The 104,698-nt window shown below is 37.7% G+C and overlaps 16 protein-coding genes and 2 non-coding genes across 20 annotated transcripts; 10 read left to right on the forward strand and 8 right to left on the reverse strand.

Annotated features, from left to right (window-relative positions):
- Positions 1–1,591: 1,591 nt before the first annotated feature.
- On the forward strand, positions 1,592–7,202 carry LOC113751149 (putative methylesterase 11, chloroplastic). The gene is made up of 5 exons (XM_027295035.1): positions 1,592–2,223; positions 3,581–3,817; positions 4,260–4,403; positions 6,041–6,172; positions 6,566–7,202. Exons 1-5 carry the CDS (start codon positions 1,861–1,863, stop codon positions 6,836–6,838), a joined length of 1,149 nt encoding a protein of 382 aa, XP_027150836.1. The 5' UTR covers positions 1,592–1,860; the 3' UTR covers positions 6,839–7,202.
- Positions 7,203–10,285: 3,083 nt separating this feature from the next.
- Positions 10,286–12,627, forward strand: LOC113753025 (protein SPIRAL1-like 2). Its single transcript, XM_027297101.1, has 3 exons — positions 10,286–10,393; positions 11,053–11,319; positions 12,282–12,627. Exons 2-3 carry the CDS (start codon positions 11,071–11,073, stop codon positions 12,360–12,362), a joined length of 330 nt encoding a protein of 109 aa, XP_027152902.1. The 5' UTR covers positions 10,286–10,393; positions 11,053–11,070; the 3' UTR covers positions 12,363–12,627.
- A 1,175-nt stretch (positions 12,628–13,802) lies between these two features.
- On the reverse strand, positions 13,803–14,415 carry LOC113753158 (60S ribosomal protein L39-3). Its single transcript, XM_027297257.1, has 2 exons — positions 14,305–14,415; positions 13,803–14,196 (listed from the first exon to the last, which is right to left on the reverse strand). The coding sequence occupies exons 1-2, from the start codon at positions 14,305–14,307 to the stop codon at positions 14,044–14,046; spliced, it is 156 nt and encodes a 51-aa protein (XP_027153058.1). The 5' UTR covers positions 14,308–14,415; the 3' UTR covers positions 13,803–14,043.
- Positions 14,416–16,267: 1,852 nt separating this feature from the next.
- LOC113753198 (eukaryotic translation initiation factor 3 subunit M-like) lies at positions 16,268–20,334 on the forward strand. The gene is made up of 10 exons (XM_027297299.1): positions 16,268–16,525; positions 16,762–16,891; positions 17,452–17,590; positions 17,681–17,893; positions 18,011–18,149; positions 18,942–19,092; positions 19,194–19,303; positions 19,388–19,485; positions 19,586–19,655; positions 19,880–20,334. Exons 1-10 carry the CDS (start codon positions 16,433–16,435, stop codon positions 19,961–19,963), a joined length of 1,227 nt encoding a protein of 408 aa, XP_027153100.1. The 5' UTR covers positions 16,268–16,432; the 3' UTR covers positions 19,964–20,334.
- A 410-nt stretch (positions 20,335–20,744) lies between these two features.
- LOC113753392 (ABC transporter B family member 27-like) lies at positions 20,745–27,906 on the reverse strand. Its single transcript, XM_027297531.1, has 17 exons — positions 27,550–27,906; positions 26,516–26,587; positions 26,387–26,422; positions 26,227–26,301; positions 25,696–25,820; positions 25,115–25,214; positions 24,667–24,838; positions 24,463–24,581; positions 24,266–24,376; positions 23,988–24,132; positions 23,131–23,263; positions 22,679–22,754; positions 22,327–22,392; positions 22,112–22,219; positions 21,867–21,974; positions 21,565–21,762; positions 20,745–21,260 (listed from the first exon to the last, which is right to left on the reverse strand). Exons 1-17 carry the CDS (start codon positions 27,631–27,633, stop codon positions 21,039–21,041), a joined length of 1,950 nt encoding a protein of 649 aa, XP_027153332.1. The 5' UTR covers positions 27,634–27,906; the 3' UTR covers positions 20,745–21,038.
- Positions 27,907–31,305: 3,399 nt separating this feature from the next.
- LOC113754014 (receptor-like protein kinase FERONIA) lies at positions 31,306–35,198 on the forward strand. The gene has a single exon (XM_027298326.1). The coding sequence runs from the start codon at positions 31,475–31,477 to the stop codon at positions 35,051–35,053; it is 3,579 nt and encodes a 1,192-aa protein (XP_027154127.1). The 5' UTR covers positions 31,306–31,474; the 3' UTR covers positions 35,054–35,198.
- Positions 35,199–37,281: 2,083 nt separating this feature from the next.
- On the reverse strand, positions 37,282–38,988 carry LOC113753283 (uncharacterized protein C9orf85 homolog). Its single transcript, XM_027297397.1, has 7 exons — positions 38,840–38,988; positions 38,623–38,744; positions 38,434–38,486; positions 38,236–38,299; positions 38,073–38,115; positions 37,924–37,971; positions 37,282–37,746 (listed from the first exon to the last, which is right to left on the reverse strand). The coding sequence occupies exons 1-7, from the start codon at positions 38,918–38,920 to the stop codon at positions 37,582–37,584; spliced, it is 576 nt and encodes a 191-aa protein (XP_027153198.1). The 5' UTR covers positions 38,921–38,988; the 3' UTR covers positions 37,282–37,581.
- Positions 38,989–40,662: 1,674 nt separating this feature from the next.
- Positions 40,663–45,017, reverse strand: LOC113751118 (solute carrier family 25 member 44). Of its 2 annotated transcripts, XM_027294990.1 has the most exons (7): positions 44,902–45,017; positions 44,648–44,773; positions 43,678–44,059; positions 43,119–43,315; positions 42,180–42,324; positions 41,534–41,687; positions 40,663–40,997 (listed from the first exon to the last, which is right to left on the reverse strand). In XM_027294990.1, the coding sequence occupies exons 2-7, from the start codon at positions 44,704–44,706 to the stop codon at positions 40,972–40,974; spliced, it is 963 nt and encodes a 320-aa protein (XP_027150791.1). In that variant the 5' UTR covers positions 44,707–44,773; positions 44,902–45,017; the 3' UTR covers positions 40,663–40,971. The 2 variants fall into 2 exon arrangements, with proteins under 2 accessions (XP_027150791.1, XP_027150789.1); XM_027294988.1 differs by having other exon boundaries at positions 44,648–45,017.
- A 4,571-nt stretch (positions 45,018–49,588) lies between these two features.
- LOC113751658 (protein COBRA-like) lies at positions 49,589–53,351 on the forward strand. The gene is made up of 6 exons (XM_027295746.1): positions 49,589–49,992; positions 50,796–50,875; positions 51,133–51,589; positions 51,901–52,060; positions 52,161–52,441; positions 52,651–53,351. The coding sequence occupies exons 1-6, from the start codon at positions 49,899–49,901 to the stop codon at positions 52,941–52,943; spliced, it is 1,365 nt and encodes a 454-aa protein (XP_027151547.1). The 5' UTR covers positions 49,589–49,898; the 3' UTR covers positions 52,944–53,351.
- Positions 53,352–53,468: 117 nt separating this feature from the next.
- On the reverse strand, positions 53,469–55,694 carry LOC113751659 (COBRA-like protein 4). 2 transcript variants are annotated; one of them, XM_027295748.1, is made up of 6 exons: positions 55,467–55,694; positions 55,311–55,390; positions 54,718–55,174; positions 54,462–54,609; positions 54,082–54,359; positions 53,469–53,996 (listed from the first exon to the last, which is right to left on the reverse strand). In XM_027295748.1, the coding sequence occupies exons 1-6, from the start codon at positions 55,516–55,518 to the stop codon at positions 53,710–53,712; spliced, it is 1,302 nt and encodes a 433-aa protein (XP_027151549.1). In that variant the 5' UTR covers positions 55,519–55,694; the 3' UTR covers positions 53,469–53,709. The 2 variants fall into 2 exon arrangements, with proteins under 2 accessions (XP_027151549.1, XP_027151548.1); XM_027295747.1 differs by having other exon boundaries at positions 55,311–55,402.
- A 6,209-nt stretch (positions 55,695–61,903) lies between these two features.
- Positions 61,904–65,131, forward strand: LOC113751661 (protein COBRA-like). The gene is made up of 4 exons (XM_027295749.1): positions 61,904–62,350; positions 63,154–63,233; positions 63,476–63,932; positions 64,913–65,131. The coding sequence occupies exons 1-4, from the start codon at positions 62,257–62,259 to the stop codon at positions 64,975–64,977; spliced, it is 696 nt and encodes a 231-aa protein (XP_027151550.1). The 5' UTR covers positions 61,904–62,256; the 3' UTR covers positions 64,978–65,131.
- A 2,899-nt stretch (positions 65,132–68,030) lies between these two features.
- Positions 68,031–68,890, forward strand: LOC113754532. Its single transcript, XM_027298980.1, has 2 exons — positions 68,031–68,236; positions 68,534–68,890. The coding sequence occupies exons 1-2, from the start codon at positions 68,124–68,126 to the stop codon at positions 68,697–68,699; spliced, it is 279 nt and encodes a 92-aa protein (XP_027154781.1). The 5' UTR covers positions 68,031–68,123; the 3' UTR covers positions 68,700–68,890.
- A 2,848-nt stretch (positions 68,891–71,738) lies between these two features.
- Positions 71,739–74,589, forward strand: LOC113754076 (PI-PLC X domain-containing protein At5g67130). The gene is made up of 8 exons (XM_027298404.1): positions 71,739–71,921; positions 72,043–72,156; positions 72,878–73,015; positions 73,108–73,206; positions 73,347–73,650; positions 73,759–73,982; positions 74,073–74,159; positions 74,355–74,589. Exons 1-8 carry the CDS (start codon positions 71,829–71,831, stop codon positions 74,388–74,390), a joined length of 1,095 nt encoding a protein of 364 aa, XP_027154205.1. The 5' UTR covers positions 71,739–71,828; the 3' UTR covers positions 74,391–74,589.
- Positions 74,590–88,100: 13,511 nt separating this feature from the next.
- On the forward strand, positions 88,101–91,377 carry LOC113754367 (cytochrome P450 85A1-like). The gene is made up of 9 exons (XM_027298760.1): positions 88,101–88,450; positions 88,854–89,175; positions 89,268–89,417; positions 89,498–89,743; positions 89,847–89,933; positions 90,029–90,107; positions 90,652–90,758; positions 90,865–90,989; positions 91,079–91,377. The coding sequence occupies exons 1-9, from the start codon at positions 88,260–88,262 to the stop codon at positions 91,164–91,166; spliced, it is 1,395 nt and encodes a 464-aa protein (XP_027154561.1). The 5' UTR covers positions 88,101–88,259; the 3' UTR covers positions 91,167–91,377.
- Positions 91,378–94,483: 3,106 nt separating this feature from the next.
- LOC113754368 (probable UDP-arabinopyranose mutase 1) lies at positions 94,484–97,236 on the forward strand. The gene is made up of 4 exons (XM_027298761.1): positions 94,484–94,795; positions 96,229–96,479; positions 96,600–96,768; positions 96,898–97,236. The coding sequence occupies exons 1-4, from the start codon at positions 94,484–94,486 to the stop codon at positions 97,234–97,236; spliced, it is 1,071 nt and encodes a 356-aa protein (XP_027154562.1).
- A 736-nt stretch (positions 97,237–97,972) lies between these two features.
- Positions 97,973–98,044, reverse strand: TRNAD-GUC. The gene has a single exon. It is a non-coding gene; the product is annotated as a tRNA-Asp (tRNA).
- An 84-nt stretch (positions 98,045–98,128) lies between these two features.
- Positions 98,129–98,200, reverse strand: TRNAD-GUC. Its single transcript has one exon. It is a non-coding gene; the product is annotated as a tRNA-Asp (tRNA).
- Positions 98,201–98,937: 737 nt separating this feature from the next.
- Positions 98,938–104,291, reverse strand: LOC113754302 (probable tRNA (guanine(26)-N(2))-dimethyltransferase 2). The gene is made up of 12 exons (XM_027298682.1): positions 103,843–104,291; positions 103,120–103,413; positions 102,922–103,009; positions 102,731–102,852; positions 102,316–102,455; positions 102,125–102,197; positions 101,522–101,610; positions 101,275–101,380; positions 100,560–100,772; positions 100,047–100,241; positions 99,628–99,705; positions 98,938–99,442 (listed from the first exon to the last, which is right to left on the reverse strand). The coding sequence occupies exons 1-12, from the start codon at positions 104,203–104,205 to the stop codon at positions 99,206–99,208; spliced, it is 1,998 nt and encodes a 665-aa protein (XP_027154483.1). The 5' UTR covers positions 104,206–104,291; the 3' UTR covers positions 98,938–99,205.
- Positions 104,292–104,698: the final 407 nt, after the last annotated feature.

Raw genomic sequence — 104,698 nt, forward strand, 5'->3', positions numbered from 1 at the left:
AATTCTTTATCTCTATGCCGGTTGACCTGCAAGTCTCACACAAGTAATTCAAAAGAGAAATAATCTCCTTCCTCCCGCCAACCACAAACCACCAGAATTATGACATAAGTTTGTTTGGATTGAGGATTATTTACCAAAATTTATTTGCTTACATCATCATTACAATTTTCAACACACCTTTTTATATTCCCAATTACCTTTTTTTCTCACATACATCACATCATAAAAAGTGCTACAGTAAAAATATCTCAAATAATTTACAATCCAAACAGAGATTATTATCGGACTATCCTCCTGCTGGCTGCTACAACAAAAGTACATTAGAAAAGCGCACCAATTATGTTATCTTAACCAACAACAACATTCCATTGCATTTGCATTCAAGTTTCACCAACTTATTTTCAATTTTCCGAAGATCGTACGGAACAGGAATACCATATTGTTAATTCAATATATATATACATGTAAATATTATCTGCACTCTTATTATTTATTTTATCATATAATCTAATAAATAAAAATTATATCATTAAAATGATAATATGAGTGTGATTAACGAAAATGAGATTGCAAATAATATTTTTCAAAATATATAAATTAATTGTAAAAGTAAGTAAACTGAATTGATGGTGCAGTACTATTAACTATGGTTATACTTGTATCTAATGCCATTTTAGATATTGCCGAAAGTTTCCGTTACCAAACCAAATCACTCCACCCCCTCACTCCCAACTCTTCGGACGTGGTCAGTATCAGTTCCTTCTACTTCAACGTCAAATTATCCTTTTGACCAACTCCTCCCTCCCTAGTCCCTTTCTTTTCCAAAACTTTTTTATTCCAATGGTATGTTTGTAAGATGTAAAATATTTTATGTTGAAATTATTTTCTAGGAAAAGATTTGCATTTACATAATTTTCAGGTGTTTGGTTGCAATTTGAAGCTTTGCTTCTATCATTAAAATGTCAATGACCAATCGCTGCCACCACCGTTGTTCTCTGCCACCGTCGTTGGAGAAGGAAAAATCAAGTTGTTAAAAAGGAGAAAATTCCATTTACATCGAAAGTTTTTCGGTAATGGAAACATTGATGAGTTTGTCACGAGTGAAGATTCAGCAAATTATCTGACACGCTTTTGGGGTCTTTCTCATCCTTTGGATTGAATGTTCTTCTATCAACAAATGACAAGAGTTTCAACTTTTATCAACGGATGCGTTGTTTTGGAAAACAACTTCAAATCCTCATTTATTGATTCTGTTTTACATCGAAATGAGGAAAATAATTTCTCGCGTAAAATATTTTCACCAGTTCTAAGGCAACCAAACACCGGAAATTGTGAAAAAACATTTTCCGGAAAATATTTCCGGTCCAAACAAACACACCCTAAGCCTGGAATCTTTTCAAAGATAGAAAATTCTAAAGCCATTACAATTCAACATTCAACAACCACGGTGCATCAGGAGTATATTTATTGACCGGAATAGGAAAGAACTTATTTTTAGCAGATACAAAATGACCAACATCACGTCCCAATCCCAAATACTAATAGCTTTTACCCACGTCACACCCTTTTTTCATTTTTTTAATAGAAGTAATGTGAGAATTTCATAAACCCCCACTCGCCCCGCTCCTCCACTTTCCCTACTGCTACTACCTGGCGACTCCTTATCCCCCGCCCCCGCCACCGTCCAGCAGAATCACATTTATTCAGAACCTTCCCGATTAATGATACTTACTTATATCTATATCTATACCTGTATCATCTAAAGTGAACATTTCCCATCACAGTAGTACTACTATTATTCAAAAAAAGGGAAAAAAAAATTTATTTGCTGCATGTGATCAATTGCTGAAAGAGCTGCTAATGGGGTTGTGTTTTTCGCGGAGGGCGACGGTGAGGAAGAAGCAGTCGAGACGGCTGACTAACCAGTCGTCGTCATCGGCTGGAAATGGAGGAATTGGAGGGAGTAATAGGTGGTCCAGGATTCGGTCCACTAAGAAAGAGGAACCCATCATCCACGAGCGAGCTTTGGCTGCCGCGATCCTCTTGCAACAGGAGTTGCAGAACTCCGGCGCCGCCGCCGCCGTGCCTTTTGATCGGTCAACTTCTTTGAGGTATCCCAACGGAGGAAGCGCTAAAAGGAATCAGACCTTGCCTAGGAGTTCCAGCTCCAGAGCCCGCTCCCTTACTGATCCTTTACTGCACCCTCAACAGCTGCTCAATCAGGTACTCGTCATAATAAATCATCATACATGAAATCCTACCTCCCCCCCCCCCCCCGTTATTTTTTTCTTTCATAGTAATTTCTTCATCATGAACTTCCAATATTGTTTCTAACTTTCCCAATTGGAAGGTAACTGATTGAGGTGATCCTTAAATTAGTCGAGGACTCTGTTATTTTGGACGTTTCTTTTCATCACCTTTCATATTCTTCCTCTTCTTCTTTGCAAACAAATTACAGTCGCGATTCGAGATATGAAGCTCGTATGACTATTATATTCGTATTAATGTGCCATTTGCAATCGTGGAATAACACTTTAGGACCTGATTAAAATCAGTGATAAAATTCAGGCCAACGACTAAAGCTATGGTCTTATATTTGCATCAATGGAAAAAAAAAAGGTTTATGATCATACACATTCGAAAATTACACAGCGGCTGGTAGTGGTTGGTTGCCTGGAATATTTGACAATTGACATTCCTTTTTTTCTTCAATCACATACTTGTAGAATTTTGTTAGTATTTAAAAATTGTATATATTCGTTTCATGCTAAAATTTTTGGCATGTGGACAAAAATTTCTTTTTCATTGTCCTGTCTCCCCCAGGTACTTCTATATGTTGCTTCTTATGGGCTAATGTAAAAGACTAACAGTTTTGTAGTATATCCTTGCATTGTAAAGATGCCTGATTATGTTTCTAGAACTACAAGCATAGATGGGCACATAGAAGATATTCCTATTAACAAGCTGGAGTTATTTAGAGCACTTTTTTTTGTGCATATTTAAATACTAAGGTAAGACAATTGTTCCTGGAGTAAATACTCTGTTGAGGTACTTTTCATGGTAGCCAAAAGTGTATCCAGTGAAAGTATTTTATGGCCTGAAAAATTGAGAATAGTTTCAAAGTATAATTTTGCACCCTAACAAGCTTTCTCCTAAAGGTTTTCTATTTGTCGACTAGAATTTCCCTCAAAGGATGGTTTTATGGTGCTTTATCCTTGACTTCTTGCCAGTTACTCAAATTTGGCATCTATGGAATTGGAAAACAAATTTTTGGTATCCAAAACTACTGCCTATGCACGAGGATGTAAATTCAGGATTCAAGAATTTTTTTTTTTCATTTTTTAATTTTTTTTCTGGTCTCAGTTTGTAATCTATGTTGGGGTAATGTTGCACAGCATACTTCTTAACCCTTTTTTATTTCTTATTTTTTTTAAACTCATAAAAGCTAGATATGCTGATGGCTGGAAAAGATCCGCATCCATCCCCCCCCCCCCCGGGGGGCGGATTGTCTGTATGCATTATCGGTCAATGCTTATGTTTATTCTACTGCATCATTCTCAACTTGTTTTCCCTTTGCCAGGATGTAAAGCTTGAGGGTCTTGAGACAAACCATTTTGTCCTTGTTCATGGTGGTGGTTTTGGGGCATGGTGTTGGTACAAAAGCATAGCTCTTTTAGAAGAAGCTGGATTTAAAGTTACTGCAATAGATTTGACTGGTTCGGGAGTTCATTCATTTGACTCAAATAGTATCACAAGTCTTTCACAGTACGTGAAGCCACTATTTGACTTCCTTGAAAAGCTTGCAGATGGGGAGAAGGTCATTTTTCAGTTCCATCATTTGATCTTTCCTGTCAAGCTCAACTTTTATTTGGGTGTTTTTTGTAATTTTTTTTATATTAGAGCTACAATGATTCTTTAATAGAAAAGAAGAATGAATGCCTGAATCCCTGTCCAGTGCTCGCTAGCTATTGTGGGTTAGCTTGACACTTGAGCTTCAGCCCTAGTTTTGTGTTATACCTGCACAATTCATCTAGCTGCTTTCTTTTACCCAGAAAACACATAGGGGACTAAAACTGCTCTTGCATTTTTATCATGTTGTGGCACCTGAGAATACCATACTGACTACTAACTTCCTCTGCAGAATTGTTTGAACTTGAGTGAACTATATTCAAGTGCCATGCTAATGTTGTCTGATGCAACAAAGCATAATAACAAACTTGAAAAGTTAGTCTTTTTTACACATTTTACCCCACATGCAGGTAATTTTGGTAGCACATGATTTTGGCGGTGCGTGTTTATCATATTCTATGGAGCTCTACCCCTCTAAAATTTCAAAAGCTGTTTTTATAGCTGCAGCAATGTTGACTAGCGGCCAAAGTACCCTTGACATGTTCTCACAGAAGGTTTGTTCTTCCTCCCACCATACATGGATTCTATTTTTAATTTATTTTGAGGAACTCTTAGCTCAGTTAATTGTTGCAATGCTGTGGTTGTGGTTGTCATAGAACCCCCCCCCCCCCCCCCTTGGGGGCTCACACACAGACACTGACAGCACAATTTCTGAAGAATGATTTTCATTCTATCACCATCTAGTAGTCTTAATTGTGGATTTTATGCACTGTGTATCTTAGATATCTACTTGACATGCTGAATTTGCTCTTAATCTGCCCCCCCCACCCCCCTTATTTGGGGGGATATTCTCACAGGCAAACTACGGGGAAAAAGGGGACCATTGATATTTGTGAGGGAAAATGCAATACGATTTTCAACTATGTTGAATTTGGAAGAATTATTTAGTGTCGTGGTAATGCATTTATTTAGTGAAGCTGGTATTTCAGAGATGGGTTGTTGCTTTTAAACAAACAAATCCAAGTGGAAAGATGTATGGCACTTTCGAGAATTAGGCATTTCTAGAGCCATAGTGTGCTTGGGAGCTCACACACAGACACCAACAGCACAATTTCTGAAGAATGATTTTCATTCTATCACCATCTAGTAGTCTTAATTGTGGATTTTATGCACTGTGTATCTTAGATATCTACTTGACATGCTGAATTTGCTCTTAATCTGCCCCCCACCCCCCTTATTTGGGGGGATATTCTCACAGGCAAACTACGGGGAAAAAGGGGACCATTGATATTTGTGAGGGAAAATGCAATACGATTTTCAACTATGTTGAATTTGGAAGAATTATTTAGTGTCATGGTAATGCATTTATTTAGTGAAGCTGGTATTTCAGAGATGGGTTGTTGCTTTTAAACAAACAAATCCAAGTGGAAAGATGTATGGCACTTTCGAGAATTAGGCATTTCTAGAGCCATAGTGTGCTTGGGAGCTCACACACAGACACCAACAGCACAATTTCTGAAGAATGATTTTCATTCTATCACCATCTAGTAGTCTTAATTGTGGATTTTATGCACTGTGTATCTTAGATATCTACTTGACATGCTGAATTTGCTCTTAATCTGCCCCCCACCCCCCTTTTATTTTTTTTTTTTGGGGGGGGGGGGGGGGGTTGTGTGGTGGTGTGGGTGGGATATTCTCACAGGCAAACTATGGGAAAAAAGGGGACCATTGATATTTGTGAGGGAAAATGCAATACGTTTTTCAACTACAGAGAGGGGTTGTTGCTTTTAAATAAACAAATCCAAGTGGAAAGATGTATGGCACTTTCGAGAATTAGGCATTTCTAGAGCCATACTGTACTTATGCTTCTCAGTAGCAAGTTGCATTATCTATAAGCAGCTCTTGGATTCTGGAACAGACGTGCATTAGCAACTATCAATGTCCGCAGATATGAGTTTATGTAGCTGTCTAGGATGTAATCCTTATAATTAGCTTAAAAAACTCATGCTGTAGAGCTTAAAAAACTCATGCTGCAGAGGGTCTACTGGAAATAATGAACTCTTGAATTAAAAATAAGCTGTCGTTCTTAAAATTTCTCATATTATGTATTTCAGTGCTGGTGTTCACTCAACTGTGTGCTTACTGATTACAACGTTTCTGGGGTGTTACTGAATTTCTGTAACTTCTGCAGACAGATTCAAATGATCTAATGCGACAGGCACAAATATTTCTCTATGCCAATGGGAATAGTCACCCTCCAACCGCTATTGATCTGGATAAGTCTCTCTTAAGGGATTTATTGTTCAACCAGAGTCCATCTAAGGTAATGTGCTCTATACATGGTACAGATTTTCTTGTAATAGATGGTCCTGAAGGGGGATGAGTCCTGATATTCAGGAATGTTATTTACAATTTGCACAAAATTGAAATTTTTGAATGGGAATCCGTGGCATTTTGCTTCTAGTAGCTTTTGACGTAGTGGGTTAAATCATTGTCCAGCTTACCATGCCAATTGGATGGTTAGATCATGCTTAGGATGACGGATGCTCGAGTGTGCTTGCCTAGTTTAACTTTATGGCTGTACAGGGGATCGTCATGTTTCCAATTTGCTTGGTTACTCTTGCATGCCTCTTGCTTTATATCTTTGCTAAGATGGCCGTGTTTATGCATGTATGCTCTTGCTCATGCTCGTTCTGTGGTTCTGTTCATTTGCCAGGATGTTGCTTTAGCATCTGTCTCCATGAGGCCGATCCCCTTCTTGCCAGTTTTGGAGAAGCTGTGTCTTTCTGACGCCAAGTATGGTACTGTTAGGCGGTTTTACATTGAAACTCAAGATGACAATGCCATACCCATCTCTGTGCAGGAGAGTATGGTAAGCAAAAGTCCCCCAGAGAAGGTTTTTCGTCTAAAAGGTGCTGACCACTCACCTTTCTTTTCGAAGCCTCAAGCCCTACACAAGCTGTTGGTAGAGATTTCAAAGATCCCATGAGCATTTTTCTTTGCATTCCCTAGAGTCCAACTGACATGACCTGAGAATTGGCACACCTTATGAAATTTGCCTCCTGACTTACAGACAGACTACAAGCAGCACCAGACACTCTGTTCCGGAGTGAGATAGTAATAAAACGGTCAATTTATCTGTCTGTTTCTCTTAGCAAGTGTAAAGGCAATGAATAAATTATGAGATGAGTGGCATTTAAAATTTTGCTGTGTGGAATGGAATCACTGGATGTAGAGAGAGAGCGAGGGCTCTAGATTTTTATGGAGGTGAGTTGGGGAGCGGAGAAGAGGAGGCCACTACTTGTGGTTGAACATCTTGCAGCGGCCTCTCCCCTAAAATTCGTTGGGGACCATCTTCGCCTGCAATTGGGTTTCTATTTCTTCCCCCTGCAATGTTAATCCGCTGCGGGGTTTGGCGAGATTTTCGAGCCTCTCGCCCTGTCCTGCTTTTAAGTGCTGATCTGTTTCAAGAATCGAAAGGGAGTGAAACGAAAAAGGAGCATTTGCAATTTTTGGACGCAATCTGATTTGCCTTGGAACAAATTATTTCTGTGTCACTAAAACAAAATAACTTCTTCGATATGATTAGGATTTAGAATGCCTCAACTTCCAGTCTCTTAAGAGAGAGAGGAAAAAGGAGAGGGGCGTCCCTCATATCATATATTCACACACGAGTCATAAAATAAAAGTTTTCCAAAACCAATTTAAATATCTGAACTGGTTTAGCTTTCGGTGTGCTTTTTGCATGCCCATCCTTGGAGCCATTCCTAAACGCAAGTGACAAAATGATTCTTAAATTGGTCGCATATGCTGGCCATCCATAAATATATGAGGTCAGGTAGACCTGGTAAATTGGTAATTTACATGAGCTGTTAACTGGTAATTAAGGTTCAAGCCGTATTGTATTGAATATAAAGGGAAAAAAGAAAAGGAAAACAGAAAGTGAATTTCTTCTTATGCCGACAACAAATTACACAGGGTGATGGAAAATCAAAGCACCTGAATGTCAACCCATGCCTTTGCCAAAGTCTAACTTTAAATAGGAGAAATGAGATAGAAACTTGAAATTAAGTAAACAATACTTTAATAATATACTGACGTTTTTCCGACTGAGTTTTTTTTTTTAAAAAAAAAAAAATTGTTTTCCTGAAAACAACTCCAAAATCCAATCATTCAAACAAAGTCAAATAGATTACAAAACAGCTTTGAGGTATGTTATGAACAAAGTTTGGAAATGGCTTAATTTTACTTTACACCCTTCAAATATATTTGAATTCCCACTTCCGTCTCTCTTTAATTCCTAAAATTTAGTCTCAAAGCATGAAATTTGTCTTACTTTAACCTTTAACTGTAAAATTTGTCCCACGATTTTATTTAAGTGGGACAGAACTTAGATTTTACAGACTAAAATGTTTCATTTTAAAATTTAGAAATCGAAGTAAGAATCCAAATACAGTAGAAGGGTGCAAAGTGGAATTAACCCTTGGAAAATAGGCATGATTAATTCCCATCCACGGCCATCTTTGTTCCTACTTGTGTGCTTTAATAACTGTGAGCCAGAGGCCTTAGAAGTTAATGCTACTTTATTGAATCACAGAACATGGAATTGTGCGTTTTAACATTCCATGACACATTAAGCCATAGAATTTAGGGATAATTTCAGAAACCTCTCTTGAGGTTTCTAATCATTTCACATAGATACCCTCTAATATGAAAAATTATACTGCCCTCCCCTTGATTGACATAGTTGATAACAAATTAAGCCCATATGAGAAAAGGTAATCTTAAAAGTGATGAATCAATCTTGTCAAACAATTATATTTCAAGTTTGCCCTTATTGACCCTGCAAGAAAATGAGTTAAAATTTTGGGTAAGAAAAATGGCAATAAAAAAGAAAAATTGGCACCAAGTTGATCCCCTTGAGACATGAAAATAACATTTAAAATCAACATTCTGGATGGTAAAGTCTTACAAGAACCGTTAGAAGTGCAGCGGTACCCAAATATTGATAATGATCAACCTGCATTTACTAGCTATATTCATTTCATTCAGATTGTAAAATTCATTTGAAATATGAATATAATTATACAAATGTACCCCCCAAAGTTGAGACTTGGTAGTTATATAATGGTAGAACCACAAGGGCACGAAATGGTGGATTTAAATTCATCTACAATATTTAGTAGAAATTTATCTACCAAACTTCGAAATCAAAGATTCTAGATGTACAAAGCACTATAAACTAAAACAAGTCTTAAATATAATAAATAACAAGGTCATACACTTCAAGTTTATTGAATACCCACCAAAAGTTGTCATGTTGTTCGATTCAAGCATATTAGGAGGAATTACGTTCATATGGTCCACAAAACAAGTTGATTACCAGCCCATTTTCATGTAACTTAAACCTTTCCAATGACTATCTTATCAGTATTGGCATCCATAGTTGCAACACTCATTGGAATCATACATTTCATATGTAGCAAATAATTAAGATTTTTAGGTAATTCATGAAGTACTTTCTCACAAATATCATTCGATAGTTCTATATAAGAGTACTTATCAAGACCGACATTAAGAATCCTGATTCTCTTTCCATTGTAGTGAACTACAATGTCATATGCAACTATAGGTGACATCCTATCTTATACAATTAATCATTAGTATCATAATTGTTACTTACTAAAATCAAAACTTGAATAATAAACTGAAACCTTCTTTATCATATAGGAATAACATCTAAGAGCACTTTTCAGAATACACTGGATAGCACAAATATCTCAAATAATATTTCGCTTGCATCATAGACACATTTCCTAACCCACATTTTTATATTCTCAATTACCTTTTTATCTCACATACATCACATCATAAAAAGTGCTACAGTAATTATTCCAAATAATATTTCAAATAATACTCTATCCAAACAATTATAATTTTTTGTTCATTTACTCACATTAGATAGGTTTATTATCTCGAAACAATCTCAACTAATCTTTCATTCTTCCATTACCAGCATTTATTGCTCGACAAGTTTTACAAGTAGTACAACTAATAAATTGAATAGAAAAATATTATACTTGAATAGAAAAATATTATAATTTTCCCCATATTTCTAGGATTCTAGGGACTGATTTTGTAAGGGTATTTCGGTCGCTTTACTGTTGTTGAAGATGATATCTGGTCACTTCAAAATGAAATGGGAGGGCAGTGTAATTTTTGATATTAAAAGGTATTTATGTGTAATTATTAGAAACCTAATTATCCCAAGAATTTCTACTGCTAATTTTTTTTGCTTTGAATTTTAAGTACGTTACGTTCAGGCCTTTCAGTTTCAGCATAATAGTCCTTTGCCAACACCCCCACCCGCAACCCCAAAAAAAGTAATAAAAAAAACACACACACACACAAAATTATTATTGTCGCTTTGGGACTCCCTCAATTTAAACCTCACTTGCTCCTTACTTCTTCTCCCCCTCCCGACTTAAAACCAAACATCTCTCTCTCTTTCCTCTCTGCGTCTCGGCTAAGCAAATTCAAAAAGGTACGGACGAGTCATAAGAAAAATTCTAACCAATCGATCATATTAGTCATTTTATCCTAACCGTTCAGATTTGGTCTTCTTGTCTCAATCTTTAAGAGCTCTAGTAATTTCAACAAAATGTGAATTTTTATATGTTGTTAATTCCGACTAGTTTGAAGCTCATTTTTTTGGCTCTCGCTGATCCGTTTTTTTGCTTCTGTGTTTTCAATTTTTAGCATTTGTTAAATGATCTGTTTGTTCTGGTTTTAGATCGGTTAGTTTTTAGCACTAACGATGAAACAAGCGATTCAACTGTAGTTGATGCGTTTTTAGAAATTTTAGATTTTAGGTGACTCGCGGAATTTTCATGACCTGGTAATTGTCTTTTATCAGATCCTTTTGTTGGATAGATGGTTTAATTCGTTTAAATTGTGAATGATTTCTCAATGTGGATTTATGTTGAGTTACTTCAATCAGTTTCACTGCTACAGGTTTAGGAATTGGATCTCCTTCAACTTTTTTCGCGTAGATTTCTTTCTTGTAGTTCAGTATCAGTCCGTTGTTGTAAAAAGTTAATTTGATGAATGTTTGTGCCACTGATCTATAGGGACAACTCGATCTAGCATGTTTAGTTTTCTCGATGAAATCGTAAGAAATTTTTTGGCTTCTTGTTGATACAGTAAGATTACTGAAAGAGAATGGGTCGGGGAGTCAGTGCTGGGGGAGGTCAGAGTTCTTTGGGCTACCTCTTTGGAGGTGGAGAGGCCGCTAACACTCCTCCAGCTGCTAAGACTGAAGTTAAGGCTTCAAATGGTGAGTCTTCCACCAACCCTGCTGCTGTTTCACAGCCTGTGGATGCCATTAAGCAAGTTCCAGCCGGCATTCAAAGTAATAACGCCAACAACTATATGCGGGCAGATGGCCAAAACTGTGGAAATTTTCTGACGGTATGACTCTTTGCATTAGTTCTATGCTATTTTATTATGTATTGTCAAGTTCTTGTTGCTCTGGAATAAGTATTGCTTGCATGGACGACGTAAAGATGCATTACCTTACCTGGAAAGAGATCCACAATCTGACTCATCTATAGTTTGGGTTTAAGTCAGAATCAAATACAACATTTAGCCTGCAATACACAATGCATGTATCAGATAATCTTTCGCACACATTGCCTCATGGGTTAATAAGCTATGAACATATCTATGCATTTTGATTCATCGTTGAACTAATGAATTGGAGGAGTATTAGTATGATATGCAAGTTAAATTCCTTTTGGACAATTTAATGTGAAAGAGTCACTTCGCTACCCATTACTGTCATTCTATGATGCATAGCTGATGGGTTAGCTGACTGGTGATAAGGCTTTACTGCAATTTTTTTGGATGTGTCATGTTTATGAACCTGCTGGAATCGTCAATAGCATCTCTAGCACAAATCCACATGGCAGCTGTAGATGCTATCATGACTCCATTCTGTTAAAAGAAAGAATTATGGAGGTTTACCATATTTGTCATGTTAATCCTCCTAGAAGATTCTTACGTATTTTGCCAGGTTGCGGTCTTTATCATAGAACACTCTCTTCCTTGATAAGCAAACTGCAATTGATTTTGAGACACCAGTATTATCTGTTTACTATACTAGATCAGTTTCAGATGCAACTTAGCAACTGCAAATTAGCAGATGCAACCTGTGCTCTGCCTCCACCCCAATGGCGTACTGCCATCCCTTGAACTTGATAGCCAAATAGGTTTTCACTTTCTAGATGGTGCATAGTGTTAATAATCTTATCTTTTGAGAGCTTGATTTGATTGTTGATTTAGTTATAGTGGGTAGCCATGATGCTTTTGCTTGTCTTGACATTTCTGGAAGTTGCCAAGCATTTCTAAGAATCATAATCTTCTTACTGCAGGAAAGGCCGTCAACCAAGGTCCATGCTGCTCCTGGCGGTGGTTCTTCACTTGGTTACCTGTTTGGTGATGGCAAGAAATGATTTGTACCTGAGACCTGTGGCCTGTTGCTTGTGGAATTACTTTGAAAAACAAAAATTCCTTATTATTTGATGTTTGGATCGTGAAATTTATGTGGAACTGTCTTATTTTCAGTCACTTCCATGATTGAATTTGACAATGGGAGTTATAAAAGCAATGCTGGAAATGAAGGCATTTGCTGATAATCTCTCTTGTTTCTATTGGAACAGGCATGTTAATGGAAGTAATATGCTAGTGATACATGTTCTTTTTTTGAGTGATGTGTTACTGCTACGTGTTCATGAAGAGTAATCTGTTAGCAGTACATCAGCCATGTTCTGTGACTATGACGCTTTGTACATCAGCTGTGTTTTGTGACAATGACGCTGTGTATTGGGAGTGCAGGTCAGAATATAGAGCGATAGTTAGAACGAAGCGCTCTCCAAACAAAGGGTTGCTTTTACTTTTCGGGCTTCAGGCCTTCACAATCGGGAAAGGCTGTAAATTTACTGCTCTAGTTTTTGTTTTGTGCTCTCCGAAGGCTGCATGCAGAGCCTTCAAAAATCGTGTAGAAGGCTTTAAATTTGCAGCTTTCGATTTTGTTTTGTGCTTCTGTTTTAAACCTTTACGATCGACAAAGGATTGTATTTCTATTTCTTATTTTGCTTCACAACCGCCTATTAATTGCGTAAAGAGGGGAGTAAGCCATTCTTGTTTTTGTTTTTTATTTTATGCAGTCAAAATGCATGGCTCATTGGTTTGGATTGTCTAAGATGGTGCTAATTCCAACTTATCGAACGCTAAACCCTGAATCTGCATTGCACTTCTAGAATAGTAGATTTTGACGATTGTACATAGGCTCTTTAGCAAGAATTATTTGTCAATTGAAGAGGTCTCTTATCACTCAAATTTTTGCCCAAAAAATTTATACAATCCATTCCCTCTAAACTGAAGAAATGCAGAAATCCCAGTAACCAGCTTTGTTATCAATCGAGCTTCAAAAATTGATTGCCAAATTTGTATCAAATCGGCCCCAGATCAAAATCTACCGCTTAGCCTGAAGTAAAATAAACTAAATTTCGCCACTATGTAAGAGGAGATTTGAAAGCCGTTCCTCCTCCAACCAAAACAGGTTGTTAACCAGAATAATGTAGAACGGTTAAACCCCAATTTAATCCACAAACATGCATGAACACATCTAATCATTATCTTCTATCTATCAAAGTCCCACCCTGCTGAATGTTGAGCTTCAGAGATCTCAGAAAGAGCACAAACAAATGGCAATTGTAACTGAAAGTCATAAAACACCTTCAGCACATATTACACACCTAATCAACTTAAAAATAGGCCTAGCAGACCAGAAACAATAAAAAAGCCAAAGAAAGCTTAGGATATGCTTTAAACAAAGAATCTCAAAGCATTTGTAGAAACTATAAAACACAAATGAAGGAAACAACAGAACATCTACCAAAAAGGCTCTTCAATCAAATTAAAGTTTCAATTTTGTGACTTCAATGAAATTCGTTCGAGACCTACAACGAAACAGTCATAAGGATAATAACAATACCAAAATTGATTAAAACACCACCATCTTTAATTAAGCTACTAATTAAACCAAAAGTTCTTTTTTTTTTTTTGAGGGGGGAGGGTAAAAAGCTCGAGACAAATAAAGGTAACATGATGGTGACGGCGGACGCAGAAAATTTAGAAGCCGAGCTTGGTGCGGCGCCAGTGGCGGCGCTTGGCATTGTAGCGGATGGTGTTGTCAGTGCGCATGCGGATCCAATAAGGGATGGGCCTGTTCTGCCTCTGCTTCTTCGCCAGCTTCTTCTTTATCATGAAGGTCTTGTGGGACGGCTGATTGAACGTCCAAGAGAAACAAAACGCATTTCAGCAGTCACGATTCACGACTACGAAGGAATACGGGAAGCAATAGAAGAGAAAGATGAAGTCAGAGGAGCTTACCATCTTCGGTTGCTGGAAGTTGAAGGAGAGCACCGGCGGGAGGATGGGTTGGCTTCGGAATAGCTGCAGAGAGGCTGAAAGCGAGGCGGCCGAGAAACATAAACCCTAAATCAAATGAACATATATAGTGGGACTATATGTACTCTGGAGTTATGGGGCGGACTACTTACTACCTTTTTGAAGTCTTGACCGCCAGGCCCAGTTACCCAAACTCTTTCACATGAGCCCAAACAGGGTGTCTCCCACTAGTACTCGTAGAATTGAGTCAAAAAAGAAAAACAAATACTCATACAAAAGTAAACCTCAAGAAAGTAGAGACAGAAATTATTAGCAAATATGGGAGGAAAACTTTTGTAATGAACTAAAAAGAATTTACTACTATTTATCTATGCTAGATCTTTATTTTACCCAAGAAAAAAATTGCCCTTGTTTTTTCTTCACCATGGAAAGGCTATAATGCTAAACATAATATAAGAGCTTTCCAGACTATTTACCTAATTAAAAAAAAGCAAAAAAGAGAGTTTATGAAGCTAAAAATGAAAGGTGTAAATCATTACTTAATAAAAAATCCAAATAGAACATAACATTTAAAATCAATTAGTAACGTGAATAAATGTGTGTACCCGGAATATAAGCATATAAAGAACATGTTTCTTTGGACCTCTACCTTTGTGCGTGTGCGTGTTTTTTTTTTTCTCATTTGTTATTGAGTAAATCTTATATATATTAACGGTGTATACACTATCATGGTTAAATATATGACATATATACAAAATTTGAGTTTCAAATTTAAATTCGAATTATATGTCATGCATTTAATGGTGAAAGTGTATATATTGCCGTGTATATAAAATTAATCCTTTGTTTAATAGTAAACATTTGCCTTGTCATGTTAGCAATTGTTTTCTAGAGTGAAGGCATTTGAACTCTTGAGTAGGGATGGCGATAGAGGGTTGGGGCGGGGGACCTCTCTCCCGTCCCCTGTTCCTCTTCTCCGTGGGGTTAATAAAAATTTGTTATAGTTAAATTTTAGTAAATAATCAAATACTAAAATATCAACACATCACCAAATTATTATTCATTGTAATTTCACAATTGAAACTTATAAAAAAAATCAAACAAAAGTTATTTGAATACAATCTAACATGATGAAATAAATACAACTAAAGTAATCAAGTTTCACTTTTGGCACAAATACAATCACTAATTCATTATTGTGCTTGTACTTTTTTTTAAGAAAAAAATGTTATTGTATTAAGTGAAATTAGAGATTTAGTATAAATGTATTAGTAAATTTAGTATAACAATTAATAATTTGTATTAGTACACATATATAATTATTAGTATAATTAATAATCTCAATTATATTACATATACTAATATACATTATATATATAATTATATACATATATATTTTATATATTTATTTTTTTAAGCGGGTGACGGGATGGGGGATGAGACGGGAGTACACTCCCCCGTTCCCCGCTCCGTTTCTAAGCGGGGTTCCCCCTGCCCCCGCCCCATTAGTCCCCCGTGGGGCGGGTGCCCGTCCATTGCCATCCTTACTCTTGAGCGATCCGTTATTTTGAGTATTTACACGTAAGCACTGCATTCTTTGAAGGAATAATTATAGAAATCTTCCCTAAGATTCCTAGCAATTGCACTCGCCTTTTTTGAGATTTAAAGAATAGCACTAATCTGTCATGTTACAGGAGATCAGTGCTTTTTTTCAAACTTTAGACGAGGTGAATGCAATTATTAAAAACCTCAGGAGAGATTTATGCAATTGTCCCTTCTTTGAATACCAGCAACGGAGAGTATGGGAGATAAAATTTAGAAAAAAAAAACTTGAAAATCAGGAAAGGTTCAAAGAGGTTTCTAATTTAATATAACATGAACCTGAAAGGGGGAGAAAATAAAAAGATACTCTTTACTAATTTAAAAAAAGGAAGAAACGAATAAAAATTCCCTCGGGTACTTGAATTACCCGCAAATTAGGGTTTTATCTTTCTCTGGGTTTCCTCCCTTGCAGAGCCCTTCCCGGCCCTATCCCCCAGTGCTATTTGCTGCGGAAGCTGAGCAAGTTTTTCCCATCAAAAATTAAAAAAGGAAGTTAGATAAAAGGAAAATGACAACTGTGGTTCCTACTGCGGAGGAAGATCCTGCGCTCTCCGTCGTCCGATTCACCGCCGAGCTGTCCTGGGCTGATGCCGGTCCCGAGGTTTTCCCCTTCTTCACCACTTCTCTGTAACATCGTCTTATAGCTCTTGTCTGAGATTGCTCCTCAACAAACACACTCATATTATTGAGATTATTGATGCATATATGTACAACCAATAAAAAAAATATAGATATGTATGTTTTGTAATTTGTTAGACGTAGGAACGAGTAGAATTTGAATTTTGTACTTCTTTTTTAAAATTTTGTTCGTATTATGGATGCGTGTGCCAATATTAGGTATCGGAGGCACAGGTAAATAGCTTGTGCATGGAGGCGCAGGAGTGCATGATTGAAGGTAGATGGCTGGATTTGGCTTCTCTCATGCTTACGTCTGCTGATTTGATCTTTTCCAAAGCTTCCGAGAAAGGTAATTTCTCTTGAGAAATTAAATATCTAATTATAGCATGAATTTGCGAAACGTAAATCATCACATTGATTAGTATTCTCCTTTTTTCTTTCTTTTTTTTGGTGGGTGGAGGTTTCATTAGTAGTAAAATTGAATAGGGAACTAGGGAACTAGGGATTCAATATATAGATTTCTCAAAGGATTGCAACCTCCTGTTAGTTATCAAAATTTTCTCATTGCCGAGTATAGAACAGGAGGAACCAAATTGTTTTACTAGGTGAGATGACATTCCTGTAGGGCTTTTGACGCATTAAACGAAGACACCTTTGTCTCTTGGGGAATGGAATTAATGCTTTTCATAAACAATTTTTTCCTCCTCCATTTTCTCTCTGCAAATGTTCATATTGTTGTACATGGCATAAAATCTGCTATCCAGTGGCTACTTTTACCCCTTCTACTGTATTTAAGTCTTGCTTTGTTTTTTGGTTACATTTTCTTCTCGTGTGTTTTTCTTGGTGGTTCTTGTGCTTTCTATTTGTCAATTGTACGAGTGACCTAATACTTGTTGGTTTTTTCATCAGATCTTGAGTGTGTTTTCACTGTGATTTGCAACCTTGTTAAGAAGGCTGAAAATTTTGATCAAGTACACACGATGGCAGATATCATATCCTCAAAAGTCACCCAACAGCCCAATGTTAAACCTGCATTGCGAGTAAAAATGTAATACACACCATTGATGATTATTTATCAGCTTAGTAAGCCTGGATGCTTTCTTGCACTTAGTCTTTTCTCTTTGTTGAAACATAACAGTTTGTTCAACCTCTACAATCTGCTGGAGAACCCAGCTAGCTGCTTCTTTGTGTACATGAAAGCTCTTAGCGTGGCAGTCAGTGGAAAAGTCACTGAACATGTAATACCATCATTCAAGAATATAGATAGCTTCTTGAGGGAATGGAATCTTGGGGTGAAGGATCAGAGAGAGCTCTTCCTCACCATCTCTAATGCATTGAAAGAAAATAAGAGGTAGGAAATGTTTCAGGTTGTCAATTAATCTTTTGTACTCATTGTACTTGCTATGACGTCTCTTGCCCAATGTATGTTGTCTCATTTCATCTTATTTGTCTATTTGTGGGTTCGCAGCTCTGCAAAGGATTCTTTCAAGTTTCTCACTAGATATCTCGCAACCTTTTCTGATGAAGATGCATATGCTCTGAGTGAAGCAAAGGAAGAAGCAGTCCGTGCTATAGTTGATTTTGTGAAAGCACCTGACATGTTTCAGGTTTCACTTGTCTGTCTCTTTGCATTGCATATAAACTGGTTGTGAGGAGCTCCAAGGCTTGGTTGAATCTGACTTTATGGTGCATGATTATTCATCTCCAAATGTTACATTAAATTTTTTCTTTAATGTAATTTTGAGCTGCAGTGTTACATATATGCTTTTTTACTTAATTATCAATTTGGTACATCGGAACTTATTTGTGTGATGTGTCATAGCGTTATTGAGTCATTTGTATCTTGGAATGGGAAACCTACAACTCATCAATCAAGTTAGATTTTGTTCTTGTGGTCTTGGAGTACAGTAGTTGTATTTCTACTTCCATAGTTATGTGAATAGTTGATAAACTGGACGAACTTGGCAGATGGTATGTCTTCTTGGAATACAGCTATATGTCAGTCTTGTAGAAGGTGAAAAGCTGTATGCCTTTTACGAAACCAAGGACCTAATTTACTTTGTGCAACTTGTATGCCTTTTACTTTGTACAACTCATCAATCAAGTTAGATTTTGTTCTTGTGGTCTTGGAGTACAGTAGTTGTATTTCTACTTCCATAGTTATGTGAATAGTTGATAAACTGGACGAACTTGGCAGATGGTATGTCTTCTTGGAATACAGCTATATGTCAGTCTTGTAGAAGGTGAAAAGCTGTATGCCTTTTACGAAACCAAGGACCTAATTTACTTTGTGCAACTTGTACTGGTGCATCTGGAAGTTACTCTTGCTATTATGTTTTGGATAAGCTATTTCGTTCTTCCTGTTTGGATAATGATTCTTTTATGCTTTTTCTTGCTAGTGTGACTTGCTAGATATGCCTGCTGTGGCACAGTTGGAGAAGGATGCTAAACATGCATTGGTATATCAGCTTCTGAAGATCTTCTTGACTCAGAGGCTGGATGCTTACTTGGATTTTAGTACTGCAAATTCTACTTTGCTGAAAAGCTACGGTATTATCTTATACATGTGCAATTGTGGTCCATTTGATGTACCAGCGTTATTCTTTTTTTAGTTTAACTCTTGCCTATAATTGCTTGTTTGGATTATACAGGACTTGTTCATGAAGATTGTATAGCTAAAATGAGGTTGTTGTCATTGGTTGATCTTGCCTCCAATGAATCTGGCCAAGTTCCTTATTCTTTGATCAGGGACACACTGAAGGTGATTTTTCATTTTCCTTTTCTGAAGTCTAATGATTCTGCAACATTTTAATATTCATTGTGTTAGATGTTGACATTTTCGCAGATCGAAGTGGATGAGGTTGAATCATGGGTTGTTAAAGCAATCACAGCAAAGTTAATCGACTGTAAGATAGATCAAATGAATGAAATAGTAATTGTGAGGTACAGAATTTGCAGTTCTCTTTTCCTCTACTCAGATTAACCAGTGGTGAGATGTGATGTTGGCACTTACAGCAGTTACTTTGTGTTATTATGTGAGTAGACGTGGTACAGAGCGTGTTTTTGGGCCACACCAGTGGGAAATACTCAGAGCAAAGCTTGTGAATTGGAGGGTAAGTTCTCTAGCACTCTCAAAATCTGAAATTTATAACCACCAAAGTTGTTAATTTTGCCTTTAGCGGTGTCACCTTTTTTGTGTATGGTGGTATGCCTGTAATAACCTTCTCTTGATGTTAAAGCTGACGGTCATGTTTGTACTGCTTCACCACTGTTACTGGGTTTTCCTTAACTATAAAGTGCTTTTTGGGATCATTTATTTCTGCTGAATTTTTTGCAGACCAATATTGCAAACGTCATTACCTCCATTCAGGCTAACAAGATATCAGAAGACAGCACACAAGAAGGATTGATGATTCGCTGAAATTTGTTCGTTGATCAGCCATTGGTCCACGGAAATCGTTGGGTACCAGACAGAAATGGGCTTCCATGTGGAAAAATCGCTATCTCTGTGTTACTTTTGATGTCAGATAACATTTTGTATCTTTATAGCCTCGGTTTAGGTTAAATTTAAAGACAGCAAAAAGAAAGGTTGAAAATCTCTGTGTTGCATGTCACAAAATTTTGGAGTCGTTTGAGCTGTATGGAAACAATTTTGACTCGTGACCATGAGTTGCTTAGTTTGATTCAATCGACTTCTGCAGTGTATGTTATTTTGTAATTGGGGCCGTTGGAACTCTGCTAATCCTCCTAAATTTCAGCATATTGAGGGAGCTGCAAAAGCAATCTCATTCATTTGTTTTATTACCAATGTCTTTGCGTGTCACTTGCGTTGCTATTTAATTAAACAAGTGCAAGATGAAAGTTCTAAAAAGCTACAGAGGAAAAACTCTAGTTTTAACTGCAAGAGCAAAGTTCTAAAAGCTACGACAAAAGAGCACCTGTTCATTCTTATGAGGTATTTATGGCGGATTGTGTTATCTTTTGAGGAATTTCCAGAAGAGCTGTACCATGTTTTGAAACAGAGTTGATGCTGGGCGGTGGAAAACTGTAAGTACTGATAATTTATTTTTACAGAATCGAACACGTTGGCAGACATTCGCACCATTTTGCATCCAACTCTTGTTATTATGAAAGTCCTTGTGTTTTCTTTTGTAATTGGTAGATACGCATGGCCAGTTTTTCATACATCATTTCTTCATCGAAACTGGAAATTGGTTCGCTCACACCAACAAAATCTCATTTTGTTCCGAAAGGTTACACGGGGCAATCAGTGCAAGTAATTGTTTCTTTCATAATACACTAAATATGCAACCTTTACCTGGTTACAAACGGTAATATGAACTAGTTGCTGGGAACATAAGATATGCAACTTCTGTCCACTTTTGCTTCCAGAAGTTTGTTGTTGAAGGATCCTGCTATTGCACTGTCGGAAATTCCAAAGGAACCACAGATGATCTTAGCTCAGTTCACTTTTTGGTGAACTGCTCCAGTGCACTTCATTCCAAAGTTACAAGATCAGTGTCGCTTTTGGGTGCCTGTAATTGCCTCCTCACTAGTGCAGTGTAAATTCCATCCCTGTTCAGCAGCTCTTCATGGGTGCCACTTTCAGCTATCTGGCCATCAGATATGACTGCAACTGTGTCAGCGCTTTTGACAGTAGAAAGCCTGTGTGCTATGACGAGAACAGTCCTGCCTCTCATTAGAGAATCCATGGCATCCTGTACATAAATTACAAGTCAGCGGAATATGCTGGAACTGGTTTGGAGACATGAAAAAGATGCAAAATGATCCTCACAGTAACATTTACTTATGGTATGAGAAAAATAATGCAGAACTACTAGCCACTGAACACAAAACACTGATTATAAATGGAGAAGGTACTGAAAATTTTATTAAGACTTTAACATCAACTCACGATTGACAATAAAATAGCATTGCCCAATTTGGAACACAAATTTTAGGAGCATATTAATCATAGAGTTTTCATACAAAAAGGAATTACGACAGGATAATTAATCTCACCTGTACAAGGTACTCGCTCTCAGCATCTAGAGCACTTGTTGCTTCATCCAATAGCAAAACTCTTGGGTTCATCAAGAGAGCTCTTGCTATCGCAATTCTTTGCTTCTGGCCTCCTGATAACCTCAATCCACGTTCTCCAACAACAGTTTGATATTTATCAGGAAACGATGCAACAAAATCATGTGCATTAGCCATTTTCTGTAGAATTTAATCCCATTAGTATTAGTCAGTGAATCAAATGCCCAGGCAAAGAAATCACAACATAAAACAAAAGCATGAAATAGAAACACGGAGGTACTTACAGCAGCATTTTCTATGTCTGTGCTGCTTGCTTTGCCATCAAAACCATATGCAATGTTCTCTTCTATGGAACAATTAAAAAGAACAGGTTCCTGGCTCACTATACTGATCTTTAAGTAGACATGCAGACAAGAAGCACAAAACTTCAGTGTATTGGGAGACACAATGTTATTGTGTTGTAAATTGCTCAAAAAACAACCTTAAAGTGTTTCTGAATCTAACTTCAGGGATAGCAGGACTAGAATACCTTCCTGTGTAAATACTCGTGTGATATTTCAACCAAGGAAACCCCATTAAGCAAAATCTTTCCCTTTATTGGGTCATAAAATCTCTCAATCAAGTTAGCTATAGTTGTCTGCAATCAAAATATGGGCTTGCTTGATGAGATAATATATCAAAAAGCTCCTCCGATGCAGAAAAAGGTGCCTTCACAGCAAAAAGATAAAAGAACTAGGAAAATACCTTTCCTCCGCCACTTGGACCAACCAGGGCTACTTTTGAACCGGGTTTCAGTTTTAAGGTTATTCCCTGCATTTGTTACAGAACATGCTCAACTGTAATCCAGACATGAAAACATGAATGTTTCATCATCTCTCCAGGAAAAGTGTATATAAAATTTTTGTCATTTTGATCTTGATATATACTATCAATGAAAAGACTACTCAAAAAAAGCTTTCGATCTAATCTTCATGAAGAACTCAAACAAAGCATCATCTCAGGATGAATATAAAGTGTAAATATAAGAAACAGACATTCAATATCTCACTGCTTCATCTAAATGTGAGAAATTTTAGTTCATCAAGGAATGTCATACCTTGAGCACCATATGACTCGGACGAGAAGGGTAAGCAAACCAGACATCCTCCAATGCCACATCTCCATCTGGATTGCTGATCACAAGACCAAATATCAAATTAGCACCAAAGCCAGAGATCCTATGCAGCTACAACGGGATTCTTTCTTCTAGTTTAGGGTGGTTTCTGAAAGGGGAAAAGGGCATGTTTATGGGGAAAATTCAACAATCTTTACGAGGGAAACCCCTAGAAACACTTAAAATTACTTTTCCAACAAACAGGGAAAGGAAAGAATTGTAAAAGTTTGAAATGGGTCACGGTCCCCCACTGTGGTTCCTCATCTTCATGTTCCATTCATCAAAATACTGCTTTAGGGTCTTGATATGGAAAATCACATGTTAATGGAAACACTTTAAATCTAGATTGTTATTTAAGCAAGTTTTCATGTATGTCCAACAGACAAGAAGCTAACCCCATGGGACATTTATCTCCTGCTTTAGGCATGGTAGAGACACGATCTAAAATTTGAAAAACTCTCCTACTTGCACCTGCTGCTTTCATAGCTGTTGTATATAATCCTGATAATGATGATATTGAGGACCCAACTGCACAAGGAGTTTTCAGTCAATAAAGGCAATGATAATGTGAAAACTTGAAGCTTTACCATGCAACATTAACTGTTGAAACCATTTGAAAAATGCAATATTCTGCTGCAAGGCTATGGAGAACTTTTGGAGCAGGTTAGATCATTTAAGATAATAAATCATCCAACAAGGTGTCCTCCTTCCATAATAGCCTTTACTAAATTATCCATGCTTGGAGTTTTATCCAGCCTTTACTAGGATCATGTAGATATGAAATGGCATCAGCTCCAAGTACAACCTGCATAAATATTCCAGGTTTGGAGTTTTATAATTTTCACCTTTACTACCTTATCCAGTATCTTTCCCATTGACAATCTTTCCTAGTTAACCTTATCATTTGGATAGTGATATTTATTAAGGTGTAGATCTAGCTTGATCTTTGCCAAAAATAAATAAATAAATAAAGGAAACCTTTCAGTATGGAATTCTAGTTTGGTCCTCAATAGTTGAAACAAGATCTGATTGTTAAGGAGGGACTTTTTTTTTGGGTGCATTCATGAACTAATAGAAGTTATCATCCTCCAGTTGCCAGATGTCTATGTAAAACACTTAACGTAAAGATAACTTCTGAGTAAATCTTTTAAATATTTCTATCACAAAGAGAAAATAAACGATTTCATAACCTTGGATAATTTCTTTTGGCTATTAAAGTGGAATGGTATCAAAAAAAGAACAAGAGATTTACCTGTGAGGCTATAGAGAATGAAGGACGTTAGAGATCCAGTGGTCATGGAGCCAGTTATTGTCAAGTAAGCTCCATATATCACCACTACTATGACAGAAAATGTTGATGCAGCATTGAGTCCTCCGAAGAATAGTCCAACCACTTTCTGTGATGGATAATTAGTTTGAGAATCAGACATCAAAGGTACTCCATTTGTGCATCTAAAGCTAACAACAGAGGAGAAAAGTATCTGGGCTATGGAATCTTTTGTGAGTATAGAGTGGAGAAAAGAGACTGACTGCTTGTCGGAGTCCAAGTTTCAATGTCTCATCAACCTTCTCAGAGTAACCTGCTATTGCATACTGTTCTTGGGCAAAAGATCTCACTGTACGAATGGCCCCAAATGATTCCTAAAGGTTAACTAACTAGTCAAACTAATTTGTTGTCTGTTGGTAAGTTTTACACAATATCTCAGTCAAACACAATAAACACAAACCTCGGCAATTGAGGCAGCGACAGCTGCTGCTGCTTGAGTAGCATGTGAAAGTTCCCGAAGATAGCGGCCAAATTTACGAACACCAACTGAAATAACAGGCACGACAACCAAAGCCAGCACTATAGAACATCACAGAAAATCTTAGTAAGCAACTGCATACAGATTGGATACTGCAGCACAGATGAAAGACCATTAATCACTAACATGTTAACTTCCAAGAAGATGTGAACATGAATCCAATTCCAATGATTGCAGTAGTCACATTTCGTAGTGCCTCTGAAAGATTGGTAGTTGCAGCACTTTTTATGATTTGCGTGTCTTCAGATAGCCTGCTGAGAAGTTCGCCTGTCCGCGAAACATCGAAAAAAGCTATTTCCTGCGGAATTTTTTGTATCAGCACTTTACCAATGTCCAAGTTGGACACAAGGAACATCAATTTTGAGGTATAAGTGTCAGAATCTTCCAAATCTGTACCACCACAGTAATTTGCCATCTTACTGTCTCAATCACGGGAGTTAAAGGCAATTATAATGTTCTTTACTAAAAGATTCATGGTTCTCAAATTTTGGCAACCAATTTATCAGGAAGGTTGTGGATTGGTACTATAAGATGCATGTATTTCACAAAGGTAATGAACAATGGGAAGCCTTACTTGTTGGATAAGGTGGCTAAATAAATTCTTCCTTAGACGAGCAACCACCCTTTCACTGGCTGATGCAAATAACCAAGACCGAATTGCTGTTGATACCGAACTGAACAGAATAGAGGATGAGATACCCGAGAAGTGCTCGGAATAAAAGATAGCAGTGAAAAAGAGGTTGATGATGAATGAGTGCAGGTGAACCTCAGCTTGTGTATTTTTATGAAAAATGAAAGCTAGCGCATGGAAAAAACACAACAGCCCCCCACCCCCTCCCCTCACCCACCTCCCTGATATTAAAGACAAACTTTGATCAGACCCCCTTGATATCTAGAGAAAAAAAATAGATCTACTGCATCCTACTGAATTCACAAATTATTTGAGTTAAGCATATAGATTATCAGTTCATACTGCTGAAATTATACCAGAATGCTATCAGGTATGCATGTACTCATGTTAAGCCTTGAAATTAAGTTCGTTATTAAAAGCTCACTTCTCCAATCTTCACACATGACTAGGGAATTGTATATACATTACTCTAGAAATACTTGTGAATATCAATTTGGTTCTGAGGACAACAGAAATACCCATACCCGATGACAACTATTGAGATGATAACTATAATTGTGTTCTTGATGGCATCTAGTGCTTCAGCTTGCTGTTCAGGAGTCCTCGTATCCCTTGATACAATATCTATAATCATGCCACCATACTTTGGCTGCAACACAATACAAATATGGTTAAAGAGCAATCCTACAAAGTTTGAAAATTGGCAAGGGTTTTTGTCAAGAGAGCAGGAAACTGTTATGTATGGAGAGACTTTTATCTGGCTTAATATTGGAAGATAGCTAATCAGAACAAGTTTATGATCTGTACTAATAAAAGGAAAAGAAATCCAGCCAGGAGGAAACTATACAGTATGGGGTGGTAGAACAGGAAAAAGGAAACTTGAACTTTGCTGAACAGGGCATGGAATGGATGATATCTCAATCCTTTAGCAACCATTCTTAGAACACTGATTAGCAGGGTTATCATCAAAACTGGGAATGGAATAATCAAGATGAGCATATATTAAGGGCAGAGTTTTGCTGAAGGATTATGAATCAGTACGCAAAATACCATACTATGAGAATGCTTGATGTGGATGCTATCAGCAATGCTATAGTAGCAACAATTAATTTTCCAGCATCTGGCTTTGCCTACACATTTCAAAGAGATCATGAAGTGTTAGTAAAAGCACCAATGAGACTCCATTCTAGTCATCACAGCTAATGCAAGACTCACCAGAGAAAAGACTCTACCGAATCCAACATTTGCAGCCTGAATTTTGCCACAGAATTTGAACATTATTAGTACAAACCTACTACATAGTGCACAAAGAGATGCAGAATCAAGGAACAGAAATGTAACTACCTCTAATGCACCATGCTCCAGGTCTGTCTTGGGAGCATCAGGTGAACCATCCTCATTTTCCTTCAGTCTAGCCTACAGGTAGAAAGGTAAGTTAAGCCTGTCAAATTTAAGATGAACAAATAAACCGCAGTTATGTATCTGAAGCACTTGATAATCTACCATGCAACATGATTTCTCATATAGCATTCAACAGATACAACATTAATAATACCCTTCACCAAAAAAAAAAAGGAAGAAGAAGAAGAAGGCAAATTTGATAGGTATATATTACAAGGAGGACAACGACCCATTCTTCTAATTCAGGAGGGACGAGGTGCATTTTGTAAAGTAAGCAAACTGTGAAATGATAATCATTTCCAGTCAAGTGTCCAGATCAAAGCCACTTTAGTTTCCATTTGTGTCCAGGCCAATGCTGATGCAATACAAAATGAAAAGATTAGCCATTTCCTAGCGTGAAGGATCTACTCTCTGCTCAGCACAAACCAGTCGATGAACAAGGCTAGTCATTGTTAAGCTCTGGTATCGTGAAATCAGAATGCAAAGTTTCCAGTTAAGGCGAAATATCTGTTCCCAGGATTTCTAGAAGAATAAACACAACAAAACACCAGTATAAAAGCTAATAAAAGTTTAAAGCCAAAATTCTCAAGTCATGAAGTTCTTCATATAAGTACTATCTCCCTAAAGACCGCTGTGTATTAGGTTTGACAAATCCAATCAGACTTAGCCCTTGAAGCAGGTTAGACCGTACTGGCCTCCACCGTGTTTCACGCACCATGTGTAGCTGCCGGTGCAGAAAAAAAGCACCAACCAAAATTGGCTGCTGCAACATGCCTTGCCAAATGCCCCAAAAGTAAGATAATGCAAGCCATCGAGTAAGTCGACAAAATCACGGTACTGCTACAACACGAAATTTCACATAGCAAAAGGGTACAATGCGTGATCAATGAATCAAAACAAAATACACCAGATGATTAGGATCCCCGGAACAAGTAAAACAGACAAGGAAAGGCAGAAATTTTGATGAAAAAGCTTGCCTGTTTATTCAAAAGAGAGACTCTTTCGCTACCAGTGGACATGATAGACTTCGACGTCCAATCCAAATGCTGTTTCTTCCCCATGAAAAGTAATAACTGAAGAAGCTAGTTGAATAATCAAATACAATTAAAGGAAATTCAAAGCCAAAGAATGAATGTTCTTTTGGCTTCCTTCCCCAGAAGATAACTAGGAGCTGACCTAAATTAAAATTCTTCCAAGAAAACCAATAGAAAAAGAAAATGAAAACTTGGCGGACTTTGGAAGCTACTACGCTGACGCAAGGATTCTTACTGGGTCAAAATCCCATCAAGGTATCCTATTGATTCTAGAATTTAGTGAATAATAATCCCACCACACTAAACCAGAAGGGCAGTTATAATGCCAACACACATTTTATAGAATGTAATCAAATGCTGCCACCAGAACGCTAATACTCATAGAGAGGTTGATCTGTCACTCACTCTCAGGAGTTGAGATTTTCACGTGCTTGCGGGACCAAACACCAATCAAGGAAGAAGCGATTTTTGCCTCATTCGCCCCCTTTTTGACTTAACTTTCATTACTTGAGGCGGGCTTATTACCAAACTTTCATGCAAAAGTGTTACGGGTCGATGCGAGGTTGGTTTCTTAAGCAATAATAAGACCTTTTTTCTTTCTTTTGATTGCAATAATAAGACCTTCGTCAAGTAATGCCTTGCTGTCTAGTCCTAGATAATATGGTCTAGTTCTCGCCTCTCCCCAGTCCCCCCACAAGTCTCTGTCCCTTAGTAATAAAAAGTCCAGGTGTTTTTACTCCGATCATCACTGCAGTTTAAGTTACAGTAAAAAAAGTCAAGTGTTTTCACTCCGATCATCACTGTAGCTTAAGTTTATATTTTTGAGATCACCGTCGAAATTCTTATAAATTACTAGTAATTACTAATACAGTTTTCGTATGTTTTTAATTTTACCGTCATGATCAAAACATACTTTCGAGAACATGAATTACTTACAAAAGTAATTACTCGTCAATAATATCTATCAATGCAATTCTCACGTCCTAAAAACAAAAAAAAGAAGCGGTCCATACCAAATGCTATCAAGATAATGCAGCTCTACTAGAAAAAGATGTCACCTTTTTTAATCATTCACCCCATGATTAATGATTGGGGGCTTTATTACTCTAATAATTGAAGCCTTAACTAGAGCAGTAATAAATGTTAGTACGTTATCCCCTATATGAGTCGTAGCTTATCAAACAAAACATAATACGGTAGTACTAACAACAGAATCCACGGGTTCCAGCGGACCGTTATCATGCAGGGAAGGTTTCAACTATGAGAAAAAGATAAAAGGAAACGAAGACGAGGACAAAGCAAAGAAGACAAGAAGAAATCAACTTTTGGGGTGGGTGGGTGGGTGGGGGGGTGGGTGGGGGTCCAGTCGTCGTGGCACCATCTGCAGCTGCCCCCATGTCATGTGAAAACAACTCACGAAAAGTGCCTTTCACGTACATCTCTTGTACCTCATCGTCCTTCTGAAGCTCTCAATATAATATTCACTTCTCTTTAATGCAAACGTCTTTTCGGGGCGTGATTGAATCTAGGAACCTAATTCCACGTCCGCAAGATGGCAAAAGTGAAAGTGACATTACCAGATCGTAATTCTGCTTTTTAACCAACATTTTATTGTTTTTCCCCTGTAATTTATTTATTGTCAATAGACTCGAATCTTTTATGCTCTTGAAAGAAAATTTTACCACTGACGAAATCTCTTTCGTCATTATCATGTACTACTAATTAATTGAATGGACTTCGTTTTCTTTTTATTTATTTATTTATTTTGGGTTCTGAGGAGGGACCAAAGGCTCTGTTAAGTCACACGGGATCCTCAGTGTCACTTTTTCAGTGATAATTCAGTGTCACTTCTATATTTATACCAAGTGTCATGTTTATTTAATTTGTTATGTGTTATTTATTTAAAATTCTTTTATCATCACGTAATAAGTGAGATTGACACTGAATTTGATACCAAATAGTGGCATAGAGGATTCCAACTGCTTTTAAGTACTAGCCTAGGGCACTAATTTATGTCTTCTATCGTAAAAGTCTTTGTTGGTCCAATAGGCCCGGAGTACTAGGCTTAAGCAACGAAAAAAATATATTTATGTTCTTGTATGGACGGTGATCACGGAAATCTTTCACACCCAGTGTTAGAACTACAGAAAGGTCACATGCAGTGGAAAACATTGGATGAGTTGTCTTTCTGTCTATTCCAGTTTCCTTTCGATAACTTATAGTAATATAGTACCTTTTTTTTTTAAACTCCCAAGTCAGAGGCTAAAGCAATTTCTTCTTTCTTTCTTTTTCTTTAATTTTGATAGACTAATTAACAGCTCCTTTTCTAATAAGATTGTGAATTTTTAACGGAGTTGTTTATTCTGTCAACAGTTTGTTTCACTCTTAAAAATGTGACTAAATTCTTGGTCGGCATCCAGTTTTCTGGTCGTACGAATTTCAGCATATTGCTCAATTCCTGGACTACGAATGCCAAAAAGAAGCCCCGCGTGGGCCGCATGGCGTTCTTCCCTTGCTGTCCACTGCCACTCTCAAGGCCCACGACGATCACTCTCCCGATCACACCCATAAACCTATATACATTCCAACCGAAAATGGACAGCTAGGCTTTTGACCTTAATAGCCTGGTTTTAGAACGGCGTTGAGTGGTCATACTCACAGCACAGCGGTCTCCAAAGCCCATTAAAGCCTTGGTTTTGCCTCTCCACGGGAGATCCAATATCTTAATTTGCACTGGAATCAATCTACCTGAACAACAAAAACTTGCATGCAGGGTTTTGGGCCTCCCTTCTGACCAGCCCAAAGAAAAAAGCTCATTTTCTTTTTCATTTTTCTTTGGTTTTAGTTAAAAATCGTCCTGTGCCGAGTAGATAAACAAAACCCATTACACAACAGTAACTAAACAAAAACGCAAATTCACATATGCTATAAATCTAGACTAGAATCGAAGTTTGCATAGATCAGTCTTTATTATAGGCTATAGCTGTGCTGTGATGGCAAAGTGGAAAATATTGGACTGTGAATTTGCTACTCTCCAAAAAAAAAAGAAAAAAAAAGATATAAATAAATAATTTGCAAAGAATAAAGGGGAATGTATTAGAAAAGGTTTTTAGTACGTAATAGCGACACGCAACCAAACAATCTTAGAAATTTCTCCAAATCAAACGACGGAAGAAGAAAAATGTTGTCTACCACTACTACTAATATACTCCATCTATTCTATTCAGAAAAGCATTTGCAGTGCCAGCTTAGTTTCGCGTTTACTTTTACTTTTGGAAGCTTCTTGTATTATTATTAATACTAGCTAGCTTATTATTACTAAGCCTTTCTTTCCTCCTCAATTAATTTACTTGGAACTTTCTCATCAAAAAAAATAAAGGAAATAAATTATTGTCTCCAGTCCAGAAGGCATTTCATTTCTTCGCTAGGAGAATCAGTCGCCAGCAGCAATCGATCAAAGTCCCAGTGTGCCGAGACCAACTCAAATGCAGCTACCCCACAACCTTAAATTTTGTTTGGTCCAGCAAGAATCAAGCAGCCGCCTTCGTTTTGTTTATAAGCATAGTTTGTGCACAATTCCTCTGAATTTCTGAGAATATTACAAGACATTTCAAAACCAAGAATGGATGGATGGTGTAAGTGTAACACATCAAAATTATTTTTTCTTCAAAAAAAAAAAGAAAAAGGAAAGGAAAACTTCCAATTCTTGGATGACGAAGACTTGCATGCACGAGTTGACTGATTTCTTTCGCGGCAGCTTCATTTAGGCTCCGGTAACATTCTAATGATTCTATAGTACTGCAAGCAACTTGAATAAGGAAAAAATCCATTCTTTGCCAGTACCATTTCTGCAATCAATACCTGAAATATGCTTGTACTCAAACTATCATTTCTTTTCCTTTTCCTTCTGCACTTCTATTTCACAACCATCTCTGCCAGTCATATCCCAGTTCTTGATAACATAGCCATTTCCAGCGGTTCTTCTGGCGTCTTAACTGCATCCAATGGCCGCGTTTGGGTTGGAGATACCGGTTCCAAATCTTCCACGTTGCTGCAATTGAGTGGCAAATCAACCAAGTCAAGAGTCATCCACCATCCAGCTGCCTCCGTGGATGCTGTCCCCTACCTGACCGCACGCATATCTCATCACCACTTCACCTACACATTCCCCGTCAAGCCTGGCCAGAAAATCATCCGTCTGCACTTCAACCCTGTTTCATACAAGAATTTCAAGAAGTCTACAGCTCTTTTTTCCGTCAAAGCCGGTCCTTACACCCTTCTCAGCAACTTCAATGGTTCCCTTACTGCTGGTGCTTCGGGGGCTGGGCATTTTACTAGAGAATTCTGTGTCAATATAGAGGAAAATGAAGTATTGAGCATAACGTTCTCCCCAGATCAAGGAAACGAAGGTTCTTCAGATGACCGATATGCATTTGTCAACGGTATTGAGATTGTCTGCATGCCTGCTGGTCTTTATTTCACCCCGGATGATGGCCTGGGACCCTTTGTCGTTGGCCAGAAATACAGATTCTACATCGACAACAGCACCGCACTTGAGATGATTCAGCGGTTAAACATTGGCGGAAACTCCATTGCATCTGTTGAAGATGGAGGCATGTTCCGGTCATGGGATGAAGACCTCAATCACTTGCCACAAAACGGAAGCCTTGTAATTAAAAGGGTCATTCCAATCAAGTATACGCAGGCACCATCGTATATAGCACCAAAGAAAGTCTATCAAACTGCCAGGTCCATGGTTCCACATATGAATTTGAGAAGACGCAATCTTATGTGGAAAATACCAGTGGATTTGGGATTTAGATACTTGATTAGGCTCCATTTCTCAGAGCTTGAGTTGGGGATAACGCAGTGCGGTGAGAGGGAGTTCAGGATTATCATAAATAATCAAGTCGCTGAAGATAGTGCTGATGTCATCAAATGGGGTGCTGAACATGGAGTTGCAGTGTACAGGGACTATGTTGTGCTGATGGAGGGAGATAGGATGGAAGGTAAGCGTTATCTAAACATCACCTTCCAGCCAAAATTGGTGTTAAGCGGTAAAGAAACAGATGGGATCCTCAATGGGATGGAAATATTCAAGTTGAGCAACCCTGATAACAATCTAGCAAGCATGAGGACCATCGAATTTGTACGGAGTTCCAGATCTCAGAAACAAGGGGACAAAAAGACACAGTCTTTTGGCCGTAAGAATGCAGTTGCAACGGCGCTGACTGTTATAATCACTTTGTTGAATGTCACTGTGTATTATATCAGGCGTCTTTCAGAAACTAGTGCCAGGAACTTGCGTTCGTCATCCTCAGAAAAATTTTGCCGCCTATTTTCAATTCATGAGATCCGATCAGCAACCAACGATTTCAGTCATGAATTCCTCATTGGCAGTGGTGGATATGGTAGAGTGTATAAAGGAAGCATTGATGGAGGAGCTACAACCGTTGCAATTAAGCGATTGAAATCAGAGTCTAGGCAAGGCGAAAACGAGTTTTGGACAGAGATAAAGATGCTATCCAGGCTCCGCCATGAGCATCTTGTCCCTCTGATTGGTTACTGCAATGAAGGTCAAGAGATGATACTGGTATACGAGTATATGCCAAAAGGAACAGTTGCTGATCATCTTTACAAGATTGGTAGGCATGGTGGTTGTGCTCCTCCTCTCTCTTGGGAACAGCGGCTTAAGATCTGTATCGGTGCGGCACGTGGTTTGTACTTTCTTCACACCTCTCGACAGAGGGTAATCCACCGGGATGTGAAGAGCTCGAACATTCTGCTGGACGAGAATTGGGTGGCTAAGATTTCAGACTTCGGCCTGTCAAAGATGGGAGCACCTAACGAGTCAATTACACATATCAGTACCAATGTCAAAGGGACATTTGGGTATTTAGATCCAGAGTATTTCTTGACTCGCAAATTGACACGAAAATCTGACGTGTATGCTTTTGGAGTGGTGCTGTTTGAAGTGCTGTCTGGAAGGCCAGCTGTGGACTTACGACTTGAAGAGGAGAAACACAGCTTAGCTGCGTGGGCACGATACTGCATGAGAAAGGGAAAAGTCGATAACCTCATCGACCGTAATCTGATAGGACAAATCTCCCCAGCTTGCTTAAAGGTGTTTGTTGGAATAGCAGGGAGGTGCGTGGATACGCATCCACATGAACGGCCTGCTATGGCTGATGTTGTCATACCCCTTGAGTTAGCATTGGTGCTGCAACAGAGCCCAGGTTCCACAGAACAGGCAGAAGAAGACGATGATATCAACAACGTTGCAAGAAGTTCCAGTGAACAAAGTGATGGTGTTTTCTCATTTGATGAATTATCTGTTAACCCCTCCAATGGAGGAATGGAGCAGAACGTCTCCAAAGAGCTTTCAGGTGCTGCTCCTGGAACAAAAGAAACTTATGTTCTCAAGAATTCAAAGAAGGATAACAGTTCCAACAATGCAACATCATCAAGATGGTGGTGGGATCCATTTGGGCTTGTGCCAAGAAGTCCATCAAAAACGAAAGCTTCAGCACTACATGAAGGGCTCCGCCAATTCCACATCCAAGAGATACGAAAAGCCACCAATAATTTCCAGAACAGTTTCATCGTTGGCTTTGGAGGCTTGGACAGTGTGTACAAGGGCCTTGTGGATGATATCCCAAGAATTGTGGCGGTCAGACGATCAAGCAGTAGAGAATCAAGACTTTCGATGGCACGTGAATTGCAATCAAAGATGGAAATGGTCCCTTCACTAAAACATGCTCATGTCGTAACTCTGATCGGTTATTGCAATGATGAAGCTGAACTGATGCTTGTGTACGAGTACATGGCCAATGGAAGCCTCCATGATCATTTATGTGACCCTAACAAGGATCCACTCCCATGGAAGCGGAGACTTCAAATCTGCATTGGCGTAGCAAGAGGATTGTCCCATCTCCAGTCCACTGTTAAACTAACGAATCTCCACCGCAACTTGAAGTCAACCAACATTTTGTTAGACGAGAACTGGGTGGCCAAGGTTTCAGACATTGGGTTATCCCGAAGAAGAGGAGTCAGTGGTGCGCATACAATTGTTAGAGGTGACTGGGGTTCTCTGGACTCAGACTATATACTGGATGACAGATTAACAGAAAAATCTTACGTATTCTCATTTGGCTTGCTAATGTTTGAGGTACTCTGTGCCACTAAAGAATCAACTCATTGGTTGGATGAGGATCAGGTAAGTCTGGCTCGGTGGATAAAATCAGGCATGAGAAACAACCTCTCTGGCAACATTGACCCATGCCTAGCTGGTAAAATTGCACCTGAATGCTGTAGGATATTTGCAGAAACAGCCATTAAATGTCTGCTTGATAAGGGTTATGAACGACCATCAATGAATGACATAGTGGCAAGTCTTGAGGCTGCGCTTAAGCTGCAAGAAGCGTCAGACAATGATGAGGGTGTTTAAGTGCAAAGTAGCTGACATGATAATGCAGTTCAGTTTTGTATGATGTTTACCAATATTGTTCACTTCATTCTGTAATTATGTGTGCTATTTAATGCTAATTAAGCTTGTTGTACGGAAATTATACGATAGATGGGATGGTTACAAACCTTTGGGCAGCTTATTTTGAAGCATCAAGTTTAACTGGCTAACATGCCTGGTTAGAACTTGGTAGAAGATAGTTTAAAATAAAAAGGCCAAGAATAGAAAAACTGCAAGAGTTTTCTCCTTCCTATTTATACTGACGATTGTGCGGAGAGATTCTATTCTATTGGATCGAGGAATTTGATGAAAGATTTGAATTCAAATCGCTTTAATTATTTGGATTGCTTAATAGACATTTGAGTTTATAATACACCAACTATTAAAATATATTTTAAATACTAGAATAATTGATAATTTATAAATCCAAATACCTCCTAAATAACGTAAACAACTTGAAAAATTTGAGAGAATTTTTTAAATTCTTCGTTAGATCCCCCAATCGAAACGCAGCCTTGTGCTAGTTGAATTATTTGCATTACACGTAGTGATCTGGGAGATGCAAACTTGCGGAGTCCATACTTTCAGTGCACAAAACCGGGACGCGCGGTATTCAGAATTACAATTCACCTAAAGACTGGAAATACTCCCAATGAAATAGCCTTCTCGGCTTGATTTGTTCAAACGTACGTCTTCGAGCTATCCCGCACGCTTGCAGCGATTGTAGGCTGTACATGGTCTATTATTCATATTAACTGGCACGAACCAATTAGCATACTGAGCTGCATTGCAAACTGCCGGCCGCTGAAGAGCGCCGTAGGAAATTGCCTGTCCTTGTTGGAGTAGCAACCTGCCACCTGCAGAATAGTGCCTGAGAGACTCCCAATCCTCCTCATTTCCCCGGCTGCCGAAGAAGCAGTCTGCAAAAGTGCCATTGCACCACACTCGCGCATTGTTAAGCATATAAAAAGAAGCTGAAGCTCCTCCCAAGTCTTCTCCGAGGCTGAGCAACAAAACGAGGAAAATAAAACTGATGTATCTCTTTAATCCCATCTCAGCAGTGATATAGGATTAGACCTGTAAAAGGGGTCCGGGAAGGTCGCTGACTACCACAGTGAGTAATACCATTGAGCCACTTGATTGCGGACAAATAATACTGCAACTATGCAGGCATTCTTATTTGTTGTTTTGTCCCTATGCTGTTACACTTAAACTGGCTAAGAATCCTTTCCTTATTAGTATATTTTGTGCTCCTTTAGGAGAATTAAGAAAGCTTATAGTGTCGGCTAGCGAACCCTTTTCTTATGATTCTACATTCTGCATGATTGATGTCGGCAGATGATTTACTTGATTCCAAATTTACCAAATTTGTCTGTAAGCAAGCTTAAATAGTAGTAGTACTTGGCTGTCGGCACATCTGTTTTCCCCAAGAATTTTTTACGCAACCATGGAAATTGGTTGCCATCATCAAGATCATTTCATCAATATTGATCTCACATTAGAGGCTGTATGGCACAGTACATGAACAACAGTTCATGAGCAACTGCTTCTTTTAAATTCTGTATCAATCAGGAGTACTATCTTCTTCTCAAAGTCGTGGAGATACAGGTGAGCCACAAGATACAAGGGATCAGTGAACATCTTAACTACTAACACCACTAGTGCTATTAAAATGTAATGTTATGCTACTAATCGCTTGCTGACTACAAGCACAAGAAATAAAAACTATTAGAACAAGTCATTCCCTTGTCCTTGTGCTTTTACATTTCATGTTAAGAATGCTCCTGCTCAGTCTTGTGACCTTGTGCATCATCACTAGTGCTGTTCTAGTAATTATAGGCAATTCATTGCTGGAAAAAGTAATTTATAGGGAACAAAGGGGTATTCAATTTTCAATTAGTGACTTTATTGATCGGTTTATCTGGAAGACAGATTGGAAACAGCATTTGAACTTGTCACGCACTTTCACAGAGTAAAGATCAGCCACAAATCACTACACTTAGCTGTCCTTCAGTACTCTGCCACACTGAATTTCCAGTATGGCAGAAAAGAACAGCTTTCTGTAGCCAAGTTTGTCAAATTCTTGTTTGTGTAACTCCATGTATTCTTTTCTGCAAAAAAAAAAAAATCGTCTACCGAAGGGGCCCATGGGACCGAAGCACATAGTACCAATCAAACAGGACATCCTGGAGGAGGTCTAACCCAATCCATATATGCAAGATCAGATTGGAATGCAAACAACACTATAATTTCACGTCTTTAAACAGTTTTCCAACATCACACGACGGAATAGACAAACTCTCACTTAAGAAAAGAGGAAAATATTCAATCATATAAGCACAAGACATGGAAAATGCGAAGGCTCATCTAAATCACCAAAGCTGCCAATGCCAAGGAAATAATCCAGAAGTCTTTTTTTTTTAATTTTGGGTAGAAGTAATCACAAGTCATTACTCAATATCAAAAGGTGCTGCGTAACTTTAAGTTGCCCTCAAAATCCATGGTAAACCTCAACTGAAGATTAAACCCCCATCCTCATCATCATCATTATCATGATCCTCATCCCGGCTAAACTCCGAACATTCCTCAAGTGATGAAGCATTGAAGAGTTCACCAGCTTTGCTATCATTGTTAGTTGGCATTTTTACTGAACTATGGGGTTTCCCTTTATTCATCTGTTTCGCATTGAATCACAATAACCACAACAAATTAGCACAGCAGTTACATCAATGTCCTGAAACTAAAAACAATTAGCATTATGCAGCAGACTTGCAAATTAATGGACAATCTGAATCAACTAATTCAATGACAAGTCGGACTGCATGGAATCCAGATTTTGTGCATTATCTTACCGTCCGTAGGAGAGTTCTCCTCTCTCTCTCCCTAGCATTCTTGATCGCCTATCACCAAATAAAAAGATAATTAGCTTCTAAAGGAACAAAATCCCAAGTCCAAACCTCCAGCATTACGGAGGGAAAAATTCTCTGCTCAGTAAACAAACCTCCTCTAGTGTCTTCTGCTCAGTCTCCTTTTCTGAAAGGTCTCTGCAATGTACAGAAAATCATAAGTTCCTGAAAAAGCCTGTAATTGCTTTCCTCAAACACATAGTCACATAAGCTTATACACAATCCTTTGGGTGTAACATCTGACATGTATCTTTTTACCTCCCAACTATATGCCCAACCCGACATGAGCACTTTGCGCATACTTTATTCTCCTTAGCACAAGCTGGTAATATTACAAAGCATTTCAGCCAAGCAATTAAGAATCAAATATTACTCAACGCACTACGACAAATATTTAAACGAATCAGTAGAAATGCGAACAAAGAATTTTGAACCAAACAGAAAGGTTTAACTAACCAGTACAGAGATTATGGTAAGCTTGTCGAACAGCCCGCTTGGAACATTTCTGACTGAATCCCAAAGAATAAGACTATAAGTAAATAAATCCCGTAGCCAAAATTGAGTTGCGCATCAATAATTCAATACCAATCTTTTAGTACTACATAAATTTAAATAAAAGAGAAAAGAGACCAGGTAAGTAAGTACCATTTAGCGGGCTCAATGAGGGGTTTGTATTTGCCGTACTTGCGCTTCCATTCAATCTGTTCTTTACATCTCTGGCATACTCCGGTTACCTCTGAATATGGCCGGAACTTCCCTCCTAATTCCTGCCATCATTAATCATAGCAATACTATTACTTTTTTTCTTTTCCCAAACGAAAATAAAGAGGGGAAAACTTGCAAAGAAGGCGGTGAAGATTACGGTTTCGTTGATTTTAACACCAGCCTTGGGCTTCCAGGCAAATTGATTTTGGTGCCTTGGGGGACCTTTCCTGCTGCTCATGTTTTGTCTCACCTCTCTCGCCGCCGACCAAAGTTTCTTGGTTCCCCGGTCAAAAACCTATTGAGCGGTTGTGATTCAGTAATTTTGTTTAACTACAATAAACCCCCTGTCATAACAACCTGATTTCACTTTGCCCCCTAACTTTACTTTATTGCAATCTATCCATCTTTAAGACAAGAATACCCCTTCCAACATTTGATGGCAAGTGCGATTTTTTTTATTTTTTTTATTTTTTTTGTACTAGCAATGATAACAATTTGTATAAACTATTCTAACCTAATCTAAGGGGAGAGGGAAGCTAGTATGTTTGGATTGTGAATTATTAGAGATATTTTTACTGTAGCACTTTTTGTGATGTGATGTATGTGAGATAAAAAGGTAATTGGGAAGGTAAAAATGTGTATTGAAAATTGTAATGATGATGTAAGTAAATAAATTTGGGGAAATAAAGCCCAATCCAAACAAACCTTAATAGGAGGATTTATACAAACCTATTCTAACCTAATCTAAGAGAAGAGGGAGGGGAAAGTCACAAATACCTCCACCAATAGGCATGATCGAACCCTAGATCTCCCACCTCCATTAAAATTAAAAGACGTCTTGGTGACCGCCAGCCTAAGAGACTGTGGATGGGGGTTAATTCCACTTTGTCCCCCCAAACTTTGGACGATTACCCACTTCAGTCCTTAAACTTCAAAATGGGACACTTAAGTCCCTAAACTTATAAAATGGGACACTTAAATCCCTAAACCCTTATAAAATGGGACACTTCGACCACCAACAGCATTCAGGATTGTTAACAATTTTTCTTAAGTGAGAGGTATTTATAAGTTTAGGGACTTAAGTGTCCCATTTTGAAGTTTAGGAACTGAAGTGGGTAATCGTCCAAAGTTTGGGGGGACAAAGTGGTATTAACCCGTTGGATGGCAAGTGTGAATTGGACCTTTTAATTTGCAATTCAAGTCTTAAACCTTTATAAAAATGCATATTTTTCTTGTCTCTTTATATATATATATATATATATATATAAGTGAAAAATCTCAAACTCCAAACCTCTCTATTACCCTCTCACCCCATTTCCCCATTTCCCCATTTCCCTACCACCCAACTCAAGGTACCATTGCACGATGCATCTGCATTCTTTATGGAGGAAGCAACCGAATTTCTCGCCACGTCTGCCTTAAGGAAGAGGAACAAAATGAGGAAAAGAAGACTAGTATTCGCCTTGAAGCTGAAGCTCATGATTTCCCAAAAAGGAAAAAGAAACTTTTTTGAGCGATACAAAACAATACTAATAATTTCAGGTTGTTCGAAAGCTAATACGGATAATGCGCGTCCTCTATGCTTCCATAACGCCTATGCATTGATGCGTCTGTAACTAATAGCTCCAGATTTAGCATTACATTCGAGAAATTCAAATCTTCTTTACGTCATAAACTGGGGATCTTTGTCTGCATCTTAAGAATGGCTTTGAAGTGTCACTGCTGTTACACTGAAAGTTGTTCAGAAGAGCGCACGATAAACCTTGTCTGGTGTCTTTGCATCCCCAGTGGTACTACCGCAGACCCAAACGGTAAATGGGCAACACCGATAGTCATACCCAATAATCAGGTGCTTGAGCAAACCAAAACTGCTTGCTTAACGACTGGACTTCTCTCTGGCGATTGATTGCTCAGGGGATAGTATTTAGGTTGACAGCTTAGAAGCAACTGACAACTGACAATCAACCCCGACCCAAGATATCATGAAACAAAATTCTTTCATTTAAGCTAGTGATTTTTATAAGTACATCCAGTACAGGAGTATACAAATTCATCAAAAGAATTATATGATCACATCGTCAAAGTTATTTGAAAAAATTGGCAACCGTGCACTTTCAGTTTTAAGGTTGCCAGGTCTGTTGCAGGTAATACACGCTTCCACCTTCCCTTGCATTGTCCCTTCCCAGAGTAAGCATTCCTCCAATTTTGTATCTAAATCTCATCAAATTTAACAAAGATCTATAATCTACTAGGAAAAACGCAACTGTTATGGAATCCTGCTTGATAAAGTCATTCTTCTTTTGCACACAACCTCTCTGTCAAAGAAAACACAATGACTAATCAACAGATTGACCACGAGAAAAATGACTCTAAATCTGATTGCTGTGTCTGATAAGAAAATATTAATAAGAAGGAACGTGTGAACTAAATACTCTATACAAAAGTGGCCCGACAAATATATTACTCCTTAAACTGCAATCAACATGAAAAATATCAAGAATGCAACAATATAGTAGGGAATGAAAGCATAAACGCATGACAAGGAAATCCTGTGCCAAGATCATTAAAGGACATTATTCAAGCAGACTAAGAACCAAGGCAGTTGTGTAAAAAGGCAAAGACCGTACAGTTTAAGGCACTAAATTATAGTAGTTTCTCGCAACACAAACCAAAGCTAACAAGAAAACATTGTGTTGTGGCCTTAGAATCAATCTTCATCTCTTTCATTTTTACTTTTTATGGTTTCATGAAAAATCAATAAGCACATAATTTCTAAAACAAGATGGAAAATGATGCTAAAAAAGCGGGATTTTGATGACATAATATGACTGGAAAACTCAAAGAGTCATACTCAAATATTCGTAGGCTAGTATCATTGAAGTTCCCCATGCTGACATGCTGAAAAACCTTGGACCGAGTCCTCTATAAAATCCTGTCCATCCATCTTCTGAGATCAATGTTTTGACTATTTGCCTGGTTGTGGGTCTCTTCGCATGCCCCATAACCTGTAGAACATGAAAGACTAGTTGCATAAAATCATCAACATCAAGAGCCTCATAGCAGAACATAGAACATCTAATTCAAAATCCAACATGTATTACTTTAAAGACAGTTAAATCATTCTAACTTCAAAAGAAAGAAGTTTGGGACTTCAAGCTACAGTCTTCACCATCTAAGGGCATCCGTTCTACTCCTGTTGCTATTAATATCACTTCATTTGGGAAGCTGTGAACAAAATTTGCAGAAACTAGTTCCAAAGTCTAGGGCCAAGTCACTCACTTCAAAGATTTGAGTTGTTTGCAACAGGATACTTGGAAAAGTCATGACTATAACATGAACAGAACTAGGTGAAGGACAATGTAAAAACAAGATTACCGCCACCAGACAAAACAAGATAGTCTAAGCATGCTGACGCAGCCATCTATGTGGGCAATGAATGGTAAATTGTGTTCTTGTAATCTAGATCAGAATTTAGAATTACTAGAACATATGCATGCCTGTAATCGAGTCTTGATAGTGTCCAATGGCGTTGTGATGCATGATGCAGTAGCACCAGCAAAGATCCCTCCAGCAGCTTGGACCATCACTATAGTCCCCTGACTAGGAGCTTGTCCCGCATGCTCGCTGCCTTGACCTAGAAGCCTGCCAGAAACATCAGAATGATGCCATGCCAATCAAGATATAGAAAAGTTCAATTAGTATTCCCTCCATCCCATTGTCATGTTTTTCTATTTGGTCTGTCCCAAAATTTGTGTCACTTTCTAAATTTGGCAAAAAGTATTTTATGCAGTTTACAAGTCTACCCCTTCATTTACTTGCTTGGGCGGCCCACCATTTTGTCATCAGCAAAAAGCCAGTCAAATGCATGGAAAGGTAAATATGTCATACAAACTAATAAATGCACAAGAGTGTGCAACACACTCGAGCTATGTCATGGGTTTTGGTCAACTAAAACTATTCTTTGGCCCCACAATCTACTATTTAGCGATTTGAGTAAGAATCTGAATTAGTATGTTCCAGCCCCACCACTCTTGCCAAGTTGCTTTACTAAGGGTAATCATGTCAAACGAACCCAAACTTTTCACCAACTCACAATGCTGAAAAAAAAGTACACTTCCCAAAATGTGACATAAAATTTGGGACAGAGGGAGTATTTAATTTAGGCAGCATTTAAGCGTGCACTTTATGGATAGGATGCAAATGTTTACTTCTAATGTACAGCATCACAACCATGTCCAGAATCACAAGATATAGTTAGTAAGTCACTGATGCAATTGCAAATTATATAATTGTTAACACGCATGCAGTTGGACTGGCAGAAGCAGAAACGTAAAATATTACAAATATTCAATAGTTAATTTTCCTTTCAACATGAGAGTCCATTTATAATCCTGTCCCACATATATTAGCAAGAAAACTGAAATAGCAAATCTCACCTCCAGATAAACCGTTGGCTTGAACCATAGCTTGCCCACCAAACAGCACTAGATGGGGAATAAGTCATAATAGATAGACCAAATCCTCTGTACAATCCACGAATTCCATCTGTTTTGAGAACTTGACGCACAACATCCAGGCCACCATTATAGCTTGCATGGCCTGAATATCCTTGCACCATCAGCTTTTGGCTAACCTTTTCAAAATCAGTTTCAAGCACTTAAACTCCCAAATTGACCACACAGCTTGGAACATTTATGCTGGAGTGAAAATTTATTGGAGAATACGTTTGTTGAAATTGGTTGAGCATGTAAGTTCTACTTGATAATAGAATAAACCAAACATGGAAAGTACGAATACTCCAGGAGGAAAACAAAAGACATGGAAAAATTAGATTTTGAATGGTAATTGTATACTCAAAAAGCAATCACCGAAAAAATGATTTTGTTAGCAAGACTATGAGATATCAAACCAAATTATAATATGGTAAATTTCCTCCCAGCCCCAAAATCTTACTCCCTTAGAATATTTGAAGATAGAGAGATGGCAACCGCATACCACATCAATTGGGACAAATACAGCTTGTGAACAGAGAGATGCAGACATTCCAGCAATTCCATTCGCAATAGCAGCCTGTGTAGGCTCTGAGAATTTGAATGGTTCAACCATTTTGTAAGCAGCCACCTTCGTTGTCTCTAATGCAGTGAGGAATATAATCCTAGCAGGAATTGCTCCAGTGATGACCGTACCAAAACCTCTGTACAATCCAGGAATCCCATCTGTTCTTAATATTCCTTTTATGACAGAAAATGCATCCTTCTCTACAGCTTCTTTTGTAGCAACCTGCAGCCTAGTCTTCACAACTGATATAGGATATAGTCCAACCGTAAGACCCGTAAATATTCCAGCTCCAACAACATAGAATTTGCTTTTGTCAAGCCTACAAGAAAGATTCAAAGAAACATAACACCACTGATTCTAGTATTTCTTTAACAGCGTCTATCAAGGTAATGCACGGCAAAGGAAATAAGTGATAATATTACTCAAAACAAATGTCAACTGTTAACAGAAACAAAACCACTTCATTCAACTAATTATACAACCTACTCACCATTGTCCCTTCGTATAATTGCCTACAGAAAGCCAATAACCTGGCCATGCCCTAGAAATAGTCTCATATTTTTATGGGTAGGTATAGTCAGTTTCAGCTTCTACAATAAAACCAGGCAATAAGAAGTAATAAATACCCCACATTAAACCATCATAATAAGGAAAGAAATCCATCTACAATCGTCTCGCATTTGTGTAATCAAATCATAATTCAGCTTTAACAACAAATTGAGACACAAGTTTAATACACTTTAAGACATTAATGCTCCAAATCGTAAGTCGTGATCGGCAAACTTCAATGCAATCACAAAGAAACAATAAAGGGGAAATAAAATTAATGAACAAAAGAACACAGTTAATTCGTAGCACCATAATTAGTCGGTAATAAGAATGAACAGGCGGATCAAGTAAACCTTACTTGTCCCAATTAATCTCCGCTTGACCTAACGAACCTCGATGAGCCTCAGCAGCGTCCATCTGGAAATCCGTCAACCAGGCAATACCAAATCCTAGAGGCCAAACTCGGAATGAATACTATTTCTTTCTGGCTTTTTTTGGGGGGGCACAAAAAAAAATTGATTAAGTTTAAGATATCTTCGAATTAGGATTCTTCGTTTAATGAATCAAACAAGGAAAAGAAAAGAAATGAAAGATGGTTCCTCTGCTGCTGACCAGTCATTTAAATGCTACAAATTTCATGTGAAAAGATGAATGCCGTTTGTGCGTTTGTTTGACAGTTAGATTTTGGGCAACGCTGCAACCCTCATTGGCGGGCGGCGGCTGGAGCATCTGCCGTGCTAAATTACCCAATAAGACTCTCCTAGCCTAATTATGGAAGGCTAAAGCACAAAAGTCATGCAAGGGTGTTTCTGTCTTTTTGGGGGAGACCGGTGTATCTGCCGCTGTTGAGTCTGCGGCTAAAATTTTGTACTACTTTAATCGTACGTCTTTTCTTTTCCGTTTCCTTTTTATTTCTGGGATAATTTCAGAAACCTCCCTCGAGGTTTCAAACAATTTCACTCGACTCCCTTTAGGTTTAAGAAATTATATTTACCTCCCTTGGCATCAGAAAGTACCTAAAATGGCCTACACTTGGTAGACAATTCTCAATTTAAAACAATAGATTTACAAAATCCAAAAAAAATTTCTATTTTTCTATCTCGTCTATTTTTGCTCCTTTTTTTCTAGTTAATATACTATTATACCATTTTTTATTACCTTCAATTTTATGGATATTAGCAAATTGAAATTGGAATATTGACAAAGGGAGCAGATTATGTGTCAAATTAGAAGGAAATGAAGAGACTCACAGTAACAGGGAAATAAATAATAAAATTAATTATTGAAATAAGAAAAAGAACCATAGATATGGAATTTGTCATATTTTGCTTGTTGTCAAGAAATTTTTTTGTAAAATATCAATAATTGCACGAGGATTTGTTGTTATAATTTTATTGTGGAGGTATAATTTATTCTCTACTTTTGAAATGTTAATATTTTTAAGGTAATAAGAGAGTTGTAATGGTGGTTTTAGATTAAATGAACTTGTATTGAAAAGGTATTTGGGTATTGAGATTTAATTTTGGGATATAAAATTGGTTGTCAATGGTATGTGGTGTGTGTGTGTGTGTATTTTTTGTATTTTTTTTTTTTTGCATAGCAAGCATCGATATTGGCTCTATTTGGATTGTAAATTATTTGAGATATTTTTACTGTAGCACTTTTTGTGATGTGATGTATGTGAGATAAAAAGGTAATTGGGAAGATAAAAAGATGTGTTGGAAATTGTAATGATGATGTAAGTAAATAAATTTTGGCAAATAATACTCAATCCAAACAAACCCATTGTATATGCAATTTGAGACTTTTGAACAGCTATTTAGATTTGGAGCTTATGATTGGATGGTTATTAAGGATTAGGCTTGTCGATTTATGCAAAGTGTGGAAGAAAATGATTTAATATACTATGTTTTTCTTTCTTAATTTTGTAGAAAAGAGCAATTTAAGATATTTGAGAGAAAATCTAGTTTGTCAAACGAACATTGTTATAGAAATAGTAAAAATAGGGGAGGTATATGTAATTTTAAAAACTTGAAGAGAGCTTTCTGCAATTATTAAAAACTTTAATGGAGGTTTGTGAAATTATCCCTTTTTAAAAAAAAAAAAAGAAAAAGAAAAAGAAGAACTCAGTCCATTTTCAAGATTATGTAGTCATTTTCTGGGTGCTTTTACAAAAGATTTGTAAGGACATTTTTTTCTTTGATAATTTACTTATGGAGATATTAAGATGGTTCAAATTTGGTTTTTAGAAATTTGTAGAAACATGTTTAATAATATATTTATGAAAAAACTCCAGCACAAACGAGGAAAAGGAGAGAGAGTTATCATCGGTCTCTTGTGAGAACTTTTTACTTCTTTGACGATGTTGCGGCCATATAATTACTTCTATATATTATCAAATGAGTGCGTGTTAGTGGAAGCCCAATTTTATTAATTACAAGGCGTGCTTAAGGGCATGCAAAACTGCCAACCATAAGAAATTCTTTTTTATGATACCAACCTTAAATATTCAATACCAAGTCGGTTAGCTAATTAAGCTTTGTTTGATTTCTTAAATTTCACAGTATAGGGCTGTTAGAGATTCGAACTCTTGGTCAACGATTCGACTCGAGTAGCTGGTTTGTTAATTCAAGTTGAGCACTTGCCTCAGAGAAGAAGAAGGCTCGAATGCTCGACCAATTTATTTGAGCAATTATATTTTTTAATTAAAAATAATGTATATGTGAAATTACACTTATACGTATGGAAGTAGTGAAATTTACTATTAAAAATTGAGTTTGAATTCAAGTAATTCTAACTTGACACAACTTGCAAGAACCCCCGAAGTCATTTGAGTTGAGGTCGAGGCCATGTACTACTTGTTCGAATCGAATTTGAACTTAAGAGTTTTTACTCAATCAAACTCGAATAACATTGACAATAATTGAGCTCGACTTAACTAGAATATATTCCTATTTCATACCAAATAAGGAGAACAAATAGAGAAACATATCATTATTAACGTATGTAGTCATATTGAGTAACACATAATCCATTTTGACATATAAATTAAAAAATTGAACGATAACATCACTTGAGGAGGCCAACTAGTAGCAAACGCTTTAAATCATATTTCACTTAGTATATGATGATTTTTCATAAAAATATAATGAACAATTTGTAAAAATCCTTACGCGTGATTTGGGCGTAGCCTAATTCGTGCAGTGGCTCGGATGGAAGCCACTCACACCTTTTTTTTTTTTTTTTAAACCAATACATGCCACCGAGAGCCAGTCATAATCCACGACTGAGTTGCAACTCTCAATCCGTCACCATCTTTTGATTTTGGTTTTCAAACTAGTAGTGCCAACTGCCAAGTAGTAACGTTTAGGGGGGGGGGGGGGTGATTAGTGGATTATAGGTGTGGAGATTTAGCTTTTGTTTATCCGGGAGGAACACGTGCACGTGATATCAATTGAGCTGGCTTCGCACTGTCTTCCAACGCGGATTAAAAAGCAAACCCGTCAAAGTAAAGCTAAGCCCCACAGTATCCTGTTAACTTCACTGTAGAAAGTAGGACGGATAAATTCACCTAAAAATCTAAAATGTACTACTTATTATTAGGATTAATCTATCTTATATTATTGATCAGCGTTGATGAATGATAACTATATAAAATTTAAATTTAAAATTTAATTTTTGCACATGTGTCATAAATCTAATCGTGATAATTTATGCATCGTCAATTTATATAAGATTTACTTTTATTATTATATGTAATTTTACTTTTGAGTAGGGATATCAACTCTCTCGCTCTCTTTTTTTTTTCTTTTTTCCCCTTTTCTCTTTGGTGGCAAAAGGAGATGCTACCAAAATAAACATTCGATGAACTTCTTGGGTTATTATTATTATATTAATTAAAGACAAAAAAAGTTAAGTGGGCAATTTTTCGTAGGACATGAACGTCCAGATTGACAAAGGGAATGGGACGAAAGCCGTCGATTAATAGTTTAGCGGCATTTCACTGTCGTCCTGTTAATTTATTTGTTTCGGTAAGGTGGAAAAAAGGGGTACCGCGGGGCCCCCACCCCGACTTGGTCATATTATTTGCCCCTTTCGAAACTTCTTTGTTTAGTAGTAGTATAATATTAAAGCCACCACCGACACTAGAAATGCTAAATGCGTTTAATTTGTTAATCATTAAAGGGCCTAAGTCTCCCAATCATCCATCTTATTAAAAAATAAAAAAGAAAATTACTACACTTGTTACGGAGTTCCATGCTTTCATTTTATTTCAACAAGGCAAATACTAATCTTTGTGCAGTTAACTAAAAACATATAATTAGTATACGAATTTTTTCTTTTGATTAGTCAAAAAACTTTATATATAGAGAGAGGGAGAAGAAGAATGATGAAAGTTGAAGGTAATAATACATGAGGGTTGATATGAAAAAATAATAGTCAGTGGTTGATCTGAACAAACTACCCGCTGATTGTGGAGTTTTTTTTTGTTTTTGTTTTTTGGAACCGAATTAGGACACATTTATCCTTCCAATTAAAGGTAAATTAAGATACATTCCGTGTTTAATTCTCCTTAGAGAAAATTTGTTTTTTCTTTTTTTTTTTTTAAAAAAAGAAACTCTTTTGTCCCAGTGTCGGCGGCGTCGGCAAGTGGGTACTAGCACCACTGCCTGTGAAATTCAATACCCTTGATTGCAACGTAGTATCTTCCCAGTCTGACCAGATGAAGTATTGGCTGATGTTTTAACAATGGGAAGGGGAAAAAAATTGAAGAAGAGAGATTTAAACATTATTGTATTTGAATTAAGGGTACCATCACTGGCTACAAACAATGTTTGTTTTAAAAATAAAAAAGAAATAAAAAAGAAAAGAAAAATCCAACATGATTTAGGAAAGAGGCACCAAAAAAAAAAAAAACTCTCCCCATCCATGATACTGTATGTGGGGCTCGTTTTACCTTTTCAATGTCCTGACTAGTTGGGTAACGTCTTCAGCTAATTTGATGTACTATTTTTTTTTTTTCTTAGGTGGTATTATCAAGTACAATTTTTTTCCGGTAACAATGATAATAATTGTATAATCTATTTTATCCTAGTATACAGGGGAGGGGAGTTTAAAAAGACTTGTGTTAAGGATTAATAAATGTATAGATTTGACTAAATTAAAGAAATACTTTAGAATCATCCCTAAATTTTATTTTTGTTGCAGGTGGGATTCTTTGATTCTTTGGTTTAATTGCTTAGCTTTCCTTTCTCTGCTTGCAGTTTATGATTGGTTACTGAAAGGAAAGAATTATAAGCCTACAGACCATTATGAAAGTGACATAACTAAATACTATTCAATTTGTCATAATCACTGGAACTATTACGAAAGAATTCTATTACCAGCAGTGGTTAAAGAAAGACTTGCTCAACAAAGTCTAAAGCTCCATGTGAGTGAGTTGAGGGAGGGAGGGAGCTTAGGCATAGCCAGGTAGTGTTAGTGCAGAGACAGCTCACCACCGCGTTCTCTCTCGCTTACTCTTTTCCCTTTGCTTCTCGACCAACATTCACTTCGGTACCAGATCCTGAGCGGTGGCCAAACAAGAAAGCTTGCTGCTGAAAACAAACATGGATTCTTCCTGCTTTAGATCTCTATCCAAATTTACAGCATGTGCCATTGTGGTGCTACTTTCCCTTTCTTGCTTCAGCTTTACCACGACAGGTGCGTCCATTTCTTCCTTATCTCGTGTAATGATTCTAAATTCGGGAATTTTCTGTTGCTTCTTGATTTTGATGAATGGGATTTTGACAATTTTGCAAAGATGATTTTACTGGTGTGTCACAATTATGTGACGGATATAGCAACTTGGTTAATTGGTCGAAGAATGGGAGAATGCAAATGAATTAATCATCAAGCTCAGATCTTTTTGTCTTTCCATGCAACTCTTTGCTCTCTTTTTAATGGGTTTTTGGGAAACAGGATTTCTATATTCAGCTTGTTTGCTAGAGCCTTGGTTTGAATACAAGATGCTCTCTGTTTTGTGATTGTCTTGCGGAAATGACAAGAAGAAGCACTGGCTTTATATCTTCATGAGCTAGCCTGGAATTTCTTGTTCAAGTTTGATAGCTGATTGTTTGAGATCCCAATTCTCAATTTCCATACTTGGTTGATGTCACATGAAGGGGAGATTTTGGGGTACAAAAAATCGAGCCTTTACTAAACGATTTAATTTTGCACCTTAGTCCATGGAGTTGTTCCAGAATCAAGTAATACTAATTTAAATTATCTGCCAATTCTAGCATTTAGTTGGAGTGACGAACTATGTGTGGCACGATGTGATAGCAGGTGGCTCTAATTAACTCTTTGATGTGCTACGTTGTTTCTTCTTATATTTGCTAATAAGTTGTGACATCTAGAGATGTTTAAAAACTTAAGTAGGAGTTTAGTCTTCTAAAATGGTATGTGAACCAAGAAGATTGATGTTGATCTAAATCTTTTCTCCGCCTTCCCTGCCTCTCTTCCAGAAGCTTATGATGCACTTGATCCAAACGGGAACATCACGATCAAATGGGACGTTATAACTTGGACGCCAGATGGCTATGTGGTATGTACTCTCTTTTGTGTACAGACGGGCACTAACACATTCATGTGCACAGATGAGCACTACACCTGCATGTATTGTTTATGACTTGACTTGAGAGCGCAAGAGATCTTAATTTGGACCCATTCTTGATGTATAGGGATTATATGGCCCAACTGCAGTATTACACTCTAATGACACCATGTTTTAGCAACTTTAGTTGTAATGTTGTACTTGTAACTTTTGCTGCAATAACTGATTTAATAAAATGAATTTGCCAGGCTGTCGTCACAATGTTCAACTTCCAGCAATATCGGCACATTCAGGCACCAGGTTGGACTTTGGGATGGACATGGGCAAAGAAAGAAGTCATATGGAGTATGGTGGGAGCCCAAACTACAGAGCAAGGTGATTGTTCAAGATTCAAAGGGAACACACCACATTGCTGTAAGAAAGACCCAACGGTAGTTGACTTGCTTCCTGGAACGCCTTACAACCAACAAATAGCAAATTGCTGCAAGGGAGGTGTGATTAACTCATGGGTTCAAGATCCAGCAACTGCTGTTAGTGCTTTCCAAATTAGTGTTGGTTCTTCAGGAACAACCAACAAGACAGTTAGGATGCCTAAAAACTTCACTTTAAAAGCACCTGGACCTGGATATACTTGTGGACCTGCTAAAGTTGGTAAACCTACGAAATTTTCCACCGCAGATGGAAGGAGGACAACACAGGCAATGAGTAAGTCAGCAGCCTTTTTGTTATTTGCTTTTAATGCGCTTGTTTATGTACCTTGGTATTCTTGAGGCACCAGCACAATAGCCAAATTCATCATGCACTCGTTTCTGTAGAAAGCATTTTAGAATTTAGAGATGTTGTTGAAGATTTGAAAATGGTTGATTGCATTATGGTGGCATTGTGGAGACTGATGGAAAAGTGCATCAATTCCCAGTCATGCTTGCAATTAAAAGTATCTTCATTGTGTGACTGAAGGTAAATTTGTATTTTAGCCTCTAAAAGATCTGGTTGTAAGTCATTCTCTTGTTATGCAGTGACATGGAACGTTACGTGTACATACTCTCAGTTCTTGGCTCAGAAAACTCCGAGTTGCTGTGTTTCACTCTCATCGTTTTATAATGATACCATTGTACCATGCCCAACTTGCACGTGTGGCTGCCAAAATAATGGTTCTCATCCAGGGAGTTGTGTAGAGTAAGTTCCTTTAAGCATTATGCTTCTTCTCCTTTTCATTTTTAGTTTCTGTAAAAGTCTCTGATATAAATTTTTTTTTTGTTTGCCTTTGCTCCTGCAGCGCTGATGCGCCACATCTAGCTTCAGTTGTTTCAGACCATGGGAAGAGCAACAACTTAGCGCCTCTTATCCAATGCACGAGTCATATGTGCCCAATTCGCATCCACTGGCATGTGAAAGTCAACTACAAGGAATATTGGCGGGTTAAGGTCACAATAACAAACTTCAATTACAGAATGAATTACTCACAGTGGAATTTAGTCGTCCAACACCCCAACTTTGATAACCTGACTCAGATATTCAGCTTCAACTTCAAGCCATTAACTCCTTATCAAGCTATAAGTAAGTCCTATGGTACCTATGAAAGCTATCTTGGGTCTTACGTTACTTGTCCTTTTGGGTTTCCTCTGTTTTCATTTTTTTTGTTGGGGTTTGGGGGAAGCAATAACCATTACGGCCTATATATTGATAATCTGGAGGTTTTTCTATACGTCAAGTATTGGGAGTCCAAGTCAACTTGATAAACCTAACATTCTTCTTTCCTTCGATAGATGATACCGCCATGCTTTTTGGAATTAAGTTCTACAATGATTTCCTCATGGAAGCTGGTCCTTATGGAAATGTTCAGTCAGAACTTCTATTCCGGAAGGATAAATCAACTTTCACATTTGACAAGGGTTGGGCTTTTCCTCGAAGAATCTATTTCAATGGAGATAACTGTGTAATGCCGCCTCCTGATTCTTATCCGTATTTACCCAATGGCAGTTCTCGACGAGATATCTCCATTGTTGTGCTAGTGACCACTCTTTTGTCATCTATTGCATTCTTCTTTTCTTGTCTTTAAGAATGCTGCATTTCTAGCAGTAGCTTAAGCAGCAGTGTCAAGCCTACAGCTGAGGGAGCCAATTGAAGAGTCGACACCGTATCAAAGATGTCTAGGAATGCATAGCTTCCAAGTGCATAAATTTGGAAAAAACCATCGGTTTCATCTTCTTCTTACAGCAAAGATTGGAGAACACATTGCCAACCTCCTGTTTGTGACAGTTCGTGCCATGCCATGGTTGTTGTACCACATTGTGTTGTTTATAGTTTTTTAGTTCTTAGTGTTAATAAATACCACTCAAGAACATAAATAGCTGATAGCAAAGATGATTTTGACTTGTATTTTTCAACGTTCTACTCTTGTTTTCTTAACATTGTCTACATAATAGAGCCATTCAGAAGATAATGCACGCTTGTAGTAGTACCTTTATCTTTTCTTTTCTTTTTTTACATATTGACTTTTCTAAGGGTTACTTGATGCAGCGTTGAGCAGTAGATCTCATAAAATTATTTTACCCAAAAACAAAAAAGAAAAGTAGATCTCATAAAGTAACGAATGATATGTTGTCATGGACCATGGTGCATAAATACAGTGTGTTGGGTGTATATCTTTTGTATTACAACCTCTTAGTAGTTGACTGAGCATATGCATCTTTAAGATTAAGTGCCATTTTCTCCTTAGCAAAGTACTCAATAAATGTGTACCTGGGCTTCCAACTTTTCTGCGGCCGTGTCTCTCTGCTTCAAAACTTAACAGTAATGTTCAAATAATCAAAACTAGGATATGATTACCATATCCATACAATTAAAAGTGTAAGAACTGAACATATCCATGTTGAGAAACGAACTGGGTTTTGATTTGCAGAATTTGGTAAGAATGGATAGGCTTCTGGCGGAGGCATCATACACTCATCACCATTGAAGTATACTTTCCGGGGAAATGCCCATCCTTGCTTGAGCGTAAAAGTGTCCTTGTCCTTTCGAAGAAGTACCTCAGATTGGACATTTCCAAATTGTCCTGCTTCCATTAGCAGATCGTTGTAGAATTTCATGCCATAAAACATCCCTGTATCATCTGCATTTCACATTACATTCATTTCAGCTCGACATCTTCTAGCACTCTTTCCCTTTTTGCAAGACAAAGGATGCATGTCACTTACTGATGGCTCTGTAGGGTTCGAGTGGCTTGTAATCAAAGCTAAAAACTTCAGTCACGTTGTTGAGATTGGGATGCTGAACGACGAGAGTCCATTGCGTGTAGTTCATCCGGTAATTGAAGTTAGTGATTGCTATCTTTGCCCTCCAGTAATCCCTGTAGTTGATCTTCACATGCCAGTGCACCCTTACAGGGCACATGTGGTGCGTGCACTGCAGCAGCGGTGCATTATCTTTTCTCGGAGTGTTTATTCCAACTACGCTAAGAAGCTTGGAGTCGCTCCTGCATCATTAGGCATTTGAGTTGGGATCCTTTACATGATACAGTGAACAGGCAAATGATATATGTTGTTTTGGTACTGCTATTAGATAGATGTGAGCTCACTTGATGCATTTTTTCTTGTTTTCACAACCGCAAGCACAAGATGCGCAAGGAGTGATCGTCTCATTGTAGAAGGACGAGAAGGAAACACAGCAGCTGGGGTGTTTTCGAGCTAAGAACTGGGAATAGGTGCACGTCACGTTCCATGTCACTGCAGAGAGAAAGCAAGCATGCATTGAGGGGGAAATCGATAAGTACTAGTAGAGATGACTTGCAGAGCCAAAAACCATCAAACAGTTGTTAAGGAAGAGGGCCATACTCAGGGCCTGAGTTTTGCGGCGACGATCAGGAGTGAGAAAATTGGTTGGAGGAACCACCTTTGCAGGGCCGCAGGTATAACCTGGTCCTGGACCGAGCAAAGTGAAGTTTTTGGGAAGTTTGACAGTCTTGTTTGAAGTACCCGCTTGGCCAACGCTGACTTGGAAGGCAGAAACGGAAGCCTGTGGATCTTGGCCCCAGGAAGACAAGACTCCACCTTTGCAACAGTTGGTGAATTGTTGGTTGTAAGGAACACCAGGGAGGAGGTCTACAACGGTTGGGGTCTTCTTGCAACAATGTGGGATGTTGGCTTTGAACTTGGAGCAGTCACCTTGTTCAGTGGTTTGCGCACCCACCATACTCCAAATTACTTCTTTCTTAGCCCACGTCCATCCCAGCGTCCAACCAGGACTCATGACGTGCCGGTACATTTGGAAATTGTTCATCGTCACAGCAGCCTTGGCAAAGCATCAAGATTACTCATCAATTCACTCTATATATAACTGCTTAGTCTAAACGATGTATCTTTAAATAATTCTCAGACAGTATCACGCGTAATATCATCATACGACCACGGAAGGGAAGAGGACGCACCACATAGCCATCCGCAGTCCATGACATTACATCCCATTTGATTGTTATGTTCCCATTTGGATCCAAAGGGTCGTACGCAGCTGCAAAAAAACCTGGAACCAACTTAGAAAATGCTCAATAAATACAACTGAGATCGAGAAATCAACTTGTTAATACCTGCACAAGGAAGGAGGAGGAGGAAGCAGCCTGCTAGGACAAGACTGGTCATTTTTCGTCTGAGAAATTTTGATCAGTTTTTTCTCATTCGATATGAGCGTTTTGTAATTTTCTCATTCGATATCAAACTGATGATGGCATGCAATGTAGGTTGAACTGGGGTTATCAAAGAACCAGTTTGTTGGCAACTATCTACCCTGGTGGAGACTGAGATACTAACCAAGGAAAGAGATGTGCAAAGGGAAGTATTTGAAAGCCGGGAGCGCTTTACCAAATACCAACTGGTTGTTGGTTTATCATTGGTGTGTTTCTTACATGTTTTGAATGATGTTGTTAAAGAGTTTCTGCATCTGGAAGCAAAGATTTGGTGGATTTTTGAGAATGAGCAGTACATCGGAACGGCCATGCTTCGGTTAGAGAAGTTGACAGGTACTAGAAAATTACCAGTACCACATCGAAACTTTCTAGACTTTGTAGTTAAAACCTAACCACTGCTCTTCACGTCAATGTGGTTAATCAGGAAAATGAAGGCAAGGCACCAATTCACCAACTTTATATCTGATTCTACCCCCAAAAATAAATCAATAAAAATAAGAAAGTGAAGAGGTCTAGAAAGTAGAAAGTAGGAGTTTTTCATGATGAACCCACGGCACAAGTGTCCTGAGTCAGAACTGGCAAAGCAGGAGTTTGCATCATCAAGTAAAAGGCTAATGGGCCCGGAGCAGAATGTCGGTGTTGGTGTCATTCCAGTAACTAAGAATTCTGATATAAACAGAGACACCGCAACCAACTTGAGAAAAGCTCAACTTCTCTGGGATTTGATTTTTTTTTCCTGTTTGCGTGTTTTGGGGGGGGGGGTTTATAACTTCTTTTTTTTTTTTTTTCTGTCATATGACTACGTGTGGTATCCTGAATCACCAGACTAGTCCACACGTGTCTCACACCAATCTGCCCAAGCCGTGTGGGTTGTTACATCGAAGATTCGATCCTTAGCAGTGGTATTCACCTAACTAGGCTATTACCACCAGACCAAAACTCGGGGGCTGGTTATAACTTTTTTTTTTTTTTTGTCATATGACCACGTGTGGTTATAACTTATAATGACGTCTTGTAAACAGCTACTGTAACTATTCCGTTCCAAATTCAGCTTATTCATCAAATAGTGAACGCTAATTTCCTATATAAATGTCTCAAATCGCAATTATCCTAACAGCTTCTCATGTTAATGAGCCAAATGCATGTAAATTTACAATGTAAAAACTGAATTATAAATTAGTAGATTTTAAGATCGCACGCAAAACTTGGTTTTTTTTTCCTTTTTGAAAAAAAAAAAAAGATTGCATAGTGGTCCGACTTGGATTTTTCCACTTTTCTTGGAATGGTGGCAATGCTCCTGCTTCGCCAAGCAAGAAATTTATCTCGCTTGGGCCGAACGACTCCCTGAAACTCAACGGGGCCAACCATGATTTCCTCACGTTTAGAGTTTCTGTATGCTCGGATAAAGCATACGCTTGACTTTTTCTTTCCCAAGTAAAGAGTAGCACAAAAGAAAATATACAAAATGAAGCTTTATTTATGGCAATAAACTTTTTTAGTTTTCCCAAGAAAAGAAAAACTTAAGAAAAATATTCAAAGTGCATTGGTGCAAAGAGTCGGAAATTGTTGATTCCTCGGGTAGCCATCCCTCCAATACTTGATGCACCATTTGGATTGACGGAAAGGAAGGGAAAGGAAAGGAAATGATACCGATGGCAAAGACAGGAAAGTGGTTTCTATCCATCTTGTTTGAGTTAAGCATGGAAGGAAAAGAAAGGAAATACTAAAATTTTCTTTGAATCAAAGAAGAAAAGAGAGGAAAGTAAAAGATTAAGTGTTAATTTACTAGAAAAGATAGAAAAAATTGGCTTTTTAAAAAAATTTAAATTGTTTCAATTAATTTAATTTTGTTTTTCTCCATTCTCGGCCACTTTTTGGTGGTAAACGTAACTCAATAAAACAACTAGACCTTTTCCCTCTGAATCCTTTCGTTTTCCTCCTCAAAAATCAATCCAAACAACAAAAACCAAATCTCTCTAATTCCTCTCTTTTGTTTTCCTTCCCATTCCCTCGATCCAAACGGTGCCTATGTAGAGCTGTAAACGAACCGAATCGAACCGAGTATCTCATGTTTGAGCTCTGTTCGTTAAGCGATTCGAACAACGTTTGTGTTCGTTCGTTAATTTTCGAACTCCAAACCTGTGTTCGTGTTCGGTTCATTAAGCAAAGTTCGAGTTCGAGTTCGAGTTCGTATTCGACTCGTTTAACATAAACGAGTCGTTCGCGAACATGTTCAAAATGCTCGAATCCAAATTATTTTAAGTCTTAAATATGCCATACAAATCATTAATCATTCTAAAAAACAATTAAAGCAACTAAGTGACTAAATTCTATTATTCATTAATTATATAACTAACATTAACATAAAAACAACAAATAAAACAAAGCAATTTGCCCTCCAAATATAAAAGTCCAGCCATAAAATTAATCCTAAAATTTGTCAAATGATAATTATGTTCATGTTCGCGAATGTTCGTTAAAATCGCGAACATACTCGTGTTCGCGAAAGTTTATTTAGCATGTTCGCAAATATTTGTTAAAACTCGCGAACATACTCGTGTTCGCTTGATTATTAATTGAACAAAAAAATTCGTTCGAATTCGGTTCATTTAAGGTTTTGAACAAGTCTTTTACAAACACGAACGAGTCGAAACGAATCGAGCTACCGAACAGCTCGGTTCATTTAACAGCTGCAGCCTATATCTATGATGAAGTCTTTTTATCTTTTCGGTGATAAAAGGAGGCTTTTGTACGGAAGCTCCCCGGGTAAGGCTGAAAATTATGATGGCTTCACTTGAGATTAATAAAAATTAAAATAACACATCACATTAATGTAACCCAAACAAGGTTGACCATGGGCCTAATCTTATACTACTGGAAGCTAGCCTATACAACTGAAGGCCATGGGAGGTACAGATTCAGGTACGAAGAGGTCATTATATCAGACTGTTACGAGTTGCTTGTTTCTAGTACTACTGAGTAGACTGATCCATTAAGTGTACCGGAAGCAGAGTTTCTGAAGCCTAGAAATGTTGGGCTAACAAGTAGATCCAATCTTAACGGCCCATCAAAATCGAAAGTTAAGGAACGCCAAAACTCCAATTGAGAACCCAAAGCCTAATTAACTAGCAGTGCCAACTGCCAAGTAGTAACGTTTAGGGGATTGATTAGTGGATTATAGGTGCGGAGATTTTGCTTTTGTTTGTCCGGGAGGAACACGTGCACGTGATATCAATTGAGCTGGCTTCGCACTGTCTTCCAACGCGGATTAAAAAGCATACCCGTCAAAGTAAAGCTAAGCCACCACAGTATCTTGTTAACTTCACTGTAGAAAGTAGGACTGATAAATTCACATAAAATTCTTAGGGCTTGTTTGAAAAGCAATTTTTTTAAAAAATATTGTTAAGTTTTTTGTGAATATATTTTTTAATTATTTTTTATTTCATTTGTATTAATTTATTACAATAAATTTTTTTAACAAAAAATTCAAAAAAATCCAATCCAAACATGACGGTACAGATTGACAAAGGAAATGCGATAAAGAAAGTCATCCTGTTAATTTATTTGTTTAGGTAAGGTGGAAAAAAGGGACAACGCGGGCCCCCACCCCGACTTGGTCATATTATTTGCCCCTTTCGAAACTTCTTTGTTTAGTAGTAGTATAATCTTAAAGCCACCACCGACACTAGAAATGCGAAATGCGTTTAATTTGTTAATCATTAAAGGGCCAAGTCTCCCAATCATCCATCTTATTAAAAAATAAAGGGAGAATTGTAATTTTGGTCCCCAATCTATAGTGTATGTGCAAAATTATCTCTAATCTATTTTGAAAATCAATTTTAGTCCCCAATCTATTCAATTTTGCACTAAAGCGGATAATTGACAGAATCTCTTCAATTTCAGTCGGAACTAAATCACGTGAGATCACGTGCCGGCACCTAAAATCCTTTTTTCAATTTTTTAATTTCTAAAACACGTTTTTTAATATTTTCAGCTTTCTCTTGCCTTTTGTCTTATTAAATAAAGACATGAAAGGGGTAATCTCACAATCCAAATTACTCCTCTTATTGGCCGCCACCTTCAAATCTCCAGAACCCACAGCACGAGTAAGAAGCTCAGCTTGGCCTCCAAGTCCAAGTCTCGTTCTTGCCTCCATTAGTAACGGAGATAATCTGCAATCAACGCCAGAGACGGACCCAGTTCAACTTCCCTGCACAAACAACAGGAGCAGCAACAGTACTACTTCATAAGCAAGCAAACAAGCAGCCGAGAGAGAAGAGCGGATGATAATAATTGGAAATCAAAGGGATTATACGAACCAAATCATCAAATGGATTATACTGGTAAGTATATTCTTTTCCTATTAGCCATTCTTCACCGTTGAACTGGAATGAGCATTCAATTGAACCACTAGTATATTATTGGTAGGTCATGCTTACGATTGGAACAGACACTTCATCGGTGACTATAGAATGGGTCTTGTCTTTTTTGCTCAACCATTTTCGATGTGCTAGAGAAAGCTCGAGCTAAATTGGATGCTCAAATAGGGACTGATCGATCGGTCGACGAACATGATCCAATCTTCCTTATCTTTATAACATTATTTCAGAAACACTTCGGTTGTACCTAGTAGCACCAATGCTAGTGCCACATGAGTCGTCCGATGACTGTAAAATTGGGGGATACAATATTCCGCGAGACACAATTTTGCTAGTTAATGCATGGGCAGTTCACAGGGATTCAAACGTTTGGGATGATCCAATAAGCTTCAAGCCAGAGAGATTCGAAGGCTTGCTAGTTCAGCCATCAAAACTGATTCCATTTGGGATGGGAAGGAGATCTTGCCCTGGTTCTGGCCTAGTATAGCGGGTGGTGGGATTGGTTTTGAGATTTCTAATTCAGAGTTTTGATTGGAAAAGAATTGGCGAGAAGGAGATTGATTTGGCTGAAGGGACAGGAGTGTCCATGTCAAAAGCCAAGCCATCAGAAAAAACGTGTTTTAGAAATTAAAAATTTGAAAAATGTGTTTTAGGTGCCGGCACGTGATCTCACGTGACTTAGTTCCGATTGAAATTGAAGAGATTCCGTCAATTGTCCACTTTAGCTCAAAATTAAATAGCTTGGGGATCAAAATTGATTTTCGAAATAGATTTGGGATAATTTGATGCATACACTATAGATTGGGGACTAAAATTACAATTCTCCCAAAAATAAAAAAGCAAATTACTACAATTGTTATGGAGTTCTATGTTTTCATTTTATTTCAACAAGGCAAATACTAATCTTTGTGCAGTTAACTAAGAACATATGGTATACGAATTTTTTCTCTTTATAAAGTTTTTTTTGGTTGTCAAAAAATCCTTCACAATTTAGATAATTCCATAAACTGTTCAATATGTATCAATATATATATATAGAGAGAGAGAGAGAAGAATGATGAAAGTTGAAGGTAATACATGCGAGTTGAAATGAAAAAATTATAGTCAGTGGTTGATCTCAAGGAACGAGTAACTACCCGCTGATTGTGGAGTTTTTTGTTTTTTGGAACCAAATTAGGACACATTCATCCTTCCAATTAAAGGTAAATTAAGATACATTCCGTGTTTAATTCTCTTTAGAGAAAATTGTTTTTTCTTTAAAAAAAAAAAAAATCTTTTGTCCCAGTGTCGGCGGCGTCGGCAAGTGCGTACTAACAGCGGCTGCAAAATTCAATACCCTTGATTACGACGTAGTATCTTCCCAGTCTGACCAGATGAAGTATTGTCTAATGTTTTAACAATGGGAAGGGGAAAAAAAATTTGAAGAAGAAATATTTAAATGGCTCAGTTTGATAAGTGAGTTTTTTTGGGTGTTCATCTAAAATTTTACTATAGAAGTTGTAGAAATTTTTTTAAAATTTTTTTAAATATTTTAAAATGTATAGTTTAAATTTTTTTTAATATTATTATAATTAAAATTGTTAAAAAACTTGTAACGGACAAACTTGATCAAAAACTTGCTTGCCAACTAAGGCAATTATTGTATTTGAATTAAGGATACCATCACTGGCTACAAACAATATTTTTTTTTAAAAAAGGAAATTGAAATACTACTATCCAAATCATTATTAAAAAAGAAAGGAAAAGGAAAGAAAAATCCAGCATGATTTAGGAAAGAGGCACCCAAAAAAAAAACTCTCCCCATCCAGGATACATGTATGTGGGGCTCGGTTTACCTTTTCGATGTCCTTACTAGTTGGGTAATGTCTTCAGCTAATTTGGTGTACTCTGTTTTTTTTTTTTTTTTTTTTTCTTTTTCTTAGGAGGTATTCTCTGGTTTAATTGCTCAGCATTCCTTTCTCTGTTTGCAGTTTATGAATGGTTACTGAAAGGAAAGAATTATAAGCCTACAGACCATTATGAAAGTGACATAACTAAATACTATTCAATTTGTCATAATCACTGGAACTATTACGAAAGAATTCTATTACCAGCAGTGGTTAAAGAAAGACTTGCTCAACAAAGTCTAAAGCTCCATGTGAGTGAGTTGAGGGAGGGAGGGAGCTTAGGCATAGCCAGGTAGTGTTAGTGCAGAGACAGCTCACCACCGCGTTCTCTCTCGCTTACTCTTTTCCCTTTGCTTCTCGACCAACATTCACTTCGGTACCAGATCCTGAGCGGTGGCCAAACAAGAAAGCTTGCTGCTGAAAACAAACATGGATTCTTCCTGCTTTAGATCTCTATCCAAATTTACAGCATGTGCCATTGTGGTGCTACTTTCCCTTTCTTGCTTCAGCTTTACCACGACAGGTGCGTCCATTTCTTCCTTATCTCGTGTAATGATTCTAAATTCGGGAATTTTCTGTTGCTTCTTGATTTTGATGAATGGGATTTTGACAATTTTGCAAAGATGATTTTACTGGTGTGTCACAATTATGTGACGGATATAGCAACTTGGTTAATTGGTCGAAGAATGGGAGAATGCAAATGAATTAATCATCAAGCTCAGATCTTTTTGTCTTTCCATGCAACTCTTTGCTCTCTTTTTAATGGGTTTTTGGGAAACAGGATTTCTATATTCAGCTTGTTTGCTAGAGCCTTGGTTTGAATACAAGATGCTCTCTGTTTTGTGATTGTCTTGCGGAAATGACAAGAAGAAGCACTGGCTTTATATCTTCATGAGCTAGCCTGGAATTTCTTGTTCAAGTTTGATAGCTGATTGTTTGAGATCCCAATTCTCAATTTCCATACTTGGTTGATGTCACATGAAGGGGAGATTTTGGGGTACAAAAAATCGAGCCTTTACTAAACGATTTAATTTTGCACCTTAGTCCATGGAGTTGTTCCAGAATCAAGTAATACTAATTTAAATTATCTGCCAATTCTAGCATTTAGTTGGAGTGACGAACTATGTGTGGCACGATGTGATAGCAGGTGGCTCTAATTAACTCTTTGATGTGCTACGTTGTTTCTTCTTATATTTGCTAATAAGTTGTGACATCTAGAGATGTTTAAAAACTCAAGTAGGAGTTTAGTCTTCTAAAATGGTATATGAACCAAGAAGATTGATGTTGATCTAAATCTTTTCTCCGCCTCCGCTGCCTCTCTTTCAGAAGCTTATGATGCACTTGATCCAAACGGGAACATCACGATCAAATGGGACGTTATGGCTTGGACGCCAGATGGCTATGTGGTATGTACTCTCTTTTGTGCACAGACGGGCAGTAACACATTCATGTGCACAGATGGGCACTACACCTGCATGTATTGAGAGCGCAAGAGATCTTAATTTGGACCCATTCTTGATGTATAGGGATTATATGGCCTAACTGCAGTATTACACTCTAATGGCACCATGTTTTTAGCAACTTTAGTTGTAATGTTGTACTTGTAACTTTTGCTGCATTAACTGATTTAATAAAATACATTTGCCAGGCTGTTGTCACAATGTTCAACTTCCAGCAATATCGGCGCATTCAGGCACCAGGTTGGACTTTGGGATGGACATGGGCAAAGAGAGAAGTCATATGGAATATGGTGGGAGCCCAAACTACAGAGCAAGGTGATTGTTCAAGATTCAAAGGGAACATACCACATTGCTGTAAGAAAGACCCAACGGTAGTTGACTTGCTTCCTGGAACGCCTTACAACCAACAAATAGCAAATTGCTGCAAGGGAGGTGTGCTGAACCCATGGGTTCAAGATCCAGCAACTGCTGTCAGTGCTTTCCAAATTAGTGTTGGTTCTTCAGGAACAACCAACAAGACAGTTAGGATGCCTAAAAACTTCACTTTAAAAGCACCTGGACCTGGATATACTTGTGGACCAGCTAAAGTTGGTAAACCTACGAAATTTTCCACCGCAGATGGAAGGAGGACAACACAGGCAATGAGTAAGTCAACACCCTTTTTGTTATTTGCTTTTAACACGCTTGTTTATGTACGTTGTTATTCTTGAGGCACCAGCACAATAGCCAAATTCATCATGCACTCGTTTCTGTAGAAAGCATTTTAGAATTTAGAGATGTTGTTGAAGATTTGAAAATGGTTGATTGCATTATGGTGGCATTGTGGAGACTGATGGAAAAGTGCATCAATTCCTAGTCATGCTTGCAATTAAAAGTAGGGAAAATGACCTATTTCATCCCTTATATTTCACAAAAATATTCTTTTCGTCCCTCACTTTTAAAATGAAGCAATTTCATCCTTGACATTTAAAAATTAAAGCTATTACATCCCTGAACCTAATTTTCAATCTGAATCAAGCCATCCAATAACTCAGTAATAAATTTTGGAGATAGAATTGATAGGTCACTCGGTCAATTTCATCATATTCAGATAACATTTATCAAACCACAAAAATAAATATTATAACATAAAGGCCATTATTTGTCTTGGAATAGTAGGCCTTTTCTTTTGGGTAAATCTTTCATGCACCGTTAATATATTCGCTTACGAGTCTAGATGTGTATCATAAATATAAAATTTGGTATTTAAATTTAAATTGAAATGATATGGTAGGTTCATAAAACCATCAGTGTATACAATGACAATGTAGGAATTCAAGTTGAGTTATATTCAAGTTGAGTTAACCAAGTAATCTACCAATTATACCTCCAAAATTTGTAATCAGGTTGATAGGTGGTTTGATTCAGATTGAAAATTGGGTTCAAGGATGTAAAAGCTTTAATTTTTAAATGTCAGGGACGAAATTGCTTTATTTTAAAAGTGAGGGACGAAAAGAATATTTTTGTGAAAGGTGAGGATGAAACAGATCATTTTCCCTTAAAAGTATCTTCATTGTGTAACTGAAGGTAAATTTCTATTTTAGCCTCTAAAAGATCTGGTTGTAAATGATTCTCTTGTTATGCAGTGACATGGAACGTTACGTGTCGGAACTGGGAAAGCAGGAGTTTGAATCATCAAGTAAAAGGCTAATGAGTCTGGAGCAGAATGGCGGTGTTGGTGTCATTCCAGTAACCAAGAATTCTGAAATTAATTTGGGAGTGTTTGGATATCAAAATTATTTCAAATAATATTTTGCTTGTATCACAAACACATTTTTCAACTTACCTTTTTATATTTCCAATCATCTTTTTATCTCACATACATCATATCACAAAAAATGTTACAGTAATTATTCTAAATAATATTTCAAATAATACACTATCCAAACAAATCCAACAGAGACACCGCAACCAACTTGAGAAAAGCTCAACTTCTCTGGGATTTGAATTTTTTTTTCTTTTCTGTTTGTGTGTTTGGGGGGGGGGTTATAACTTTGTAAACAGCTACTGTAACTATTTCGTTCCAAATTCAGCTGATTCACCAAGTAGTGAACGCTAATTTCCTATATAAATGTCTCAAATCGCAATTATCCTAACAGCTTCTCATGTTAATGTGTCAAATGCATGTAAATTTACAATGTAAAAACTGAATTAGAAATTAGTAGATTTTAAGATCGCACGCAAAGCTTGGTTTTTTTTTTCCTTTTTGAAAAAAAAGAAAGATTGCATGGTGGTCCGACTTGATGCTTTCCACTTTTCTTGGCATGGTGGCAATGCTCCTGCTTCGCCAAGCAAGAAATTTATCTCGCTTGGGCCGAACGACTCCCTGAAACTCAACGGGGCCAACCATGATTTCCTCACGTTTAGAGTTTCTGTATGCTCGGATAAAGCATACGCTTGACTTTTTCTTTCCCAAGCAAAGAGTAGCACAAAAGAAAATATACAAAATGAAGCTTTATTTATGGCAATAAACTTTTTTAGTTTTCCCAAGAAAAGAAAAACTTAAGAAAAATATTCAAAGTGCATTGGTGCAAAGAGTCGGAAATTGTTGATTCCTCGGGTAGCCATCCCTCCAATACTTGATGCACCATTTGGATTGACGAAAGGAAGGGAAAGGAAAGGAAATGATACCGATGGCAAAGACAGGAAAGTGGTTTCTATCCATCTTGTTTGAGTTAAGCATGGAAGAAAAAGAAAGGAAATACTAAAATTTTCTTTGAATCAAAGAAGGAAAAGAGAGGAAAGTAAAAGATTAAGTGTTAATTTACTAGAAAAGATAGAAAAAATTGGCTTTTTAAAAAAATTTAAATTGTTTCAATTAATTTAATTTTGTTTTCCTCCATTCTCGGCCACTTTTTGGTGGTAAACATAACTCAATAAAACAACTAGACCTTTTCCCAGCCTTAGACTGGTGGCCGGAGTGGGAGGCAGGGGTTCGAACCTTGCCTCCCATCAAATTGCCACATTATGTGGTCCTTCAAAAAATCCAGGCGGGTGCGTTGTGCACCCGTTTGGTCCGGTGGTGGTTCTGTCCCGATCGGTCCCCCGTAGGTTCAGTTGAGCCTCCCCGTAGTTAGATTAGAATAGAGTAGGAGTAGGGATGACGATCGACAAAAAAAAAAAAAAAACTAGACCTTTTCCCTCTTAATCCTTTCATTTTCCTCCTCAAAAATCAATCCAAACAACAAAAACCAAATCTCTCTAATTCCTCTCTTTTGTTTTCCTTCCCATTCCCTCAATCCAAACGGTGCCTAGGTCTATGATGAAGTCTTGTTATCTTTTCAGTGACAAAAGAAGGCTTTTGTAAAGAAGCTCCCCGGGTAAGACTGGAAATTATAATGGCTTCACTTCACATTAATAAAAATTAAAATAACACATCACATTAACGTAACTTTAATCCTGATATTTAGCCCATACAACAGAAGGCCATGGGAGGTACAGATTTAGGTATGAAGAGGTCAGTATATTAGATAGTCCCTAGTACTACTGATTAGACTGATCCATTAAGTGTACTGGAAGCCTAGACATGTTGGGCTAACAAGTGCATCCAATCTAAACGGCCCATCAAAATGGAAAGTTAAAGAACGCTAAAGCTCCAACTGAGAACCCATTGCCTAATTAACTTTGGATCCCCCTCCCCCCCCCCCCCCCGGATGCCCTCCCTCCTCCCGGGGGCTCACATTGACTAATTGTTGTCCTGTTTAAGAGCCGTGGCATTTGATTGTCCGCAAAGTGGAGTAACCCATCGCGTTGACCAAAAAAAAGTTTATTAAATAGTAGTATAAAAAAGAATTAATTTTCTATATATTGACAATATATACATTTTATATATTGACAGTATATACATTTTAATCATTAAATGCATGAAATTTGAATTTAAAATTCAAATTTTGTATATATGTCGTACATCCAATCGTGATAGTGTATACACTGTCAGTGTATATAACATTTACTTTATAAAAAATTGTAGAGTATACACTGTCAATATATAAACTATTACTCTATAACATCCAATCATGATAATGTATACACTGTCAGTGTATATAATATTTACGCTACAAAAAATTGTATAACGAAGATTCATTAGAAGTTGTAACAATACAAACACCCCCCCACCCCCCAACAAAACACAAAAAAAAAAAAAAAAAAGGAACAGCAAGAACAATTCTGGTGTTTATGTAGGAGTTGCACTCGTGCGTTGAAGCACATAAGCAATTTGGGCAGGTTCACTGTTTGGTTTGATGTAATTAGAAAGAAATAAATTGCACAGCTAGCAAATAAAAGAATTCCAGCGTCCTCTTTTTGGTTTTGGGAGGAATTAATCCTTGATAGATTTAGAATTAGATAGAGGGCAGGGAGACATATTTCTGAATTCTTCAATCCCGTATGGAACAATCCATTCTGATATCATTTCCAAGAAAGAACAACCTAGTCAAGCTTAGATTATGCCTAAAAATAAAAAGAATAAAATTACCAGAAAACAAGAGGCTAAAGCACCTGGTATTATCGAAGTCAAACCTTTCAAAGTGGCCCACTGAAATTGCAGATTTCCTTCCAAAACTGGGAAGTTAAAACAAGCCACCATTCCATCCCTATCCTTGTTTATTCCGTATGTTAGACGTTCTTTCACATTTCACAAGCTGTATAAATATTTATGTGTTCACCCATTCATTCATAGTCACACCATAAGCTTCTGAGCATAAATTAGACGCTAAACCCAAGCCACATAAATATTTATTGCAGTATATTTGTTGGAGGAGAGGCAACGCCAAAAAGAAAAAGCAATCAAACAACGAAATGGGGCGCTGGATCAAGCCAGAGGTTTACCCTCTCATGGCCGCAATGAGCTTCGTTACGGGGATGTGCATCTTCCAGCTCACAAGGAACGTCCTCCTCAACCCTGATGTTAGGTGATTAATCTGTACAGTGCAGTAGTTTAAATTCGACATCTATGTTATCTGTTCCCCCATATGTCATGTCCTTACCAATTGATATTGACACGTTTATTTGGATTAATCTCGTCTACACTGATGCTAATAGGTAAAAAAAGATGCATGCCGTCCATGCATGTAAAGATTGAAGTTCAAAATTAATTTGGAATTAGGTGACATGCATCCGCACACTTTTAGCGTATACTGGATTAAATTCTTCGTTTTCACCGCGTTTAATTACGTTAATTTGCGCGCATGTGGGTTGGCAAATTTAAGAGTGGACAAAGCTCACCGGAAAACAGCGGTTCTGGAAAACCAAGAGGAAGGAGAGAGATACGCCCAACACAGCCTCCGCAGGTTTCTTCGGACTCGCCCACCTGAGATCATGCCTTCCATCAATCGCTTCTTCGCCGGAAATGAAAATATGAAGGGGGATCAGTAACCATGGAGTTCCACAAACAAATCACTCAAATTGTTATGCGTACGTACGGGCCTTTGCGTCATTCTTCTGTGCCATGTAATCTTTTTTTTTAGGTTAATTAATTAGGTTTTGCCAGTATAAGCATGTTTTGTTTTGTTATTTTCCTCTCTTTCTATCTGTATACAGAGCAGCAACAGCAACATTTAGTATAATCATGGATAACAACATAGTTACGGCTGTGTGATCGTTTTGGCCGAATCTGAAAAGGTTTTGTATATAATCATGCTTCTAATTAGACTTAGTCAACTAATTAGTTTTCAACCATGTCCTAATTATCAAACTCCTTAACTCCTTTTCGTGGCGTAATGAGTGCGTCGCTTCGACTTGCCTGCTGGTTTTCCAGCATCACTCATTCGGTTGCATGCTTCAATTTATTTGGGGGCCTCCAAGAAGATGATGTGATGAACCTGAATTAAGTAATTGGGAGTCAAGTAATTTCGGTACGTAAATAAATAGAAAATAAACAGCAATGAATCTAAAATGACCACCATTCACCTATGTGGTACTTTGGGTACATAAATAAGTACTAGAAAATAATGATTATTTTCTAATTATTTACTTTCGGTACACAAACTCTTTGTCGGATCCATATATAATCATTAATTCATTATATATGATATGGGTTGGGTTCGTTAAAAAAAAAAAAAAAAAATTCTGTACATGGACCGTGGCAGTGGCCTCCTTTTTGGAGTTATAATAAATAAATTACAAGTTATATACGCTGGACATCTTTTAATTGGAACGTGCTGCAAGTATTGTACTCCCAACAAACTTTCGACTTTTATTTCGTTTTCTCATTTCAAATTTTGCGTGCTGGCGTGTACGTGTTTTCCAAATATATGGATAATTTTACAAACCTCCCCTGAAGTTACTAATAATTGCAGAGAGCTCCCCTTAAGTCTATTAAGTTACATCTACCTGCCTTATTTTTACTATTTATATAACAATATAAACTCAAAAGGTTTATTTTTTCTCAAAAGTCCTAAACTACCTTTTTTGTACAAAAATTATTTTGTGAATTGCTTTCTTCCATATTTCAGCCTAACCTATTATACTAACAAACTAGTTTAACAAATAGTCTAATTCCAAATTCTAAATTCAAGCAATTCTATCATCACAGTCAGAAAATTGCTTCTCCCAAAGCATGCATTCAATTCTGAAGATTCGTTCCATCCTCCAGAAATATTCTCACAATTTGATTTTATAGAATGGTCAAACTCATAATCAAATACCCTTATATTTGCATAATCTTCGACATATGATGCCATGGTTTGATTCTATATAAGTGACTCAACTCCTACTACATGAGCCACATTATGGCCTTGAAGAAAATTTTTAGAAGAGATTTAGGCATGGATGAGATTAATCAGGTTTAAAAAAAAAGGAATGATATCATTATGACTATTCAAGAAATTCATTTGTCAAAAATCAAAATTCTATTTACAACTAATCACACCTTAAATTTCAAACTCAATGCCTACACCTTCTCAAAACAAAATAATTTAACCTTCCATCAAATCTCCAAACGTAAAAGAAGAAACTCTATCTCTATAACGAAATCACAACCAACAATTGTTAAACATAAAAAGAAATATAAATGTACTTATTAACATTTTAAAAAAAAATTTGGATGGATGGTAGACAAATTAGCAAATTTACCAATTTCAGTCCCTCTTCTTTTTTTGGCCAATGATTGCACTATTGGTTCCATTATTATTGTGTGCCTCTTTATGTCCTTTTAATTTGACTACAAAATCGAATTTTATTTCAACTATCAAATTTAATCTCTCAACTAAACTTGTGATTTGGCAATTCCAAATGGAAGAAAAGAGAAATGGGAATATATAATAGAGTTTGAGATATCACTTGTGGTGTGATTGGCTCCACTTATAAGCAATAATTGATGGTAATTTGAGAGCGAGTTATAGAAGAAAGAGATTGATAAATGAGAACGGAATGACAGCAAGTAAAAGAGAATCATCATTGGCTGTAACACATAAATAATATAGTCGAAGAGGTCATGTTTTTTTTTTTTAATCTCATTTCATTATACTATGAATTATTTATTAAGTGAAGGTCATTATAGTTATTTTATTGTGACAAGGGAGGTTAGTGTAATTAGTAAAACCTGAGGGGAGTCGAGTGAAATCGTCATAAACCTCAAGGGAGGTTTGTGAAATTATCCCCAAACATATTCCACAGAGCGAAATGAAGTATAACTGATCCTTGTCCGATAACAAACCGGTGAAGTTAGTTCAGATATGATACCTTTTTTTTTTTTTTTTTTTGCTTCTTCTTCTTCCTAATTTTTTTAAAAAAAATTTCTTGTTCAACTACGTAAATATTCCGAAGAATCAAAGCATCTTTGCTGTATTAATTCAAGTCCCCTTCGATTTTTTTGATGAAAAAAATCTGCTATAATTAAAATATCTGCTTTGCAGATCAACCAACTACTGCAGTGGTCAAGACTAATTCTTACAGCATATTCTATCAATCACTTTCTTTTTCGGTTCCGCCCCCAATACTTCGTTCTCAGAGTTTAAAGCATTGAACATGCAATCGTCCTATTCCCTGCCTGTATCTTTCACACATCAATTTCTTCCCAAACGGAGCGCTTAAATCGATTAATCCATTCTGGTAAACCAAAGTTGTCACGCACTCACACAGTAGCGCAATTCCACTAGCTTCCAAATACGAGGATTTCAACCTTCCAAACACGTCGCGTTGCATTCAATTGTATGTTGACGCCTTCAAATGACAATAATATATTTCTACCTTAAATACCAAATCTTGAGAGGGTTGGAGCCGAACAGAAACTGCGTTACCTTTTGGCTGTTGTTTTGCTTACTATAAAGCGTACACTACTTCATACCATGTCCTTATCTTATTTTATTATGCACATGCCCTTGTTATATATGTGTGTTGTGTGTGTGTTCCCCAGTAGAGTACTGTCCTAAATGAAAGTTTCCTCATCCTACCGAGACACAAACATCAACATTAAGTACAAGGGGAGCTGTCTAGAATTCCCTTAGAACAATCTTAATTCGTGAAACCTCGGGATAATCGATCGGTTCTGTTCACTTTGTCTCTATGGCGGTCTTTCGGAGAGTATTTGGTTTGATGGTATTTTCGGTGTTGATGATCGAGGTTGCCAACGCAGCTTGCTCCAATGGAACGTGCAAGGTGATTGATTAGTCTTCTTTCTCTTCTGATTGATTCTCGTTAGTCAGAGGTGGGATTGAATGGGAGGTTGATGTATAAGTTACACTTGCTCCTGATGGATGATGTCCGAATTTGAATGCAGTTCCTCGATGAATGCTCGTCGGATGCAGATTGTGGAGCAGGACTTTATTGCTTTTCTTGTCTTGCAAAGTCTAGATGCGTTAGATCAACTGCTACCGACCAATTCAACCTTGTGGTACTACTCTCTCTCTCTCTCTCTCAGACTAACACAATCTCGGATTTTTTTTTCAAATTTTCTTTTCCTTTTTGTTGAAGAGAGAATGTTTTAATTCGGATAGAAAGTCACAAAAATGGCGAAATGCATGATCCGGTTTTGCAGCTTTTATTGCTCGGTTGAAGATACGTAAAATGTATCTATAGGGGGACACTGAAGGGTTTCTTTTTTTGTGTGTGTGTGTGTGTCTCTCTCTTTCTCTCTTTTTCTTTTGTTTTTTTAATAAATTATTACTATTACGTTAAAAAAAAAACAAAGAAGCAAATTCTATTCCAAAAATAGTTGGACATCGTCTAACAAAATCCTAGAGGGGAAATCCATAGGCGGTCCTGTTGATTGTTTAATTTGGCAAATTGCACCACTTCGTGATCGAGCAACCCCGTGAAGCACTTTTAGTGATTTGATGTATGTGAGATAAAAAGGTGATTAAAATTTGAGAAATAATTTATTTTATTTCAAAATTATGCAATCCAAACACACTTGTCACTGAAGTTTTATCTTGTCTTGTAAATGTGCGACAAAATTTGAATGACAAACAAAACATTGGTATAAATGTCGTCGTCATATTATATTACAGTAAATTGGTTTAAGACGTTCACAATTGAAGTTGTAATAATTAACCAAACTCGAATTCAATGACTAGTAGTATATTATGACTGCATGTCATTTGTCTCAATCGCAGAACAACTCATTACCATTCAACAAGTATACTTTCTTGACAACCCATAACTCATTTGCCATTGAGGGAGAGCCATCTCACACTGGAGTTCCTCGAATCACCTTCAACAATCAGGAAGACAACGTTACTCAGCAGTTAAACGCAAGTTATCTCTAGATCATTAATCTTTAATGTTTAGAACACCACTGTTTTGACTTTGGTAACTAAAAGTTGGGACGATTGCTCGCTTGCAGAATGGAGTTAGAGCGCTGATGCTGGATACGTATGATTTTGAAGGAGATGTTTGGTTGTGCCATTCTTTCAAAGGCCAATGCCATGACTATACCGCCTTTGTGAGTAACCCTACTAGCTACTATTTCTTCTCTTATTATTCTACCATATTCTTCTTTGCTTCTAATTTGTAACAATTGTACAGAGTTTGCTCTATATTCTTCACAGTATCTTAAAAGAGGTGCATTGTTTTACGTAACAGGAACCAGCCATAGGTACCCTGAGGGAGATCGAAGCATTTTTATCTGCAAATCCATCCGAAATTGTGACCGTGATATTAGAGGACTACGTTCAGGCTCCTAGTGGATTGACCAAGGTGTTTACAGATGCAGGGCTAATGAAGTACTGGTTTCCGGTGTCCAAGATGCCCCAAAATGGTGCAGACTGGCCGCTTGTCAGCGATATGGTAGCTAACAACCAGAGATTACTGGTTTTCACTTCCGTTCGTTCCAAAGAGCAGAGCGAAGGCATTGCTTACCAGTGGAATTACATGGTTGAAAATCAGTGTAAGATTGATGCCTAATGGTACCCTCTAGGCGCCTTATTAATTTCTTGATTTGTCACACAAGTAAATGATTGAAACGACGATGGTGTGGATGATGACACTTCTGTAGATGGGGATGACGGAATGAAGGCAGGAGACTGTTTTAATCGGGCGGAATCATCTCCTCTAAATGACACCACTAAATCCTTGGTGCTGGCGAATTACTTCAGATCAGTGCCTGTAAAGCCATTAGCATGCGTACAGAACTCTGGGAACCTAATCGACATGCTTCAAACGTGCCATGCTGCTTCTGCTAATAGATGGGCTAACTTCGTTGCTGTTGATTATTACAAGGTAATCCAAATATGCTTCTTTTCTTTGGCCATCGAAGAAACAAAACTCAGTCCTAGTTTCCACTCTGTTGTCTGGTATGAATGAGAGCAGAGGAGCATGGGAGGAGGGACATTTCAAGCTGTGGACACTTGCAACGGGGAGCTACTTTGCGGATGCAATAACGTACATTCGTGTGTGGTGAGTCTTCATTTCTGATCCATTGGAGGATATTTTCTCTTCTCTTCCTCTTCCTCTTCCGATTAAGATTATGTTGTTGCTGGTGTTGAATCACGCTTGCAGGCTCCATAATGACATGAAATATTGCATGAAATTCATGGAAAGAACTTGTATTTTAATCCAAACGGAATTGACAAGCATAATTTACTTGTGCAGCCGGGATCTACATCATGTGCTTCTTTATCAAGATGATCCCTACTGCTACCCTACCTGACTCGGACTCGAAGCTATTGTCTTGCTTGGCTGCAAATTTCGCCAACACTCCCCTGTAGTAAGCGAAAAAAATTGTACCAAATCGAGGAATTGATAAAATCACGATCTCGTATTTCCCTAGACTGTGGCTTCGGCTTCAAATGGTTTGAATGGAAATTCAACGGGTTTTGTTTTTTTCCATTAAAAGAAAGAAAGTCAAAGCGACTCCATGTAAATGCATTTAGACCCGTGTTAATCTTCCATTCGGTAGCTTAGAGTGAAAAATAAAATAAAATTAAGTCATGCTAAAATCCTATTGCATCAAATATTACTAAAGATCACCTTTCATTTTGTGCAACAGGGCTTGTGCGATTTCTCCCCTCAAGCCAAGACGATGTAGTTACTACTTTAGAGAAAGTTATTGCTCCGTTCGGATTGGCCATTTTTGCAAAAAATAAGTTTTTTAAATACAATGTTATTGTAATAGACAATAACTCAAAAAACATCTCATCCATATAATATATCAAATATTTCAAAAAAAATTTATAATAAAAATTTTTCATATACACTGCTACAGTAAAATTTTTCAAAAATATCCCTAAAAACAGCTAATCCAAATGGAGTGTTTAAAACACGATGAAAAGAAAATGAGAATGTAGAAGAGTTAGTCTGAGAAACTTGTAATTAGATTTCAAGGGGATAACTATCTGCTGATTGTGGCGAGTTGTTTTTTTGGAATAGATTGCGATCAATTTGTCCTTATAATTAACGGTAGATTAGGAAATTCAAAAAATGACAACGCGTGTTTATATCACATGCATGTAGGACAAAGGAAAACGTGGGAGACTGGGAGGCCCAATACCTTCTGTGCTATGGTCCATCATGCAGGATCTTCTGGGCCGTGCTACTTCAGTCTTCAACGATCCTTTGTTGGACAGTTCTTCAGCCCACGTAAACGTATGGAAACGAAGCAGCCCAAAAAACCAGCTTCAATGTAAAAATGGCCCGTTAAGAAATGGTGACCGTCCCAAAACCCAGCCATTCTTAAAATACTCGGCACCTTGAAATTTGTGAAATCCAACAATTACGTAATATTTGTCTGCAAAGAAGTGTATGAAAAAGTAAGGGAAACTAGTTTTTTTTTTCCTTTAAATCATGCGATGATTGGTTCGAATCAAAATTGAAAAACTTTCTTGAACTTTCCTTAGTTTCATGTCTTGCAAAATTTGCAAGATTTTGAAGGAAAATAATTAGTTAGACATAAAAAATTTAATAACTGCTACGAACTCCTCATTTTCTCGATAACAAATGCGTATGGGAATATAATATTTATTTTCTTGTACCTTTACTTTCTTGCAGTTTACTCTCCCACACAGCCTTCTTTCTATTCAAACGAAGCCTTAGAAGTTATATAATTTCAAGTCTGACCTTATCTTCTTTGTCTTTCTTTTTTTAATAAATAAATTCCAATTCTAGCCTTGGTTAAGTAATAGTTTTAGATTTTCATTCATTTATGTCCCTTTTTTTTTTATTTAATAAAACAGTCACCAATGGTCTTTTGATTACTATACGCATCCTTTATATATATATATTTCTTTTTTGAAAGATAGTGCAAGTATACTGACACGACAGTCCATTGCCAGCGTCACAGTAGTTGAGTTTTGTTAACGTTAACAACACATTAATTAAGCACTAATTCGGAGGGTCAAAATGCTCGAAATATTAGTCAAAGTCACCTACACTAAAGAAACAAAGAGAATGGATGAAGAAGAAGAAGAATCCGAAGAAAAGGGATTACATCTCCGCTACAACAATAAATCTTTCACACTACCCTCTTTGATTATCCTGGTCTAGAGCATGTGATTAGGTAGATTATGATGCATCCAACACATGCTAGCCAAGAAAGGGTTTCAACAAATTAAATCGCTTGCTAATTATTTAATTCTAATAGGCTATTACCGGCATTATCTAGTGGGGGGGATATCAGATCTACATGATTAACCTAATACTACTGCATTAACGTGCTTCGATGTTGCTCTTTTGCATGATTAATGGGCTTCATGTTATGTTATTGGTGGATGCGAGATTTCGATCGAGGACAGAGTCTTTTTTGTCACTCTCTCGTGTATTTTACGAGGAGATTTAATACGAGCAAACCTGTATGGCTTCAATATGGTCCTATTTTCTTCCCGTCGTTGACTACCATGGCATCATCGATCTCCTAAATTTCTGCCCCCAATGCAGCCCCATTCAAAGAATGTCTCGAGCCAGGGAATCTTTTAATCACCGCTTTATTATTGCTGCTTGCCTATACATTTTATTTGCAATTTGAAATTCAACGAATATGCTCCTTTCGAGGCAAATTGTGCTCCTTCCTAAGTTTCTTGATACAAATGGGTAGTACCTTAACTTTTGCTAAGGGATTGGGAACTGCAAGTGTTTTGTTTGTAATCCCAACAACAATTAGCCAGCCAGCCGGCTATAGGACATCGAGTCGTGACCAAATCACACGGGAAGGAGGAGGCGTCAAAACTACTAGAATATACTATATTGAAGACAGGAAATTACAATCTAACAACTAGTCAATCGATCCAATCTAAGATATTTTCATTTGGGGTTGTAACAATCATATAATCAATGGATGATGTTAATACTTCGATCCGTAGAAAATGGGTGAGCTCATAAGATGTGAGATATGATGGTGATGCAAGTTGCAGAAGTAGAAAATTTACGTGCAAAAGGCGTATGCTGAGTGCGAGAGGTCATTTTATCTCGAAACTGAGAGTTAAAAAAGGGGTATAGCAAAAGTCCGCATCATCAATTTAAAGCAATAAAATCCTCCGAATTCTTTGTTTGCAAATGATAAGAACGCCCTTTTAATACTTAGGTCCCCCACTTTCTTGGGCACCATAAAACTGTGTCAGCATGAGTCTGAAAGATAAAAAAGGCTAATAAATGTGCATGCATGCGGTTGATGAGGTAGATCAGTTCTATAGCTCATGGTCCTGTATACTCCCAAAATTGACTTCCATCTCAAGAGTTCAACACACAAACATCACAACCATCTTGACTCCCAAGTCATTATAGTATTCTCTCTGTTTTGCTTGAGAGATGTAAAGCACACGTATATAGTAAGTAGCAGTATTTTCTCTTTAATTTGTTCTGACGGACGAAGAAAAGAAATAGACTGATCTCAGTACTATCTCTACAATTAATGGGTAGACAATAATTGCTTGCTCCATTTGTTCGTCCTCAATTAAGCAAGGTTCTCACGAGGTAGATGAAAGGGGGAAACAAATAAATAGATAGGCCCAAGCTCTTTTTATGGGGTGCAGGAAACGCAAGGACAGGGTAGGCTTGTTGGTTTGAAAAGAGTGAGGTATGGATAGAAAGGGTCAATTTGTTGATGATTATGGTACCGAGGACGATTACGATAATCCCACGAGGGGGTAACATGCAGTTTGAAAATTTCGCACATCTTTTATGTGTAGAGACTAGAAGGGGGGGTCTGGAGAATCTGAGTAATCTGACTGAACATAAGAGACCAACAGAATGAGAAGACCCACACAAGGAAGGTGGTGGTGGGGATGGTGGGGGGGGACTGGGCAGCTGGGCACACCTATGGTTGGGCAAAATTTCCATTTTTCCCATTGTGGCCAAGCAGTCACCGGATCACATGGTGCCGGTATCCCCTTTTCAACGTAAGGATGCAAAATGTGCGCTGCTCGAGAGTTCAGTTTCCATCAAAAGGTAGAAACATGGAAGAAGAGAGACACAGGACCAAAGATCAAATCATCAAAGAGAGGTAGTGCTAGTAGCTTAGTTAATAATACTTGGTAGTTAGCAAGATTTGGACTTTGGACTTTGGAGGGGTTCACTACGCTACGGACTCACTGGTCTGCATGCAGTCACCGATCGCCATATTTATCATTATTATGCTATGTGTAGTACTAGTAATTATTACAGATCTTTACTTAGAAGAAAACAAACACAAAGGTAAGCGAAAGAAACAGCAGCAAAGACAAGCGCACTTAAAAGCATCAAACAAAGTGAAATGGGGACCCTTTTACACATGGGGTGGGGTGCCTTGAACCCAAAAAAAAAACTTTGCAAGAAAATTTGGGGCATCCAGTGATCAATGGAGCCAACCAAAAGCTAAGATTCTTTTGCAATATGTTGGTTGGAAGCGCACCCATATTACACCGTACATACGTTCCTAGCTAGTACTAGTACTACTACTCACAACTTTTCCAAGAAAATCCAATAGTAACGTGTGCGTTTGTATCCCTTCATCATGCAAATTTTATGCTACTATACTACATATTAGCTGGTACCAATCTTTTCTTGTATCCTCACTCGACCACCCAGTTATGGCTGTCTTCCTTTGAAGGAGAGAATAAACGCATTTCAAGTCTGCATTCCATTATCATTTGCAGAAAGGATGCATTCATACATCATTTCAAGAGGAAGAAGAAAGCGAAATTAATTTGAATGTTTTCGAGACCTCGAGTGACTGTGAAACTTTTTGATGACCAGAGCTCCTCGTAGCGGTAGGGCTGTCAACGGGCCGGGTCCGGGCCGGAATTCATTATTCCGGACCCGGACCCGAATTACTATGCCGGATCCGGATCCGACCCGTTTACCCGACGGGTCTTTTATTCTATGTTCCGGATCCGGATCCGGCGGGTCCGGATCCGGGTCTACCCGAACAAATTTACCAAAATTTATAATTTCTAATAAAAATGAGAAAAAAATATATTTGTAAACTAATTTCTAACTAATGCAAAGAAAAAACTAAATAAGAAAAGAAATCAAATTAACTTTATTAAAATACATCACCCTAATCAAATTATATTGATAAATATATATTTTTTAAATTATTAATTCATTTATATCCGGATCCGGGTCTAATACGGGTCGGAATACTATATTCCGTATCCGACCCGTTTTTTTTGTTTGACAAAACGGATCCGGGAAACGGAATTAAATCCCTACCCATACCCGCAATAATTTCACGGATCCGGTCCGGATCCGGGTCTAGACCCGACCCGTTGACAGGCCTACGTAGCGGCCGCGTGGTGCCCCTCAGGGTTTGCTCGGCTGGAGTTGGGGTTGCCTAGTTAGGTTCTGATACCGTGTGATCGGGTTCGACCCCTTCTACTGTCTTGTGTATTTTTGGGGGGCGGGGTGCACAAGTACAAGGAGATTAGTCTGGCTGAAGATTGGGACACTCCCTGTGTTGACAAAAAAATATATATATGACAGCTTGTAATTTGAATCCAGAAAACACTTTGCTGGTTAGTCTTAGCTAGAAACCATTAAGCTATAAACTGACTGTCTAACAGAATTCACGACTTCACTCTTAAAAGTTTCAAAAGAAACCATAGAAAAATTTCCTTAATTAGCATCCTAACCCGTGCTATTTCAACCTCCAAAATAAAGAGTTAAATTTGAAGCAAAAGAAAAACTCCCATACCTTGCAATTTATTGTGTTTGGATTGCATTTTCCGTGATTTTTCATGGAAAAATTACTGTAGAAATTTGATGTATGTAAGGAAAAAAGGTAATAGGGAAATGTGATCACGGAAAACAACGTAATTTTCCGACGAAAAGCTGCAATCCAAACTTAGTTTTACACCTTTACAATGTACTTACATTTGTATCTTCAAAATAAAAGAACCAAGTTTTATTTTTTGTGATATGAATTTGGATAAATGGTATTAACTTTTCTTCTGAAAGAAATTTATAGTTGATTCTGTATTCATCCTCTAAGTTGAGGGACCAAAGACAAAAAAAAAACCCATAACCTTCAATTTGGTTTAATATTTTTAGAATATAATTAATTTTACCCCCCATAATATGATAAGTATAAAAATCAAGAATTGACCACAAAGATTACAAATATTGGCATCTAAAAATACAAATGAAAAACTAATAATATCTTAAAATACCCCTAACAATCATACAAAAATAATAAAAGTACAGAAAATAATTAATAATACTCAAGATTATTCTTAGTGGTTGGCTTCAATTTAGATCAAATATATATAAAAATTGATTAGATATAGTTTATGGTTAAATGCTTTATAACTTTTTCTTAAACTATATTGTTATTTGTCTTTTATTTTTGGTAGGGCGGGTGTTGTTTTTATTATTTTTTTATAAAAATAAAATAAATTTTAAAAAAATTTACTTTGGAAGGGCCAGTAGGACGTTGGTTTTAGGTTATGGGATAGTACCGCTAGATTGAGCGGCTGCCAAAAGTTAAGAAGTACTGAACAAGAAGGATGGAAGTTAGAGGTACTTAATTTGTGCAGTCGAATTCCTTTATGGTTCTGACGTATTTAATAACAAGCATTTAGTAATTTGCAGTAGAAATAATTAGCAATAAGTCCCATTGTGGGGGTAGTTGCCCCCCTCGCCTAATTACGATTAGGAAAAGGAAAGAGGCATCAACTCTCTCTCTCTCTCTAAAATAAGAGGAATTGAATTCAATTTTTTACTTATAACTTCTCTCACTTTATTATCCAACCCTTCTCCAAAAGGGCATCAACACACACTCTCTCTTTAAAAAAAAAAAAAAAAATTTCTGTTCCCGTCGATGAACTCCGATTAGGAAATGGAAAGGGGTATCAACACACTCTCTCTATCTTTTTAAATAAGATAATTTAAATCCAAAATCTCTTATTTATAATCTTTTTTATCTTATCATTCAATTGAACCCCATCCTAAAAGGGGCGTCAACTCGTCAAACCTCAAGGGCGATTGCTTATAATTTCTTTCCTTCTTTTTTTAACTCTGGGTTAAACAAATAACAATGCAAGATGTACCAGTCAAAGGATTTTTTTTTTTCCCCAGCGACAACAAGTGTACACATAGCAATTGATAACATAATTTCTCATGTGGAGCGATCAGTTGAATTACCCCATTTTCAGAAATGTGAAGCTTAGGAAAAGCCTCAGGCTAAAAGAAACTGGTGGTGCGATGAAAGAATGCGAGAAATGGTAAAGTAGAAAGTGGGCAGGAGTGGCCAGTTAAGAGAAGTTAATACCGTTCTAAAGAATAAAAAAGAGGCAGTTGAAAAGGAAGTGGGAGGAATTTAAAGCAGAGAGTAAATGGGGTGGGCAGAAATTAAGGGTGGGTGTATCCTGTTCCTGTATGGTGAACACTAAACACTAGCAACGCAGACAGGGGAGCTCAGGCCTCTCAGCTAGCAAGGAATAGGCTGCAGAAGCCAGCAGCACCAGCAGCAATGGCAATGGGACTATGCAATTCCCTCTGGATAGAGAGAGACACTCTGGATATTGGACCATCATCATCGTCCCATTCCCCCAGGGTGACAGCGACGCTTTGCTAAATGCCCTCATCTACCTTCTTGGAAAACAAGGAAAAAAAAAAAAAACAGATCATCATCTTTCATTCTTTCTTGTTGATTTGGGGTTACAGGTTTGATCGATTAGTTATTAATTTCGACTTTAAAGAACCAGAAAGCAGTGTAGATAATTGTAAGTCAGGAAACAGGACCCCTCAGGTTTTTGACTGTGTGGACTCCCTGGAGTTGGAACTTGGAATGCCAAAGAAACAGGACAGAAGGAAAATATCCCCCCAACACACACACACACACACACAACACTAGAAAATGGGGGAAAAAAGGGAAAAAAAAATTTTAAAAAAAAGGGGGAAGACAAATCATTAGTTTAGCTAATTAATTAATGAGTGCAGTGCAGTAGTACAGAGAGACAAGGACAAAAGTGAATGAATTGAGTGAATAAAACGACCGCACGAGGGCTGAATCGCCCCACACGTGCACTCAATCATCTCGTCACGGTCCAAGTCCCCAACAACCCCGTCTCCATCCCTCCTCCCGGGATAAGACCTCACTAAACAAAACAACAAAATTAAAATCACACCCCATCTTTCATGTCATCTATACTGTACTAACACAGTCATGGTAATTAATAGTAGATTTGCATACTTGAAATCTAAGCCACACCTGTGTTTGTGTTTGTGTTTGTTTTACGGGTATGATATCCGTTTCCACACAAGCAGTCCTGATTTTAGAGCCCTTCTCTAATTGGGGATAAAAGTTTGGCATATCCGACAGCGCCATGTATCCTTTGGCAAATCATTTCAGATTGAGATGGTTTCTGAAAACTTGATTATCATAGCCAATTAAGCTGCGTTACTTGAGGATCCGTCCGTGATATGAGATCATTCCATACAAGATGACAAATTAATCGACAAGGTCAGATCTACACGTCTAACATGAATTCATTCAATCATCATGTCAGACAGCTACAACAGCTACGTACAAACCTATGTAGATACATATGTACGTGCATACATACATTTACATTTAGAGACGTCCCATTGAATATCTCTGGAAACAAATGTTTTGAAAATCGAATCGGATCGGTCGGTTCCATGCCTTTAGTCCGGTTTAATTAAAAAATTAAAGAATTGATTGAATCGATCAAGAATTGATCAAGAATTGATTGAACTGATAAAAATCGAGAGGTTCAATCGATTTTTATTTTTTAAAATAAATATTTTAGTTTCATTAAAAAATGTTAATATTAAAATAAATAAAAAATTATTAAATCTTTGAAAATAGGTCAAACTTAATCAGAAGATTTTTCGATTCACTATCCGGTTCGAGTTTAATAACATTATTGCTGGAAACACACAAGAAGGCCCTCAAAAAGATAAGTGCTGTAGCGGTGGATAGATATTACACGACCAGGGTAGGGAGCGGTACGTGCGTGCAGAATTGTGTTGTGAAACCACGCACACGTACAGAACAATAAACGTTTAATTGATACGCGCGCTCGCCTCTCGTACATATCATAAACAGGAACTTTTATGAGAAGGACGCGTTCCTAATTGTGGTAAAAGGGGAGAGAGGGCCTGGAAGACAGTGGAGGCTGAGAAACTGAGAAGGAGGGCAGTTCCCCCCCGCGCACAAGAAAAAGAAAAAATGAAAAAAGGCAGTAGCAGACGAAATAGGAAAAACTGAAAAGCACAAGAAAACAAAAGAGAGGCCCTCGTGCGTGCGTGCGGGCAGGTCTGGCTGGGGCCCCCCTTCTCTGCCCTGTGTGGGTTTTCAATGTACATCACTCATTTAATGAAGCAGAAGCCAAAGAAGACAAGGAGTAGGAAACGAAGAAGGAAGAAAAATAGTAGTAGGGCTTTCAATTTCTGGATTCATCCATCATTCAACTCCTTCGTTTACTTCCTTCTTCTTTAATGCGTGCGTGCGTGCGTGTGGGTGGACATTCCTCCCTTCTAAGTTCTATCTACTATCCGGTTCAAAGACCAGCCAGCCCCAGCCCCAGCCCCAGCTCTCTCTCTCTCTCAAACGTAACCTTTTTGCAGCCTATTAATTGTATCCATCCTTTCTTTTGTGCAGTTGGTGCACTTAATAAAGGATTTTATTTCTCCCTTTGGTGTCTATCCCTCACGCAGCCCTATCTCCTTCGCCTTCTTCTTTCGATGCCATGCATGTAAAATGTTCAATTAAAGAGTAAATTTTATATACACTGATAGTATATACATAATACTATTATCGTTGGATTCATGACATATATGTAAAAGTTAAATTTTAAATAATTATCAATCATCCGACGCTGATCGTTTACACACTGTCTGCCAGTGTATATAAGATTAATTCTTAAATGTAAAAGCACCCTTGTTTCTACAATAGTAGATCCTAGCAGTAATCAGTGGTGTAATTTTCCCCTACTCCACCGCCCAATCTCACTTCCCTCACCTGACCCATTGAATTAAGTTCCGCCAAACGAATGACTTGTACTTAGTGGAGTAGCACTACTACTCTTGCAAACTGTGGCGGCTTTGAACCAGTCCATTTGGCCCCCTAGGTCGCCATCATTTTGGTATTAATTCGTATCATGTGTCGGCAAATCATGGAGATCCATAGATGACAAGGAAGATAAAATCAAATATAATGAACTAAAGAGAAGAGCCATATCCATATTGCCATTTGTCATCCACATGGCTAGACAAATGTTCGCATATGATATCACACGCTCAAATGGGTATTAATTAATAATAACTAGTATTAAGAAGAAGGGGTGGTTTGGTAGTAACTCCGGTGATCTGAAGATAAAGACACCATCTCATCAAAACCCGAGTGACATATCATTATTAGAGTTCACCAATCATAAGGGAAGTTGAAAGAATTGCTCGTAAAACATGACAATCTTGTAGAAGCTTAATTCGGTATGTAATCAATCCATCCATCCATCCACGTCCATGTTGTATATGCCTCCAAAACGGTCCTGTTGAATATGGATGCGTGGTTCAAATTTTCTATGCAAAGCATCCTCCCTCTTCCTTTTTATGACTTTCTTCTTTTCATCCTGTTGGTTTTACGCTGCCAAAGAAATGGAGTAGACGTCAACAAATTTTGATAAGATTCTAAAAAATTTCCAGTCTGTCGTTTAGTACTGGTGTCGCTCATCTTTCTTTTCCTTTCCTTTCCTTTTTTTTCTTCCTTCTATAGAAAAAAAAAGGTAGCAAAATGGAAGAAGGCATTAGCATGCTATGTGAAAGCTGGTCCGAAAGCAGTAAGAGCAAGTTGAGGAGGAAAAGGAGGGTTGGCCTGGGTTTTCTTTAAATTGCAAAAGGGAAACGCTGCCTGTATAGTGTCAGATCGCTTTCTAAGGATCTCTCCATGGATCCACACTTTTGTTCAAGTTACCATCCAATCAACCTTTTTGAGCCACATCAAGACAAGCCATCCGCTTCTCACTCAAAAGTCAACAAACAAAATGAACGTAAAGAGGAGAGGAGATAATGAGGAGGGGAAAGAAAGAAAATTTGCAGGACAAACCACGTCTCCTAATGCATCAATGATCTTACCAACTGATAAGACAGTTCAAGCATGAACAGCTTGTGTACCGTACACAACCGCAAATTAGAACTCTTATCTAATCCGCAATCGCTCGGAGTAATCCGACTCTCTTTCGTTCTGGGGGATGGCAAGTTCATTGCGAGCTGAGCTAAATAACAAATCTTCATTTCACTGAAATAATAACCTCACCTTACTCAACTAGTCTCTAATTGACGCATCCCCGTTTTATGTTCTGTTCTTAATTTAATTTGTGAGATGATTGAATCGGATTAGACCATAATTATTCTGCCAAGTTTCAGAATGCATGAGATCGCACATCAAGCGCTGACTTTTGCTGCTTAGACCACCCCGAAATTCATCATTGGCAAGACATTGCAGTGCACATGTTTAAAAGGTTCCGTTTAGAAGATAAAATGATCACGTGATGTGATGTATATGAGATTTAAAAAAGTATAATAAAAAATATGTTTATAATGTAAGTAAATAATTTTTTTTGCTACTAATAACAATCCAAACGCATCCGGTACCGTACTTTGGAGGACTCATTGTTGAACAACCACAACTTCAATCTTCAATCCATAAGAATGTTCGGATGAGAATTTTCATTTTTTAGTGCAACCAAAGACTGAACAGGACAAAAGAATATCAAGTTCAAGACATCCCAAGTCACCGGCCAGGTTTAACCCTTGCCCTGGGGCAGAGGCTAATCGTTCATTTGTTGTTGGGAAGTTGACGAATCCCACTATAAAACAGATGACAAGTTTAATAAGTAGTAGTTCGAAAGCAACTAAATGCTGCACCCTAACTAAAAATACTAGGTAAGATTGATTATTAGTTACAACTTGTGCATCCAAATTCGCCGACTGCCATGCAAAATCTCTTATGGGACATTGCATGACATCGGAGTATGCAGCCTTTCTTCAAAATTCACTTTCAACCAGCATTTTGCTATCTTAAGAAATGAATATATATATATATATATATGAGAAAAGACTACTAGTATTGTGAAGATATAGCTTGCAGAAATTCCTGGTCGCTCGTTCAGGGTACGTAGCTTCAGTCTTGAAAGTAAAAAAGAATAAAAGAAAATCGTTAAGGTCATTCCAAAACTAGCCTCAATCCTTGCTAAAATAAATACATAAATCAAAAGAAATGACAAGTTCACTTGGCAATAACATTTTTTCTGCAATAAATTTAGCAGTTGCCAATCAAAATGGTTTATAAGCGGGATTCCCGGTGCTCTCTCATTTCAAAGTTCTCGGTTTCGAATTAAAATTCACCTTTAAAATATAATACATAGAAAAATCAAGAGAAATCTCTAAAAAAAAAAAAAAAGTGTTGGTCCGACATACTCAACTAGGACAAACCGAGCAATTTCTGACATTTGTTATGAGCGCGTTCAAACTTGTAGTAATACTTTGAACTAGTTAAAATTCCGATGGCAGAAGTGGAATTCCGATATCGATATGCATTTGCTTACGGAAAAAACGGAAAAGACATTGGTCATCCCCAGGTCAATCAATGTGATTAGCGAAGGAGAATTTTTATCACCACGAGCACGAGGGTCCAATCTAATCATTTTTCAGAGGAGCGAATTCAATTTATTAGAAAGAAGCCAAATTTTCCCAAAAGGAAAAGGGAAATCGGCTCTGAGTCACGTGAGGCTCAGTAAAGGAGCTCTCGTCTCTTCCCACAGTTGAATTAAGGACTTGCATTGCATAATGCATAGTGGTAGTTGCCACTTGCCAGTGGGTATGGACTATGGACTGTGGAGAAGCAAATGCACGAATGGCTACTCGGAACATCGGCCGAAAAGTCAAAAAGCCACGAGGAAGGTTTCAGGAAATTTAAAGTCCACAGGGTTCAACTTCAACCTAGTGTCGGATGCAGCCTAAGATTTGGAAATTGCTGTTGGAGTGAAACAAAGACCATCCCCCCAAACCCAATGCCCCCCCAATTTCCCTTTCCTTCCCGGGGCTTTCTGTATCGTCTCGCACTTTTTCACATGCTAACCAAGAGGGCTCCGTGTCTTCTAGTGACTTTTGTAATTCCAGGGCAGGGCAGATCTGTTGTTTAGGCTACATGTGAACTCTTTGACCGCTATTCCTCTCAACTCAAATGGATGGTTTGCATGTGCTTTCTCCTTCTGCCCACAATAGCACCCATCTGATTAACTGCTCACAAGGGGAAAAAGAAGGGAAAGGAAAAAAAAAGGAACAATTTTGGATGAACTGAATGTCCCTTTCTCTTCAGAACACCAATATCTAGATCAGTGCAAGTAACATTAGTATGAAGAAAAGAGAAAAGCTGTAGAAATTAAAACCATTAGTACAAAACAACTGCATGAATGGAGAGTTTTTTTTTTCCCCTTTCCAACTCTTAGATGATAAAAGAGAAGCTGGTGTCTACTACAAAAAGAAATATTGAGCAAAATAGTTTTTACCATCAAAGGTTCATTGTTGTGACGTGACGAGACGAGATCTTGACCATAAACCTTGGGAACTCCTTCAGGGGTTTCCAACCTTAGGGCCCTATTCCCTCCCATAAGAATGAGTTTACTTTTTATTATTGGTGTTGCAAACCAAGTAGTCTTAGTAGTAGCATGCTAGAGAGAGACGCTTTCCACTAGCCTCTAGGTGCCTTGAATCGCTATACTGAGTCAAAACGCAAAAAGGTTCCCATATCCAGTGAAAAGTTAGAATCAGACTGCCAATTACTACTACTAATTCCCTGGTCTGAAATCGATTTACTTGAGGTTGAAGGCTAGGCCCCGCCTCTGTAATTGTAGGTTGCATGCTTTTTGGCGTATTAGCCATCTCCCCACACCCCTAATTCTCTCTCCCTCTCTCTTGCTCTCTTGCTCTCCGTGTCTCAGTTCTCAGGCCTATATATACACACACACAGCTGCACACGATTACAACTAGCTTTACAACGAAGCTGGCCTAAACAAATTTTACAGCTCTCTTTGAAGTGGTCTGAACTTCTGGAGGGCATCAATGGCTGTCCTAATGGTAGTTCTTGGCGTGGTTTTTGGGCTCTGCATCTTGAGCACTGCTTTATTGAAGTGGAATGAAGTCAAGTACAGGAAGAAAGGTTTGCCTCCCGGAACTATGGGTTGGCCAGTATTTGGGGAGACCACTGAGTTTCTCAAACAAGGTCCAGGCTTCATGAAGAACCAGAGATCAAGGTAATGGTATCTTTCTTAGTAATTCTCCTTGTATATTGTACAGATTTTGACATTCTAATGGTCTCTTGCCTAGTTGTAACATATAGATTGTGCCTTGCTACCTTTATTTGACACAAAGTATGATGCTTGCATGATACTTAGAAGCTGTGCAGCACAAAAGTAACTTCTACCACATGAAAATTGCAATATGTATATGTGCATGAAAAGCGTTAAATAGGATGCTTGCAATATCTATGTGCATAAAAGTCGACGGGCATAATTGATTATGTTTACAAGAAGGTGCTGCTGGATGGATATCTGCTAGTTTCGGATATAACAGTAAAACAAGTCATATAGCAGCCACTCTCCGGCTTTATGGTTCCTCCAACTGTTGAAAACTTTCTTGTTTTTGTTACGATAACAGGTATGGAAGTTTTTTCAAATCCCACATACTGGGCTGTCCAACCATTGTTTCAATGGATCCAGAGCTAAATAGATATATCCTGATGAATGAAGCGAAAGGGCTGGTCCCTGGCTATCCCCAGTCCATGCTAGACATCTTGGGGAAAAGCAACATTGCAGCTGTTCATGGTTCAGCTCACAAGCACATGAGAGGAGCATTGCTTTCTCTTATCAGTCCCACGGTGATCAGAGAACACCTTTTGCCGACAATTGATGAATTCATGAGATCCCACCTAAGCAATTGGGGTGACTCGGTGATTGACATTCAGCAAAAAACTAAAGAGGTTTGTCCAAACTCCTGTGAAAGACAGATTTGCCTCTAAACTCATTCTTCCCCTGTTCTAATCTGCATCTCTGCTGAATAACTTTTTTCCAGATGGCATTTGTATCATCCTTAAAGCAGATTGCAGGCATTGAATCTGGAACCATAGCTCAAGAATTTATGCCCGAATTTTTCATGTTAGTATTAGGAACTCTTTCTCTGCCTATCAACCTTCCGCGCACTAATTACCATCGTGGACTTCAGGTAAATGCGCTCTCATCTTTTACTACTGGAAAGAAGGTTTAAAATTGCTTGGTGTAACTAATAATTGAAATGTACTGCAGGCAAGGAAAAACATTGTCAGTCTGCTGAGAAAACTTATAGAGGGGAGAAGAGCTTCTGGAAAGACGAGCTGTGATATGCTTGGCTTTCTTATGAATGATGAAGTAAACAAGTACAAACTAACGGATGAGCAGATGATTGATCTGATCATAACCATTTTGTACTCTGGCTACGAAACTGTTTCAACTACTTCAATGATGGCTGTCAAATATCTTCATGATCACCCAAAAGTTCTTGAAGAAGTCAGAGTGAGTCTGTGTTTTTACTCGTTTACCATGCTTAAATAAATCAGTACTAGTTAATTCTTTTGCATCTTATTCTAACTTGAACTGGAAATCTCTATTACTGTAGAAAGAACATATGGCAATTAGAGAGAGGAAAAGGCCGGAGGACCCTATTGATTTTGATGACTACAAGTCAATGCGCTTCACACGTGCAGTAAGTATCCAAAATGATAGATGCATGAGAAAATTTAGGTGGAAGGATGTTCAAGCTGTTGACACTTGGTTCTTATTAGTATTTTCCTGATTCAGGTGATCTATGAGACCTCCAGATTAGCTACTATTGTGAATGGAGTCTTGAGGAAAACTACTCAAGACATGCAACTGAATGGTGGGTTTATTACCATGAGCTGTATATTTATTTGATTAGCTTCATAATCTGCCTGCAGGGGGTGGGGGGCTAAAGTAGCAACTTTATATTTCCTTCTTCTTTTCGATACTGAAATGAAAAGAAAAAGGAGCGTATAGACTATAATGCCTAAACGTACAAGGGATGATGCATCATGTATGAGATATCAAAAGGACCCTACCCTATCATAATCCACATGCTGCACCTACCATTCCAGCTGAGACATTCCCTATCTCTTGTCCAACTGAATTATTTTAATCAAACTACTTTTGATGATAAAGAGAAGATGCAACTCGATTCTCTCTCAGACTCTCACTGGATAGAGCAAATATGATCTTCATAAAATAATATATTCTTCAAGAGGAATTTAAACAAGAAAAAAGCTTAAGGCCCCCCCATCTGCAATGATTGTCGAAGCCTTGTTTTCCAGGCAGAATTCTACTTTAACAATAATATATCGTTCTGCTTTCACTACAAGAAAGAAATGCCTATCACCTTACTTATATGTATTTTGTTTACTTTTCAGGGTTCATTATTCCTAAAGGCTGGAGAATATATGTCTACACTAGGGAGATTAATTATGACCCGTGCCTCTATCCTGATCCGTTAAAATTTAATCCCTGGAGATGGCTGGTTCGTATTCATAATCAACTCTGTGTTTGTGCAATATTAGAGGGTGGAATTAATGTTTTTATTGGAGGCTGGCTAACAAAACTCCTACCTATCTGATAAAAAACAGGATAAAAACCTGGAGAACAAAAATTACTTCTTAATATTCGGAGGAGGAACAAGGCAGTGCCCCGGAAAGGAGCTTGGAATTGCTGAAATTTCTGCTTTTCTTCATTATTTCGTAACAACATACAGGTGAACCATTTTTTTTTTTTTGGGTATTATATTATGTCTCTAATTCATGGCAGCGTGTTAAATTGTATATTGTGTCTGGCATGATGCAGATGGGAAGAAGTTGGGGGAGATGAGCTGATGAAGTTCCCAAGAGTTGAAGCACCAAATGGACTACACCTTAAGATATCAAGTCATTGACAATCAACTTGAATGTATAGGAGGCGTAATGGTAATGATGATATAATTACAGTGGCAGCATATTAGAGTAACATTTGATGTACAAATCACCGATCTGTTAACACAGGACAAATTGAAACCTGTTTTTTGGCCGGCTCTTGAGACGTTCTACATGTGAGACATGTCAATTATTTCTAGCAGACAGAAACTAATCGATTTCATGTGGGCACCACGAATTATCCTTCTTCCAAAATTCCATTCCTAAAGCCCCTTCTCACAAGCTTACAACATATCATTTAAGCAAAAAGTTTAGTTGTTGTTGAATTTAGAAGCATTTGTTCAAGATACAGGATGCATTTGTTCAAGATGCAGATCAACAACACCAACAAACAATCATGCATAATAATAAAAATATTAGTACCTTTGAACCACGCTGCAGGTAGCGGAGACTTGCAACGCCAAATGAATTTAAATCCCCTCTGCAACTTCTGGGCTCGTACCAAATCAATGAACAACTTAACTTGGATCAATTAATTATAAGAAAGAATGACACAATAATACTTTGATTGCCGCTCCCACACCCCGTGCAAGGTGCCAATTGAAATTTGAGCGCCAAAGCCAACAGCAGGTTTATAGACTGGAATCTCAAAACTACTCCAATTTCCACACATACCAACGGCAACAAATTTTCTTTTTTTTTTTTGGGGGGTCGTAGGAGATTTTTTTTTGGTCCCTAAAACTTCTTCCCGGGAAAGTGAAGACCCTCACTATCCGTCTGTTCACGTTGCCACCAACTAAACTGAATATTGGACACACAGCCACTTATTTTTTTCCATCCGCAGCATCTGCTTAAGAGAGAGAGAGAGAGGTGGGTTTTGACTGACCAACGATATGAGTTACGAAGCCCACAAAAACAGTTTGGTAAGTGTGAATTTTGGGCTGGTCTCTCGATGACATTCACGGCAACACCGGAAGCTTTGTGATCCAAAATTGATTAAAAGTTATAGCCTGTCTCTTGGCCCGGCCTCTCGTTGGTGATCTTTAGGTGGCCATCCAATAATCGTTAGCTAAGGGCTCTTACAACAGTAATCTAAAATCGGATGGACAGATACAAAAGGCCACATTTTTTTTTTCTTTTTTGGCGAAATATCAAACAGGAGTAGGTTGTGGACAGGGCTAACTAATCGAACCAAAGATCCGAGTATCTAAATTTGTTCGATTATTTGAATGAATTTAAAATTTTGTTCAAGTTTGATTTGTTTATTTAATGAACTGAATTCAAACGAACTTTCGTGGGATCGAGATTTTCATGGATTCTAGTTTAATAAATCAGCAGATTTCTTTTAAGTTCACTTAGTATCCCTATAGAAGTATATTGTGTGCTCTTGTAATTAGCAGAATTTCGGTTAATTAGAAATAGCAATAATTTATTCCCATTGTGTCAAATTCCGGATCTCATCTGCCCACTAGTCTACTACACCAATACGCCTTGAACTAGTCTTCGGAGAAACCAAATAAAGTAAACCAATGCTTCTGGAAGGAAGATCCATTGTTGCACTTCCAAGTGATTGATATTTTCTATTTTGAGCCAGGAATCAATTACTGTTTTTTTTAGCATAAATCGAGGGTCTCGGAATCCAAATCTCTCACTTATACTTTTTTCTTTCCCCTACTGCTCAACCCATCATTTCCGCCGAGGAATCAACTTAACGGTTACCATCCCAAAACAATCAAATCCCACACCAAAAGAGGCCACAATTCATGGCCTAAACTAATCCGATTAACTCCAAATATCACACAAATTTCCTTTTTCTCCAAGCATATTTTCTTAATTTCTCCATGAAATCAACATTTTGGGTACATATTTTGTGGGAATGCCTTCAGTTGGCTGTTTGTGGTTAGAAAATTGCAAAGTTGCCACAAGCATAGAACAAAATTTTTACTCTATTTTTTTTTTCAAAAGCAAAACATGGGTGGATTTCACCTCCGTGAAAGTATGCCTCTAGCATTACATGTTGGCAACGGAATTCAAATACGCAATCTTTATTGAAGAAAATTACTAATTAAATCAACTTGTGTTTGGCAAATTTTTGCTCTGTTAGAAAGAAAATAATTTACTCGAAAAAACAAGATCATCAATCAGAATATACAAAAACAAAAGGTATAATTTCAAAAACCTCCTTTGAGATTTCTGATTATTTTACTTAGTTCCCTTGAAGTTATAAAACTTACACTAACCTCGCTTGATTTGACACTTTTGTAACCAAACCTTAAAATAAGATCAATAATTTAATGAATATCCTAAAATACCCTTATCTTATAAAGTTGAATTCGTTCTTCTAAACAATTGTAAAGTAATTTGGCACAATTATAAAAAAAAAGGAGTCACAAAATTTTCATGGCAATATTTGTTATGTAATAATCAACTATAACAATAAATCTTTTGCTATAATAGGTTTTCTTGTAGTGTTTTATTGGGAATATAAATTCCTTCAAGATGGAGAAGAAAGTGTTATCTTGCCTTTTTTTTTTTAAAGTTTATGGACTTTTTTTTAACAAAAGTTTATGGACTAGTTTAGTGATGAAACTATCATAGTTTCGTAGTGATTTTGGGCCATTTGTTTTTAATTATTGTTGACTTATTCTTGATTTTGATACAAAAAAAGTGTTACAAAAAAATTGGATGCTATTAAAAGTCATAGAAAAATATTACTAATTTAGCTTTTGATTTGAATAGATATTAGCGACAACATTGATCGTTCTTCTATATTTCTAATGAAATATAAGAGAAATGAGTAAGAAGGAAAAAGAAAAAAAATTATAAAATCCATCATTTGTATTAACATGGAAACAAGAGAATTTAATTAAAATATTAAGGTTAGTATTGCTATTTTAAATGAAAAAGGGAGGTAAGTGTAATTTTTGAAATCTTAAGAGAGCCAAATAAAATTTTCAAAAATCTCAGAGGAGGTTTCTGAAATTATCCCAAAAAAAAAAAAAAAAAACAAAAATAGGGCGCACCGGCTGGAACCGCCCCTTTGAAGCAGTCCCTAGCCATATAATGCACCTTTGACTTTGGACACCCTACTGCCCTACTCGTGCCGAACCCACCGCACTCGCTGCTGCCATTTTGCCCACTTGCATCTTAAACGAGTTCCCGCATCCGCATGCAAAGCAACCCTCCAGCTCCGTACCACCAACAAGCAACAATGCCTATATAAACTCCCCACCAAATCAATCCTGCTCTCCTCAGCTCTTCTCTTCCATATCCAAGCCCCGGAAACCCCCCAAAAAAAATAGAAGCATTTTCATCTCTCACTCAAACAAGCAAGAAGATCATGGCTTCGTCAAGCCCTCCTCTGAAAGATGAGCTCGACATTGTGATACCAACCATCAGAAACCTTGATTTCTTGGAGATGTGGAGGCCCTTCTTCCAGCCCTACCACCTCATCATCGTCCAAGATGGTGATCCTTCCAGAACCATCAAGGTCCCTGATGGCTTCGACTACGATCTCTATAATCGTAACGACATTAACAAAATGTTGGGCCCCAGGGCTAGTTGCATCTCCTTCAAGGACTCTGCTTGCCGCTGCTTTGGTTACATGGTTTCCAAGAAGAAGTACATCTATACCATTGATGATGATTGCTTTGTGAGTTCCCCATTTGCCCCTTGGCCCTTCCTTCGTTTTTCTTCTTCTGATGCAACACTGTTTATCAGTACTAATTGACGTAAAGTTTATGATGATGATTGCTTTGTGAGTTCCCCATTTGCCCCTTGGCCCTTCCTTCGTTTTTCTTCTTCTGATGCAACACTGTTTATCAGTACTAATTGACGTAAAGTTTATGTGTTTAATGGATAATTCAGATTAGTGGATCATGATGTTTGGTTTGTTGCCGATAAACTTGTGAATAATTTCGATATACACCTTCAACAAAACTCATTAAGGACTATATGAGGGATAGTCAAGGACTATACGAGGCTATTGGACTATACATTTCCCAGTGAATCAGATTGATAGTATATTTGCTTGTATTGCATTCAATCTTATACCTAAATTTCTCTTACTCATGAAGACTATAATCCGACTGGATCTATGCAATTCTTAGACTATCTATCCATTCTCAAAATACTTAACACTCTCCCTCTCCCACTCATCTCACGACCACAATAAGTTACAATCGATCTTGTAACGAGAGGAGGAGGCTGATAAAAAAGCAGTAACTTTCATGACACTTAAATGCACTATATATTGAGTTTCAGCATCCACTTTTACGTCATTGGGTGGCTTGGTTATAGCTTGTTGCTATAGGTTGGCGCTGTAAATGGAGCCAATTGTTATTACGGCTGTATAGCTAACAGATTAATTTACCTATCAGAGGAGAAAAATGATTCCCGCCAAAGTGGTGCTTGACGTATCTAGATAAGCACGTAAACCTAGTTTCGTAAAATAAGACGGAGTCATTCTGATCTTTTGGCCCTTCATTCTCTATCTGTAGCATAAAAAATGGTTCTTTTTCCTCTTAAAAGTGGGGTATTCATGTAGTTAAATCAGCATGCCTAGTTGCCATCCACTATTCTGTTTAGAAGGAAAGACAACTTTTAAGACTTTTCCGGTGCGTGTGCACGGGGTCATGTTCTGGCAAGGCAAATTCACATGGTGCATCAATGAACTGCCTTCGAGCATCGCGTAGTGTCAAAAGAACTTTAGCACTCCAGTTAACAGAAAGTCGCCTTGATTCTTTACCTCTACTAATCCATTATGTTCGACAGTAACGATTGCTGAAACTGACCACAATTTTCGGGACTTGCCATGCAGGCCACACACTACTAATACTGACGTTTTAGGCACCTCATGATTTAATCTTGCATCTTAGTTGCTGTTAAAGAGCTAGTAATAATAAATATCTCTATCTCAAACTATTACGATCTTCACTGTTGGATACCTTTGATTGATTGAATGATCTTGGATCTTCAATTCTTTGCGCTTGTGAACATATTCAGTCAGTAGTAAAAATCAGGAGCTGATACAGATATTTCTTCCGGGGCTTATATTTTTTTCAAATGATCACCATTGATGTGCAGGTTGCAAAAGACCCTTCTGGCAAAGATATCAATGCGCTTGAACAGCACATTAAGAATATTCTCTCTCCATCGACTCCCTATTTCTTCAACACTTTGTATGATCCTTTCCAAGAAGGCAATGATTTTGTCCGGGGTTATCCATTCAGCCTTCGTGAGGGTGTGCCTACAGCCGTTTCCCATGGCCTTTGGCTTAATATTCCCGATTATGATGCTCCCACGCAGCTTGTGAAGCCTCTTGAGAGAAATACCAGGTCTCCATTTCTTTCGCAGATTAGCTCAGCAAGCTTCTAGTATTTAACAAACTTTTCAATCATTTGTCCATGCATTAATGCATACAGAATTCTCAAGTATATATGTTTTAATTTTATTAGGTATGTCAACACGGTCATGACAATACCAAAGGGCACCCTCTTTCCTATGTGTGGAATGAATCTAGCATTTGATCGTGACCTCATTGGCCCAGCGATGTATTTTGGACTCATGGGAGAGGGTCAGCCAATTGGACGTTACGACGACATGTGGGCTGGCTGGTGTACCAAGGTGCTGCATCTGTCTTTCCTTTCTCTTTTTCAAAATATTTTTATTGCATGCAGTAAAATCAAGAGAAAATGATCTACTCTGCACTTATTTAGTTTCCCTAACCTTTTAGGTGGTTGTTGATGTTTTTAGGTGATATGCGATCATTTGGGACTGGGAATCAAGACAGGGCTTCCCTACATCTGGCACAGCAAAGCTAGCAATCCTTTTGTGAACTTGAAGAAAGAGTATAATGGTATCTATTGGCAAGAAGAGATCATTCCGTTCTTCCAGTCAGCAACTCTTTCAAAGGATTCCACTACAGTCCAGAAGTGCTATGTAGAACTGTCAAAGCAAGTTAAGGAGAAGCTAGGAAAGATAGATCCCTACTTTACCAAACTTGCAGATGCCATGGTCACTTGGATCGAAGCTTGGGATGAGCTCAACCCGGCCACAGATACTGCCAAATTACCAAACGGCTCTGCTAAGTGAAAGTCATAGCAGCATTGACGACGGCCTTTAGTTTTTGCAATAGCTCAAAATTTAATACTTACTGCTTCTTTTTCCAAGTATGCAACCCTTTATACGTTCGGATAAGTCCGTGTATTAGTTCCTTTTTCATGGAACTAATGAACTGGTCCAATGTAACATCTGCGCAATATGCATATTTTAGAGTAGAGAAAAGAATAATAGTTGATGCAACTTCCAAGTTCCAACAGACCGTGGTTGAATCCTTATTGTTTCTTTCCACATGAAGGTAGAAACTTTGGCTTGGTTTTATACTGCACCCGTATTTTGAGAGCATGATTGAAGGATTATCTGCGATACTAATCTGTTTTTAAGTCCCGGACATGGAGAAAAGAACAAGAATATATGGAATTTAAACTCAGGTTGCATTACACTCTCCAAAACCTTTGCAAACAGATTGGCATTGAACTATCGTCAATTTCTCCGCTATCTACGTGTATTGTGTAGTCAATCTGGGATCATTATTTGGCTACACAACCATCTGGAATAACTTCCTCTTTCCTCGGTAATTGGATAGCCTTTCTCCTTGTTTAAGCACATTGGTATGCCTGCTCAAGAATGTTTATAAGGTTAACTGGTAATAGCAGAAAAGCAGTAGATAAAAAGGCAGATCCTTGTTTAAGCATGCCCGCTGAAGAATGTTTATAAGGTTAACTGGTAATAGCGGAAACACAGTAGATAAAAAAGGCTGAGAGCAAAACGCCGTTGCCGGGGATCGAACCCGGGTCACCCGCGTGACAGGCGGGAATACTCACCACTATACTACAACGACCTTGTTGATATGCCTGGTGAAGAATGTTTATTAGGTTAACTGATAATAGTGGAAACGCAGTAGATAAAAAGGCTGAGAGCAAAACGCCGTTGCCGGGGATCGAACCCGGGTCACCCGCGTGACAGGCGGGAATACTCACCACTATACTACAACGACCTTGTTGATGATGATTGGGATAATTGATTACAAATATTTTAAAACCAGCAAAAAAACAACATAACGAAAATTTAAAACAAAAATTTTTAACTAGCCAAAAAAAAAAAAAAAAACCGTAGAATTTGAGATAAAGAGCGTTCAAAATTTTTCTTTTCATTTTTGTATAAACAATATAACGCATTGATGCAATTCAAAGGTACACAGGATTCCTACTAGTCATGCAAATTGAAGACTTTGGCAAGGATGGTTACCCCCTTTCATTCTGATTATATTCTACCGATCGTTTAGCAGACGAAGTACCAATGCGTTTAGTCAAATAAAAAGAGGCAACAATCCTTGGTTTTCAATGAAACCAAAAGAAAAATGGAGATTAAAATCTAACATAAGAGTCGCAACCGAAGTATTTCTTTTCCCTCGGATTGGAGCAAATGGAGATCAGAATCATTCACAGAGACTCGTACCACTTCACGATTTGAGATTAATATGTCGTATACAAGCCGTATATGTATGTATGTATGCATGTATGTATCTTTGTGTGTGTGTGTGTGTAGACAAGGGGTGGAACTTGGAGATTACCATAATCCGCAGCTAACAAGAAGATGTGGAAGAAAAGGCCAAACATATTTGCCATTGGTTTTTTACTCTTATGGACGGTTAACGCCAGTTGCTGCCACCTATGGCAATATTTTTAACTTCTTGCGCAATAAATTATATGACACTTAATGCTCGTGGATTCAAGAAGACAAAAGAACAAATGCAATACATACACAAGTAACTCACCAGAAAGAATTACTAAACCAACAAAAACTGGCATTGCTCCTTCAAAATCAGAGAATTCACAGAAACTATCTATCTATCCTTCGATTTCATATGGCACCTTTGACAAAATTATCCCCCCGGCAATACTGGTCTCTCTGCAATGGCAATGCATCAGAGCAAACTGATCACCAAGGTTGAAGATGCTTTTGCCCAATAACTGGGCCGCGAGGACTTCTTAAAATTTTATTAACTAGGTGTAAGATCCTCTGCCTTCTTACGCTTGGCTGCAGGTTCATCGCTGTCCTCCTCATGGTTGCTAGCACCATTCACTGCATCTACACCAAGAAGTGAGACGTGCTTGCTCGTGATCTGACGACCAGCCCTCAGCTTTGGTCCCCAATGCCTTTCAGGATTAGGAAGGAACCGTGCAACCTTCTTGGCCTGTGCCTTGCTTAAAGATGCCACGGCTCGTGCAAAATTAGCCTAAGTAAAATGTTTTAAATGAGTAAATCATTGTTATGGGAGAGTTGAGGCTTAAAAAATGTGGCCCAATATCGTTGGCTCTTTGCATTAAAGGTCTCACTAACTCCGAACCTTAATGTACCTCTGTAACTAAAGAGAGATATAACCAACACGATAATGGAGATTGGGTGCGTGCACAAACATACCTGTAGAACAGGTTCCTTTGCAAGGATCACACTTCCAGCTTGGTCTGGAGGTTGAGCCTTCACAGGATGGTTTTTGACCTACAGAACAACATGCCACTTCACTCACAAATACTTGCAGAATAACCACATCGCAGAAAAATAACAGAAGCTGATGACATAGTATTTCACAATAAAAGAATGATATGACGTGACATAAAATGTATCGGGGGCCATAAAAAATGTCAACTTCGAAAATAACAGCTTTTCTCAGATTTCTCTTCAGATTGTTTTTACAACCACCAAAAACATAAAAATTAAAAAACCCTTCAAATTCAGGCCATCAGAACTTTATGAATTTGGAATAATTCAATGAGCAATGAAAATCAAGGAAGTGTGTTTTGTCACCATATTTCATAAAGAATTTCGTCGTGCAGTCTTACCCAACAACGCATTATGTCCCAAATGACATCCATTGGAGCATCTGTTTTCAGCCCAAGTGGATTGACATGAGTTCCTGATATACGATATCCAGCATTGATGACAGCAGATCGGAATATAACTGCTGAGGGGGAAGTGCACTTCAGCGTTGCACACAGATTATGCAAACTCAGAAACAGAGGAACGTCAGACAATTCCTATAAAATGAGAATTATGAAAGTAAGAACATAACGGGGATAAACAAATAAAAAATAAATGGCAAAAATGTCTTATAATTCAAAATTCTTAAATTTTCACTCTTTAGCCCAAAATAATGGCAAGCCACAACCCCCTTAACCAAGGAAATAGAGAAGATGAAGTAAGGAATAAATGTCTGAAATGCATGCCCAATATTATCACTAGAAAAAACTATGTTAATGTCTTGCATGATAGCCATTAATGCACTTAATGAATGAGAAATTCACAACTGAATTCTAAAGCGTAAACAGCAATTTCAGCCTAAACCCAAGACAAACCTCTGAAATTGTTGTCAATACAGCTGAGATGCGATCATAAGCAGGATAGTGATCCTTCATGGATTTCACATCTTCAAGAATGCAAGTTACCCATTCTTGATCATGGATGGGAGCAGACCAGATTGGTCCGCCCATATTATATTTTTTGCCACAGTCACTGCACTCTTGGGGAACAACAGGCCCAAACCCAGGAAGATATCTCACACTGGTATTCTGCAATAGAAAGGAAGCAAAGAAAACCACAATTATGGATCCAATACATGCCAAAAGCACATTTGGGTCATGAGCCTAAGTTCAAGAGACCTGGAAAATGAAAAGTAATCAACTGACGCAGGACTTCTTTCCAAACAACACGTAACGGACATACAAATGGAAGATATCTCAGATACAAGAGGTCTGGAATATGAAAAAGAATCTACTGACACAGGACTTGTTTCCACAAGTGTAACATAAAGTTCCCTTAAGATATACTATTAAATACAAGCATTACCTTTTTTGGCCATTCAACATATGCAGTGGGCAAATATATGCCAAGTACAAACTAAGTACCAACCATCCTCAAGTAAAATGTCAAATACAACTGAAAAACACAATTCATTTCCCACTTTACATAATATATATGGCTAGTATGAACACATATCAAAGCACCAAATCTAAGCCACGAAAACCAATAGGTGATCATGATGAATCAAAATATCATGACACAAGGGCATACCTTAGAGACGGTACGCCCAATTGCTTGAAGATGAAAAGAATCACAGCCAGTGCATTGATAAACATATGAGAGCTTTAAAGGAGTGTTTTTCATTGCACTTGCCGAACTGCAAGAGTCACTCAGAAGCTCAGTTGGGGGTAAAAATCAGAAGTACCTACTAGTCTAAATAAAAAATGTAAATGCATACATTACTATTCATGCTAACTCACTCTAATTGTCATCACAAGGGAGGAAGAAATATACTCACGTATATACACGGACAAAAACACGCACGTAGAAGTCCATCTGAACAGATAATACTGGAGCAATGTACCTTTTATACCGATTTGCATGGCTCTGCATATCCAAAGTGGAAATAACTGCTTACAAGACCCAGGGAAAAAAAGAAAGAAATAGCAAATGACAGAAGGAACAATATTGCCTTTCCAACTCAATGCCTTGACTCAAAATGTTTGAGATATTACTATTTTCCTTATCTAAAACGTTGGCAATTTGAAAAGGGAAAGGACAGTTTGGTTGTACAGCTGAACTTATTTCAAGCTATAGAAGAGCTTCACAGCCCACGAAATGTCAGACGTGAACTAACACAAAAGTTTTCTCCTTCATCTTCTATCTTCAGAAAGTTATTAAACTTGATACATTTTCATCAAGCAAAGGATGAGCAAGAAGTCACAACAACAGACCACCACAAAACTCAAACGTCTGAATAACGAATTTCCAATTCCTACAGCAAGAATTAGTGAAAACAGACTATCATCAAACGCAAAATTATTAAATTCCCTCTTCTTGAAGGCAAAACTCAAATTTCTTTGCAGAAAGTCAACAGCTTTTCTGGTTAAACAATAGGTACCTCAATGCTGGCAAGAAGGATCCTCAAAGCCATTTCATGGCAATACTTTCCTCTTAATGGATAGGAGCCATACCTAGTTCCAAGCAACAGCAAAAAAGCTTTTTATGACACTTGAATCATCTTAGGTGAGTCCATCACTAAATAATTGTGTTCAATCAGAGGCAATAATATGAATAAGTAATAAACCTTACTTGGAATAGCAAACCTCCCCATTACCCCCACAAAGTACTGCCATATCAGTTGCAGTACACATTAAGATGCCGCCATCAATGACTGATTGGACAGCAGAGTCCAGAAACACGGAGGGTGAGCCATAAGGATCAAGATCCACCTGAAACACCGACAAACAGGAAAAGATCATTAATTGGCTCAGAATGCGACTGCGATTAACATGAAAAGATGTTTGTTTCTTACTTTTCTTATCAAGATACAAACTACGGGCAAATTATTCACTCACAAACAAGTATCAAGCACAAAAGACTGGGAAAATTATGCATGTCTTTTTCCATGGATCAATAGCATGAACACAAATTAAAAGAATGTCCAAACTTCAGATCAATACCATGTAAATCTGTCTGAAAAGGATACCAAGCATATGAACCATACCACGTCAAATTCTTTTGGATGGGTAAGCATGTAAACTCTCGCATCAGCGAGGTGAGATTCCACCTTTGAACATGCTACTGACCCATTGAACTTGATGTTTCTCCGGCAAGCTTCAACTGACACTGCACAAGAGACAAACATTATTACACATTTTCATCATATACTCTCAAGGACAACCAAGCTCCATCTACCTTTATCATTGTCCAATGCTACAACCTGGCCAATTCCTTCAACTTCCCGTGCATATCTTAGAGCTCTCAAACCAGAAGCTGACAAAGCCTGTTAAAGCAGATAAGTTTTTGAGATATGCAGTACTGAAGCCCTTTTCTTTTTTGAAAAGAAATAAAATATAGGGCTCAACTTAAATTAAAAGAAGAATTTTCAGAAACCTCAAGAACTCGGGGTGGTTTCAACCCTCCTCGGCTTTTCTCCTCTATATTATCAACCAGCTTCTCTGATGTGCTACAAGGTTCATGTTCAGACGCCTCTTCTGAAGCTTCGTATCGACCATTAGATTTTTCAGCCTCAGAGATGGACTCTACTGAAGCTTCTGTTTTGTCAACAGGCTTATCTGATACCTTTGCTACTGCTTTCATTCTTTTTGACAACATTGCTTCATGTTCCAGCTTGCGTTTTGCTATAAATGCCCTCAGAACAGCAATAGACATATCTCTGTTATTAACCTGGAAACGAGACAATGCACCAAGGATTAGGTTATTGTGTTTCCAATGCTGAACTAGATACGGAGACCTCTATATTTGAGATACTACAATATTTATAGCACGTTAATTGTGATATTACTAGTTCTACAACACATAATCATTTCTTCAAGGCCGGGGACCAGCCCCTGCAAACTGTACGCTGACCATTAAAATGCATGTATCTAACTTGAATTTTTAACTGAATCGTTTTCACAGACTGGTCCGCCAGTAACAATTGAGGTTAGAAGTAAGCCCAAAGCTAAAACACAATAGCCCACGATGGACTATATCGCAATTGACGCGCTCATCCAATAAAAATCCATAAAAGATACCATCTCTACAATTGAAAGGATTGAAATTTGATTGATTAGAAAGTAAACAGCTCTAAAAACTCAGGGGAAAATGCAAGACCTGGGTTTTATTGTAGAAGACTTCGTTTTTAGCGTGCATGAGAATCTCAGCCTCTCCTTCTCTGATGACAGTGTAATCATTGAGATCAAGGGAGGCAGCCTTTGAGGTCTCCTTTTGCTGTTCCTCCTCATCCCCTGTTTTCTCTCCACTCGCGCCCATATCAATATCAAATGTTGTCGCTTCAACAATAAAATTGGAGAATCTGGGGTTGAATGCTCCTTCACTTGACGGCTGCGGCGGCGGCGACGGGGTAGGTTGTAGCTTTGGAAGTGGGGAGAAAGGCCGAAGTTGGAAAGAGAGGAATTTTCTGAAATTTCTTGTGTTTTTGGCTGAAGTTTGTAAAAGGGGAAGGAGCGAACGCATCAAGGAAGAGGGCTGCTTATATAGGGGTATGCAGACATGGCTGGATTTGGTCAAGGGAATTTCTAAAACCCTACCCTGGGTTTTCAGTGAAAGATTCTTGGAGCATATTGTCAAAGAATATCTACCTTAGGTACTAGACCACAATTATACATATTCATCTTTACAATAATAGAACCTGTGTAATGATTTTTTTTTTTTTTGAAGAAAAGTAGAGATAGTTAACACCAATTGTCTATTTTCAAATTTATTTTTTTCTCTATCTATACTACATATAAAAGGGCAGGGAGCCTTTTGGTGTAAATAAAAAGTTATCATCTTATGATTTTTTTAAATTATCCTTTAAATATAACTGCCCGCTATCATGTTACTTCTCGCACCCACTATCATATCTATCTCTATCTCTTTCACCCACTATCATATCTATTTCAACCTCTTGTTTTTATAACTACCCACTACCAAATAATAGTTTATTTGTATATTTTATTTATGTAAA

This window comes from Coffea eugenioides, chromosome 11 (assembly GCF_003713205.1).
Source record: "Coffea eugenioides isolate CCC68of chromosome 11, Ceug_1.0, whole genome shotgun sequence".
NCBI classification, from domain to species: domain Eukaryota; kingdom Viridiplantae; phylum Streptophyta; class Magnoliopsida; order Gentianales; family Rubiaceae; genus Coffea; species Coffea eugenioides.

What these genes read in the sequence shown, in the direction of transcription:
- LOC113751149 (XM_027295035.1), top strand. Translation starts at nt 1,861, where the DNA reads ATGGGGTTGTGTTTTTCGCGGAGGGCGACGGTGAGGAAGAAGCAGTCG. An exon ending in CTCAACAGCTGCTCAATCAG is followed by an intron (nt 2,224 to 3,580) that starts GTACTCGTCATA and finishes TCCCTTTGCCAG; the next exon opens with GATGTAAAGCTTGAGGGTCT. An exon ending in TCAACCAGAGTCCATCTAAG is followed by an intron (nt 6,173 to 6,565) that starts GTAATGTGCTCT and finishes TTCATTTGCCAG; the next exon opens with GATGTTGCTTTAGCATCTGT.
- LOC113753025 (XM_027297101.1), top strand. Translation starts at nt 11,071, where the DNA reads ATGGGTCGGGGAGTCAGTGCTGGGGGAGGTCAGAGTTCTTTGGGCTAC. An exon ending in ACTGTGGAAATTTTCTGACG is followed by an intron (nt 11,320 to 12,281) that starts GTATGACTCTTT and finishes TTCTTACTGCAG; the next exon opens with GAAAGGCCGTCAACCAAGGT.
- LOC113753198 (XM_027297299.1), top strand. Translation starts at nt 16,433, where the DNA reads ATGACAACTGTGGTTCCTACTGCGGAGGAAGATCCTGCGCTCTCCGTC. An exon ending in GGGCTGATGCCGGTCCCGAG is followed by an intron (nt 16,526 to 16,761) that starts GTTTTCCCCTTC and finishes TGCCAATATTAG; the next exon opens with GTATCGGAGGCACAGGTAAA. An exon ending in GCATTGAAAGAAAATAAGAG is followed by an intron (nt 17,894 to 18,010) that starts GTAGGAAATGTT and finishes GTGGGTTCGCAG; the next exon opens with CTCTGCAAAGGATTCTTTCA.
- LOC113753392 (XM_027297531.1), bottom strand. Translation starts at nt 27,633, where the DNA reads ATGGGGAAGAAACAGCATTTGGATTGGACGTCGAAGTCTATCATGTCC. An exon ending in TCGCTGCCTCAATTGCCGAG is followed by an intron (nt 24,377 to 24,462) that starts GTTTGTGTTTAT and finishes GTTAACCTTTAG; the next exon opens with GAATCATTTGGGGCCATTCG. An exon ending in AGAGCGAGTACCTTGTACAG is followed by an intron (nt 21,261 to 21,564) that starts GTGAGATTAATT and finishes ATTTATGTACAG; the next exon opens with GATGCCATGGATTCTCTAAT.
- LOC113754014 (XM_027298326.1), top strand. Translation starts at nt 31,475, where the DNA reads ATGCTTGTACTCAAACTATCATTTCTTTTCCTTTTCCTTCTGCACTTC.
- LOC113753283 (XM_027297397.1), bottom strand. Translation starts at nt 38,920, where the DNA reads ATGAGCAGCAGGAAAGGTCCCCCAAGGCACCAAAATCAATTTGCCTGG. An exon ending in GTTGGGCATATAGTTGGGAG is followed by an intron (nt 38,116 to 38,235) that starts GTAAAAAGATAC and finishes TGTACATTGCAG; the next exon opens with AGACCTTTCAGAAAAGGAGA. An exon ending in GGAGAACTCTCCTACGGACG is followed by an intron (nt 37,747 to 37,923) that starts GTAAGATAATGC and finishes AATGCGAAACAG; the next exon opens with ATGAATAAAGGGAAACCCCA.
- LOC113751118 (XM_027294990.1), bottom strand. Translation starts at nt 44,706, where the DNA reads ATGGACGCTGCTGAGGCTCATCGAGGTTCGTTAGGTCAAGCGGAGATT. An exon ending in AGCCAACGGTTTATCTGGAG is followed by an intron (nt 42,325 to 43,118) that starts GTGAGATTTGCT and finishes TGTTTCTGGCAG; the next exon opens with GCTTCTAGGTCAAGGCAGCG. An exon ending in ACTAGCCTACGAATATTTGA is followed by an intron (nt 40,998 to 41,533) that starts GTATGACTCTTT and finishes TTTCTTTGACAG; the next exon opens with AGAGGTTGTGTGCAAAAGAA.
- LOC113751658 (XM_027295746.1), top strand. Translation starts at nt 49,899, where the DNA reads ATGGATTCTTCCTGCTTTAGATCTCTATCCAAATTTACAGCATGTGCC. An exon ending in GAGGACAACACAGGCAATGA is followed by an intron (nt 51,590 to 51,900) that starts GTAAGTCAGCAG and finishes CTTGTTATGCAG; the next exon opens with TGACATGGAACGTTACGTGT. An exon ending in AACTCCTTATCAAGCTATAA is followed by an intron (nt 52,442 to 52,650) that starts GTAAGTCCTATG and finishes TTCCTTCGATAG; the next exon opens with ATGATACCGCCATGCTTTTT.
- LOC113751659 (XM_027295747.1), bottom strand. Translation starts at nt 55,518, where the DNA reads ATGACCAGTCTTGTCCTAGCAGGCTGCTTCCTCCTCCTCCTTCCTTGT. An exon ending in CCTCCTCCTTCCTTGTGCAG is followed by an intron (nt 55,403 to 55,466) that starts GTATTAACAAGT and finishes AGTTGGTTCCAG; the next exon opens with GTTTTTTTGCAGCTGCGTAC. An exon ending in GGACTGCGGATGGCTATGTG is followed by an intron (nt 55,175 to 55,310) that starts GTGCGTCCTCTT and finishes TGCTTTGCCAAG; the next exon opens with GCTGCTGTGACGATGAACAA.
- LOC113751661 (XM_027295749.1), top strand. Translation starts at nt 62,257, where the DNA reads ATGGATTCTTCCTGCTTTAGATCTCTATCCAAATTTACAGCATGTGCC. An exon ending in CTTCAGCTTTACCACGACAG is followed by an intron (nt 62,351 to 63,153) that starts GTGCGTCCATTT and finishes CCTCTCTTTCAG; the next exon opens with AAGCTTATGATGCACTTGAT. An exon ending in GGACGCCAGATGGCTATGTG is followed by an intron (nt 63,234 to 63,475) that starts GTATGTACTCTC and finishes TACATTTGCCAG; the next exon opens with GCTGTTGTCACAATGTTCAA.
- LOC113754532 (XM_027298980.1), top strand. Translation starts at nt 68,124, where the DNA reads ATGGGGCGCTGGATCAAGCCAGAGGTTTACCCTCTCATGGCCGCAATG. An exon ending in CTCCTCAACCCTGATGTTAG is followed by an intron (nt 68,237 to 68,533) that starts GTGATTAATCTG and finishes GGCAAATTTAAG; the next exon opens with AGTGGACAAAGCTCACCGGA.
- LOC113754076 (XM_027298404.1), top strand. Translation starts at nt 71,829, where the DNA reads ATGGCGGTCTTTCGGAGAGTATTTGGTTTGATGGTATTTTCGGTGTTG. An exon ending in GCTCCAATGGAACGTGCAAG is followed by an intron (nt 71,922 to 72,042) that starts GTGATTGATTAG and finishes ATTTGAATGCAG; the next exon opens with TTCCTCGATGAATGCTCGTC. An exon ending in GCCATGACTATACCGCCTTT is followed by an intron (nt 73,207 to 73,346) that starts GTGAGTAACCCT and finishes TTTACGTAACAG; the next exon opens with GAACCAGCCATAGGTACCCT.
- LOC113754367 (XM_027298760.1), top strand. Translation starts at nt 88,260, where the DNA reads ATGGCTGTCCTAATGGTAGTTCTTGGCGTGGTTTTTGGGCTCTGCATC. An exon ending in ATTACCATCGTGGACTTCAG is followed by an intron (nt 89,418 to 89,497) that starts GTAAATGCGCTC and finishes AATGTACTGCAG; the next exon opens with GCAAGGAAAAACATTGTCAG. An exon ending in TCAAGACATGCAACTGAATG is followed by an intron (nt 90,108 to 90,651) that starts GTGGGTTTATTA and finishes TTTACTTTTCAG; the next exon opens with GGTTCATTATTCCTAAAGGC.
- LOC113754368 (XM_027298761.1), top strand. Translation starts at nt 94,484, where the DNA reads ATGGCTTCGTCAAGCCCTCCTCTGAAAGATGAGCTCGACATTGTGATA. An exon ending in CCTCTTGAGAGAAATACCAG is followed by an intron (nt 96,480 to 96,599) that starts GTCTCCATTTCT and finishes TAATTTTATTAG; the next exon opens with GTATGTCAACACGGTCATGA. An exon ending in GGGCTGGCTGGTGTACCAAG is followed by an intron (nt 96,769 to 96,897) that starts GTGCTGCATCTG and finishes TGATGTTTTTAG; the next exon opens with GTGATATGCGATCATTTGGG.
- LOC113754302 (XM_027298682.1), bottom strand. Translation starts at nt 104,205, where the DNA reads ATGCGTTCGCTCCTTCCCCTTTTACAAACTTCAGCCAAAAACACAAGA. An exon ending in TCTTCTACAATAAAACCCAG is followed by an intron (nt 103,414 to 103,842) that starts GTCTTGCATTTT and finishes TCTCGTTTCCAG; the next exon opens with GTTAATAACAGAGATATGTC. An exon ending in ATCCAAAAGAATTTGACGTG is followed by an intron (nt 102,456 to 102,730) that starts GTATGGTTCATA and finishes TCGGTGTTTCAG; the next exon opens with GTGGATCTTGATCCTTATGG.